Consider the following 140,805-nt stretch of genomic DNA (forward strand, 5'->3'; position numbering starts at 1 on the left):
AAATCAGAGAATCAGTGGAATTAGAGAATTAATAGAATTCTCAAATCATATCCGTGAAACAAAGGGATCATGGGCCCATAGTCTAAAGCAGGGGTTCTCAAACTACAGCCCGAGAGCCAGATGTGGCCTGCTGAGGAAGTTTATGCGGCCCACCGGAGTATGGCAAATGGGCTGAGAGGTGGAGACAGAGTGTGAGTTTTTGTTTTTATTATAGTCTGTCCCTCCCACAGTCTTAGGAACAGTGAACTGGCCCCTATTTTAAAAGTTTGAGGAACACTAGAAGGAATTAGAGATCACAAAATGCTAACACTAAAAGAAAAAAATTAATTCATCAACTCATAGGATCATATGCTATCTGATTTATAACTAAAAATGCCCCTAGAGTTCCTCTAGTGCTATTTATTATTTTACAGGAAGCAAATTGGTACAAAGACCATTTGACCTAGAATCAGTTCGAATCTGGCCTCCGATACTTACTAGCTTATTTTCTTCATCTGTAAAAGGATCAAATGCTGTGAGGATCAAATAATAAGAATATTTGTAAAGCATTTAGCAACATGCCTGGAACATAGTAGATTCTATATAAATGTTGTTGTAGCTATTATTATTAGAGGAGAAGATAAGAGAAATTAGATGAAAAAGATGGAGTGACTTGAGCAGCATAATATTCATTACTAACTAATAAGGGGCCAAATTCAGATCCATATAACAGAATAATACGTTCATAGAATAACAGAATCATTCCATCAATGAATGTGCAACTGAAAGGGACTTTAGGGAAAATCCTAGTCTAAAACTCCTTCATTTTACAGAGGAGAAAACAGGACCCCAGAGATTAATGACTTACTCAAATTCACATAGCTAAGAATGATACAGATAAGAATAGAAAGAAAAAAGCACAAAAATAATCACAGAAACTATAAAAGTACATCTCTTTTCCCCTATATTTACTCTGTTTGTCAAACCAAAATATAATTCTTTTGTAGGGGATTTTCGAAATCATTAGCTACTCACTTTCCTATTGCCTGAAGGTTATATTTATATCCATTTGTCAAGCTACCTGTCAGAGTATTATATCAGTGCCCTTTTTTATGAAATAAATAAATAAATATACAACTGATGATAAGGACCATTTTGTGAACTGATGTCAAAAACCATTTTAAAAATTTTTTTCTTCTGGCTTTTGCAGGAAAGATTAAATTCACTTCATATTTCTCCTAAGGCTAAAGAAGAAAAAGCTCAGTGGTGTGGGACTAGCACCACTGTGTTCAGAAAAATACCTTCTCTCCCAATTTCAATGTCCCTCTGCTACTGCCTTTGGCTACATATCACAGGACCACAGATTTAGATGTAGAAGGAAGATCAGAGGTTAGCCAGTCTAGGAACTCTATTTCACAGGTCATCTGGGGCTCTTGGAGAACATGTAATTTGTCCAAGATTACCCAGGGAGTGAGCAGCAGAGCTAAGATTCAAATGTAGGTTCTCTGACTCCAAACGAAATATTTTTCCACTGCCCTACATCAGAAAAACACCAATAGGTCCTGCCAATTGGCACCTCTAGGATGGCCAAGGGTGAACATTTTCCCATGGGAGGTTTGGTGGCCACTGTCTAGGATGAACATTCAACAAATGATCACCAAGTCCTTACCATGTGTGAGACACTACGCAAAGCACTGGGGATATGAAAATAAATTAAGAGCCAGATCCTGCCTTAAAAAAACTTGCAATCTAATATAGGTCTAGGGTGGCTTTATATCAAAACAAAGTAGGTAATTACCTTCTCAGCATAAGGTGAGGGGCACTAGAAAGATGTCCTCCAACCCAAAGTATTTCCTCCCACTGACACCTAAAATTTTGTTTACTACCACTTAAAGTCAGCCATTGCCATGGAAAGTCAAGGCAGCAGCAAGAGTTTTCCAGAACCATTGAGCTCAGAAAAAGCATTAGGGAAGAGCCAACTAAGCATGACCGAAATGAAATCCTATATATGCCCAAAGCAATTCTGAAGTTTGGTACAGTGGAGAAAAAAAGCATTAAATTGGACCAAAGAATTCAGGTTAAAATCTCAGCCCTGCCACTTAATCCCTTTAGGAGGTAAGAAGTCATTCAGTGTCTCTAACCTCAATTTGCTCATTTGTAACAAGAGGATGACTGGGTGACCTCTGAAACCTGTCTAAAAACTATAGCTATGACTAATATGTACAAAAGTGTTTGTGGCAGCCCTTTTTGTAGTAACAAAGAACTGGAAACTGAGCAGATGTCCATCAATTGGAGAATGGCTGAGTAAGTTATGGTATTTGAATGTTATGGAATTGTTCTATAAGAAATGGTGAGCAAGCTGATTTTTTTTTGAGGCAATTGAGGTAAAGTGACTTGCCCAGGCTAGGAAGTGTTAAGTGTTTGAGGTTGGATTTGAACTCAGGTCCTCCTGACTTCAGGGATGGTACTCTATCCAATGCATCATCTAGCTCCCTGCAGGCTGTCTTCAGAAAAGTCTGGAGAGATTTACATAAACTAATGCCAAGTGAAGAGAGGAAAACCAAAGAGAACATTGTAGACTTCTCAGCAATGCAGCAATCAAGACAATTCCAATAGACTTAAGATGGAAAATGCCATCTGTATGCAAATAAAAGCATACTATTTTTACATTTTTGTCATTGCATCTCCAGCATCTTGTACACAGTAGGTATTCAATGTTCATCAAATTACTTCACAATTGTGCCCAAGACTGGCTCTTCATGGAATGGAGATTGATTGGATAATGCTTCCTTTCTTCCTTTCCTCCTTCCCTCCTTCCTTCCCAATTTTTCCTGCATGTAAAAAAATTATTCCTTAGGTGTCCTGAGTGCCATAAGGTAAAGGTAACCCTTATGTCAAAGGTAGAATGGCAGAAAAGGTCCTAGCTACTTTTTGGAAGTTATCCCTCTTTTTTCAAATTTGAGCCTTTATCCCAGAGGGAAAGATGTCTTTAGGTCTCAGCTCATTTCCAAAGCGGACATGACTAACATAGCCTGAACTCAATGAGTTATCAAGCTTTTCCCTTCTTGTTATACATTCTACCCATTTTCTCAAGGTCTCTCTCTCTTGAATTACTTAAATGAACTATACTGTAACTCTCTCAAATCCCAGAGTAACAGCATTTCAAAATCTTATGACTTTTAAAGTATACATCAAATATGCCTTACAGTAACATCAAGGAGACATAATTCAGAGACTTGAGACTTTAGACACCAATTAGAACAATCTCTCATTTTACCAGTGAAGAAACCAAGATCCAAAGAGATTTTACCAATCAATTCTACCAAGGGATGAAGAGAAGAGAATGATTCTCCCACTAGGAAGGATGCAAGGCTGGTGGCACACTGACACTTAAAAGCCAAAATAGAAGGCTAAGAGGCCAAAGAATATTTCTGAGGACCCTTGTCTCCTAGAAAATGATTGGACGTCTCATAACTAGTAAACCGAAAAAAAAATAATAATTCACCTGGCACTAAAGTAATTTACAAGAAAATGGAGTCATTCAACCTAACCCCTTAAAAGGGATGTATTTGCTTTGATTTGTCACTTTTCTCTCATTTGTTTAATAAATTGCTGATTTCCTATTTATTAACTTCCATTTATACTATTCCTTTAAGAAATAAAAACTACATAGTATTTCCCCTTTTGGGGGGTGTTATTGTTTCTTTGTTTTTTCTTTCTTGTGTTTTTTTCCCTTTGATCTGATTTTTCTCATGCAGCATGACAATTGTGGGTATATGTTTAGAAGAACAACACATATTTAACCTATATTGGATTACATGATGTCTAGGGTAGGGAGGAAAGGGAAGGAAGAGAGAAAATTTTGGAACACAAGGTTTTGCAAAAGTGAACGTTGAAAACTATCTTTGCATATATTTTGAAAAATAAAAAAAACTATGCATTTTGTTTTCTTACTCATTTACTTTCTTTTTTGATCTGACTTTTATTGTGCAGCAAGGGAATTGTATATTTTAACATGTTTAACCTAACTAGATTGTCTGCCATCTAGGGGAGAGGATGGGAGGAAGGAAGAGAACATTTGAAACACAAGACTCTGCAAGGATTAATGTTGTCAAATTATCTGTGCATATGTTATGAAAATAAAAAGCTTTATTTAAAAAAAAGAAAAAGAAAAAGCTATTATTATACAAAGGCAATAAAAGCTCCATTTATTTCTATTTTTGGAATGAAAGTTGTATATTTGAGAAGGGACTTTCTCATTTTTTTAAAAAAACAAGAATGGGGCGGAGCCAAGATGGCGGAGAGGAAACACACGACTCAGTGAACGTCCTCACTCCCTCACAACCAATTAGATAAATTAAGTCTCAAAATTAGCTCAGGACTGATAGATACCACAAGGACTGGAAGCACGACTTACCAGCTGAAGAGAATCTGGAGTTTCAACAGGAAAGGTCAGTTCTCAGGGGAGGAATAAGAAAGACCAGCACAGACGGTGGGGTAGGGGCACACTGCGCCCATTGCGCTGGGAAGGGCTCTGGGATCAGAGAAGCCACTGAGGTAAAGGAATCTGGCACAGGCTGTTAGCTCTTCTCTGCTAATTATTTAGCAGTTCAGAAGAGAAAGCCAAAATATTTTAAAACTCAGATTAAATTTTCCCCGGACCCTGGGGGTGACTCGGCACCAGGGGGTGTGGCCTCAGCTACCTCCTGAGAATAGTTAAGAGACTGACAAGTGGGTGGATACGGCCCAAGGCAACACACACTGCCTAGCTTAGCTGGAGGGAGTGGAACTCAGCTCCAGGAAGTCCCAGAGAAGCGGAACCTTTGAACTAGGGACCGCGGTTTCTGGCAGACACTTCCAGTTTGAGCGCAGGGGCTTCTTACGTCACCTGCTGCAGACATCCACTCCCCACCCGGACACATAGCCTGGGCTTCCTGCAGTCTTCACTATTCTACGCCCTCAAAGCACAGCAGTGCTAATCACCTCTGAGGCACTCCCAGGGAGAGGGTGGGGAACTCTCTCCCAGAGCTCTCTCTTAGCTCAGGCTCAGGAGCCGCTGCATCCATCCCGTCTGGGAGGAAGCTGGTAAAGAAGTAAATAATTTCCTACCCCAGAGACAGACCCCAAAAGATTTTTTTTAAGTATGAACAAAAAAGCTAGAAAAACCATAGATTCCTTCTATACAGAGAAAGAGCGGGTGTCCAACCCCGAGGAAGTTGACAGCAGAGAATCAGATAACAACCTAAAGGGGAACGATTCCTGCCCCCCATCACATAACTCTCTCCTAGAAGAAGCTCTTAAGAAATTGAGGGAGATCGAAGAAAAATGAGGAAAAGAAAGGGAAGTTATGATAGAGAATAATAATGTCCTGAAATTGGAGTTGGAAAAAATAAAGAATTCACAGGAGATGCAGGGAAACAAAATTAGTGAATTAGAAAAGGTTAAAAAAACACAGGAAAGTAGGATTTCTGAATTGGAAAAGATAAAAAAGTCTCAAGAAAATAGAATTTCTGAATTGGAAAAAGAAAATAATTCTCAAAAAAAAAAAATTAGGGAAATGGAAAAAAACTCAATAGAGCAAAATAATTCATTTAAAAACGAAATTGGGCATTTACAAAAAGAACTAAAAACTGTGAAAGAAGAAAATAACTCCTTAAAAGTCAGGATGGAACAAATAGAAATGAATGATTCACAGAGAACCCAAGAATCAGTCAAACAAAACAAAAAAAATGAGAAGCTGGAGAACAACGTCAAATACTTACTGGGAAAATCTATAGACCTGGAAAATAGATCTAGGAGAGATAATCTGCGGATTATTGGACTTCCAGAAAACTATGACCAAAAAAAGAGCCTAGATTCTATTTTACAGGAAATTATCAAAGAGAACTGTCCAGAGATAATAGAAACAGAAGGGAAAGTAGATGTGGAAAGAATTCATCGAACTCCTTCTGAAATAGACCCTAAAAAAAGAACACCACGGAATATTGTGGCTAAGCTGCAGAATTACCACACAAAGGAGAAAATCCTGCAAGCAGCTAGAAAAAAACAATTTAAATACCAAGGTGCCACAATAAGGGTCACCCAAGATCTGGCTGCCTCCACATTAAAAGATAGAAGGGCCTGGAACCTGATATTCCGAAAGGCAAAAGATCAAGGACTGCAACCAAGAATGAACTACCCAGCTAAGTTTAGCATCTTTTTCCATGGAAGAAGATGGTCATTCAATGAAACAGAGGAATTCTATATGTTTCTAAGAAAAAAACCAGACTTAAACAAAAAATTTGATCTACATCCACAAGACTGAAGAGAAACAGAAAAAGGTACACAGAACCCTTGAGAACTGTAACTTTGTTGTGGGTATATAAAAAATACTCAAGGATAATTTGATTTTACTGATATAAAAGAAAAAAAGGGGGGTGTGGTAAAGGGAAGGAGGTCGGTTCAGAAAAAGGGGAAGGAGTGATAAAAAGAGGGAAACTACATCCCAGGAAGAGACATAGAAAATACACCATATCTGAGGGAACTTAGTGAGGGGGAGAATCATTGTGTGAATCTTACTCTCATCAGAAGAGGCTCAAAGAGTAAATAATTAACATATTTGTTTTTCAGAGAATTTTCTCTCACCTCATTAAAAGGGGGGAGAGGAAAAGGGGAAAGGAAAAGGAGAATAAGTGAAGGGACTTGGAGGGAGGGGGGAGGGATCCTAAAAAAAAAAAAAAAAAAAAAAAAAAAAAGAGGGAGGGTTGCGCGTCACAAGGGGGGTCTGTAAATTAAATATCGGGGAGGGGGATCAGGGGGGTCAAGGGAAAAAAGTATAATCTGGGGATAATACGATGGCAGGAAATACAGAATTAGTAATTTTAACTGTAAATGTAAATGGGATGAACGATCCCATCAAACGGAGACGGATAGCAGATTGGATCAAAAAGCAGAACCCTACAATATGTTGTCTACAGGAAACACACTTAAAGCAGGGAGATACATACAGAGTAAAGGTAAAAGGTTGGAACAGAGCTTATTATGCTTCAGGTAAAGCCAAAAAAGCAGGGGTAGCTATCCTTATCTCAGATCAAGCAAAAGCAGAAGTAGATCTCGTTAAAAAAGATAAGGAAGGAAACTATATCCTGCTGAAAGGTAGCATAAATAATGAAGCCATATCAATACTAAACATATATGCACCAAGTGGTATAGCATCTAACTTTCTAAAGGAAAAGTTAAGAGAACTGCAAGAAGAAATAGACAGTAGAACTATAATAGTGGGAGATCTCAACCTTGCACTCTCAGATTTAGACAAATCAAACCACAAAACAAACAAGAAAGAAATTAAAAAAGTAAATAGAACATTAGAAAAACTAGGTATGATAGACCTTTGGAGAAAACTGAATGGCAATAGGAAGGAATATACTTTCTTCTCAGCAGTTCATGGATCCTATACAAAAATTGACCATATATTAGGACATAAAGATCTCAAAATTAAATGTAGGAAGGCAGAAATAATAAATGCCTTCTTCTCAGATCACAATGCAATAAAAGCTACATTCAGTAAAAAGTTAGGGGTAAATAGACCAAAAAGTAATTGGAAACTGAATAATCTCATCTTAAAGAATGACTGGGTGAAAGAGCAAATTATAGAAACAATTAACAATTTCACCCAAGATAATGATAATGATGAGACATCATATCAAAATCTTTGGGATGCAGCTAAAGCAGTAATAAGGGGAAATTTTATATCTTTAGAGGCTTATTTGAAGAAAATTGAGAAAGAGAAGATTAACGAATTGGGCTTACAACTTAAAAGGCTAGAAAAAGACCAAATTATAAACCCCCAACCAAAAATTAAACTCGAAATACAAAAATTAAAAGGAGAAATCAATAAAATTGAAAGTAAAAAAACTATTGAATTAATAAATAAAACCAAGAGTTGGTTTTATGAAAAAGCCAATAAAATAGATAAACCTTTGGTAAATTTGATCAAAAAAAAGAAAGAGGAAAATCAAATTGATAGTCTTACAAATGAAAAGGGGGATCTTTCCACCAATGAAGAGGAAATTAGAGAAATAATAAGGAGTTACTTTGCCCAACTTTATGCCAATAAATTTGATAACTTAAGTGAAATGGATGACTTTCTCCAAAAATATAGGCTCCCTAGATTAACAGAGGAGGAGATAAATTGCTTAAATAGTCCCATTTCAGAAAAAGAAATAGAACAAGCTATTAATCAACTCCCCAGGAAAAAATCCCCAGGGCCAGATGGATTCACATGCGAATTCTACCAAACATTTAAAGAACAGTTAGCCCCAATGTTATATAAATTATTTGAAAAAATAGGGGATGAAGGAGTCCTACCAAACTCCTTTTATGACACAGACATGGTACTGATACCTAAACCTGGTAGATCGAAAACTGAGAAAGAAAATTATAGACCAATCTCCTTAATGAATATTGATGCTAAAATCTTAAATAAGATATTAGCAAAAAGACTTCAGAAAATCATCTCCAAGATAATACACTATGATCAAGTAGGATTTATTCCAGGAATGCAGGGCTGGTTTAATATTAGGAAAACTATTAATATAATTGACCATATTAATAATCAAATTAATAAGAACCATATGATCATCTCAATAGATGCAGAAAAAGCATTTGACAAAATCCAACATCCATTCCTACTAAAAACTCTTGAGAGTATAGGAATAAATGGATTATTCCTTAGAATAATCAGGAGTATATATTTAAGACCATCAGTAAGCATAATATGCAATAGAAATAAACTGCAACCTTTCCCTGTAAGATCAGGAGTGAAACAAGGTTGCCCACTATCACCATTACTATTCAATATAGTACTAGAAACGCTAGCCTCGGCAATAAGAGCCGAGAAAGAGATTCAAGGAATTAGAGTAGGAAATGAGGAAATCAAACTATCACTTTTTGCAGATGACATGATGGTATACTTAGAGAACCCCAAAGACTCTGCTAAAAAGCTACTAGAAATAATTCAAAATTTCAGCAAAGTGGCAGGATACAAAATAAATCCACATAAATCCTCGGCATTTTTATATATCACTAACAAAATGCAACAGCAAGAGATACAAAGAGAAATTCCATTCCAAACAAATGTTGAGAGTATAAAATATTTGGGAATCCATCTACCAAAGAAAAGTCAGGAATTATATGAGAAAAATTACAAAACACTTGCCACAAAAATAAAATCAGATTTAAATAATTGGAAAGACATTCAGTGCTCTTGGATAGGCCGAGCGAATATAATAAAGATGACAATACTCCCCAAACTAATCTATTTATTTAGTGCTATACCAATCAGACTCCCAAGAAACTATTTTAATGACCTAGAAAAAATAACAACAAAATTCATATGGAAGAATAAAAGGTCAAGAATTGCAAGGGAACTAATGAAAAAAAACTCAGAGGAAGGTGGTCTAAGTGTACCTGATCTAAAGCTATATTATATAGCAGCAGTCACCAAAACCATTTGGTATTGGCTACAAAATAGACCGGTAGATCAGTGGAACAGATTAGATACAAAGGACAAAAAAGGGTACATCTATAGCAATCTAATCTTTGACAAACCCAAAGATTCCAACATTAGGGATAAAAATTCATTATTCGGAAAAAACTGTTGGGAAAACTGGAAATTAGTATGGCAGAAATTAGATATGGATCCACACTTAACACCATATACCAAGATAAGATCAAAATGGATCCATGATTTAGGCATAAAGAGGGAGATAATAAATAGATTGGAGGAACAGAGGATAATCTACCTCTCAGACTTGTGGAGGAGGAAGGAATTTATGACCAGAGGAGAACTAGAGATCATTATTGATCACAAAATAGAAGATTTTGATTACATCAAACTAAAAAGTTTCTGTACAAATAATACTAATGCAAACAAGATTAGAAGGGAAATAACAAATTGGGAAAATATTTTTAAAAACAAAGGTTCTGACAAAGGTCTCATTTCCAAAATATATAGAGAACTGACCCAAATTTATAAGAAACCGAACCATTCTCCAATTGATAAATGGTCAAAGGATATGAACAGACAATTCTCAGAGGAAGAAATTGAAACTATATCCACTCACATGAAAGAGTGTTCCAAATCACTACTGATCAGAGAAATGCAAATTAAGACCACTCTGAGATACCACTACACACCTGTCAGATTGGCTAAGATGACAGGAACAAATAATGACAAATGTTGGAGGGGATGTGGGGAAACTGGGACACTAATACATTGCTGGTGGAGTTGTGAAAGAATCCAGCCATTCTGGAGAGCAATCTGGAATTATGCCCAAAAAGTTATCAAACTGTGCATACCCTTTGACCCAGCAGCGCTACTACTGGGATTATATCCCAAAGAAATACTAAAGAGCGGAAAGAGACATATATGTGACAAAATGTTTGTGGCAGCTCTTTTTGTTGTAGCTAGAAACTGGAGGATGAATGGATGTCCATCAGTTGGAGAATGGTTGGGTAAATTGTGGTATATGAAGGTTATGGAATATTATTGCTCGGTAAGAAATGACCAGCAGGAGGAATATAGAGAGGCCTGGAGAGACTTAAATCAACTGATGCTGAGTGAAATGAGCAGAACCAGAAGATCACTGTACACTTCAACAACAATGCTGTATGAGGATGTATTCTGATGGAAGTGGAAATCTTCAACATAAAGAAGATCCAACTCACTTCCAGTTGATCAATGATGGACAGAGGTAGCTGCACCCAGAGAAGAAACACTGGGAGGGGAATGAAAATTGTTAGCACTAATATCTGTCTGCCCAGGTTGCATGTACCTTCGGAATCTAATGTTTATTGTGCAACAAGAAAGTGATATTCGCACACATGTATTGTACCTAGACTATATTGTAACACATGTAAAATGTATGGTATTGCCTGTCGTCGGGGGGAGGGAATAGAGGGAGGGGGGGTAAATTGGAAAAATGAATACAAGGGATAATATTATAAAATATATATATATATATAATAAAAAAAAAAAATAAAAAATAAAAAAAAAATAAAAAAAATAAAAAAAAAATAAAAAAAAAAAAAAAAAAAAAAAAAAAAAAAACAAGAATGAATCATCATTAGATTGTGATTCACTAGGTTGACATCAGAGACTCTGAGTTAGACTTATTACAAAGACAAAGGTTGACATCCTGCTGTTGGTCTCACACAGTCCTCTGCTGCAGAAACAGCTATTGGGGGGGAGGGAGGGCACACTTGATAGCATTAGAACATTATTACATAAAAGGGCAGCTCAAAATGAACTGAATAGCTAAAAAAGAGAGGCTAAAAATATTGGGATCATAATCTGTAAAGACAAAAGGGATATGACTGAAACCTGTAAAATATAAAGAGCTATCCAACAAAGGAATATGGTTGAATAGATTGTGCTACTTTAATGTAATGGAATATGATTATTATTGATTTTGATTAATTGATTAATTAATTGTTATTATTTATATATCATATATAACAATATATAATATATATTATTAATAATTAAATTAATAAATTGATTGATTAAAATTGATCAGTATGAAGAAATGGAGAAATCTGGAAAGTATGAATGAAATAATGCAAAGTAAGATGAAAAAACAGGTAGAATAGCACATACTAACAGTGACCATGTAGGAGAAAATGTGAATGAAAATGAATTGGAAAAAAATCTTTTTGAAAACTTAGAGTAAACAAAAAAAAATTATGCCTCTTTATGAATTGAAATTAATTCATTTAGATTTAAATAATTATAAAATATGTAACTAGTAATGATGTCTAATATTGTCCTAATAAACCATTAAAAACCTGAATCAAAAATATATAGAGTCGTTTATTGATCAAGCTAGGAGGAACTTCAGGGATTCATCTATTCCAACCCTCTTCATGTTATAGAGGAGAAAAGTTAATGCTTCAGAAAATTAAGTGCTTTGCCTGAGGTTAGAGAGGGAGTAATCATTTAAGACGGGATTTGTACCAAAGTTCAGTAACTTCATCATCAAAGCCATCTCTTCTACAATGAGCTATCTCTCATATCCCTAAAAATTTTGAAGAGAAGTTTGGATATGAATTAAAGGAATCCCTCCTTGTGAACAATAAGGAATTATTTCCCCAAGAAACTATACAAACTGAAAATATAAGTAGGTTAAAGACAAGTTTAGTCACGTAAGTCAGTTTAACCAACGTTCTATAGTTACAAATTACACTTTGGGGATTACAACCCTCTCCTACCTAATGATCTTCATAGAAATAAGTATTGGCTTAGAGAAGGCATCAGTCTAGCTCAATGCGACTCGTTGATTCATAGAAACGAGTATAGAGAAATACTAGTAGACCATCTAGTCCAATCCATGTCTGGATAGAAATCCCTTCCAGCCTCCATCTGAAGTTATACAAAGATAGAGAATTCATTACCTTATAAACCATCTCACTTCACTTTTGAACACCTCAAATCATTATTTTTTTTCTTTGCAACAAGTTTAAATCTACTTCTTTGAAACTTCCCTCTATTATTCCTATTTTGCTTTCTGGAGCCAAGGAGAATATCCAAGCATCTGGAAGGCTGTAGCAGATACAAAAATCCTTACCTATCATCTTCAGGTAAATTTTAGTAGCAGCAGTCATGATATTAAACAAGACAACAATAAAAATCGACATGATTTTTTAAGAAAGATAAACTGTGAAATTGTATTAATGCTTATAACCATAGAAAATGAATTAATATCTCCCCAACTAATTAATGGTCAAGGGATATTAACCAGCAGTTTTCAGAGGAAGAAATCAAACCTATTTGTAGTCATACAAAAAGGTTCTAAATCACTAATAATTAGAGAAATAGACATTCAAAAATCTCTGAGGTGCCATCGTTCATCCATCAGATTGTGAACATAACAGAAAAGGAAAATGACAAATGCTACAAGGGATATGAAAAAATTGGGACACTAATGCACTGTTGGCAGAGTTGTGAATTAATCCAACCATTCAGGAGAACAATTTGGAACTACACCCACAGGGCTAAAAAACTGTTTATACTCTTTTACCTAGCAACACTGCTACAAAGTCTATACTCCAAGGAGATCAAAGAAAATGGAAAAGGACTTATACATACAAAAATATTTAAAGCAGTTCTTTTGTGGTGGAAATGAATAAAAAAAATAAAGAGATGTATATCAACTGGGGAAATGTTAAACAAGTTTTGGTATATAATGTAATTGAATATTATTGTGTTGTAAGAAATGATGATGTTTCCATAAAAACCTGAAAATACATTTGAAAAAATTGAAGCAAACAGAACCAGGAGAACAATTTACACAGTAACAGCAATATTGTAAAGATAATCAAATTTGAAAGACTTAGTAACTCTGATCAGTACAGTAATACACTACCTCCAAAGAAATAACGATAGATTCAGAATTCAAGTTAAAGATAATTTTCTTTATTTTTCTTGATGTATTTTAAAATGACTAATGTAGACATCTTTTGCATGATTTTATTTGTATTCCTTGCCTTTTCAATGGGTGGGAGAAAAGAAGGAACAGCATTTAGAACTGAAAACAAAAATTAAATTTAAAAAAAATTGATATTGGAACTACACCCAAAAAGCTATTAAACTGAGCATATTTTTGACATAATAGTACTGCCTCTTGGTCTATATCTCAAAGAAATAAAAGGAAAGGAATAAGGTCTAAAAATTTAATTTTTTTTTCTTTTTATGATGATAAAAAGTTGAATACTGAGGGGAACACCTGGACAAATTACGATACATGAATGTCATAGATTACTATTGTAATTTTATAGAAGATGATTTTGGAAAAAAAAAAAAAACCCTGGAAAAATTATACAAATTGCGGCAAAATGAAGTGAGCAAAACCAGAACAAAACAGCAACATCAATATAATAAAAATAATCAACTGTTAAAGACTTGGAAGCTAATTAATATAGTAATCTACCACAATTACAAAGATTTATGATGAAAAAATGCTATCTGTTTTCAGATAGAAAACTGATAGACTCGGAGTAAAGACTGAACAGTATTTTATTCTCTTTCTTATTCTCAAGTTGTTTTGTTTTTTTTTTTAACATGGCTTGTACAGAAACTCATTTTGTATGACTTCATATTTGTAATGGGTTTTGTATATCTTACCTTCTCAATAAGGAGAAGAGAAGTGAGAGGAAGGAGAGAATTTGGAAGGAAAAATAAAATGAATTATTATTAGTTATATATATGCACATAAATACATATATATATATATATATTTTTTTTTTACCTAATATCATAACATCTAAAATAATTAATTTATAGAAATGTAATAGTTGGGTATCTTAATATACCTTTATCAGGCCTAGACAAATCTAATCAAAGATTAAAAACTTGAAAATCTGAGTAAAATTTTAGAAAAGTTAGATATAATAGATGCTTGGCAATTAGTGAATGAGAAAAGGATACATATGTTTACCAACTGTAAATGGGACAATTACAAAAATTGAGTCTTTGAAGAAATAATTTAAAATTAGAGACTAAATAGCTTAATCCCAAGGAATTTATAGGTCAAAAAACTAAACATAAATATGGTAAAAAATGTCATCAATGAAAGTGACAATGAGACAACATACAAAATGTAAGATACAATCAAAATAGCCTGAGAAATATACATATATACATACTTGCATATATTATATATGTGTTTTACACATATGTGTAAATGTATGTATATATACACCCTGTCATTAACAAAAAGATGTTGATTGATGACTTGTATGTAGGGTAACACAAGTAGTTATACAAGTAGAAAACTGGATACATTTTTAAACTTCAACTAAGATATAAAGTCTGAAATTAAAGAAGAGATTTAAAAAAGTCTAAGCAAAAAAAATTGTTCAATAAAATGAGAATCCATATTTTAAAAATAATCTAATTTAAAAAGAGAAAGAACTAAATTTTAAGTACCACAAATAAAAAAGGAGAAAACACAGAAATAAAGAATAAAAGAAAGTATTTTGACAATTATATGCTAGTAAAAATCTAAAATTTAAATGAAATGGATATATATCTACAAAAAAATAGAAAACATTAGGATCAATAGAATAAGAAAATGGAGTTTAATCCAATCAGAAAAAATAGAACAAGAATGGAAAGTAGAAATAGAAAAAATACACCAATTACTACCTCAAGGAGATCCTACAAGGAAAACATATAGAAATATCATTGCTAAATTTTGAAACTTCCCAGATTAAAGAGAAAATTTTTTCAGCAACAACAACAAAAATTCAAATATTCCAGAGCTACAATAATAATAGTACAAAATATATCAGCAGCTACAATAAAAGACTACAGGTCCTGGAATACTATATATCAATAATCAAAAGAACTAGGGTTGCCTCCAAAAATATTATATCTAGAAAAACTAAATATAATGTTGAATGAAAAAAAATGGACATTCAGCAAACTGTCAGATTTTTGGGATTTTGTGTCAAAACTGAACTTAATAGAAAATGTCACATAAAAAACTCAACATCAGAGACTAATTTCAAAGGACTCAAGGGAAAGAAAGAGACAGAGACAGAGACAGAGACAAAGAGAAGATATAAGAGAGAGCTAGGGAAGTTTTGAGGAGCAAACTGGCAGGCTTTCACCATTTCCTACAGCAAAACAACAGTTTCATCTACAGCATTGGAAATGCTTCCTAATCAGTCACTGGGTTTCCACTCTCCAGATCATCTCCAGTGCAACTACCAAAATAATCTTCCTAAAGCACAAATCTGACTCCCATCACTCCCTATCATTACCTTTACAATAAAAGAAAAACTTAGAAAGGAAAGGGGCATATGTGTGCAAAAATACTTATAGCATCTCTTTTTGTGGACAAAGAATTAGAAATTGAGGGGATGCCCATCAATTGGGGAATGGTTAAACATGCCATGATATATGAATGTAATGTAATGTAATGCAAAATTAGAAATGATGAACAGTCAGACTTCAGAACTGATACAAAGTGAAATGAGCAGAACCAGGAAAATATCGTACACAGTGTCAGCCATATTGTGTGATGATTAACTATGACTAATTCAGCTCTTTTCAGCAATACAATGATTCAGGATAAATACAAAGGATTCAAGAAGGTAAATTCTATCCACATCAAGATAAAGAACTGGTGTACTCTGAATGTATACTGAAGCATATTTTTTCACTTACTTTATTCTTATTCATGTTTCTTCTTTTGATCTGTTTCTTTTTTCATAGCTATAACTAATATAGAAATATGTTTTATATAATTAGTCTTGATCAAATGTCTTCCTTTGTCAGAAGAGGAGAGGGAGAAAAAGGGAGGGGGGAGAAAACCTTGGAATTCAAAATCTTAGACAAATTAATGCTAAAAATTTTCTTGCCATATATTTGTGGGATGGAGAATAAACAGGAAAAAAAAAAAAGAAGTCTGAGTTTATGTGCCATCACCTACAGGAAGTTTTTCCTGAGCCCAAGAATTGTTGACATTTTGTGGTTATAAAATACTGTCATCTAATTAAATACTTTTATCTAAGTTTTCATCTAATCTTTAAAATTCATGAAGTTTTTTTTTTAATTATTATTATCTCCTTTTTCTGAGAGGAAAACTGAGGCACGGAGATAATGATTTCTTTCCCAAGTTCACAGAGGTAGTAAATAGTAAAAGCCAGGACTTAGAATACAAGTTTTCTGATAAGTGTTGTACTTTTCCCACTCTGCAAAGATAGTTCTTCACATAGTAGTCACCTAGTAAATATTTAATGAATGATTGAATGAATGAATGAAAACTCAAGGAAACTTTCCCTTGGTAAATTCATAATCTCTTTTTCCTGATCTGCCTGCAATATAAACTTTCCTGGGCTACCTGACCCATTCTAACAGTCTATGTTGTAACTTAAGCCAGAAGTATCAAATACTCCATGGGCAATGCTCCCAAATGTGCTGGGGACAGATTAAAATGTAATTAGAAAATTACAAAGAAAAATTGTAATCGAGAAATTTAACAAAGTAAAATAAAATACGAGAAATAGATAACATTACATTTTGAAAATAAGTCAATATCTGTCCTGCATGGACCCTTATATACAGATTATTGAGCCCCATTTCTGTCTGCATTCTCTGTCACTAATCAAAGACAAGAATCTGTTGTCAGACAGAAGGAACTGTTCAGATCTCCATGTCTCAATGTCTCTCTCTACATACTGAATCCATTACCATTTGTCATAGCTTCACTGGCTTTGACCCCTTACTTTTCAATAGACATAAAAGTGACTGAAATATCTGGGTGTCTTTACTCCAAGCCCACCTGGAACTCCAGGCACTCCAAATTCACAAAGGCACCCTCCACTCTTACCTGCCTGTTTGAGACTCCAAATAGATTTGGGCATGAATTTTCAAATTTTTTGTCTTCTCTCTTTCCATGCTCTCCATTCTTCCAGATCAAAGCAGGTTCCATGTTTTTATTGCCATTAAAAAACAGAAGCAGGGCAGCGAGGTGGTACAGTAGGTAGAGCACTAGCCCTGAAGTCAGGATGACCTGAGTTTAAATCTGATCTCAGACACTTAATACTTCCTAGCTGTGTGACCCTGGGCAAGTCACTTGACCCCAACTGCCTCAGCCAGAAAAAAAAAAAAAAAACAGGAACAAAAATTCCAGGTGACTTCAGTTCTTCAGTTCAGTGAAACTTCAATTAATCAAAACTTCAACAATGAAAGGGAATTAGAATCCTTGAGTTTTAAGAAAAAGAAAAAAAAATGACAAGAAAACAAACTGATTCCAGTAATTCGGTTTAAAAATTAAAAAGCAAAAACAAAAGCACAAACCTCTATTTTTGTCATGGAATTAGTACAACTTCAGTCCAGTTTTTTGTATCATTGATATACAATGAAATAAGGATGGTCCTAAGATTATAAGTTTAGGAGTCATCATCTTAGGAGTGGATGCTCGTCAGCTGGAGGATGGCTGAATAAGTTATGGTACGTGAATGTTATGGAATATTATTGTTCTATAAGAAACAACCAGCAGGATGATTTCAGAGAGTCCTGGAGAGACTTACAGGAACTGATACTAAGGGAAGCAAGTAGAACCAGGAGAACATTGCATACAGTAACAACAAGACTATGTGACAATCAATTCTGAAGGACATGGCTCTAATAATGAGAGGATTCAAACAAGTTCCACTTGATTCAGTAATGAAGAGAGTCAGCAACATCCAGAGAGAGGATTGAGGGACTGAGTATGGACCACAACATAGCATTCTCACTCTTTCTGTTGTTGTTTGCTTTCATTTTGCTTTCTTTCCTAGTTTTATTTTCCTTCTTGATCCAATTTTTCTTGTGCAGCAACATAATTGTATAAATATGTATACATATATTGAATTTAACATGTATTATAACATATTTAACATGTATTGGACTACCTGCCATCTAGGGGAGGGAATGGGAGAGAAGGAAGGGACAATTTGGAAAAGAAGGCTCTGCAAGGGTAAATGTTGAAAAATTACCCATGCATATGTTTTGTAAATAAAAAGCTTTAATTAAAAAAAAAAAAAAAGAAAAAGAAAAAGAAATGGGAGGTTGCAATTTCCTCTCCCTATTTTGTTAAGCAGAAAATAAACTACAAAGCTTAAAAAAAAAAAAAAAAAAGAATAAGTCCAATATACTGCACTTACTAAAGTAGGAAAGCAGATTAATACACTTTAGAAATAATTTCAACAAAGATTTTTCTGATGAGTGGTTAACAAAAAAAACCCAGCTTCCTGTGAAGTCCGGGCTAGCTCCCTCCGAAGGGCTCAGAATCAGAATCATTCTCCCTTTTCTTTGAATGGAAGTTTGGTATACTTTTTTTTTGTACTCACTACTGCAGCCTACCTCAGTAGTTTAGAAGGAAAAAATGAAAAAAATTGGGGGGGGGGAAGAAGACATATCAGAATGATAACTGCCAAATCTTCACTGTATTTTATTAAGTGAAATGTATTATGTAATACTAATATAATATAATATACTAATTATACTAATATAATATAATGCACAATATCTATACTAATATAATAACCTCACTACTAAGAATTTTGGCTAACTCAATTCCCCTCCTACCATTTGCATCACCAGTTTGTAATCAGGTGCACCAGCATCATGTGCTAGATCTCGAAAAATTTTCCCCTCTAGCTGAGTCATTTCAAATATCTTTCCTGCAAGACTGCTAAAAAACAGTTCCCTGTGGTTCTCTCCAGGGTCTCACTAATTGGCCTCCATAAGGTTGTGTCTCCATTAACAAATCTTAATTCCCCCTCTAACTGTCTGGTCTAAGACTCTCCACCAAAATAGAAAGCGCATGTAATAATATAGCAATAATGCTATCCAGTTCTGAAGGATACTTTCCTTTTATGAAAAGTATTTTCTAATCTTTTATCTTATTTTATCCATCAAAAATCCTTATGAGATAGGGAGGGAGAGCATTATCTTTCCTATGTTTTTATATATGAGAAAAATGAGATCCAAATAAAATGATTTATTTTTTCTTTGTTTTGAGACTGAATCTCCCTATTTTGCCCAGTCTTGAAATTCAGGCTTAATTCAGGTTAAGCCACAGGCTTAACCACCTCCAATTCCCCACTAACTGGCCAGATATTCAGCATATTGGTGCCAGACATACTGCAGACAGCATCCTCCCAGCTATTGGGGAATACTGGCATGTGCCAGTGGAAAGATCATACTAGAATCAGGACTAGCTCATAGACTTATAGGATCACAAGTTATAGCTAGGAGTACCCTGGAAACTATCTGCTCCAATTTCTTCATTTTACAAATAAGGAAACTGTGGGGCAGGTAAGAAAATTCAAACCCACATTTTCTGATTCCAAACCCTGTGCATTTCCCAGTGCACTATGATCTCTGATTTTCTCCATTGTTTATCTTTCAGATAGCTCAGTAATACAGTGCACATAGCACTGAGTCTATAGTCAGGAAAACCTGAGTTCAAATCCTACTTCAGACACTTCTAACTGTATGACTCTGGGCAAAATACTTAATTTCTGTCTTCTTCAGTTTTGTCACCTGTAAAATGGAAAATGACATCATCAAATGAGATAAGGTTTGTTATGCACTAAGTACAGTATCTATAGGTGGCAAGTAAGTGTCAAGTGATGCTGTATTTGAACCCAGGAAGATAAATTTTTCTACCTCCAAGGCCAGTACTCTATCTACTATACCAGTTTAGTTACATAAAGCATGACCATAAAAAAATATATAAAGTAGAAAGAGATGCAGTTCTCTTGCCATGATGAAGTAACATATGAATATATTTAGGCACTTGTGAGTGGTGGAAGTTTACATAACTTAGAAAAGTTCTTTGTATCTCATGATTATGGATAGATTTTTAATTAATGAAATCAATTAGAAGAATAAATATAAGGTGAATTTGATCCCTTTGTGCATTTTTTTCTAATTATTGTGTGCGTACATTGTATTCCCTTGTTAGTTTATGAGCTCTGTGAGGGCAGTAACTGTATCTTAACTCAACTATATAATGGAATTGTACAAATATGATTCCTCCAAAAGGAAGAAAAAGACTGAATGGTTACTACCAAAAAGAGAAACATGTCTTTATGTCCTTGGGAGAAAACTGGGTCCAAAGTCTGGCCCAGAGTCAAACCAATTAAGGCTTGGCTTGTGCCAATGGACTTTGCCTTAAGACGCTGCCAGTTTGGCTCTGAATTTCTCACAGCATCCCCGTCAAGTGGGACAGATTGCCCCGTTATCTCCATTTCACAGAGACAACAGAAATGCAGAAGGTTAAAAGCAGAGCTGAGCTTGAAACTCACCACCACAGGGCATTTGGTACCAAACTGTCCCCAAAGTCTGACTCATCTTGTGACTATGGATACCCCAAAGTCCCCTCCGAGATTCATCCATCAAAAAGTTATAAAACACCTAATAGGTTCCAGATACTGTATGTATATGTTTAGATATGTATATAGGAGTGTGTGTGTGTATGTATATATATGAAAGAAAGGGAGGGAAGGAAGGAAGGAAGGAAGGAAGGAAGGAAGGAAGGAAGGAAGGAAGGAAGGAAGGAAGGAAGGAAGGAAGGAAGGAAGGAAGGAAGGAAGGAAGGAAGGAAGGAAGGAAGGAAGGAAGGAAGGAAGGAAGGAAGGAAGGAAGGAAGGAAGGAAGGAAGGAAGGAAGGAAGGAAGGAAGGAAGGAAGGAAGGAAAGAAAAGGCTGTTCAGGTTGTAGAAGAAAGGAAAGAAGAATCTCTCTCTCTCTTTCTCTCTCTCTTCCTGTCTGTGTCTCTCTCTCCTCTCTCCCTTCCTCTTTTTTTCTTTCTCCCTTTTTTCTTCTTTTCTTCCTCTCTCTTTTTTCTTCCTCTATCTCTTCCTTCCTTCCTTTCCTTCCTTTCAGGGGACATGGTTCTTGTGCAACTCTGCTATGTAGGTAAGCTAGAGGTTTACTTCACCCTGGTAGAGAGGCTACATCTCTTTCTATTGTAAATCTTTTTAAATCATATTTTATTTGTGCAATTAGATGGTACAATAAATAGAGTGCTGGTCTGGTCCTGCAACTGGAAAGACCCATTTTCCTGAGTTCACATCTGGCATCAATATGTAACTCTGGACAAGTCATTTCACCCTGTTTTCTCATTTGTAACATATGAATATATTTAGGCACTTGTGAGTGGTGGAAGTTTACATAACTTAGAAAAGTTCTTTGTATCTCATGATTATGGATAGATTTTTAATTAATGAAATCAATTAGAAGAATAAATATTAGGTGAATTTGATCCCTTTGTGCATTTTTTTCTAATTATTGTGTGTGTACATTGTATTCCCTTGTTAGTTTATGAGCTCTGTGAGGGCAGTAACTGTATCTTATTTAATTCTTGCTCCTCCCCCAGGAAATTTGGGTTACCCAAAGGTAAAGAGATACAAGGAGGGTATTAATGGATTCCAGCAAATTATCAACAATGTTTAGTAACCAAAAAGTGATGTTAACAATATATATGAACAGAAGATCAGATGAAGTAGCAATAGCAATAGCAAGGAATAATACCAGGATAGCCACATATTGCACTGATGGGGAATATTGCACATTAAGAGACCTAGAAGAAGGGTTCTAGCACATGGGGAGATAGAGGAAGGCTCCACTCTATCTAATGGGCTGGAAGAGCTGCCAAACATCTAGTAAGATTGAGGGAGAGTCTCAGAATTTCTGTAAAGAACTCCAGCACATCTGGTGGGCAAGAGGAAGGCCTCCAGCAAAGACTGAGGGAGGGCTCCAGCCCATCTGGTAGCTTCTCTACAGAGCATCTCGAGGGGAGCATTGACAAGAGCCACAAAGCATGAGAAAGCATAGAAAGGTTGCCCGTGGCTCTACTGAAGGGTTCATTCACATCACCAAGGTCAAAGAGCCATTGAAATATTGACATGTCAACTCCAGTTCATGGAACCATGTTCTCCACAGAGAAGGCTTCGTAAACAGTTGTTGAAGTTGGTTATCCACATTAACTCTGTAGACCAGACAAACTATATTCCAAAACCTGTCCTAAACCCATGCCCCCTCACATACTGAGGTGGGAGTCTGGGAGAACAGACATGAGTTCAGAAGCAAAAAAAAAAAAAAATCTTGGAGAGGATGGCCCCAGTCCATTGGAAATCCAGTCAAAGATCAGGCACAGAGAAAAGTTCAGGCAGGTGACATTCACAATCCAATTAGGCTTTAATAAGATGTGAATTTGTTTCCTTTCAGAAAGGATAGCTGCTTATGGTCTAAGCAGAATACTTTCCAATGCAGCGATGACTCCTAATAACATCCGCGTTATTACTGTTCCAGTCAGTGCCACAGAATGCAAACTTTGAAATAAAATGTCATTTCCCTAATTAAAGAATGTCCCTACAGGAGATTATTTCCACAGCTTGTAGCTCAGACCTGGATAGTCTCACCATGTCAAGAGCCATATATTTAATTTATTAGCATGTTTCTGAGAGCTAGACAACGGATTTACTCATGGTGTGTGAAAGCCAACAGGTGTCCCATCTGAAGACTTTTTTGTTAAAAAAAAAAACTAGTATTTCAGCACTTCTGGGAAGTGTGGTCTGGCATCTGGACAAAGATGCGTCCTTCTTTCCCATGACTCTTGTAGGGAAGAGGTGAGGTACCACAGAAACCAATACTGGGTTTAGAGATAAGGAACAAGGGGTTCAAATTCCTCCATAGCAAAGCACATAAATAATCTAGACTCAGTTCCCTTGGCAGTAAAATTAGGAAACTGAACCAGATAATCTGTGAGCTTCTTAGCCAAAAAATGATGAAAACTATGAAACTAAATAAAGTCTACATGTTCTATGAGCACCTCAAGATAAAACAAATGGTCATAGGACACTGGGACAGCTAGATGGTGCAGTGGATAGAGCACCAAGCCTGGAACCTGACTTCAAATGTGACTTCAGACATTTACTAACTGCTTATTAGTTGTGTGAACCTGGTCAATTCACATAATCACGTTTTTTTCATTTGTAAAAATGGAAATAACCATAACTTCTCTGCCCTGCCTCACAATGAAATAAATGGAACTTTGAAAACAGAAGCCTGGCCACGTTTGTTACTAACTTCCTACATGAGACTGTTTCCTCTTAGTCCTGGGACTACTGCTTATATGTGCGCACAAAGTACAAAGCTATAATTAAAAGTAAGCACACAGTGCCCTCTGCTGATCAAGACCAGAATCTCCTGCCAAGATAACGACTGGAACAATTTCCACTTCCTCCAAGGCTTGTGCCATGATAGAATGAGCTGGAAGCTACACTGGAGATAATCAAATTCAATGGTTTTCTTAGAAAGTCACAAATTCACATGCTCTGTACTATATTGTACTTTTATTTATTTCATTAAACTGTTTCCAGTTACATTTTAATCTAGTCCAGATTTTACTGGAGTTCTGTTTGGCAGGTTCCCAGTATAACACTTGTGATTTAAGTAAAGCTCATTTTTTTGAAAATGAAAAAACAAAGGCCCAGAAAGGTCCTCTGACACTTTAAATTTTTAAAAATTTCAGCGTTCTAAGCACTGTACCACTATGCCTGCCCACCTTCCCTATTTCTAAACAGGACAGAATACTAAGAAGTAGGAAAAGTTTATTTCAGATCATGTTCCCTCCATATTCACTCCTTACTGCCTAAAAGAATTAAATTTAAAGCTTTAGGAATCAAGTTCTAAGAATAGAATTTTAGGCTTAGTTATTTTTTGAAGGGAGCAGAGGAAACACCATTTTGGCAAATATCTACTCTGCTTAGGTATAAGAATGTTGTCTTACAATGAATAAGGAATAGGACTGCAATGTAGAGAAAAAAAATAAATCTGGAGGAAAATTTTGGAGAGACATCTGATTCATAATTCCCAGAAATTTGTAAGTAGGAAAAAAAAAACAACCCTATAAGTTTAAGGTTAAACCCTAAATTTCCAAGGAAAAATCTCAAAAAGAGTACTCTTGTTATTTGTAGTATGGAAATTGGTGTTTTTGCAACCCAAAATCATCTGTTGAATGGCACTTATACTCATGCATATGGGATTGTCAGACCTAGGGCTGGAGAGATCCGAGTTCAAATCTGGTCAGGCACTTACTAGTTTTGTACCCGTGATCATCTCACTTCACCCCATTTGTCTCAGTTTCCTCCCCTGTAAAATGAGCTGAAAAGAGATCTAGGATTTTTGCCAAGAAAACCCCAAATGGGGCCACAGAGTGAGATATAATTGAACTGAACAACAAATATGAAAATTGTTTCCCATACATCCATCTTTCTATCCTTCCTTGAAATCAGGAGAGATTCTGATCCTCACATAATGGTCTTGTTGGATTTGAGGTCAGGAAAAGTGGCATAGGGGAAAGATAAGGTTCTAGATTTAGAGGGAGCAAACTGTGAGTTCAAATCTGATCTCATCTATAAGTCAGGATAATAGTATCCTAATTTATTGGTGTGTTGAAAAGATTAAATGTAATAATATATATATATATAAAGTGCTTTTGCCAACCTTATTATGTAAATGATTTATTGTCATTCTTATTATTACTGCTAATGATACTACTACTGCTAACTAGAGCTGCTGACTACTATTAACTATTCTGCTGCTAGCTGCTGCTACTGCTGCTGACTTGTCAACTGCTGTTGAGAATTGCTGCTGCTGATGGCTGTTGATTGTTGCTGATTGCTGTTGACTACTGCTGTTGACTGCAGCTGATTCCGATTGCTGCTATTGACTGCTTCTGCTGCTGCTGACTGCTGTTGAGTATTACAGCTATAGCTGGTGACTGCTGTTATTGACTGCTACTGCTGCTACTACTCCAGTCCAAGCCTGCACTTGAACACGAACACACACACACACACACACACACACACACACACACACACACACACACACACATCCCTCCCATAAATGTCGTTATGACACAATAGGACCTTGTTGAGGGGAGTAAAGACTATAAAGAAAATAAAAGTAGAGATTTACTTGCTAAGAATATAGAATGAAAAAATAGTCCCTGACTACAAAATCTTTACAATCTAATTGGCACAAGCAAACATATATATATATATATATATATATATATATATATATATATATATATACCAGCATTATATAGGTAGGCAATAATTAATACAGAGAAAGGCACTGAAATTAAGAAAGATTAGGGAAGGCTTCCTGTAAAAGGTGAGATTTTGGATGGGATTTTAGTTTATGCAGGTCAGGAGAGCATTCCTGGGGGGGAAAGGGGGGACAACCAGAGAAAGGTATCTTGCTCTAGATCAACCAGAAACCCAGTGTTATTGGGTTGAAGAATACATGTGAGGGGATGGAATTAAGAAGTAAAATTGTTTAGTCCAGAGAGGGAACTATGAAGATTGAATGTTATGTTCATTTTTTTCTGTTTTCTTTTTCTCCTGGTTCTCCCCTTTTGTTCCTATTTCTCTCCCAACATGATTCATATGGAAATACATACAAGAATATACATATATAGCCCCCCAAACAAAAGATTGTTTTACATGTAATTGTGGGAAATAATTTTTAATGAAAAAATAAGAGTAAGATTGTTAAAATAGAAGGGGAGCTAGTTTATGAAGGGCTTTGAATGTCAGTTGTTTTGTATTTTATCCTGGAGGCAACAGAGAACCACCCAAGTTTATTGGTTGACATGATCAGACTTTAGGAAAATCTCTCATCAATCAGACATTTACCTGGTTGCATAATTAGGGCATTTTTTACTTCTCTGCCTTCCTGTTCAAGATAGCTCTCTATTCTTTCCATCACATTATGCTGCCTCCAAGATGTGGGATGTGTTTGTCTACTCACAGTGGGTGAGTTAAAAGTGGGTGATTCCACAGATTCAACAGAATCATTTCTCAGGTGAAATTCTCTCTGTAAATGCTAAAATTGATCAAAATGGCTAATCGCTTAGCACTAAGTCTGTATCCCAAAGAAAAAAGCATGCTTGTACAAAAAAAATTGTAGCACCTGTTTTTGTGGCAACAAATCATTGGAATGATTGAACAAAAGGTGGTTTGAGTATTATTAAATACTATGGTGCCATAAGAAATGATGAGCAGGCAGATTCCAGAAACAACAGAGGCTCCAGTCTGGAGCACTCCCATACTGTCAGACTCCCTAAACATCAGGGGCTACTGCTTTGAGAGCTGATGCCCTTAGGCTCTCTTTGGCCTTCATTTCTCCCTATTCCTGACTCATGGTCATTCTAAGTGGCTCTCACCATCAGCCTGGCATCAAAAATCAAGATGTACCTTGTGACAGAGTACTATGAAGGCAACAAATAAAACATCTTGGACAAAACCATTGTCCACCCAGAAAGAAAATTTAAAATATTCCATGGCTGGTTTTTCAGAATTTATGTTTAATCCATTTCTGATGTTAGGGAACTTCTTGGGTTCTCAAGGAAGGAAATGCAGCCCATTTTTGTAGCTCTCACCATAGGAATGCAGACTCACAAGACAAAACAAGTGAGGCATCTAGCTTGCCTCTAGTTTGAAGGCATCTAGCTTTCGTCCTAACAAGAATCACAGGAAGATGGCCAGAATAGGGCATTAGGGGAACAGGGTTCTAGTCCTAAGTCTTCAACTAGCACATGTGATTTTAGACTGAACTTCAACCTCATCTGTAAGGAAGTTTACAGGATTTAGAGATTAGAAGTTATGTAGGAAGGAAACAAGTATTATGTACCTATTATGGATCAGACACTGTGCCAAGACACACAATAGCTAATATTTAGAAAGCACCTATAGCCCAGACACTGTGCTAAGTACCGTTTATATAGCACCTACTATGGGCAAGGAATTGGGCCAAACACTAACAGCTAATAATACAGCATCTATGTGCCAGGCACTGTGCCAAACATTATAAAGGTTCCATCATTATTCCCATTTTACAGAGAATAGATGCCAGAACTAGTCCAAACGACTTCTTCTTGACAGCAGAAAAGAGGCCAGGAGATCACACACAGAAAAGCCTGGATTTAAAGGCAGATTTTCCTGGCTCTTTAGAGGATCATAGGTTTAGGGACACCTCAGGTCATCCTGTGTGCAGTCTTCATCTTATATTAGTTCCAGTGCAAGAAGGAGATGCTCTGCCCAAGGTCACCCAACTAAATAGCAGTGTGAAGAGACTGATGAGCAGTCAAATGGCCCGATGGTTTACACACCAGACCTAGAGCTGGGAAGAGTACAAATCTAGACTCAGACACTGTCTAATTCTGAACAAGTCACTTAACCTCTCCCTCAATTTCCCCATACGGAAAATGAGAATAGCACTTTTTACCTCCCAAGGTAACCCTTGCTAACCCAATGCTCACCATTGTTTTTTATAATGCTCATTCTAGAGCTAATGGGAGCCCAAAAAAGTTGGCAGTTGCCTAAGAATCCAGTTGCCGATCTTTTTTTTTTTAAACCAGGTCAGCAGTGATCCTAGCTAATATATAAACCAATTATTAATCCCATCAAACCTATATCTGCCTGTCTGACCCTTACTTGCATGGGGTGCCTTCATCAGAAGGGGATGTGCTCCATGAGCAAAGCAGAATTGAATTAGCTCAGAAGAAATTCCAGATGCACAGTCTGTCAGAGCATTCCAAGCTCATATTGGTCTGATCAACCAGACATTAAATGAAACAGCGATGTCATTTTGATCCTCTTGGAAAAGTCAGTTTTCAATGTGAACCATGCATTGATTCTGACAAAGCGGTAAGCATTAAGACCTCAACATAGGTAACTGACTTTAAGGGCCTTCTTTTTCATGAGGTAATCATGAATACTATCTGAAAAGCAATGTCTTATTTCTGGGGGCTTCATAGAACCCATCATGAGAGACCTCAGAATAATACTGAGCTATCAGTCTCCCCCCACCCAAGTCTCTTCTCTGACCAATCCTCCTCTGGCCCAGCTTTGTCATTGGAGTAATGTGGTCTGGTCTATCTCCACTGGATACCTCCCTAAAAACCAAGGATCAGAACAAGTCTCCAGGTGAAAAGCAAAATGCCAGTCACCCTTACCCAGGATAGCTCTGTGCAGTCACTCAAAGCCATTCCCCAAATTGCTGTCTTTAAATAGTAACAGAGGGATACAACAGTGTGGGCCCATCATTAGCCACATGGGTAAAATGAGGGCATTTCCTGTGGCACCTGAGCCAATAGCCACTCAAGTGCACATTGTGTAATAGCATACAACCAGCAAACTAAGGTACCACTACTCAATTAACCCTTGGACATCTAAGCCATTCAAGAATTTGTAGGGCTAACTGGAGTTTTTAGGCATTCTACAAATGGCTCAATCCCACATCCAGAGCCTGCTCCACAACAAATGCATCCATGTTTTTGTACTTGAAATCAGTAAATTAACTGATCTGAAGAGATTGAAAGTGTCCTCCACAGATTTCTTCCCACCATTATGCTTTTATTTACATGATTAAAGGGGTATGAATCAAAGTATTAAAACCACTTTGGAGTTAGGCTGTAGGGAAAAAACCTCTTGTCTGTCAACTTATGCTTGTAACATTTTGATAGCTACTTTACTATAACATTTCCATTATAATCCTTTTAAGCATCAAAATATTACTTCAGACACAAAGAGCTAAGACTACATGAAACCGAGGGCTTTGCTGTTGCTAGCCATCAGGCAATAACTCCCTCTGACTAGGGGTCCCAGCTATGGCCATGCGGGACAAGCTGATATTCCTCAAACCAACAAAGCTTTTACTTGCTGAGCCACACCATAGTGAGTGCTTTCTGAGTGAAGTTAGGTTGGCCCTAATGGACTCCCTGTCAGATCTCAAGCTGTTATGAAGTCACTAAATCTCAATTATCAAGATGTTTCAATTTTTGGTGAAGAGTATGATTCTGGCCCAGAAAGGATCAAATCCACACCCTAATTACTTATGTCTGTGCCAGAATCCTCCATCTCCCTGGCATTGTCTCCACAAATTATCCAATTAAAAACAAAATTTGACCTTACTGTAAATCCTATGCCAAATGAAGAAATACTAAGGAAATTCCACTAAGTATCACAGACTGTTTTAAGACACATAGACAAAGTTACAGTGTGAAAAGCTGGAGCAAAAAAAAAAAAAAAAAAAAAAAGAAGAATCAACATAAAGGATGCAATCACTCCAAGAATATAAGAAACCAACGTTTATTCTCCATCAGTGTTTTCCCAGCTCTTAGAGCCTCCAGGTAAGACTTAAGACCACTCGGTGGTGGTTCCTACCCACTCAGTAGCCTGAGCAGTAGGGGCTGCCGACCAGTCCTCGGTAGCAGGCTGAGCGCTCCAGTCTTCTATAAAGACAAAAAAAAGCACAGACATGAGCTCAGTTCTCTCGGAGTGTGCCCCCAGCCTTGGGATCATCAATGGTGAGCTGAAAGACACCTGTGACCACTCTCCTGCTCCTAGTCTGGCCCCCCAGACCCCAGGGGTCCCCTCGTCCTAACACAGGGATCATGAGGCACTCACCAGTAGGGAACTGCTGGATAGGCACCGAGGGCACCTGCACTCCTTCGGACCAGTCAGCCACCTCTGGCTGCGTAGCTGTGAACTCTGGGGCAGGGGCAGTCCATTCCCCCTGGAACTCCTCCTTGGTCACCGCCTTTTCAGCAGCGGCCTGCTCCTCTTTTTCAATCTGGTTTAAAAAAAAAAAAAAAGAGCTGAGCACCTCTGACCCCAGAGGCCTGGACTGGCCAGGTCCAACCCCACCCAACCCCATCACAACCTGCAGCAGCTTGTCTCTCCCCACACTGCCCTGGCTGGACCCAAGCAGGCCATTGCCCACCTAACCCTACTGAAGTTACCTCCTCTGGATCCCGGTAGAAGTAGAGATCAGGCATGACCTCCCATGGGTGCTCACGGGAAATGGTGCCGCGCATGCGTAGAACTTCCCGGGCCAGCATCCACCACATCAGCCCCACAGAGTGAGCTCCCTGCAGAAATCACACATTACTTGGGCAACTCCCTTGTTTCACAACGGCCATTGTCATACTTTCTCTAGCTCCCACCAACAAAGTAAGAGCACATTAACATCTACCTGTGGTTCGTTTCAAAGCTCACCGTGGTAGAGGACCTCAGAGAACCTTAAACCAGTCTGTTAGCCATCTGCAAATTCATAAAGTTGGAATAAGGCAAAAGGCTAAGAAATTACCACGGTTTAAAGGAGAAGCAGAAAAGTCTATTTACACAGGGAAGCTTACTACACATGCTAACACCCCCCCCTTCAATGCCCATTCTCATTCTTTACTCCTTTGGTGTTTTAAAAATACCTTAATTACTTGTTGCACGGAATACTATCAAACTCCACTCATTGGACCACAAAGATCCTTGTGGTGTTAGCGAAAAACCTGCCATTAATATAGCACACAACCTACACTTGTGAGTTCAACGGCCAGTAACTGGCCTCAGCTCCAAGCTCTAACAGTGTGCAAAATGTCGCTTATTTCAAGAGCTAATTCAAAGCCCAAGATCAAATGAGATTTGATAAGAGCCCTGTGCAGTGCATGGCATACTCAGCCGCCACTGGCCCACGACTGAAGTGGAAAATAAAATGGGGGTGAGGTCCTGGCCGATACCTTATTGTTACAGGGAATGGCAATGTCCACATAGCGAAGTGGGGAATCTGTGTTGCACAAGGCAATGGTCGGGAGGTTCACATACGATGCTTCAGTCAGAGGCTGATGATCTGCCCGAGGATCAGTGACCACCAAGAGGCGAGGCTCCCTGAAAGCTGCCTGAATCTGGTTAGTGAAGGTGCCCGGGGTGAATCGTCCAGCAATAGGGGTGGCGCCAGTGGCAGCAGCAAATTTCAGAACAGCTCGCTGAGGACAGAAGGGAAGAACCAGAGTTACAGGGGAACAAAGCTACATTCCATGACAGCATGGGGATCCGCCAACTCCTCCACATACACACAACTGGCACAAGCTTCTTTGGCAACAAACTTAAAAAATACACATCCACACTTCTCCGTAGGAAACTGTCTAACTCCATTATACTTTTAAGTGAAAAAAGGGACAGTTTCAGAGTTCTATGAACTGATGCAGAGTGAAGTGAGCAAAACAAGACTTTAGAACTCTAGTCAACTCTACTAGATGTGGATCTTTTCAACAATGAGGTGATTCAGGCCAATTCCAACATGCTTGTGATGAAGAGAGCCATATACACCCAGAGAGAACTATGGAGACAAAATATGGACCACAACACAGTATTTTCATATTTATTGTTTGCTTGCTTTTTGATCTGATTTTTCTTGTGCAGAATCATAAATTATGTATCGAAAAGTTGCACATGCTTAACATATATTAAATTACTTGCTGTTTAGGGAAGGGAGAGAAAAAATTGGAACACAAGATTTTAAGGACGAATATTAAAAACTACCTTTGCATATATTTTGAAAATAAAAAGCTATATAAAAAAAGTCTAATCAATGTAGTGATAAAGCTTAAGTCTTCAGGACTGATTATTAATTACTTCATCCACAGCCTGTCAGACACAATAGAATTAAATCTATTTAAGACAGGACTATTTATTTTGCTAGGCTCTCTTGTGGCAAAAATGAAAAATGCTCATAAACTTAATGGCTTTAATAAATTTATTCTTAATTTTAAAAAGCCATACATCCAAAAACATTCCTGAGAAAATCTTTAAATACAAAAATAAGTATTAATTTTTTCATGCTTTGAATAAAAATGGACGTTTTAATTATTTCAAAAACTAGCCTTAGTTTGTGACTTAATTTGTAGGCTGGTTATTATACTTTAATACTCTCCCCAGACTAATTCTGTTAAGGGTTTCTAAAAATCTAACTATATTTATGGTATGCTGCTTTATGGTACTGAATGGAAACTTTTTCTACAATTAAAAAAAAAAAAAAAACCTAGGCCTAGTAGGGTTTGTTTTGGAGTTTTGTTGATATAATTTGTCTCCAGATTGAAATACATGCAAATCTAGAGCAAATTCTAGTCACTGAAATGGTTTTATCATAAAGGGGTCTCATGAGGCTCCAGCTTGACTTCTGCATCTAGCTTATACAAATTATACAACACTAATGAGGTCGACCTTAAGAACATCTCTATGAACTTACAATTTCCCCCATTCTACAGTGAGCTGACTCAAGTTTTCAGCTTTGAGACAACTTCAAGACGGAATATGCCTGCTCTGAACTTTTTTAAAGGGATAAAGCAACACTAAATCATTTACATTAATATTTTGCCAGATCATCTTTTCATATTTATTCTATCTTAATAATCACTTACTCATTTCAGTTCCATGACAACCACCCAAAGATCCCTAGGAATTATAAACTTTGGAAGCCAGTGATCAGAGATAAAGCAAGGGACACCACATCTGTGCCAGCTAGTTTTGGTACACCTAAGACCTGGTTATGCACTCCAGATCAGCTCAACTGTTCCTGTCTGAGCTTAAAAAACTTCATCCGATGATTAATGTCTGATGACCTGTATCTTTTACACCTTATTAGGACTGTTGAGAGAATCAAATCAACTGAGAATGTACCTGAATGTGAATTATTTCCAGCATAAAACCCCTTCCAAGCCCCACGTACCTGGCCAGTGTTCCTGGATGAGATGACGCTAACATCAGCCGGATTTTCAATGGCTACAATGGCACGAGCTGCCAGCAGAAGCTTTTCCCAAGTTCTCTTCAAATTAATGATGTAGATGCCTGCAGGGGGCAGAATCAACTTAAGAGGTCACCCCTAAGATCCCCTAAGAGGAGACATGTGGCAGTGACTACTATCAAACTCCAGTCACAGAGGCGCGCTCTACTGGTGTTAGCGAAAATCCTGCCAACATACTGTAGCACACTTCCGACACTCAGAAGTTCATGGGCCTAAAACCGGCCTAAACTCTGGGTTTTAATAATGTGCAGATTGGAATTAACCAAACAGAGAAGTCTTTTGCTTCCATTCCTACTTCTACCAACCTCCCACATATGCTCATGACCAAGAATAGCTCCAAGTTAATCTAAAGTGGTTTCCATTAAGTACAACATTTTTGTGATAACTACAAATCAGTTTCCTAGTCATTTACAATTTATCTCAAAATTTCAAGGAATTCAAATATAAGGAAAAGTTCACTTTCTTTAACAAGCAATTGCATCATCTATTAAGCACAGGACCTGGAATCAGGCTTTTGTTCACACAGAGCCTCAAATACCTCTTACCCTAAGTGCCACTTTCCACACGGGTAAAATGGGATTACGGCACACCCCTCAGAAACAGAATGCACGTTAAATAAACGCTTGTTGTTTGGTGAATCAGAATGTCCCCAACCTGTCTATCAATCTGCCGATTCTAGAATCATATAAATCAAAAATGAAACCTGAGGATGCTCATATTTACAATGCTTTTTCTCTTGCAAAACAATACATACAGTATCTTTGTCAAAAACAAAAAAAACCCATTGGACAGTGGTCCACAGGGTCACAAGAACAGAAGACTGAATCACAAAATTGATTTTCGTGTGATTACGCAATCTATAAAATGAGCTCCCGTACAAACCTTACTTAGTATGGCAAGAGGATTAGCCCTTAAAAGGCAACTTCCCAGATAATATGAATCGGGAAGTAAGAAAACCTGAAATCTTTCCTTACCGTCATGATCACCTGATCCCGTTTACCTGTGCAACCCACGCTTTAATAAGACACCCACCATCGCTTTTTCTTTTGTAGATGTACTGTTCCATCTGGAAGTCCAAATTGGTGCCGCCCAGATGGGTCCCTGCAGCGAGGAATTTGAGGACATCCTCCTCCTTCATCTGCAAGACGTCCAGGGCTCCGGACATTGTGAGAGTTTCCCTTTAAAGTTACGACGGGAACCTGAAACGGCAGAGCGCAATCAGAGCGGCCAGGCCCGGAGAAGCCCCTGCAGGCGGTCCCCTCAGTTTCGGAGGCGGCCGAGAACTTCGGCCAGCTCGGCGGCACGGGCTAAAGCTGCCCGGCTGGAGCGCGGCGGCATCCTCCCTCACCTGGTTCTCCGAATTCCTTACACAGCATTGGAATTAAACCGGGAAGAGACAAAGCAGAGGAAGAAAATGACAGACCAGGCCGCCTGATAAACATCGATGCAGAAATTTTCGATGTTAGCCAAGAGATCGTAACTCTCCGCCGGACATGGCCCGGCGCCTGACAGGTGCGGCTCACGCGGCCCCGGCTGCAAGCTCGCTCCGCCCCGGCCCGGGGAGCCCGCACCCGCCGGTCCCTGCCCGCGGCCCCCGGAACAGCTGCCCGACCGTGCCGGGGCCGGCCCCGAGAGCCTGCTCCTGCAGAGCGTGGCGCATGGGACTCCTCCCCGCCTGGGCCAGGAAGCCGGACTCTCCCCTGGGAGGACTGACGGGCGGGCAGGGGGTGACCGAGGCCCTGCCCGGCGGGGCCGCCACGTGCGCCGGAGCGCCCCAGGCCTGGGGCCCGCGCCGAGCCCGGGCCGGCCCGAAACGGGCCCCGGCACCGCCCCGCCGCTCCTGGGGCCTCCCGCCTCCCAACTCTCCCCCTCCCCGCCGCGGCTGCGGCCGCGGAACCGCGAAAAGCGGCGCGCAGGCACTGACCGAAGACAACGCCGTATGGAGCCCTCTTCTGAGCAGCGCGGAAAGGAACCGCGGGCGGAAATGACGTCCTTATATAACCCAGCCGCCCCCGTGGGCGGTGCTAACGCAGGAAGTGTTTTCCTTTAGCAAAGCGCCTCAGCTACCGCCAGGGGGCAGAACACTGCAGAGTGGCGTTCCAGAAGCAGCCCGGGTTAGACACCAACTGGTAAGGAACATGGCTGCTACTTCCCTCTCACAGCACGTTTCTACGTGCGCGTGCGCGTCGGAAAGAACGCTCCCCTCACTCCCCCCTCCTTAGGAAACCGCCCACAATACGCAAGCGCAAACCAGAGCGCCTGCGCGCAATCCTCTGGCTTTGGGCGGGAGAAATGTATACTTAAATTCAGTTATAAACTCTCTAGGCTCAAAGAAAAGAAACAAGGAAGGAAAGAAAAAAAGGAAGACAAAAAAGGAGAGAAGGAAGGGAGAAAAATGGGAAGCGAGGGAGGAAGTAAGACAAAAAACGAAGGAAGGAAAGAAAAAGGAAGACAAAAAGAAGGAAGGAAGAAAAATGGGAAGCAAAGGAGGAAGAAAGAAAAAACGAAGGAAGGAAAGAAGAAAAAAGGAAGACAAAAAAAGAGAAGGAAGGAAGAAAACTCGGAAGCAAAGGAGGAAGAAAGAAAAAACGAAGGAAGGAAAGAAGAAAAAAGGAAGACAAAAAAAGAGAAGGAAGGAAGAAAAATGGGAAGCAAAGGAGGAAGAAAGAAAAAACGAAGGAAGGAAAGAAGAAAAAAGGAAGACAAAAAAGAGAAGGAAGGAAGAAAACTGGGAAGTGAAGGAGGAAGAAAGGCAAAATAACGAAGGAAAGAAAGAAGAAAAAAAGGAAGCCTTTTGTGCCGAGCTGCTGCCCAAGCTCTGGCTTCGGAGTTGAAGGAAAAGCAGGGCCTGCCTGCAGAGAGCTTCCATTCTGCATCCTTTACAATCCGCTAGTCGTGCACTCCCATCTACGGGTGACCCACGGACTAGGCCTGGGAGCAGCTTCACAGGAAACAACATCCAGCAGGGACACTTCCTAGAGCCCTAGCACCGCCAGCCTCTTGTTAAGTGGAAAAACTCCAGTTCTGTATCACAAATTGAATTTTTGTCACAATGGAGATCGATTCAACAAGCTATGATTGGATGATTGGATACAGAGCCGGTGTTTTCTAAAGGAAGGAATGTTGGACTTAAAATCAGGAGTCCCAGCTTTACATGCCACCCATAATGGATATATACTAGCTTGAAAAGTCACCTCATTCCTCTAATCATTTCCTCATCTGTAAAAGAATACTTGTATCCACCTCACCGGGTTCTTCTGTGCATCAGATGAGTTAATATTTATGCTCAACACCATGCTTGGCATATAGTAAGCATTAGGCTGATTGCTAATAATATCGATTTGCTTAAGCAAAAAACGCTTACTTTTCTTTTTTTTGCCCCAAAGTTCCCGATTTCCTTATGCAGCTATATTTGCCTTTTCTACATCTACCTTCTCCAAAATTATATCTTCCCTTCCAAAAATCCCCTTTCTACAGCACCTGTTCTTAGCAATGAGGCATGAAGTTGGATTAAAGAAATTCTTTTTGGCATTATGGTTAGAGAATTAGCCTTGGATTGAATATAAACTGAATTAAAATCCCACCTCCAACAGCTAAGTGGTACCATGAATAAAATGCAGAACTTTCAGCTAGGAAGACATTTTTCTGAGCTCAGATCTGGCCCCAGACACTAGTTGTGCAACTCTGGGCAAGTCACTTAACCTGTTTACCTCAGTTTCCTCATCAGTAAAATAAGCAAACTACCAGGGCATTTTTGTCAACAAAACCTTAGATGGGATCACTGAAAATGAGATACAATTGAAAAAACAAATGAACAACAAAGATCCTGTTTCTACAAACACTTATTAGCTGTGCAACCTTGAGAAAATCACTTAATCTTCCATCATCTCAGGAAATTATCTGAGACACTTAAATAGCTAAGAATATTCTGATCTGAGTTGAAAGGAATTTCAAGGCAAAAAAATTCTCTACACTGTTTCCTAAAATAAAACTGCCAAAGAGATAATTGCATTGTGTAAAGAGAGAATTCATCTAAAGGAATCTTTGATGGTTGGAATGTCAGGAGGAGGCATTTTTGAGAAAAATCTCCCTAAAAACCTTTACCTACTCCAAGCTTACCCATTGTGTGTGGGGGGGGGGGGGGTTGTGGGGGGAAGGGTCGTGAATGATGATTCAGTAATGTGGCTAATTTCAGAGGAGCTTGAAGGAAATTATCAATCCTTTATACTTCAATGGCAAATGTATATGTACGTTTTACTTTGCTTGAATTCATGGAAGATTTTCTAGGTTTTTCTGAGAACATTCTGCTCATCCTTTCCCATAGAACTATAATATTCCATCGTAATCACATACCACAATTTATTCAGCCATTCCCCCTAATCAATGGATATCCCATGTCTTGAGAAGAGAGGTGCTATAAATATTTTTGTACATATAAGTTCTTTTTCTTTCTTTTTTTTTTTTTTTTGGAAATCATTTTTGGGATTTGTGCCTGGTAGTGCTATTGTTAGTATCATTCATATCTTTTCATCCTTTATCAATTGGGAAATGGCTTTTTAAAAAATTTAATTAATTTAATACATTTGACTCAGTTCCCTATACATTTGAAAAATGAAGCTTTCATCAGAGAAAATTGCTTCAAAATAGCTAACATTTATATAGTGCTTACTATGTGCCAGGCAATGTGCTCAGCATTTCAGGTTGTTGTAAGGTAGGGGCTATTATTATCCCTATTTTACAGATGAGGAAACTGAGGGAAACAAGGTTAAGTGACTTGCCTATGATCACACAGCTAGGAAATATCTGAGGGAAGATTTTTATACATACATATATACACACACACACACACACACACACACACCCAAAGGTCCAGTCTTACTGGAATTTTAAGATTTGATAGTTAAAAACATCCTATATATATAAATAGTGTGTAATACATATTTACGTAAACATACACATATGTCTATGTATATACACAAACATAGAAACATACTCATTTATTTGTCTCTCCCACTAGATTGTGAATTCCTTGACATCAGGGACTTTTTTTGCCCTTCTCTGTATCATCCTGTGGCTGGAAAATTTTGAAATAACTGACAGAATAAAGGCTTAATTTTTTTTTAATGAAAGGAAATTAAAAGTTTAAATAGTAAATAAACCATTTTTTAAAAATCTTGAACCAATTAAATAGAGAACAATTAGAGAAATTCATCTTTTAACAGAAACAACTATCAGGAGAACTTTGTCTTTGATTCATATCTGTCTTTACTCACAATCTACTTTAATTTATACTGGAGGAGAAAATGAAGCAAGTGATATTGCATAGCCTTTCCTCATTTAAAGCTAATTAATTTCTGCTTAATATCCTGGTCTTCAAGAACAAAGAACAAACAACAATCTTAGAAATTTCCACAGCAGGTTCCAATCAACATACAGAAGATCCAGTGTTTTATACATTGTGAAGCACAATGTAAATGCATAAACAAGTTATTCTGTGTTTAAAATCTTCCACCTCCTCCTTTTCCTATTCCACTTCCTCTTATTCCTCCTCCAAGTGTCAAAAGTACACAGCTTTGGTGAGAGTGGATTCCAGGACCAATACTATTTTTATGGGAGTCTTACCCAAGTAAAAGTCTCTGTGCACCACTTTGTTATTCACCTACAAGATAAAAAGCACAAATTACACAAAGAAAGGAGTAAGTCAATTCAACAATTAGATAGTTGAGCTTTTGGTAGGCACTGCTGGCTTTTGCTTCTTTTTGTATCCTCAAAATTTAGCAAAGTGTCTAGCATATGGTAGATGTTTAATGTTTACTGAATATTAAATAAGCATTTCTTAAGCTCATCTTCAGTGGGTTTAGGATCCATACAGGATGAAATAGCTGAATATGGAAGTCACAAATTTATGATTTATTATCAGTAAATTTTTAATCATGTACCTATATACTCAGGATCCTGTGAAAATTTCTCCAGCAAAGAACGATCCTTAGTGGGAAAAGTTTAGGAAGGCCTGCTCTAAGCAATATTCTAGGCAAGGAAGAAATATAAAAACAAAAAGGAGTTAACATTCCAAGGTAAACAAAATGCACATATGAAAGCATATTAATACTATATGCAAAATATAGATAAAGTAATGAGGAAGGGCAAATATTAAGACCAAGTTCCGATAACTCAGTACAATTGATCAAAACCTTAGTATAAGAAGTAAGCCATAATTAAAACTAGTAGTTCCAAGAGATAGAGGTGAGGAGAAAGTATGTTCTAAGCATTAGACAAAGACAGGGTCTGAGTGCAGAATCACAGAAAAAAAAAAGCCACTTTTTTGAAATGGAGAGACAGACACAGAGAGGAAGAGGAAGAATAAAGAGAGGGAGAAGAGGAGGGAGAAGGAGAGAGAATCAGATTGTAAAGAACTTCAAATGTCAAAGAAAGCAATAGGGAGCCATTGAAATTTCTTGAGTAAGGATATAACATGGTAAAATCTATACTTCAGGAAGAATATTGTAGGAACTATGCAGAAGATAAACTAGAAAGTGGGGTACTACAATCTTCCTGGCATGAGTTGAAGGGGGTCTTAACTAGGGTACCTGTAGAATGGGTGGAGAGAGGACAGATGGATGCTAGGGATGTCATCCTATCAACCTCAAACTTGATTTGAGATTTGGAAGGGTTTTCTGGAAATGTCTCAGAGGTGAAAAAGTTCCTGGATGATGATGATGATGATGATGATGATGATGATGAAGAAGAGATATGTAATAAATTTGATTTCCCTTCATTCAACCAAAGAATGTGAGGGCTTAGTTCTAATTCCTGGCTGATCTGAGGTCATTACTAGGTGATAACTTAAAATTGATGGGATATAGAGGGAGGAGAGAGGGAAAAAGTGAAAGATGACAATTTAATAAATAACCTCAGCCCCTTGTTTTAATTAAACTACATCAACAGCTTCACACTCCTTTCCTGAGAGAAGTTTAAAATCTACAGAGGAAGCAAAACAAAAGAAAAGAATTCGGAGAAAGAAGACATCTCAGAAGGAGAAAGACTTCAGGGAAGAGTGCAGGCACCCAGCACATATGAACACATACATATAGAAATTCTCCTTAGAGAATTCTAGAGAATATACTGGTAGAATGAAATAAAGGCCTATTAATTAGTGGAGGAAAAATAACATAACATGGAGCATGAATCCATTTACTTACCTGAGTAAAAAAATCCACAATATGCCCCTTCTTCCCATGTTGCTGAAAGACTTCATCTATTGCTTGAATCATCACAGAACCATCTTCTGGGTACCTTAAAGCGACATGATCTACCAGTGGAGAAATGAGAATATGGTTTCTATTTTTCATTTAAAATGTTCTAAATTATTATTATTATTACACACTATTATTCAAAGTAACACACATGCACACATTTGGAAGCTAGAAAAACTTTTTGCTAAGCAAGATATCTTTGTTCTATGAACCACTAGGTCATTTCTAGACCTTTATTAACATATTTACATTTTTGCTGCTTCCCAAATCTGTTCCTTGGGTCTTTAACCCTACCAGTCCAGTAAGAAGGCAGTATCAATGCCCAGACCACAAATAACCCATGGCAAAATAATTACAGAGACTAAATGCTGAATGAAGCATACTATTTTCACCTTTTTTCTCTGTCTCATGGATCCTTCCTTTTATAATTTTTCTTTCACAACAAAACTAATATGGAAATATGTTTAAAATAAATGTATATGTATAATCTATATCAAAATCCTTGCTGTCAGGAAGGTGGAGGTAAGGGAGGGACTAAGAAAAAAAAATAGAACTCAAAATCTTACAAAAATAAGTGTTGAAAACTATCTTTATATGTAATTGGAAAAATAAAATACCATGAAGTGAGAAGACAAAAAAGAAAAAAAAAAAAAAAGAATCCACAGTAGATGAAGTCAGTAACTAATTGACAATATTTGAAGAACCAAGAAAAGCTTCAGACTGTCCAGCAAAATAGTTTGGAAAAACCCAGATGTTATCTGAAGCCTAGGCTATATGTCCCCAGTGATGCTTCAATTAAGAACTTGCAACTTTTCAGAGTTTAAAATAGTCCTCGTGATGTGGCTAGCTAGTCCATGGATCAATCTACTCATAGTTAGAGCAGGATATACATCAAGAATGTCCCATACAACATCCTCAAGCATATGGTCAGGCAGCTTTTATCTAAAGATTTCAAGTGGAAAAAGCTACTATCTAAGGTAGCCAATTGCACTTCACATAGCAATAATTGTTAAGTGGGCTTTACTAATAGTAACCCCAAATTTGCCTCTCTGCATCTTCTACCCTGTGCTATTATCCCTAATGGGGTTCTAAGAGACCAAGAACATTATCTGAATGTCAGAGTTTGAAAGGATTTCAAGAGCCATTTGCTCCAACCTATACCTAAAGAAGAATCTACAATATGGTCAACAATTAAATGGTCATCAAGGGCTTTGTTTGAAGGTCTTTATTGTAAAAGCATCCATCAATTACCAAACCAATCTACTGTGAGATGGCTCTAAACAATGGGAAGTTTTCCCCAATAACAAACCTATACCTGCTTCTCTGCAGCTTTCACTCACTTTCACCCATGCTTCCTATTTCTGCCCTTTCATGCCAAGCTCAATGAATCTAATTACTTTTCTACCTAACAATCCTACAAATGCTTGGCAACAGTAATCCTGTAATACCTAATCTTCCCTTTTCCAAATTGAATATCCCCAAATGGTCTTCAAAATAGATAATTGCACTAGTCCCCCTACTCCTACTTGTCCCAAGTTATCAATGTCTTTCCCAAAATAAGCTTGTTGTTCTTGAGGCCTTTTAGTCCTGTTTGATTCTTTGGAACCCTTTACAGTTTTCTTGGCAAAGAAAGATTCAGGAGTGGTCTGCCATTTCCTTCTCCAATTCATTTGATAGCTGAGGAAATTGAGACAAATAAGTTTAGGTAAATTGTCCAGAGTCACATAGCTAATAAGTATCTGAGGTTGGATTTGAATTTAAGAAGATAATCCAATAATTCTCCTGACTCCGGGCCTGACACTGTCCACCATGCCATCTAGCAGCCTGATACTGCTACTCAATATTCCACATGTGGTCTGACCATGGCAGAAGACAGTGGAATGATCAGTCAGTGTCTGAACAGATTGTCGTAATGCATTATCTGTCTACCTTATCACACAATATAGGTTTATGTTTTTAGTTCATGAAACAATCCAAATATTTTTTTCAAATCTATTGCTCTCTATACATAGCTTCCCTCTTTTAATGATGCAGTTGAATTAAGACTTTGTATTTATCCCTGTTAAATTACATCTCACTAAATTCTGACGAAAATTCTAGTTTGTTGAGATCTTTCTGGATTATGATTCTGACATACAATATATTAACTTTCTAATTTTGATGTCATCTGAAGATTTTATCATATACCATCTTTCCTTCCATCTAAATATGGGATTGAACTGTTAACAAAACAAAGCCAATGACAATCCACCTACAACTACAAATGGTTGTGATTAGAAAGCCAATATTTCAGTCTTTATTGCTCTGTGTTTCATAATGTTGAGAAAGCATAATTTTACTACAAATGTAAAATCTAAATCCCTAATGGGGTTCTAAGAGACCAAGAACATTATCTGAATGTCAGATTTTTGACAACATGATCACTTTTACTTAATATGCCTTAGTAGCACATAAATTCACTGGATACCTTCTTGAGTGGAATAGATGATATAGTAATCACTGAATGTGGGAAGTCGCTTTTTCTTTGAATCCAGGTCCACTGGTTCATCATCAGTTACAACAACGCCACCATCTCTTCGATCTGTTTTTGTGAGAGAAAATGTGAATACACGATGATCTGGTACTAATGACAAAAGAACAGATCATAAATAAGCTTGTGTCACTGCATATGCTATGGAAAGGTAGTTCACAACACAGGCCTGAAGAGCTTCAGAGAAGGAAGGCAAGCCAGATCCCAGGAGCAAACTGCCCACATCTGAACAGTGACATTTCCCACAACAGGTAGTCTAGGAACTAGTAAGTTCATCATGTTAGAGACCAATAGGATCATAGCATCATAAATTTATAGTTGGAAAGGTCCTTAAAGATAATCCAGCCCAATCCCTCATCTTACAAATGAGGAAACTAAGCCCACAGAAGTTACATAATGACTTAACTGAAGTCACAGAGTGAGTTAGCATAAACAATGTAAGTAAAGCACTTTGTAAAAGTCAAGTTTCTATAAAAATGCAGGGTATTATTTGTAGTGTTTTAAATGACAGAACTAAGATTCAAACTCATGTCATCTACCTCCAAATACACATCCCTTTCCACTGCTTCTCACTGGACCCTGAGAAACCACGGCAAAGTATCCCAACTTGAGTGAAGGAGATACAGCCCCATGGCAACACTCATTACAGTAACAGGAAGAAATATCACATAGGAAAAAATAGTAAAACCTTGGATTTAAGAATACTAAAATCTTGAATCCATTTACTTAAAAAGATTTAAGACATTCTAACTTGCAGGAGTTTAACAATATGGTACTTTGGGACTACAAATATAAGATTTGACATCTTTATGGATATGAAGAGGCAGCTAATGAGGATTTCTTCTTGTGGTCTGAGGAATGGCAGCAGAGAAAGGAAAAGTTCTTCTTGGATGAAAATCAGGATCAGAATTTCCTAGGAACAAAAATCCCCTAAGAATCCCTTGCCATTTGGGACGGGTTCTGTTTCTTCTGCTTACCTCCTCTATAAGCCTGGATTACAAAAATCTTTGGTTTCTCTTGAAGTGCTGGACAGTTTTTATTGTTGAACATCTCAAAAATGTCTCATAAATTGACTCTCTCGTGAAATTTTGTTCTTATATAGCTTTTTCCTCCATGGGCCATAAGTGTAACAAGGCAACAACTAACACCATCTTTTATTCCATTTATTTCATCTCTAAACTCTGTTAATTTCTCAATTAACTCCTGTGGCAAAAAGCATTGGAAAATGTGTTTATAAAAAGGTTGGCCTTATAATCATTTGGATTATCTACAGTCGTTCTCAGGATTCCCTCATTTTGCCCAGGGTGCAACATTCATTATTCATCTTCTTACATAAAATATAGAGCCTTAAAAAAAAAAAAAAAAAAAAAAAAAAAAACCTAGCACCTAGGAACACAAAAAGTTTAAGAAGCAAAAAAATTGAAGAGTAAACATTTCATTTTTCTTAACAACTGTGGCACCCTTGGATTATTTTATTTTTGCATTTAGCATCTAACCTAAATTACAAATAAGTTTTCAAGTTACATATGGGAAATCCAATCCCCAATTCTGTTTACAAAACTAAAATTGAATCAATGAATGCATAAAAATTATGGGTGGAATTAGTGGGACTAGGGATGGGACCATGGGCAAGGGGATTTACTTCTCTAAGCTGTTTTTCCCAGACAAATAGGGTATCAGTCAGGGTAAAGTGGAACAAAATGGAGACAATCAATAGGAGTGGACTCTGTAGTGACTCATCTACCTCACCATGAATCTCAAATTCTACCCAGCTCTGCAATCCTTGTGCAATCAAAGCAATTAATGGAATATTCACTTTCTTGAAACATAGAAAGTCTTTCTTTTACAGTAAAATTTAGGAAAATAATAGGTTCTCTAGATCTTTAAATGCCACTGAAATGTTTAAAAAGCTGAAAAAGCCCATGAGAATGTAATAGAATTCATTAACACCCTGACATTTGTCCCTTGGTAGAAGGGCTATGATTCTTTTCTTGGATTTTAAAGGAAGAAGACATTGCTTTTCAGGTAGCATTCATGATTACCTCAAGAAAAAGGAAGAAGGCCCTTAAAGGCAATTACCAATGTTGAGGTCTTAATGCTTACCGCTTTTTCAGGATCAATGCACGGTTCACATTGAAAACTGCACTTTTCAAGCCAGTTTGTTATTAGGTTTAAATCCTGTTCAGCCCCTGGTCTGCCATTCTTCACACACATCACGAAGGCCTTCCAAATTTGGTCCATGTTATAGCATTCCTGTTTGTAAGTTAAACGAATAAGCACAATTTAATCCCACATATCAGAAAATATAATTCCTTGGACAGACAAGACCAAATTCTCCATGTATCTCCTGGGATCAGTGATAGGGTTTACTTGTGAACTCAAAGGTGACCATCTCACTTTGGGGTAGAAGGATGTAAATATATAAGGTTGTATGAATGTGGTATCTGTGTATGTGTGTGTATGTGTAAATAGATTTGTTTTCTTTTTAAGTCCCTAAAGTTCTCTTAAATATAGTAGGTTTAACATTACAAATCACCATTCTGAAGTACACAGAACCAGTAGAGCAGGGCCATTTTAAGAAAACTGGCATGAATGTGTCACTACCACCACACACTGATTAGCATCCTACCACTCTGAGGTGAGGGAGGGGTTTGGTTTGACTTTATATGGGGAATGGGTAGTCTTTAAAGGGATTGATAATATCATGGATTTCCTAGGTGCTAGATACTTCTCATCCTGTCTACAAGCCAAGAACTTCAGTAAATTTCATTGGGTTAGACATAGTGTGTACTTCCCAAAATTTCCCTAACTCCAGAGGGATGGTACTGAGGACTGTGATGAGAATGTGCCTTTTAAGTCCTCTCATTCTTTCCTGCTCCCAAAAAGTCAGTCCAGAGGTACCTACTCCTGAAAGGGTATCCTATCCTGACAGGATAGGAAACAGAAATAGCCCAACTGAGATAGACACAGAAACCCTGGCATTCCTTAACATTTTAGCTTTTGGGAGGGGGAAAGAAATGACAGAAGAGCCCTTTTTTCCCATAAATTATCAACCTGACTATTGGTACCTTGCTCAAAGGACAAACATTGTCTATCTGTTCAGGTCTTAGGGCCTGGATATTGGATGAACTAAAATAAATTTGGCTTCTTGGAGCCTGGGATCCATTTTAGGGGCTGAGACTGCTTCTAGGATGCTCTGGTTGCCTGAGACCAAAGAGAACAGACTCTTTAGAGAAGGCATACCTCAGTTCTACCACTCTCTTCCCTTTTACTCCTGTTTGTTTTCCATTGGTCTTTTCCTGGAATGAAGCAGGGATCCCCACTCTTTTCTGAGAGCTCTGGTGGGACATGACTGCCTTGTTTCCAGATGCCCCCATATGTAGCAGACGAGTAATGAGGGGACAAATAAGGTAACAGCTAGAAATGAAGCTGGATGTGGCAAAAAAAAAAAAAAAAAAAAAAAGAAAGATCACAGGATTTGGCTTCAAAAGAACGGGGTTAAAGCCTGAGTTCCAGCATTTCCTAACTGTGTCCTTAATCAAATCAGGTTTCTCATCTATGAAAGGGGAATAGGAATTTAATATCTAATACTTATGTGGCACTGTATTGTTGGCATAATATTTAAAGAGATCATCTTCTTTGATCATCATAACCACTCAGGAACATTGGGGGTATTATTATCTCCATTTTATAAATGAGGAAACTGAGGCATGAAGAGATTGAATGTCCAAAGGTCATGTAGATAGTAAGGGTCTGATAATGGATTTAAACTCAGGTCTTCTGCAGACCTAACATTCTATCTAGGGCATTATCTAGTTATCTGTGATAGGAATGGGAATAATAACCATTCTTCTTCCCTCATTGAGTTTAAGGATTTTAATCAGATGATTCGATTCAGCAACATTTATTAATGTTATTAATGCTGAGGCACTGTGCTGGACACTGCAAGTGAAAAGGCATAGTCTTTGCAACCTATGAGTGATAATACATTCTACCTGGAGAACTCAAACAAATGGTGTGACAGGAGGCCCTCAGGAAGGAGGTGGCAGCTAAGGTAATTTTGAATGAAACCACGGCTTCCTTGAAGTGGAAGCGAAGAAAGAGAGCTCTGGAGACAGTGTGATGAAAGGCTGGTTATGGAGAAAATCAAGTGGTTCGATTGGACTTGATCAGAGAATGTATGAAGGGCTACAAGAGGCAATCAATTTGAAAAGTTAGGCTGCAGCCAGTTTTCAAAGAGCTTTAAATGTCAAATAGAACAGTCTGCATTTTATTTCAGAGGGTATAGAGTTTTTTGAGTTTTTCAAGTTTTTTTGAGAGTTTTTTGAAGAGGGGAGCCAAGTAAGATATAAAGCTTCCCTTTATGACTTTGTTAATTTGCCAGTTCTATTACCTGAATGAGAAGCCTTGTAGTAATTAGATACTTACATTAATCAAACAGATAAAAATTAAGAATTTACCAATATGGAGCCATCATTTTCTTACTGTCTCTTCAATTTTGTTCTTGAAGGCACTTTTATTTTCAGGGAAAATGGACCCCAAAAAGAGAACAAAAAATAGGGTTTACTTATTTATTTATTGCTTTTCCACATATTCTTTTGCAAGAAGATTGCTCCTATATTCATTTTCCTTCATTCTCTAGTCTCCTTCTTTCTGTAGGTCCAAGTCTTTTCTACCTTCAACAATCCTTACCCTTCCCTGCCAGCTGTTGCTCTCTGTTCCTCTCCTTTTTCCCAGCCAGACTCCTAGAACAGGCTTATCATCTCTATTGCCTCTCCTCTTTTTCACTCTTCAGTCCCATTGCAATCTAGTTTTTGAGCCTTATCATTCAAAAAAAAAACCTGTTCTCTGTAGATTTACCAGTAACCTCTTCATTATCAAATAACCTTTTTAAAATTCTCATCCATCTTCATCCTTCTGTAGCATTTGACATTAATGACCCCCATACACCCTTTCTCATCCTAGATACACTCTCCTTTATGATTACTTTTTTATAAGGGAGGAAGGGAATAAATATTTCCATAGTACCTACTGTGTAGGAGGCACTTTTCACAAGTATTATCTCACAGAATACTCACAAAAACCTTGCAAGAAAAGTATTGTTTTTCCTCCTCCCACCCCATTTTTCAGTTGACAAAACTGAGGGAAACAGGTTAAGTGACTTCCCCAGGGTGATAACAACAAGTAATTGCCTGAGGGTGGATTTGAATCCAGGCCCAGGGTTCTATCTACTGTGCCAGACTGTAGAAGACCTTTGTATCTCAAAGCTGGACTCAGAGTTGGTGAACTCTTTGCTTTTTAGGGGGTTTCCTCAAGGAATCTGGGCAGAAAATTTATTTGTAAGCACTTGCTGTGAACCTCTAAGGGTGGTGCTTCATTAGCCTTACAGCATTGTGGGATCCTCAAGTCCTAGTTGGGTGAAAGAAGTCAAAATGCCCCCTCATTCAATAGCTCACATTTCCAAAGCACTTCATGGCTTACCTGGGGCTTTTCTTACAACAGTCCTGACAATAAAAATGAGTATTTCTGCTTGACAGGTAAGGATCTGAGGGGTCAAGTCCTTAGCTCAGGATCAACAATGATAAGTAGTAGTACCTTCCCCCTGATGGAGACTGGTAAATTGTCAGTGCAAGCATTTACACTTGAAATCAGGACTTGATTAAAAGCAGATAGACCTTAAGTTTCTTATTATGTTAAAAATATGCAAAAATATTTGAAGCACTCCTTTTAAAGTGGCAAGGAATTAGAAACTGAAAGGCTGCCCATCAATTGGAGAGTCAGGCCAATTCCTCTTTGTTGAGAAGAGACACACTCATCAGAATAGATCATCACACGATCACATGATCATCACAGAGCATTTTTAAAAGTAAGTTTTTGCTGCTATCTTCAGCTTCTTATATCATCATAGTTATCCCAAGTGAACACATCCCTGAAAGCCATTACATTTTTTTTAATTGGAAAAATTATATTTTGGAAGATCTCATGATACAAAGTGACAATTCTAAAAATCAAATTAGAGAATGTAGTAGAAACAAAATTAACAAATATCAAATGAGACATAAAATAGGCAAACAGCACTCAACAGTGTCAGCAAGGTATGCTCTGGGCAAAGGAAATCCAAATTTACAAGATGCTCAGGTCCTTTGCCCTCTGAAATTGTATGTTTCAAAACTTGAAGAAGACCCTGGGTTTGAATTCTCAGTTGAAAAGAATACTGAAGGGATAGCGAGGTGGCTCATTGAATGACCAGAATTAGGAGGACCTGAGTTCAAATCTCTCATTCAAATGTGACATCAGAAACTTACTGGACTCTGCCCAAATCACTGAAACTTGATTTACACACACACACACACACACACACACACACACACACACACACACACACGGAAACCATTATTTGTTGTAGGATTAAATCAATGCTAAATTAGATTTAACCATTGTCTCCTCAATTCCACTCAGTACCTTGTTTCAAGTTCTGGCCCATATCATCTCATTGTAGGATCAAATCAATCATTCTGAACCATGCTAAATTAGATAACTATTGTCTCTGTTCATTGCAGTGATTTAGCATCTTGTAAGAATCCTAACATCTCAGTTTTCTCATCTATAAAATGGAGATGATAATACCATCAACCTTCCTGAGTGGTTGTGATGATCACATAAGATGATCTCTTTAAATAATGTGCAAATGCTATATAAATGTTATATAATGCTATATAAGTATATATACTGTGCAATGCTATAGAAGTCTAAGACCTAAACATTTCTGTTCCCCTTTTATAGAGAAGATACCTGATTGGATCAAGAATACAGCTAGGAAATGCTTGAACCCAGATTTAAATACAATTCTTCTGAATCCAAATCCTGTGGTCTTTCTTTTTTTTTGCTATGATCTACTAGCTATGATCTAAGTATTACTTTGACTTCTGAGCCAATGATTTATGATGCCAGCAAGCTATGGGATTTTACATGCATAAAATATTGGTGGATTTCTCATAACAAAGTCTAAAAGAACCATTGGCGTGAGTGGAGGTAGGATTCTCCTCACTCAATTTCCCCAAAATGACATTTCTTGAATGGAAAAATATCCCCCTGACTGACTTTAAGTATGGCTCAATGCAATTGGCCATTTATATAACTTTTACCTGGAATTGACATCAAAATTAGGGAAAACTTTCCTTTATGTCAATATTTTAAAAAATTATAACATTTTATTGACAGAACATATGCCTGGGTAATTGTTTACAACATTATACTTTACACTCACTTCCGACTTTTCCCTTCCCTCTCTCCACCCCCTCCCCTAGATGGCAGGCAGTCTTATATATGTTAAATATGCTGTAGTATATCCTAGATACAATATATCTGAGCAGAACCAAATTTCTTGTTGTACAGGAAGAATTGGATTCAGAAGGTAAAAATAACCTGGGAAGAAAAACAAAAATGCAAACAGTTTACACTCATTTCCCAGTGTTCCTTCTCTGGGTGTAGCTGATTCTGTCCATCATTGATCAATTGGAACTGAATTAGACCTTCTCTTTGTCGAAGATATCCACTTCTATTAGAATACATCCTCATACAGTATCGTTGTTGAAGTGTATAATGATTTCCTAGTCCTGCTCATTTTACTCGGCATCAGTTCATGTAAGTCTCTCCAAGCCTCTCTGTATTCATCCTGCTGGTCATTTATTACAGAACAATCATGTTCCATAACATTCATATATCATAATAACCAAACCATTCTCCAATTCATTTTCCAGTTTCTGGCCACTACAAAAAGGGCTGCCACAAACATTTTGGTCCCTTTCCCTTCTTTAGTATTTCTTTGGGATATAAGCCCAGTAGTAGTAACACTGCTGGATCAAAGAGTATGCACAGTTTGATAATTTTGGAGGCATAATTCCAGATTGCTCTCCGGAATGGTTGGATTCGTTCACAATTTCACCAGCAATGCATCAATGTCTCAGTTTTCCTGAATCCTCTTCAACATTCATCATTATTTTTTCCTGTCATCTTAGCCAATCTGTATGTCAATATTTTTATAGCAAATCTTGATGATCAAGTTTTGTAAGTGCAACACCAAATTAATTAAATAATAGATAGATACTGGAATATTTCTGAGTTATAATAGGATGCAAGAATGAATATCTATCATTTTAACTTACACTTATGATCAAATTATAACACAGGGATTATATCCTCCAAAGGGGGAAATGATTAGTCAAGGTAATATGAAAGTTTTCTAGTTAAATGGAATAGTCAAAATTTGAGAAAAGCAACAAGACTAGATTGTTTTCTCTTAGAACTATAAACAGAATGATAAATTTAAAAGGCAGAACAGACCATAAATGAGCTTCCAAAGAAAAATCCCTAGAACTAGACAGTTTTACAAGTGCATTCTAGCAAACATTATATCAGATACAGAATTTAAGTAAGAATAGAAGCAGCAAATGATATATGAACTGAAATTCTCTGAAGTTTCAAAATTGGACAACCAAATTTAAGTGATTCTATTAGATGAAGTGAAAAACCCTAGATTTGGAACTAGAAAAGTAGAGTGGTCCTGAAAATAAAACCTATTGTCCAATTAAGATATCTAGGGACCAGATAACTATATGAAACATTTGGGACTATCATTTCTGCATACAACTGTTTCTACTTGCACTGTTCTGGCTTTGGCCCTTCTCCCACCTTCTACCTTTCTCACCCCAGGCTAAGAGAGTGTTCAGTTAGTTACCTGCCTCTGTTAGATGAACTTATGTGAATGTTTAAGTTTTTTTAATGGCTTTCTCAGAACTAGTCCATTGTGAGCCCTCTAAGTAATCTGATCTGTACCTAACTATATAATTATACATTATGGGAACTGTGAGAATAATGTTATTGCATTGTTTAAACCAAACCTTGTATGGCTAGGAAACTGGATCATCTAAAAAAAGCTCCTGCTCCTGAGTAAATTGATCCAGAAGCAACTGACATCCAGAGAAGACATGTGTCCTAAGATTCAGGTCGAGGGCTGAGTCCACTGTCCTAGTTTTTTTCTTAGGTCCTTTTTGTTGTGTGCCCAACCAAGAAGACCCTGATTTAAGTATATGTTGACAGTTTCTCCCTCTAATATTCTTGGAAGGGTTGCTAGAATTCCCCCCTTCTTGTTCTCTGAGGAATTTCTGGAGTTTGAAGTACTTTTGGAGTAACATATCAACAATCCTCTGCAATGCTCTCTGAGAAACTGGAAATCCTCTTGCTGTGTCAGCAAACACAAAATTGTATTAAGCTGGCAGACATCCTAAGTAAGGGGCATTTCCTTGTTTATGGCTTTAAAAATCCCAATTCAACTTTTTCTCAAGCTCAATTCAATCTGCAGCTCTGCATGGGTATTGCCACTTTGAGACAAAAAAAAGAAGGCCTAGGATACTGTGTTGTCTTTCTTTGACTGAACTCTGGGAAAAGGTTGACACGATCAAGATATTTCTATTCTAACAACAAAATCTGGTATCCTAATAGGTTTTTGTGTTGTTTCAACATCTTCAGCAGATCCATCAAAGGCACAATATACAATAATGCTGGCAAATTAATGAATTGGGGATCTGGATAGAGAAGTAGACAATGTTGGATCTACACTTAGTAAGACTTATCTTACTTTGTTCAAATTTGGCCCCAGACACTAGCTGGATGACCCTGGGCAAGCCAATCCAACCTCTTTATCTCAGTTTTCCCATCTGTAAAATGAACTGGAGAGAGTCATAGCAAACTATTCCAGTATCTTTGCCAAGAAAACCCCATCTGGGGTGACTAAAGAATCATATACGACTAACAAGAACAAAGTTGCACCTCCTACAAAAACATTTTCCCTATGCAACCCAGAGAAACTTAACCTTTTTAATCACCTCGGGAAACTCTGAGACAACAAATAGCTGAGATGATGCAGATCTGAGTTGGAAGAAGTTTCAAAGCAAGAAATTCCCTATGCCATTTCTAAAAATATTTCTTTAAAAAATGCAGAAAAGATAAGGAGATAGTTGAACTAAAGCAATCTTTGATTGTTGGAATATCAAGGGAAGAAGAAAGAACCTTTCAGTCTCTGCCTAAGCCCATTCATCCATGGCTTTTTGTGGATGAGGAATCAGCAATGTGGCTAATTTCAGAGATACCTAAAGGAGATAATCAACCCTTTATGCTTCAATGGCAAATACTATCATGCAAATAAGATATGTGAAGATACAGATTTACCAATCAAGTGCTTCCTTTCCTATACTCAACCCTTATTACCACAGGGCTTTGAGGGTAGAAACAATAAAATGATACAGTGATTTCTTTGGATTCGTGTGTAAATTGGATTTAAATGAGGCAAAGTTGCATGAAATTGTCATTCCCACTCTCACTTCCACAGCCACCATTGTCCAAAGGCAGAAAAGTCAAAACGGGAAATGACAAGATACAGTGGATGTCTAACCAAGCTCTAAGCACTCCACAACATTTACTTCATCTGCCTTCATGGCCATTGGAAAAAACTGTTTTCATCCACTCATTCTACCTTTCTCATTAGAATATCCATGTAATATTTTAATATCAGAACACTGCTTGCTTCATTGCCTGCTGATCAAAGGAAAGTAGTAGAAGACATTAGAAAATGAAAGAGACACTGAAGATTTCAGTACAGTTTTACTGAACTTTATGAAAATCAGGGCCACACAAACAACTGGAAACAAAGCAGATATCCCTTGATTACAGAATGGCTAAATATGTTGTAGTCTTTAAATGTTTTGTTCCATAAGGAAAGATGAATATGAAGGATTTAGAGTAGCAAAAGTTCTATATGAACTGATACAAAGAATTAAACAGACCCAGAAAAAAACAATACCACATTACAAGAAAAAGAAAAAAAATGAATGGTTATATGACCAGATTTGAAATTGCAAAGGAAATGAAATGCTTTCCTCTTTTCTATGCAGAGGTTAGCAGCTTGGATATGGAGCATTGTATATCCTATCAGATTCTCCTGATAGGTGGGTTCATTTCACTAAAATTTTTTTCTCTTCTTTTTAAACATTTTTTTTATTACAAAGGGCAATCTTTTAATTAGAGGAGAGGAGAGAATATATTGGGAGGAGGAGAGAAAGGTGACATAAAACAAACGGTAATAAAAATGGAAGTTCTGTGACTAATTGTCATTTGCATCTTTTAAGATTGGAGGAAGAGTCAAATTTTATTTTTTCCATTTCATATAAGTTCCTGATAAAACCATAATATTAAATTTTAGTAAAAGATAAAATGCACAGAAATCTAATGTCAGAATCAAAAAGAATCCCATTCTTATAATGATACAATATTAAGTGGACCATTTTCTACTTTTCTAATCATATTTTTTTTCCCCAAATATATCAGCATTTTTATCACCAACCATTAACAGGTCTGTTACTGGTAGAATTGAAATGTCTTACCTAACAGTTCAACTTCATGGGAGAAAAAGTTTTTACACACTTGCGAACTCAGTCCGGAGCTAGCAATGTCACTACCTAGTTGCATGACCTCTATTTGCCAGTTATCTCATCTGTTTAAATGAAGGGATTGAAGGAAATAATTTTTTCTCTTCTGTCATTTTCTAGAGCCTATGATATTAAGAAGTAACTTGAGGATATTAGATAATACATAGCAAATGCTAGATTTTGGTATCTGAAATTTAAAAAAAGAGAAGCCAATGTTTGCTAAAAAGTGCCTTATGAAGATTTCATGGAAGAACAGGGACCTGAGTGAGGCCTTTGAGAATATCTCAAATTAGAATGAGAAATGGAGGGATATCCACTAATTGGGAAATGGTTGAACAAATGGTGGTATCTGATTGTAATGTAATACAAATTGTGCTCTAAGAAATAATAAGCAGGATGGTTTCAGAAAAACCTGGGAAGACTCATATGAACTGATGCAAAGTGAAGTGGCCAGAACTAAAAGGAAATTCTACAAAGTAACAGTAATATTGTAATGATGATCAACTGTGAAAGACTTTACGACTCTGAACAAGACATCCAACACAATTCTAAAGGATCCATGATGGAAGATACTATCCATCTCCAGAGAGAAAACTGATGAACTCTGAGTGCAAACCAAAGTATAATTTTTTTATCTTTCTTTGTTTTTCTTGCTTTTTTTTTTTGCAACATGACTGATTTGGCAATATTTTCCATGATTTCATATGTATAATTGATCCCTAGCTTTCTCAATGGGTTGAGGAGGGGCTGAAAGAAAGGAGAAAATTTAGAACTCAACATATATTTTTTGAAAAGGAATGTTAAAATATGTAATAAAATTATAAAAGTGGGAGAAATAGCTAGATGGAGGTATGTGTTTCAAGAGGTTGAAAAAAAAGGGAATGAATTGTTCTCTTTCAGGAGCTGAAAAGTCTGAATCTGAATTCTACCTTAGACATACAAATAGCTTTGTGGCTTTAGACAAGTCTTCATATTTGTAAAATCCAGATATGAGTATCCCTAAAGCCATAGTGCAATCTTAAAGTTTAATAGCTAAAAACATCCTAGGTATATATGTGCATGTGTGTATAAATAGTGGAGTTGTGTGTACATATATACATATATATATGTATATATATATATATACACACACACACACACACATACACATAAACATGATCATAGTCATTTATTTGTGTTTCCCATTAGACTACAATTTCCTTGATATTAAGGACTGTTTTACCTTTTCTCTGTACCATCCTGTGGCTGAAAGAATTTGAAATGACTGAAGGAACAAAAGTTTAATTTTTTTTAATGAAAGAGAATTAAGAATTCAAGTGGAAAATAAACCATTTGAAGAAAAACTTACAAATAGGAAATCCATTTAAAAAAAAACAATTAGAGACATTATTTTGACAAAAGAGAACTACTCTCTATCTATTCTCCCATACATCTTTATCAGATTTGTACAATCCTAGAAATCTCCACAGCAGGTTTCAACTAGTTCACAGAAGTGTTTCATATTGTGTGAATCACAGTGCAAATGAGGAAACAAGTTATTTTGTATTTAAAATCCTCCTCCTTTTCCTCTTCCAAAACTCAGAAAAACACAGCTTTGGTGAGAGTGGACTCCATGACCAGTACTACTTTTATGGGATCCTTACCCATGTAATAGTCTGTGTGCACCACTCTATTGTTCACCTACAAGATAAAAAGCACAAATTATACATAGGAAGGAGTGAATTCATTTCAACAAATAAATAGCGGAGTTTCTGGTGGGCACTGTTGGCTTTACCTTTTTTGTATCCCTGAAGTTTAGCAAGGTATCTGGCATTCAATAATAACTGATAGTTACTGATAATAAATATTTACTGATTATTAAACAAACATTTCTTAAGCACACTGTGCACAAAGATAAGTATATACAGAGTATATTCAAAATAAAGGCAAAATAATGATGAGGGACACAGATAAAGGCAGAGTTCCAATAACTCCAGTACATTTGGCCAAAGCCTTTGTATAGGAAGCAAGCCAGAGCTAAACTTAGCAGAAGAGCTAGAAATCCCAAGAGGCAGAGATGAGGAGACACTGCATTCTAGGCATCAAAGACAGGGTTTGAGTCTGCAGAACCAGAGAATAGGCCAGCATAGATGAAATGGAGACTCTGTGTGTCTGTCAGTCTAGCTGCCTGTCTGTATATCTCTGGGTCTATCTATGTCGATGTCTGTCTAGTTGTGTAGGTATCCAGATTGTAAGGGCTTTAAATGTCAAACAAAGCAACTGGAAGCCATTGAACCTTCTTGAGCAGGGGAATGACAGGGTAAAATCTATAGTATAGTATACTATAATTATTATATATTATTTTTAAATTATTAATTATAGATTATTATGGTAACTATGTAGAAGACAGACTGGAAAGTGGAAGACCAATTGAGATACTACAGTCCTCATAGCATGAGGGCCTTAACTAGAGTCTCTGTAAAATGAAAGAGGAGACAGATGCTAGAGATGTCATCTTCCCAACCTACAAACTTGATTTGAGGCTTGGGAGGGTTTTCTGGAGGTGTTTCAAAGGGGAAAATGTTTCTGTAGAACACAACAGCAATGTAAAGTATTATTAGATTGGTGATGAAGATGATATCTGTAATAAATTTGACACTGATATCCCATCAGTCAGTCCTAAGAATGTGAGGGCTCTGTTGTTCCTCCTAATTCCAGGTTCATCTGTCAGGACTGGACAATAACAAAACTGTTGGGATACAGAGGCAGGAGATAGGGAAAAAGACAGAAATGGCTATTTAATGAACACCTCAGCCCCTTGTTTCCTAACTACACCAACAGGTGCATGAACCTGTCCTGAGAAAAGTTGAAAATCTGCTGAGGAAACAAAACAACAGGAAAAAAAGAATTCAGAGAAGGAAGACATCATCTTAGAAAGAGAAAGATTTCAGGGAAGAGTGCAGGCCGCCAAGGCATATGTACACACACACATACAGAAATCCTCCTTAGGGAATTCCAGGGAATGTCCTGGTAGAAGAAAATAAATATGGAGCATGAATCCACGTACTGAATACTCACTTGAGTAAAAAAATCTGCAATATGCCACTTCATTCCATGCTGCTCAAAGACTTCATTTATTGCTTGAATCATCACAGAACCATCTTTTGGGTGGCGTAAAGAAACATAATCTATCAGTGGAGAAATAAGAATATGCTTTCTGTTATTTCCTAAAGTGATCTAAATTATTATTACACAATATTATTTGAACTATTATACAAACACAATATATGGAATGGAAGCTAGAAAAACCTTTTACTAAGTAAGATATCCCTTTGTTCTCTGAACCACTAAGACATCTCTACATTTCCATTAAGATGTCAGGATTTACACTTTCACTGTTTCCCAAAACTGTTCCTTGGATCCTTACCTCCACTAGTACACTAACAAGGCAGTCTCAATGCTTTGCCATAAAGAATCTGGCAGATGAGATCAGTAACTGATGGACAGAGGGGGTCAGGAACCAGTAAAAGCCTTGACTGGTCAGCAAAATCGTCTGAAGGATGCCAGATATTATCTAAAGTGTGGCCTATATTTTCCCAGTGATGTTTCAGCCAAAAACTTGCAACTTTCAGAGTCTCAAATAGACCCTATAAAGTAGCTGGCTAGTTTCTAGATCATCCGCTCATAGGCAAAAGGGATTCCAAACGCCAAGGATGTCCCATACACCATCTGCAAACATATGGTCAGGCAGCCTTTACCTAAAGACTTCAAATGAGGGAAAACCTACTATGTGCTAAGGCAGCCACTTTATGTTACTAGTCCTAGGGGGGCTCTAGGAGACCCAACACACTATCTGAATTTTAGAGTTTGAAAGACCATCAAGAGCCATCTGTTCCACCGCATATCTGAACAAGAATCTACTCGACAATATGGCTAACAATCAAATGGTCACCAGGGCTTTGCTTGAAGATCTCTAGTACAAGAGACCCAGCGATTCCCAAACCAATCTACTGTACATAGTGGGAAGTTTTCCCCATCATCAAACCTGTGCCTGTTCCTCTGCAGCTTTCAGCCATTCTTCCTATTTCTACCTTTTTAGTGCCTAGCTCAATGAATCTAATCACTCTTCTACAACTGTAACCCTTCAAATACTTGGCAACAATTATCATGTCACCCCTAATCTCTGAACATCCCCAAATAGTCTTCAAAACATATTACCATCCTGGTGATCCTACTCCCACTTGTTTCAGGCTTTCAATGCCTTTCCCAAAGTGAGATAGTTGTTCTGGAGGTTTCTAGTACTGTCCATTCTCCAATATACTTTTCTTGGCAGAGATACTGATGGGTTTGCCATTTCAAAAATGAGAAACTGAGGAAGACAGGGTGAAGTGACTTGCCCAGAGTCACACGCTTTCAAGTGTCTGAGGCCAGATTTGAACTTAGAAAGATGCCTGCCTCTCATGCATTATGGTGCTATCTAGCAACCTGTCGGGCTATTCAAGATTCCACATGTGGTCTGACCATGGCAGAGAACAGTGGGATGATCAGTAAGTTCCTTTTTTTTTTCCTATTATTGCATGCTTTCTTTTTTTTTTCTTAAAAAATAATAACTTTTTGTTTTTTAAAATATATGCAAATAAGTTTTCAACATTCAACCTGATCAGCAAGTTTCTCTTGAAAGTCTCTCTTAAAAAAGATGCTCTTAATGCACTGCCCATCGACCTTCTCACACAATATGGACTTATGTTTAGCTTTTACTTCATGAAACAACCTAGGTCTTTTTCCAAATGTATTGCTCTCTAGCCATATCTCCCTCTATTTTAGGGACATAATCTTTATCCTTGTTAACTTACATCTCACTAAGTTTTGATCACTATTCAAGCCTGTTCATCTCTTTCTGGATTATGATTCTGACATCTAATACATTAACTTTCTAAGTGAAAATTTTATCATCATGCCATCTTTGTTTGCATCTAAATAAGGGATTGAAATATAAAATAACAGACTCAGTAGAAATCTCTCTTACTACAAATGGTTGAACCAGAAGGTTTAAATCCTAGTGGGTTGAATTAATTGAGCATTAGAAAGAATGTGGAATTGTTCATTTTAGGTTTTGGTTCTCTATATTTATATGGTAATTAACAAGCATAGGTTTAGTACAAATATGAAATCTAAATAACCACAACTAGATTTTTAACAACACGACCACTTTCACTTAATATGCCTTAGTAGTACATAAATTCACTGGTACCTTCTTGAGTGGAATAGATGGTATAGTAATCACTGAATGTGGGAAGTCTCTTTTTCTCTGAATAATCCAGGTCCATTGGTTCATCATCAGTTACAACAACACCACCATCTCTTTGATCTGTTTTTGTGAGACAAAATGTGAATACACAATGATCTGGTAGTAATGATAAAAGAACAGATCATAAAAAAGCTTGTGTCACTGCATATGTTTGGAAAGGTAATTCACAAACACAGGCCTGAAGAGCTCCAGAGAAGGAAGGCAAGCCAGATCCCAGGAGCAAACTGCTCACATCTGAACAGTGACATTTCCCACAATAGGTAGTCTAGGAAGTGGCAAGTTCATCATGTTAGAGTCATAGCATCATAAATTTATAGCTGGAAATGCCCTTAAAGATAATCCAGCCCAATCCCTCATTTTACAAATAAGGAAACTGGGCCCCACAGAAGTTATATAATGACTTAACTGAAGTCACAGAGTGAGTTAGCATAAACAATGTAAGTAAAGCACTTTGTAAAAGTCAAGTTTCTATAAAAATGCAGGGTATTATTTGTAGTGTTTTAAATGACAGAACTAGGATTCAAACTCATGTCATCTACCTCCAAATACACAACCCTTTCCACTGCTTCTCACTGGACCCTGAGAAACCACGGCAAAGTATCCCAACTTGGATTTAAGAATACTAAAATCTTGAATCTATTTACTTAAAAAGATTTAAGACATTCTAACTTGTAGGAGTTTAACAATATGGTACTTTGGGGCTACAAATATACAAGATTTGACATCTTTATGGATATGAAGAGGCAGCTAATGAGGATTTCTTCTTGTGGTCTGAGGAATGGCAGCAGAGAAAGGAAAAGTTCTTCTTGGACGAAAATCAGGATCAGAATTTCCTAGGAACAAAAATCCCCTAAGAATCCCCTGCCATTTGGGATGGGTTCTGTTTCTTCTGCTTACCTCCTCTACAAGCCTGGATTACAAAAATCTTTGGTTTCTCTTGAAGTGCTGGACAGTTTTCATTGTTGAACATCTCAAAAATGTCTGATAAGTTGACTCTCTCGTTCATTTTTGTTTTTATAAAGCCTTTTCCTCCATGGGCCATAAGAGTAACAAGGCAACAGCTAACATCATCTTTTATTCCATCTCGAAACTTTTTTAATTGTTTAGTTAATTCCTGCAGCAAAAAGCATTGGAAAATGTGTTTGTAAAAAGGTTGGCCTTATAATCATTTAGATTATCTAACAGTAATTCTCAGAATTCCCTCATTTTGCCCAGGGTGCAACATTCATTACACATCTTCTTACATAAAATATAGAGACTTAAAAGGAAGTGAGTGGCTAGGATAGTCTCATTGTTATGTATGTAGGCAATTTTGAAAAGAAATATGGCATTCAGGAACACAGGAGGTTTAAGAGGCAAGAAAAAAATCAGAAGAGTAAATATTTGATATGAGACTCCGGAATTATTTTCTATGATTGCATTGAGGTACTAAGCTAAATTGCATCATGAATTTTCAAGTTACACATGGGAAATCCAATTTCCAATTGTATTTACAAAACTAAAATAGAATGAATGAATGTACAAAAATACAATATCAATTATTGTTGGCAATAGTGGGACCAGGGATAGGATCCAAGACAAGGAGACTGATTTCCCTAAGCTATTTTTCCAGTCAGGCAGGGTATCAGTCAGAGTAAAGGGGAGCAAAATAGAGACAACCAATAAGAGTGGACTCTGAGGTGACCCATCCATCTGAACATGAATCTCAAATACAATTCTGTAATCATTGTATAATTAAAGCAACTATTGGAGCATTCATTTTCTTGAAACATAAGAAGGCTTTCTTTTAGAGTAAACGTTAGGAAAATAATAGGTTCTATAGACCCTTAAATACCACTGAAAAACTTAAAAGGCTGAAAAGCCTTGTAACAGAATCCATTAACCCCTTACGCTTGTCTCTCAGTAAAAGTACTACGCCTTTTTTCTTGGGTTTTTAAAGAAAGAAGACAGTGTTAGGTAGCATTCATGATTACCTTATAAAAAGGAAGAACGTTTTAAAAGTCAGTTACAAATGTTGATGGCTTAATGCTTAGCTCTTCTTAGCAATACAATGATCCAAGATAATTCCTATAAACTTGTGATAGAAAATATCCAAATCCAGGGAAAGAACTATACAGATCAAAGCATACTATTATAACTTTTTCTCTCTCATGGTTTTTCTCTTTTGTTCTGATTTTTTTTTATGACATGACTAATATAGAAATACGTTAAAAATTATCGCAAATGTGTAACCTATATAAGATTGCTTGCTGTCTTGGAGAGGGAAGAAATAAGGGAGGGATGGAGAAAAAAAAATGGCACTCAAAAATCTTACAAAAATGAATGTTTACCCTTCTTCTTTACATGAAATTGAAAAAATAAAATCCTATTAAGTTAATGAAAAATAAAATTCTATTAAGATAATGCTTACTGCTTCATTAGGATCTATACAGGATGTATTTTTAAACTTGCATTTTTCAAGCCAGTTTGTTATTAGGTTTAAATCTTGTTCAGCCCCTGGTCTGCCATTCTTCATACACATCACAAAGGCCTTCCGACTTTGGTCCATTTTATAGCATTCCTGTTTGTAAATAAAATGAATAAACACAACTTAACCCCATGCATCAGAAAACATAACTCCCTAGACACACAAGCTCATATGCTATCTCCTGGGCTTATTGATGGAGATTATGTGAGAGCTTAAAACCCATCATCTCTCTTTCTCTCTTTGGGGTGAAGGATGCGTGTGTATGTTTGAATAGATTTGTTTTCTTTCTAAATCCCTAAAGTTCTCTGAAATATTGTAGGTTTAACATTACAAATCACCATTCTGAAATACACAGAACCAGTAGAGCAGGGCCATTTTAACAAAATTGCCATGAATGTGTCACTACCACCACACACCAATTAGCATCCTACCACTCTGAGGTGAGGGAGGCGTTTAGTTTGACTTTATATGGGAAAATGCGTAGTCTTTAAAGGAACAGGAATGATAATATCATGGATTTCCTAGGTGCTAGATACTTCTCATCCTGTCTACAAGCCAAGAACTTAAATAAACTTAAATAAATTTCATTGGGTTAGACATAGTGTGTACTTCCCAAAATTTCCCTAACTCCAGAGGGATGGTACTGAGGACTGTGATGAGAATGTACCATTTAAGTCCTCTCATTCTTTCCTGCTCCCAAAAGTCAGTCCAGAGGTATCTACTCCTAAAAGGGGTATCCTATCCTGACAGGATAGGAAACAGAAATAGGATAGGAAACAGAAATAGCCCAAGTGAGATAGACACAGAAACCCTGGCATTCCTTAACATTTTAGCTTTTGGGAGGGGGATACTGAGCAGAAGAGACCCTTCTTCCCATAAAGTATCAACTTGACCATTGGCACAAAAATTGTCTGTTTAGGTCTTAGGGCCTGGATATTAGATGAACTAAAATAAATTTGGCTTCTTAGAGCCTGGAATCCATTTTAGTGACTGAGACTGCTTCTAGGATGCTTTGGCTGCCTGAGACCAAAGAGAACAGACTCTTTAGGGAAGCCAGACCTCAGCTCTATCACTTTCTTCCCTTTTCCTCCTGTTTGTTTTCCACTGGTCTTTTTCTGAAATGCAGCAGGGACCCCCACTCTTTTCTGGGAGCTCCGGTGGGACATGACTGCCTTGCTTCCAGAGCCCCCATACATAATATGTATGGGGCATATAATGAAGTAATGTAAATAAGTAAGGAATGGGCAAATACGGTAACAGCTAGAAATGAGGGTGAGATGCAGTACAAAAGAAAGACTAGAAGTTTTGGATTCAAAAGAATGGGGTTTAAGTTTGGGTTCCAGTACTTCCTGTGTCCTTAATCAAATCAGGTTTCTCATCTGTAAAAGGGAAACAGGAATTTAGCATCTAATATTCATGTGGCACTGTATCATTGGCAGAAAGGAGATCATCTTCTTTGATCATCATAACCCAAGGAAGGTTCATAGTATATTATCTCTATTTTATAGATGAGGAAACTGAGATACAGAAAGACTGAATGCCCAAAGTCCTGTAGATAATAAGGGACTGAAAAAAATGAACACAGGTCTTCTACAGGTCTAACATTCTATCCAGGACACTACCTGGCTACCTAGAATAGGAATGGGAATAATAATTGTTCTCCCTCCCTCACTGAGTTTAAGGAACTAATGAGATGATTGGATTCAGCAAACATTTATTAAGTCCTTAATATATTTTAGCACTGTGCTGGACACTGTAAGAACAAAGGTCATTCTATTGGGAGAACTTAAACAATTGGGGTAAAGGGTTGGCCCTTAACAAGAAGGTGGCAGCTAAGTTCAGTTTTGAATGAAACCAGAGTTTCCATGAGGTAGAAGTGATGAGGGAGAGTTCTGGACACAGTTTGATGGAAGACTGGTTATGGAGAAAATCAAGCAATTCAATTGTACTTGACCAGAGAATGAGCTGCAAGCAGAAATCAGTTTGATTGGGAGACAGCTAGATAGTGCATTGGATAGAGTCTCAGCCCTGAAGTCAGGAGGACCTGAGTTCAAATCCAGCCTCAGATACTTAACATTTCCTATTTGTGTGATCCTAGGCAAGTCACTTAACCCCAATTGCTTCAAGGAAAAAAAATAAGTAAGGCTGCAGCCATATTTCAAAGAGCTTTCAATGCCAAAAACAGGAGTCTACATTTTGTTCCAGAGGGGATAAAGTTTTTTGAGAGTCTTATTTTTTGAAGGAAGGAATGAAATAACATACAAAGCTCCTTTTTACAGCTACGTTAAGTTGCCAGTTCCATTGCCTGAATGAGAAGCTTTGAAGTTGTTAGATACTTACATTACTCAAGATTAGATAAAAACTTAAGACCTTACCAATTCAGGGCCATCATTTTCATATGCTCTCTTCACACTCGTTCTTGAAAGAGTTTCTATTTTCAGGAAAAGAAGATGAAAAAAAAAAAGAAAGAAAGAAAAAGAAAAGAAAGAAAGAACAAAGCATAGGATTACTTATTTCTTGCTTTCCCACATATTCTTTATCACTTCCATATTTCCTTCACTCCATTCTCTCCTGTATCCTCCAGCAGATTGCTCCTACAATCATTTCCCCTCATTCTTTGTCCTCTATCTCTCTCTATCTGGGGGTTCCTTCCCTGAAGCCTATAAATAGACCTAAGCCTTTTCTACTTTCAAAAATCCTTTACCTTCTGTGCTAATTACTACTCTCTATCTCCTTTTTTCTATCTTTTTTTTTTTATTAAAGCTTTTTATTTTTCAAACATATGCATAGACAATTCTTCAACATTAGCCCTTGCAAAACTTTGTGTTCCAATTTCCTCCTCCTCCCCCACACTTTCCCCTAGATGGCAAGTAGTCCAATACATATTAAACATGGTAGAAATATATGTTAAATCCAATATATGCATACATATTTATACAATTATCGTGTTGCACAAGAAAAAATCATCAATGGTGTTTTGTAATACTAGAGAAAGGGAATAAGTATTTATATGGAATCTACTGTGTATAAAGCACTTTTTCCAAATATTCTATCATTGGGTCCTCATAAAAACCTTGCGAGGAAAGTGTTATTTTATCCCCATTTTTCAGTTGACAAAACTCAGGCAAACAAGTTAAGTGTTTTCTCCAGGGTCATACAACTAGGAAGTATCTGAGGCTGGATTTGAACTCCAGGCCCAGAGCTCTATTATGTCACCAACTGCTTCTTTTTTTTTCTCCTCTTTCCTATCTGACAGCTCTTTCTCAGCATCTTTGACACTCATCCATTTTGAAGATCCTCAACAGTGAATGAATCCCAAGGGTCTGTCTTGAAAAAAAGTTTCTCTTCTCTTTCTTTCTTCTGGAATTGACGGATCACTACAGCTACTATTCTTTTTTTGGTCACTTCATTAGCTTCCAGGGATTTAAGCATGGTCCTGGTGCAGATGACTCCCAGATCTACACATATGACCCTAGTATTTCTCTTCATCTCCAGGCCCTTACCACTAAGGGGTTTCTGACTGGAGGTACCATAAAAGTCTCATACAAGCTATGTCCAAAACACTATTCATTGGCTTTCCTCGTAAATATTACTGTCTGTCTTCCAAACTTCCTTATTTATGGTGCGGTAAATCACCAGCCTTCCAGTCAGTAACCAGCATGATGCCCAACTCTCACCTCTCATATCCAATATGTTGTCAAATCACTTCTATTTTCATGATATCTCTTCCCTAGGTTTCCTTCTCCTCCACTCTAGTTTAGCCTTTCCATTGACCTATTACAACAGCCTCTGCATCAAATCTCAATACCCTAAGCTCCTCTCCCTCTAACTCATTACTACACGTCAGTCAAAATGATTTCCCTAAAGTATAGGTCTGACCATGTCATTCCCTTTTTAAAACAGCTCCAGTGCCTCCCTATTAAGGATCAAATATAAGTCCTTATTAAAAAACCTTTACTTTCTGAACCCAATTTATCTTCATAGGGCTACTACACAACATTTCCCTTACTGCTCCCTCAAGTCCAGCTAAATTGATCTCCCTCCAGTTTCTCATACACAATCCTCTAGTTCTTATCTCTCTGCCTTTATCTGGCTGTTTAGCACACCTGATGTATCCTTCTCTCCTCATTGCTGCCTCTTACAAGATCTTCTTCAAGGGTCAGTTCAAGTTCCATCTTCACATGAGATCCTTCCTGATTCCCAAAGCAGCAGCTGCCCTACTGCCCAAAGTCAATGGGTATGGATTCTGAAATGGCCATGGATTCTGATAGCATTTTCTTTTTTTTTTTTTTTTTAATTAATTTTATAATTATAACTTTTTTTTTTTGACAGTACATATGCATGGGTAATTTTTTACAACATTATCCCTTGCACTCACTTCTGTTCTGAATTTTTCACTCCTTCTCTCCGCCCCCTCCCCTAGATGGCAGGCATTCCTATACATGTTAAATATGTTACAGTATGTCCTAGATACAATATATGTGCGCAGAAATGAATTTCTTGTTGCGCCAGAAGAATTGGATTCAGAAGGTAAAAATAACCTGAGAAGAAAAACAAAAATGCAAACAGTTTACACTCATTTCCTAGTGTTCCTTCTCTGGGTATAGCTGATTCTGTCCATCTGATAGCATTTTCTACATATATCTCTATCTGTTCATGTCTCCCTCAACACAAGGTAAGTTCCTTAAGAGGCAGGAACTATTTCACTTTTGTTTTTACTCTCAGCATACAGCATAGTATCTGGTACACAGGAGTGCTTAAATATTTACTTTTTTAAAAAATTTCTTTGAGTGTCTTCAAGCTTTTGTCTATGTGTCATAAATCATGATGGAGAGTAGGGAAAAGAAAGGAAGCAAAAGGCAAAGAAGAATTAGAGCAAAGATGTAAATGGAAAAAGTCTGTGGGAAAGAGGGGGAAGGAGCAGGCCATCAGAAGAAATGACTTTCATGAAATCAGAAAAACGTAGATAGAGTCAGAGTCTTTTGTCCAAAGGTTTTAATTAATTTTACAAGATTATAACAGGAAAAAAAAGCAGGTGGAAAAGTAAATAGACAAATAAATAGTCAGACATATGCAGAAATGAATAAATGGACAAATAAGCAAATAGATGGAAAAAATAAAGAAAAGCAACATATTATCTTAAGTACAAATTTAATATTTAGCTTTCTTTAAATTGACAGTGGAGATAGTTTAAAACTGGAATCAAATCAGCAAACATTTATTAAGTGCCTACTATGTACCAGGCACTGGGACAAATTCTGAGGGCACAAAGAAAGGTAAGACACTCCTAAGGAGACACCATGCAGACAGTTGTGCACAGACTAAGTCTAAATGGCCTCCATTAGAGATCCTATCAAAGAAAAAGCTTCAGGATTATGGGAGACAAGGTGAGATTCCTATAGAAGGGGGAGATTTTGGCTGATATTAAAAGGAAGCTAGGAGGTGGAGATGAGGTGGGAGAACTGAAAGTTGTGAACACATTGCTGCTGGGCTCACCCATAACTGTATTTGCTGCTATGACAGATACTGTTAAAAGCTCCTCACAAAGGAAAGTGTTTATTGTAACAGAGTAGCAAGAATCTACTGGGATCATCTCCTCTCCAGTAAAGTGGATAGAGTGAGGGAAGAGATTGAGGGACATCAAAACATATTGATTAAAAAAAGGTGTAAAAGGGAAAATAAGGATCCCAGCAAAAGGTTTTCCACTCTCAAGATGCCATCCTAGTTTGATTACCCATGTCAAAGCTTAGAGTTTAATATGCACTTGACTCTTTTCCCCATATGCCAACCAAGACTTAGTCTTTTCTCAAACTACAGAGTTGGAAGCCCTCTGAGACAATCCATACCTGACCAAGAATCTCCTTCTACATTATCCCTGATATAAAATTTATTCTCCCATTGAAGATACCCACTATTGTCCCAGAGTTAGGGGAAGCCTCATTGAAGTTTTTCAAGCTATTTGGGGATAGTTCTAAGTCTTAGGGAAAGTTCCCTATACTTTAACTCTAAATATGCTTTATTTTTTATGACTTCCACCGAGATTTCCTTGTTCTGTCCTCTGGGACCAAGCAGACAAAGGATTGTCCCCTTTTCTATATACAAGATTGGATTGACTAAGTCTCTCTATATGGCTTCATTTCAAACTTGAGTAAGTCTAAAGTCTGGTGTGGAAAGGGCATGTTTGGAATTAAAAGATCTGAGTTCAAGTGGCCTGCTGAGAAATCTGTAGAATAATCACCTTTGGGTTGGGGGAAGGAGTTGTGATGGGAGAAGATTACATACTGGACAACATTTTTTTATTTTAACCTACATTACTAATGTCTTCTCCATCGCTTTCTTAAGTCTAGACAAGCAACAAGTGTAAATGCTTTTCCTGATAATTTACAAATCTCCACTGGGCGGGTAGGGTAGGGGTTCTGCTGCTTATCATTGTTGACCCTGGGCTAATGACTAGATCCTTCAGATTCTCCCCAGGCAACCAGAAATGCTAATATTGATAGGGTTATATCAAGAAAAGCCTTTGATAAACCTAGTGCTTTGAAAAAGTAAGCTGTGGAATGAGGGGATAAGATTTGTTTACTTCTTTTATCAATCTGGGACTTAAAGATTCTCCCAATGCAGTGAACCTAAAAGTACTCTCCCTTAAAGCCTGCAACCCTAACTCAGCAGTCAGATAGGTTAACAGCAAGTAGTTAAACATAGATTTTCTGCCCAGATTTCTTGAGGAAATCCTTTCAAAAATAGTGTCAGCCAACTCTAATTTGAGTTTTGAGATACAATGGTCTTCTATAGTATGGCACCTTTCCAGCTTCATATTATTCCTCTATGCTTTGGTCCCTAATAATACTAATTGGGTCCCTAATACATGATTGGGTCCTTTACACACTAATTGGGTTATTCTCTGTAAACCCTGCTATATACTCCTGCCTCCTAGCCCTTGCTTATTCTGTGAGCTGAGATCTCTTCCCTCCTGCTCCTCTTTGTCCATTCAATTTGTCAATGTCAAGTCCAAGCCAAATGCTTACCCAAGAGGCTGGATGGTACAAAGCCTAGACTAGAGAAGTTGCAGTCAGGAAAACTCAGTTTAAATCTTGCCACTGGCAATTATAAACTAGGTGAACAGAGGCAAGTCCCTTCATCTGACACTCAAGTTTCTTCACATATATTTTCACAATAGTACCCACTACTCTAGACTACAGCTACACTGGTGCTTGGCGCTTATGCAAGATTCCAGCTTCTCTGTGTCTTTTCACAGGTTTCTTGCCCAGGCCTATTAAACACCTTTTCTTTTTCTTAATAATCCCTACCTTCATTTGTAGCTCAAAGCTTCTCAAACTGTGCGTCTTGACTCCATATGAATGTGGCCGTTTCAAAAAACTTTGCAACAAGAAAAGGTATCAAATATTCCACCAAGATTTAATTCCGTTTGTAAAAATAGACAAGCACAACCATCTCATAGGTGTGCGAATTTGCTTTCGTCTTTAACAAAGGACAAAATTATATGTATGCCAAAGAATTATTTTAAAACAAATTTCTTTATGATTTATTATCAAGTCAATGTTTGATCTATATACCTATTTTATATACTTATGTACCAGTGGCCAAGTAAACATTTCTCAGGCAAAAATGAATTTCTAGTTGAAAAACTTTAAAAGCCCTGCCTTGACTGACCAAAGAGAAACACATTTGTTGCTTTAGAGTTGAGGAGGGAATGGAGAAAAGTCCCCTAAATAATACCATCTCTTCCTGTCCTGAACCCCCAGTTTCTAGTATTCTCTCAGAAATGATGTTGTGCATAATTTAGTTAATTTTCTGGGTAAATGTTATTTTCTCTAGAATGTCAGCTCCTTGAAGGCAAGAGCTAAATTATAGTTTTGTATCTCCGGCACCTAGCAGATAGTGAGTGCATACAGAATGAATGAAGCAAGCTGGCAGAGAACACTGATTTTGTCAAAGTCCTTCCTTAGAGTCAACAAGCCTGAAGCACTTCCTATGTGCCCAACATTGTACTAAGCACCAAAGATATAAAGAAAGGTAAAAAAACAGAGCCTCTACTGCTTTGCCTAGCATATAGCTGAACAACATCAATCTTGGTAAATAAAGGCAGGGAAAGAGTGTCACCTGACTAATCTTTTCTGAAGCTATCAAAATCAATCTTCAATCTATAGATATTTTTGGCCTCTACTCAGGCATTTGAAAAGAAGTTTAGAAGTCACAGGACCTCAGATGTAGTCCAGTCCCCATTCCTAGCTAAGTCAAGTTGGACAGATCAGATAACTCCTATAAACATCAATTACATCGTCTACCTTCCTAGAGACTTCCTGATGGTTTCAAGTCCTGCTCTTTTTAACCAATGCCCCAAATGCCAATCTGGATCCCTGAGGGTTTTAAAATCTCTTCATCTAAATTGAAACTATTTCTACTCATATGAAAAGGTGCTCCAATCATTATTGATCAGAGAAATGCAAATTAAGACAACTCTGAAGATACCACTATACACCTGTCAAACTGGCTAAGATGACAGGAAAAGATAATGGAGGGAATGTGGGGAAACAGGGACACTGATAATTTGTTAATGGAGTTGTGATCTGATCCAACCATTCTGGAGAACAATTTGGAACTATGCTCAAAAAGTTATCAAACTGTGCATCCCCTTTGATCCAGCAGTGCTACTATTGGGCTTATATCCCAAAGAAATACTGAGGAGGGGAAAGGGACCTGTATGTGCCAAAATGTTTGTGGCAGCTCTTTTTATAGTGGCTAGAAACTGGAAAATGAATGGATGTCCATCAACTGGAGAATGGCTGAATAAATTGTGGTATATGAATGTTATGGAATATTATTGTTCTGTAAGAAATGACCAGCAGGATGATTTCAGAAAGGCCTGGAGAGACTTACATGTTGAGTGAAATGAGCAGGACCAGGAGATCGTTGTATACTTCAACAACAATACTATATGATGATCAATTCTGATGGACGTGGCTCTCTTCAACAATGAGAGGATCCAATTGATGAGTGTAAACCATAACACAGCATTTACACTCTTTCTGTTATTGTTCACTTGCATTTTTGTTTTTCTTCCCAGGTTATTTTTCCTTTCTTTCTAAATCTGATTTTTCTTGTGTAACAAGACAACCGTATAAATATGTGTACATGTATTGTATTTAACATATACTTTAACATATTTAACATCTATTGGACTACTTGCCATCTAAGGGAGGGGGTGGGGAGAAAAAGGGGAAAAGTTGGAGCAGAAGGTTTTGCAAGGGTTAACGTTGAAAAATTACCCATGCATATGTTCTGTCAATAAAAAGATAAAATAATAATAGTAAATCTCTTCATCTTTTCTGTCAGGTGTCAGCTGGAAGTGAAGCAGCAAGGTGAAGGCGTTCTCCTAAAAGTCTGGATTTCAAATCTGCACGTGACTCTCACTGGCTGTGCAAATTAAGCAAACTTACTAGCTTACTAGCTGTGTGATCACTTAATGTCTAAGGCTCGATTTGTTCGTCTGTAAAATGGGGCTAAGAATCCTCGGAGCAGCAGCTTAGCTTGGCAGGGATCCAGAAAGACTCACAAATGGGAAGAGGAGTTAGGGAGCTCAGTGAGGGTCCCCCCTGATTATTCTTACGAGGGTGGGAGGATGCCGAGCGAAAGGAAGTCCGGAGGGCGGGAGCCCAACCCCGGAGAAGCGGATCCCCGCAGGTGCAGCCCCATCTTACCCGACTCGGCCACCAGGTCCATACGGCCGATCTTCTGGAGCACTTGGACTAAGACCCCGGGGGTCCCGGTCATGGTGAAGCGCTTGAGCAGCAGATCGGCCAGCCCGGAGGTCGTGGAGGCCGTTTCCAGGTCCTGCATGGTGATTCGGGGCTCCAGCCTGCAGCTTTTCAAGTAGAGCTTGAAGGATTTCTCCTCGGAGGGGGTCAGCTTGTCCAGAACGCTCACCACCCGGGCCATGAGCACCTCCATGATGGCCCGCGCCCGGGCCGGAGAGAGCGCGCCGGGGGCTGCGCGCGGGGCCCGGGAGGCGAGGACCACTGCCGCGAGCGCACGAGCGGCGACAGCGAAAGTGAAAGAGCTGCCCGCGGACTGGGAGCGCGCGGACCAGAGGGACCCGTCCAGGCGGGCCCCGGGGGGCGGGGAGGAGGAGCGCGCCCGCGCCGACCCCGCCCTCGGTGGGCTCAGGCTTCGAGGAATTGCTGCGGCCTCCTCGGCTTCCCTCCGCCGTGGCTGCCCTCCGGGCCCCGGGCTCCTCCCCACCTCTCCGCGCTCAATCGTCCCCCCACCCCCCACCCTTTCTCTTTATCATCAGTCTTCACGCCCCTTTCTCTCCTCCCATCTTTTTTCCCTCTTCCTCTCCTATCTCCTCCCCTGCTCTCATCTCCCTCTCTTCTCTTCCCTTCATTTCTCCATCCCCTTTCTTTCCCTCGCTCCCCTTTTTCTCCCTCTCTTTTCCTCTGCACTCATTCTGCTGAATGATGTACTGTACGGCCTTTTTCACCTAGAATATCCCACAGTGCAGGGGAGCCAAGGACGGGTCTCTCCCTGAAGCATCTCCCTTAGACCCCACCCCTAACTGAGCATGCTCAGGCATCTTAGCAGCAAGTGCTTAAACATTTTCTGCCCAGATTTCCTGAGAAAACCCTCTTAAAAACAGCGTCAGCCACCACCAATCTGAATTTTAAGATGGTCTTCTTCAGTCTGGCACTCTTCCAGCTTCATCTCATTACTCTGCGCCTTGGTCATTGCATGACTTACTAACTGCGCTATTTTCTGTTACACTCTCCTACTTGCTCATGCTGTGACCTAGGCCTGAGATCCCTTCCCTCCTGTTCTTCTACTGAATTTCTGTCTTTTAAAACCCAAGCCAAATGCTTCCCCAAGAGGCTGTGTAGTACAATGCTTAGACTATTGGACTTGCAGTCAGGAAAACTCAGTTTGATATTTGTGGCAGCCTCTTTGTAGTGGCAAGAAATTGGAAACTGGGTGGATGCCCATCAGGTGGAGAATGGCTGAAGAGGTTATAGTCTATGAATGTTATGGAATATTATTGTTCTGTAAGAAACGACCAATGGGATGAATACAGAGAGGCCTGGAGAGACTTACAGGAACTGATGCTGAGTGAAATGAGCAGGAGATCATTGTACATGGCAACAAAAACATTAAATGATGATCTATTCTGATAGACTTGGCTCTTTTCAACAATGTAGTGATTCTGGCCAATCCCAATAGACTTGTGAGGGAGAGAGCCACAGAGAAAATTATGGGGACTGAATGTGAATCACAACAAAGTATTTTCACTTTTTCTGTTGTTTGATTGCATTTTTTTTCTCTTTCTCATGTTTTTCTTTTTGATCTGATTTTTTTTTTTTTTTTGTGCAGCATGATATTTGTGGAAATATGTATAGAAGATTTGCACATTTATACTAGGGGAGGGGATGGGGAGAAGGGAGGGAAAAATTAGAACACAAGGTCTTATAATTATCCATATATATATATATATATATATATATTGAAAATAAAAAGGTTTAAAGAATGTTAGATTCCTTAAAAGTTCAGCAGAATCCTATTCTGCCATATAACTTTTTAGAACATTTAAAAATAAACATAATCATCTAAAAAATTATGCTCTCAAAAAAAAAAAAAAAAAAAAAAAAAAAAAAACTCAGTTCAAATCCCACCACTGGAAATTATTAGTTGTGTTACCACAGGCAAGACCCTTCATCTGAGATTCATTTTTTTTTTCTGTATATTACACTTTGTCACAATAGTAGCCTTTAGTATCCTCCACTCTGGACTATAGCCACACTATTCTGCTTGGCCCTTATACATGATTCCATCTCATCTCTGCATCTTTTTACAGGCTATTCCCCCAGGCCGTCCCCTTTTTTAAAAGTAGAATTTCCTGCAATGTTCTTTAAAGTATAATCTGCGGTGGAATAACTGAATGCTGCTGTTTCAAAAAGTTTTGAAAAGGTATCTTCTCTCTCTCTTTTCTCTTATCTTTCATTCTTAAGTACAGTATTTCTATTCCTTTATAGCATTGAAGAGTTGGGATAAATCTACAGAATGAATTCCTGTGGTTGTTCTGGCTATTGAGTTATTTATTCTCTAATCCTCAGAATATCCTAATTTAACCTACTTTTCAAATCATAACTGAACCAGTCATTACTCAATTGTTTTTTTTTTTCCTTCTCTGCTTGCTTTACACTTGTGATCACAGATCATTAAAAAAAAATTTTTTTTAACACTTTCTTTTTTTTTTTTTTTTTTTCTAATGCAATTGGGGTTAAGTGACTTGTTCAGGTCATTCAAGTAATGACCTAGGCAGTGCTAGGAAGTGTTAAGTGTCTGCTGAGGGCCAAATTTGAACTCAGGTCCTTCTGACTTCAGGACTGGTGCTCTATCCGCTGCACCATCTAGCTGCCCCCAAAAGAAAGGTTTTAGTGACATCTTCAGTTGCATCAGAGTTGTCCCATGAAAGCCATCCTATATTTTTAAACAGGAAAAAAGTACATTTTGGAAGAACTCACAATAGGAGGTAATAGAATTCCAAAATCGAATTATAGAATGTGATTGATGAAATTAATAAATATCATGAAATGAGGCATAAAACAGGCAAATGGTGCTCACCAGTATTAGCAAGGGATGCTCTGTGCAAAGGAGATACAGACTTACAAGATGACCCCTCAGGTCCTTTATTCTCTCAGATTGCAACTTTCAAAAATTTGGAGAGGACTCTGGGTTTCAGTTCAAAAGAAAACTTGAAGGAATAGGTAGGTGGGACAGTGGATAGAGCATGGCCTCTAGTCAGGAGGACTTGAGTTTCAGATCTGATGTTACATTTCCCCTCCCCACTCCCAGGGGTGGATGGGGGAAATCTGTGTGTCCCTTGGTAAGTTATGTTTCATCTTCAAAATGAGTAAAAATGAGAGGATAAGACTATTTTATCACTCCTATTAACCATACCATGGCTCATTGAATAAAGTCTGAACTCGATCTGGCTTTAAGACCTTCTGTAATAGTTTCTCCCTACCTGTTTAACTTTCATCAGAACATCAACTGAGTAATATTTACTAACCAGACCACTTTTCTATGGACAGCCACAAGAGATGTCAAGTTGTTCCTGCTTCCACTTTTGCCTAAATTTCCACGTGAATTCTGCCCACTCAGAAAGGCCCTTAATGTGGATTGGGAGATGGTGGGGTAAGATGAGTTGATGAGGACAAGCTCAACTTTGGAGAGGCTCCTGGGACAGGAGTTATGAAGCAGGGCTTCTTATACTTTTTCCCACTGATGACCCCTTTTTACTCATTTGTAAGCAACCCCATCTCGAATCTGAGCTCACAATGCAAAGTGTGCATTGTTGTGTGTTCAGAACCAAGGCTGTAGGAAAGTTGTGTGGATACAACACAGGCAAGGACTGCTAAAAAAAAAACAAAAAACAAAACAAAACAAAAAAACAAACAAAAAAAACCCACCTCTTTAAGGGAGGCAATAGAGCACCTTGGAAATACCATAAACTCTGCACTCAGAGGACCTGAATTTAAATCTCACCCATGTCATGCTATCTTGGAGAGTTTGGGCAAAGTTACTTGAACGAGTTTTGCCTCGGTTTCCCTATTTGTAAAAAGAGCTGACCTCATGCCTTCTAACACTCATTCTATGGTCCCATAAATAGCACATTTCCTGACTGCATATCCACTACTCTTTCCTTTTGTTACAAATGGGCTCCCTCTCTCTTAGGGCATTTGGGAGGGCAAAATCAGATGTTTAAAAAAACAGATGCAAAACCTTCTTTGCATAATACCAAGTTCAAATTGGTAATTAGACCCCTGAATAGTACCTCATCTAGGTACTGCCATCCCATTAGGGCTCCAAATTCTATGGATAGAAGCAGATGAGCTCTAAAGTATCAAGATAGTATTAGGAGGACATGCCCTGTTTTCCGAAGCTAAAACCCAGCAAGTAAACTGTCCCCCAAGTTTGACCTAACACTTAAATCTTTGCTCTCACGTTCTAGAAATGGTCCCCGAACTAGGGCAAGCACAAACAGGATGAACAAGCCCAGAAAACCTTGTCTAGCTGTTGCCTTTTTGCTACACTACATGGTTTGGTGCTTTACCTAGCTACAAATAAATAATTCAGAGCTCAGCCATATTAATGCAATTCCACCCTTCCTCCTCCACCGGGAGAGGAAGACACATCTAATCTGCTTTCTAGTTTGAAAACTGTTTCTCTCACTTTTGAAATTAAATTTCTGTTGGATTTCTGACTGTCCTGTCTCTAGCCTGCTCTGTTTTGCTCCAGCCACCCAGTTTAGAGGCTGGTTCCAAGTGGTTGGTTAAGTTGTATAGCCCATTGTGATCGACAAAGTTGTAATTATGAACTCCTTGAAACTTAGGGTGTTCATTTCCAGATGTGAATTTTCTGGGATAAAGAGGGTTATATAGCCCAGATACTGAGGGCAGCCTATGGAAGCATCCCAAAGTCTCTAAATAGGAAAAACATGTTATTGATGTTGTAAAGTATATAGAACAGGGTAGAGAATCAATGGCAGAAACAATCTGCCAGCCTTTTCCTATCCGAGTGTATATGTAGATATTAAAAGACCTGTGTAATTATAATTATAAAGAATACCAACCATCCAGCTACTTGTTCAGAGCAATTGGAACTTTCATCTTCCAATACGAAGTCTTCGAAAGAATTGGCATCTACTATAATAGGCAAGAGAGAGTTCCTTCTCTTGAAAGATTTGCAAAACACATAATGCAAAAAAAAAAAAAAAAAAAATTGCCAATAAAACAATAAAACATATTTATTCAAAATGAGAAAGATATCAAGAACTAAAGTGAATTTTAAATTTAACTTCAAAATAGGTTTTCTATTTTGAAAACAGCCATGTTTAATGTAATCATTTTTTCTTATTTGTTTTCCCTAACAGTTCACAAACTTTTATTTCAAAACAAAAATATAAGCAACTGTTCACTAATTTTCATTTATGAAACCTCCTCAAACACACACACTCATATGCACATACTCAGTACATAAGCAACCTCAATATGTTAAAGTTAGATTAATCTCTGGTCCTAACTGGTAATACCAGCATTTTATTATTAGGCATTCTATATAGCAGGCATTCATATATAGCTATGAATACATAAGTACATATTGTCTATGAAAAATTAAAATGCATCTTAATTTTAACTTCCTTTTTCAAGCATTCAGTATTTAATTATTACTTTCAAAATCAAGTAGGCCCCAAAAAGCACTTTCTTTCAATGAACAGATTCTATTTACTTGTTAAAATCTGAACTTCTGAATCCTGAGGCTTGTCATGGATGTCAGCAAAAAACAAAAACAAAAACAAAAAGAGTATGGAACAAAGGCTACTGAATTCTCTGAGAAATATCAACTAAGTGTGAAATTCATAAGCATCCTAAATCAAGTTAGTTACTAACTCTTCAAAATTGAAGTTGAAACATCTTTCAGTGAACATAATACTAATATAGCATTAAAACTGATGATAATGGACAAGATGTTTCTATTCTAACAAAAGATGATGCTATTCTGTTAGGCTGGCCAACTTAGAGAAGCCAAAAAGTATTTACCAATCTCATTATGGTACCCAAGATATTCAAGGCAATTTTACACAAAAAAAATCAGATGTGTACTTCATTCTCCCGGCTTACATTCTCATATCATAGTGATAACATAAAATGTCTCACACCACACACCGTAAGCCTTTAGCTAGCTCCTCAGACTTCCCGGTCCCCATTAATTAATGTCTTAGTTGAAATTTAGGTTTCTGGAAAGGTCAGGTTGTGGAACTATCAGCATAGCACTTTTCCAATTTTTTTTTTCCACTCAAAAAAATAAATAAATAAATAAAACAATTGATTCCTAAATAACATGGGCTGGCTTAAAAATCCAAAACAAAACTATTAAGTCCTGCTGCCAAGTATTTGCAGGCTTGTTACTGAAATCATGGGTTGATCCTGGATCCTTAGGAACACTAAAAAATAAATACAAAGGGTTTGTAAAATGCTGGACCATTCCACGTACCAGACCCCTACCTCCCATCTATGTTGAGATGAACCAGAAGGATATCAGAAAAAAAAACAAAAAACATAGCTTAAAAAATCTGACCACATAGTAATTTATATGCCTCTCCAATCACTAAGAAGATAGATGTATTAAGAACAAAATTCCCATTTCAGTGAATTCAAGAAAGAAGAAAGAAGCCAGAGCTAGAAGATCTTCCAATGAGGCTGACTTCTTCTGCTATGTCTTGTTTAGATGATCTCCAATGGTCAGAACTCTGGGTGACTACAAGGCATGCACCCAAAAGACAAGGCCAGCCCAAGGCCTACTAAGATGAGAAGCAAACCCCACTTACTACCACTAGGGACTGTTAGCGTTCCTAACTCTCCTGTAATTCCTCCCCAAATCCCAAAGTAATCCAAATAAATCCAAAAATTAGTTTGGCATGAAGCCTGGAGCTCACCCATCTAAATCATCAATATCTCTTATGGTCACTTGCAATTTTATCAAATGTTTTTGCTAAAAGTATTAGCACGTTAAAGTTCTGAGAAAAAATCCATTTCCTCTCTCAGAATTTTAGGGCAAAAATATCAGAAGGAAATATAGGGAGAAAAATGCAATGACATTTGCAATCCTTGAGGACTGTGCAATCTTCAGTTGGATGGGCCCCAGTATTAACCTATAACTATGTCCAAAATATCTGCATAAAGGCAGACCACTTCTTCACCTGGTTTGAGCAGAGATTTAAAAATGAAAATATCACTGATAATTTGGACCGTCATACCCTAACACTTAAGGAAAATCTTTCTGGTTGGCAAATATTACCATTTATCTGCATAAAGATATTTGTACATCAAGTAGGAAAAACCACTGATTCCCTAAATCCTGTCTCTTTTAGAATTCTGATGGCAGTAGTAACTATCTCATTGGTAGTTCCTCTAAAGACTCTGATTGAAGTCAATAATTTCTAAAGGCACACATAACCATCACCTTTCTAAGGTTTCTAAGTTCCTAAAATATTGAATCCTAGTTCTTTTTCTTTACAGTATCATCTAAAGACAGGAAAAATTTTTCATGTTTAAAAGTTGATTTCTTCTTTTTCTTCCTTAAACTGTTAAGACTCTCAAAATTGGATGCTTATCTTAAAAAAAAAAAAAAAAAAAAAAAACTATTGCTAAACCTTCCTGCTTTTGCTGAATCTAAGTGAAAGAAGAGATAAATCCCCTTCAATCATAAAACTTTGATTTTATTAACCAGGCAATTGGTAACTCAACATGAGTTTTATTTCCTCTTATTGAGGTTTTGTGGATGAGATGAAACAGAAGAATAGAGTTAGCCACATGCTTAGTGCTAGCTTTCCCACCTATATAAACCCTTAGGATTTTCTATTTCCCTCATTTCCATTAGGTTTTATTTTGATGTAATGCCAGAAACACACACAACATAAGATGATAAGACTTTTAGTCCATTACATTTTTACCAGTTTTGAAATCACACACATTGGAAAAATACAAACCAAATCCCCAAGACAGCTTTCTTTCCTTCTTAAGGAGTAAAAATATCAAATACAAGCCTTGAAAAATTTCACCACAATCAGCCAGGTCAAATTTCCTTTAAAGCAAATTATAGCATTCCTTTGTCAAAAGGAAGGGGAGACCCATTAAGTAACTACCTTAACATAGGCCTGGGGAAAAGTGCAATAAATAACTCCATAACCACTTAGTGACCCAAAGGGCTTATCACATTTGCCAAGATTAGAGGCATGGTACGTCCTATTCCTTACCACTTTAATCTGACTTCACTCCAGTTATTGGAAAAATAAAAAGTGCCATCATAAGGTGTAAGTTGCTTTTTATTTCAAAACCAAAACCAAAATTTGCCTTGCTTTTCAGATTCCTCAAAGCCTGGTCTATTCCTATTCTCCTAATGACATAGCACAAAAAGGAACAGGGTTGTAATGGCTTATGTCAAATGAGGGAATTTGGCAAAACTACACACTGATGTCCTCAGATAGAAAAAGACATTTCTCTTCATCTCTCAGCACCCCATTGTCCCCCAAAATACTTATTGTCTGTCAAGGAAAAGGTATTTTAACATGAAACACAACTGAAAATTCTAAGAGTTAAATAACCTCTGAATTTAAGTAAACTTAGTTGTCTGTTCCGTTTAATAGCCCAAGTGCAGGAGATACCAGAGTTGAGCTTTTGTGAAACCTGGGAAAGCAGCGCTGAGCCTTCCATGGGTGTGGAGAGGCAGGAATTCAATGAGAATTCCTAAGATACTTCTAAACTAGCAATACTGAATCTTCATACTTTACCCTTGAAAAGAGTCTTTGGGTCTATTGCTTTGGCTAATACACAACACAGAACATAAAAATTTTCCTAGTTTGAAATGGAGTCAAAAAACAATGTTCATTATTAAGTATTAGATTAGAAAGAAGGCCTCCTTCTTGGAGGATTGTATCATTCTAAGATAAGTGAAAAACACTAGCTAAGTAGTCTAAGCAGCTTTCAATAATGTGAATGCTAAAGTGCTTAATTTCACAAATCCCAACCTTGGCTGCTGAAAATGTCAAAGCAGCCTGTTTAACTAGCTTAGGATCTAGGCAAAAGTAACATATTCTTTCTAAGCCAAAACACAAGTTAATTATCTTGATGGGGAACAACGAGGAAACCAAATTTATCTATTGTTCAGAACAATTATTAAGAACTCAAAACGAGGGTTTCTTTTCTCCCCTATAGTTATAAACCAAAAGTTGCTAATAGAGAAAGTCTTGTGCCCACCCATCAGCTCCTCAATAAATTAACATTGCAATTCACAGAGATTTTCCTCAGCCCAGTAAATGGGCTCTAACTGTCCTGTCACAAGTATTCCTCCAATTAGGCAAAAGCCCATCCTAAACACGTAGGTGGCTCCAGTAAAAGGATTCTACAGAGAACTTTTTTCTGGGTACCCCGTGCTTTGAACAGGTAGATTTGCTTGGTATAGAAAACCTTCAGCCCATTCCCAACCCAAAATCAGTTTATGGCAAATTGAGCCCCTTGGAATGCTTCAAACAGTCAAATAATTCCATTTCCTTCATAAATTGACTGCAGAAGGTGAATCAGTTCTGCCTGGAGCTCTGGCTTAGCAACCTCAGCTTTGCCCCAAAGGAGCAGATGGTATCAGTGATGAGTAGGGATAGAGCAGTGAAAAAGGCTGGTCCCACCATTTCTCCCTCCATTCTTTCAGGACTTCAAACCCATCTTAGCCATCATTTCTTCATAGACTGTCCATGCCATGGCTGCCATAAGAGTTCGCCTAAGGGCACGGGGAACGCCGCCATGGAAGAAGCCAAGTAGCCCATAATCCTGCAAAAAAGAAAGAATTCTTGCTAAGAGCAAAATTTTACAAACAATATTGGGGCATGCAACAGTGGAGACAATAGTGATCAGGAGCCTGGATGATGGATTTTCAGATACTTTCAAGCTATGTGATGCTGGGCAAGTCATTTAAGTGGAATTCTTTCTTCATTTATGAAACAAGGGGCTGGAATAGGCCGGTCTAATCTAAAGTCTAACCACAAGGCCTATGATCCTTTCATAAGACAACGTGGGTGCTTAGACACAGGATGACCCAAACGTCCCAATGAGAAGATCTTTGAGACCCCCCCTATATTCATGGATCATTCAGTTTTCCCTTGACATTGCAACACTATGGATATTAAGTATAAACTAGATCTGTGCAATGTCTTAGCCGGTTCTCTTCACCAGGATGCATTCCTAGCTCTAAAGCAATAGCTCTTTGCTCCCCCCACCTCTGTTTGGAGAGCTCTGAGAAGCACTTTTCCCTGACTACGGTAGGATAGGGAGTCTGAGGCTTCCTGTTCTCATTACGATATGAACAAGCAGAGTATACTCCACATCCCAGGTTAGAGCCAGAGCCAGAGCAAAGATCAGTGATGAAAGAGCTCAGCCTTACTTTGAAGATGATTGTCACAGTTTGGTCAATTCTCCGAAATTTCTCCGGAGACAGCTGCATGTGTGTTTTGACAACATCTGCAGGCTGAGTTACCAGTGATGCCAAAATGCCAGCAAAGGCCCCACAACTGAAGTTCACAAAGGGGACAAGGGCAGTGTCCAATTCATCTGAAACAGGACAAAAGCAAAATTTACTGAAAAAAAAAAATCCCACCAACAAGGGCAATATTACCCTTCTTCTTCCTACTACTTCTTTACATGAACTACCAAACTATAGATTCAAAGTCAACCAAAGTCCATGTGATTATACAATAAACACGAACTGTTCTCATAAAAACAGTTTGCAGTTCATGCATTCTCTTTGTCACTAACTGACATGAACTATGGTCAATGGCACTTAGAGGTTTGTTTGTTTTTTACTTTAATCTCCATCACAGGGAAAGGAAATATATTCTCTAGAGTCCTAATATAGAATCCAGTCTTCCTACTTAAGAGTTAACAATAGCATGTTCACAATTTCCTGCCTAATTAACTTATCCAAAACTATAACTTGGTCCACATTATTGGCCAAAGGATAATTTTTTTTTTTATTGGAAATTCAACTAGATATTCAGTTTCTAAGAGGACAGATTTTTCTGGTCACACAAAACTTGCCTCTTCTTTGAAGATCAAGCCAATGTTTGTTTCTAAAGCAATCTGCCAAACGTGCATCTCTCTATGCCAATGAAAGAACTTGAAAGTCCAGTAGGGTTATACTGTATTTTAAAAAGTTCAGTATAATCTACATCCATAGAGAGGACTGTGGGAACTGAATGTGGATCACAACATAGCATTTTCATTCTTTTTGTTGTTTTACTTCCATTTTGTTTCTCTCATTTTCTTTTCCTTTTTGATCTGACTTTTCTTGTGCAGCATAATTGTATAAATATGTATATTATATTTAACATATATTTTAACACATATAATATATATTGGATAACTTGTCATCTAGGGAAGGAAAAATTTGGAACAAAAGGTTTTGCAAGGATTAGTATTGAAAAATTATCCATGTATATGTTTTGAAATAAAAAAAAAAAACAAAAAAATAACAAAATTAAAAAAAAAAAAAAAAAGTAGTTTCAGTATACACTGTGTTTGAATGTTCATGGTGATTTTCTTCCTTTAAGGTTCTAAAACAAAAAAATCTTCAAAGACTTTGGAAGAACTCCCCAAAAAGCTGTTTCTTTCTTTCTCTTGACTTTCACTCACAATGTTTTGAAACTAGCTATTTTTAAGGAACAGTCAGTCTTTAAATTTAAGTTTGTGATACAGTGGCTGTAGTATTGACTCTGGAGTAATAGAACCTATGTTCAAATTGTACTTCTTACATAGAGTGGGGCCTTTGGCAAGTCCCAAGGTCTCAGTTTGTACATTTGTAAAATGAGTATTTGACTGTAAGCTCTTGAAAGCCTCTAATGCTATAGGAAATGAAGATGGAGAATAGAAATGTATTTTCTGAGATTAACATCCCAGCAAATTTCTCAGTACTTCAAAGAAAATTTAATACTCAAATTATTCCCCTAGAATGCATTAAACCATCAATGCCCAATCCTCCTACTTCCTGCCTTTATAAAGCTGCCTAAAATGAGGCATTTCTGCTTATTTTTGAAAGTTCTAGAGGAACAATACAGAAAATTTAATTCAGAGAACAATTCTTCAGTGCCTCCTCTGTGCTATGCACTGAGAGTACAGAGGCAAAAATACGAAAAGGCTCTTGCCTCAAGGAACTCATTCTACCGGAAGGAGGGATCATCTTCACAGATACATTTAACACAGAGGTGCACATGAAAGGCAAGAACACCAATGCCTGGCAATGGGCTGATGGGCAAAGATGGAGGAGCTAAAGAAAGCTTCAAGAAGAGAAATTCTGCATCATATTTGATAAAATGAAGAATGTGCCCTTTTGTTCTAGAGTCCCAAATGAGGATTTTTAAATAAAGGTTAAGCAGTGAGGATTCAGAATAATGTTTGGGAAACAGGTTGGAATATCATGCTTCATTGATTGGCTGTGTGGAGGAAGGGGATGATTAGTAGGATTAGGATAGAAGCATGTAGAGCTAGAACGCCGCCTAGTTTATTGGGGATTGAGTGGATGGCGGCATATGTAAATAGAAAATATCATTCTGGTTTGATATGAGGGAGTGTGTTTAGGGGGTTGGCTGGTGAGAAGTTGTCTGGGTCTCCTAGTGAGTCTGGGGAGAACAAAGCTAGAATGACAGGACAAACCTCAACTTCTCTCAATTTGACCAAAAATGTTTCTAGGAGGGAACTCAGTAGAAATGATTTTATATATATATATATATATAATTTCTCTACAGACACTGCTAACCCCAGCTTAAAAATTAAATTATTAAAAGGTTCTAAAAAGAAAAAAGAACACCCTCAAGATTTTAGGGTTCACTCTGAAATAGAGGAATAGTGAGTAAAGTCCCCCAAGCCTCAGTTTACTCATCTTGTAAAAGGAAGTGGCAAAAGAGGCAAGGACATGGTATTACACTATTTGAATCCCTGCTTAAACTTTGCTAAGACTTTTAGGACAGTTTAAACTTCATGTGGAACATCCTGGGAGGCAGTAGTGGATATCACAAACTCCTTAGGCGGCTTACTAGATACAGTGAATCCCTGTGTCTTTTCTCCAATTCCAAAGACCCAAGTCTGTAACTTTACCTTTCATCACAACCTTTTTGGTCTGGTTGTAAAACATCAGGTAGATCCCAGAAAAAGGTGCATCTCGGAGGAGCGTGGCTGTCAATCCACTGAACAAGCCCCTGTGCCCCTCAGTGCGATAGATGTTCTTCAGGGCGCCATGGACACTCTCATAGCCATACTTCCCACTCTACAAAGTACATGAAGACCAATGACTTGCACAGGAAATCCTGCACTTAGAACAAATGAAAGGACTTTGGGTGACATACACCGCAGGCTTAGAAGTCACACATGGCCCACTTTGCGTTGTGAATTAAGTTTGATAATCAAAGATTGAGCCCCAAGCCCTTTTCTCCATCAAAAATCCCATATATTTCATAGACCTACCTGTCATCTCCCCCAAAAGGTCCAAGAGGGCAGGGACAATTTCATTTTTGTCTATGTCCACAATACCTAGCACATAGTAGACACTAACTAATAAACGCCTGATGGGCAGATCACAGTTTGAGCTGGAAAAGACTTTAAGGACACTTCGCCCAACCTCTTCATTTTACAGATAAGGAAATGGAGACCCACTGAGGCACAGGGATGCCCAAAGTCACCCAGGCCATAAGTGGTAGAGTCTGGATTCTAACCCAGGTCCTTGAATTACATATTCAGCCCTCTTTTCACTGCATCCCAATGACATTATCCTGTTTAAGGTTATAAGCCCACCTGAGATTCAGAGAGGGCTTCCCTGGCTTAGCACATGTTCCCAGGGCCTCTCCTCAATAATCCTAATAACACCACAGGGACAACCACATGCAATGTATAACACAAAACCCCAAGACTCACCTCATATCTCGCCTTGACCACAGTGATAGGTAACATGCAGACCCCTGCCACAGCCCGGGAACCAATGCCCAGCAGGACAGACTGAAAGGCTGTGGGGGATTGCTCCAGGAGAAAATACTGCTTCATGTAGTAGAGAGTTCCAAAGTAGATCCCAACTCCAGGGACGCATCTTGCAATGGACTATAAAGAAAGGAGAACAAACACAAGAGTTAGTTGGACCCTGTTTCAGGCATAGTCTATAGCACTGACAGATCTTATGGGCATTTATACGTATCATGTTTTTGTTTTAGTTGTTTGCTAGGGAATTGGGGTTAAGTGATTTGCCCAGGGCCACACAGCTAGTAAGTGTAAAGTGTCTGAGGCCAAATTTGAACAAAGGTCCTCCTGACTCCAGAGCTAGTACTCTATGCACTGAGCTGTCAATTGCCTCATTTATATGTATTATGAGACCAATGAAAGCCTTTAACTTAAAAAAGGCCAAGGTCTCCCTCTGCATCCAGGGCCATCTTCTCGCCCTGGTCTATGTCTGACCATTGGACCCAAATGGCTCTGGAGGGGAAAGTGAGGTAAGTGAAATCACTGAAAACCAATTCACTTGCACGTCAAGGCATTACCTCCCTGAAGTCACAGTCCTCCTTTGAGAATGAAAGGACAAACAGAATTGAAAAGTCAGCAGAAACAGAGAAGGGAAGATATGACTTTGGTTGTGTTCAGAGCACCTATGATATAAATAATTGTTTTATTTTATCATTAAGCTGTTATTATTTCTCTAGTTAATAAATGGGAGTGAGAATAGAACATAGAGAACAGGCTTTGAAGGCAGGTCATTTGACCCCCCAGGTGCTACAAAGTTCCAGAATAGTGCCCATTTGAATTAGCAGAGGAAGTCTCTCCTCAGGCAGCTCCCAATCCCCAGGATATCATAGGCCCTGTCCCTGCTTCAATCTTACAGCATGAACATTTATTAACTAAATAATCAGTTTTTCTGTCATTTTTTCAGCAGAGAAAAGTTAGTGATAAAGTTCTAAAAAGCCCAAGAAGAACACAGGGCTCTAGACCCATCCTCATCTCTAGTTCACATATAATATTCAAATAGTTCAGCAGAAATATCTAATCATGAAAAATTAGCTCTCAAGATCCAAGCCAACAGGATGCTTACTGGAGATATTCCTTTCCAAAGTCCAAGCAGACTCTCTGTTCGAACAACTTTGTATAACAAAGATACCATTCCAATGCGTTTAGACCTGAAAGAGACCAAAATAAAATAAAATAAAACCAGAAAATAAGAGTCACTTTTCATATAGTTCTTCCATAAGGAAACCCATGCACTTCAGAGACATCATGGCGTAAACAATTACATTTACATAACTCATGATATTTATAGTTTCATATAATTTGACCCTTAGTATGCATGGATAAACGTACATGTATGGAGGCACACATTATCCTGTGCCGCTCTCTATCACAGCTATTTTATCTACCTAACTATAGAGCAAATATTTAAAGGTTAGAACCAGCATTAGCTGTTCCTTAAGGATTTATTCACTGATGATCACTTCCCACTAGTATTAGTTAATGTCACTAATTATATAAAAGTCTATTGTCAATGAAATCTTTGGCAAACTGTAAAATATCATCCAAGGGTACAGCAATCTAAGTGAATGTTCCAGATAAACTGGCTGATGTGAAAGGCTGAACTCCCAAGGAATTAGTATTGGGGAAAAGAAGATGGGGCAAGGCACTGAGTCTGTCCTGAACTCTGAAACAGTAGATACTGACAGTGTCAAACAAGAATACCAGAATGGAGAAAGAATGAGAGAGATAAAATTATTTTCTGTTATAAATGGGGACTGAATCAATTTATGGTTAGGATGAAGGAAGTCAATGTCCAAAGTATCACTATGAAGAAAAATGGTGGTAGAAGGCACAAATGTGTTCTCAAGAAGTGAAGCAAGATAAAGCTGAAAAGCTTTAGTGTTCAACCAACCCAAAAACTTTTATTAATTGATTATTGTGATTATTAAGTTATTATTAACTTATTTCCTCCTGGTCAGCAAAGACAACCCCAGAAAAAGTACTGCTTTGAATAAAATCAGGCCTAGAATGAAGGAGGACCCCAGTTAAGAAGAGAGGGAGAATTGATTTCAGAGACAGTCTCTTTCCTACCTAGAACCTCAGATGTATAAGGAAAGGAGACAAGTTTGGAAATAGGGGTAATGAGCTTATCTTATCAATCAATTTAGGTACAGATGTAGAAAATCAGTAGACCACAAAAGAATAAGAAACATTCAAAACACACACACACACACACACACACACACACACACACACACACACCTCTAGAGGACCAGGCCTGGAGTTGGGAAAACTCAGCTACCCAGAGTTCAAATCTGGCTTTACTTGACTGTATGACACTGGGTAAGTCACTTAACCAAAATGAGCTGGAAAAGGAAATGGCAAACTCTACAGAATCTTTATCAAGAAAACTTCAAACAAGGTCAGAGACCTGGATATGACTGAAAAGCCATTATTATTATCGATAATTTTGTACATGAAGCAACCTGTGGTGCATTCAACATGTGTATTGAATAGAATATTAACAAGGATTTGATATACCCCAAAATGAATTTCAAGAAAAGAAATTTTGCTTCAGGGAGCAATATGACACCAGTGCTAGTCTCTCATAGATATTGTTTAAGAAGCAAAGGCACCATGGACAGTTATAGTTTAACTGTCATTCTCTGAAGAAAGTTTGTAAAGAGACTGAGAATTTGTCTTGTTTTGAAAAGACTATTAACTCTTAACAACTTGAGAAAAAACCGAGAAGAGGGGGAGAAAGAACTTCTTTTCCAAGAAAACTGTATTAACTTCCCCCCCCCCCCTGAGGCATGGGTTAAGTGACTTACCCAGGGTCACGCAGCTAGGAAGTGTTAAGTGTCTGAGACCAGATTTGAACTTGGGTCCTCCTGAATTCAAGGCTGGTGCTCTATCCACTGCGCCACCTAGCTACCCCACTGTATTAACTCTTAACTTTCAAAAAACAAAACAAAGAGAACTGGTATTGTGAGACAGCTGAGTGAGGAACCTGTGTCTCCAAAACTGAATAGTCAGTAGAAACAATGAAGGAAGAGATCACTTTGGTTATGCTATCGCTCAGAGCACATATGTTGTACATAATTGTTTTATTATCAAACTGTTAAATATTTCTTTAGTTACTAAATGATATTAAGACTAATGATTATAGATTTTGATTCACAGAGGTAAGAAAAAGTTTATGGGAAAGATTTCTATTGTTAATATGTAATAAACAGGATTCAGGCTAGAGCTAAATGCTTATTTAATGTACAACACTGGATTAAACTTTAGTAATTTATGAAGAAGTACCTGAATATATCTTTTGATTGACAAAGTCAGGATGAGATAAAAAAAGAAACTGAGTTAGTAGCAGATAGAAGATGATTATCCTATATACCTGATACTTAGAAAAGTCAATGTTATTTAAATCCCAGTTATCTTGATAAAAAGCCATCCACTAATGGCTAGGAGCTAATTAGAAAATACAATTTTACACAAAATGAGGATTACTACAAAAAAATGGAAAAGAAAAATGCAAAGTGCTGATGGAATTATATAGGACTAGTGAAGGGAATACTTTTCTCCCTGAGAACAGAAGAGATCTTTTAATACTTGGAGGACTCTTCTTTCTACAAAGTTGTTGAAACCTCTATTATTGATAAGAGGCACAAACAAATCTTGATTTATATAAGTGAACTATTATGAAACTTTCTATAAAAAGAGATTTTTAAGTAAATTTACTTAAGGATTTAGGGAAGGGAAGGAGGCAGGCAGGAAAGAGATTAGCTACCCCCATAGAAAGGAGATGTTGGGAATAGGAGCAAAGAAATCATAACAGGAGAAAAAACATGTGGCCTGGGGGGGGGGGGGGGAAGAAGAAATTAGTGTTGGAGGATTGAATACAGAAGCGCAAATGGGAGAGGACAGACATCATCCAAGAGCCATAGATGGAAAGAAAAGGTGTTAGGTTCTTACTAAGTGCTAAATCGGTATTTAACAATTCTCTAGTTCCAGCCTTTAAGGGAAGTGTGACCCCTTTGAACTTCTGGGGAGGAGCTTACATGCTTAAGAGGAGCAAGTTCATTGGTTGAAGCATTTTTTCCCAGAAGACCCCGAGTTATTCCGCGCCCATTCTTTGGGAGGAGAAAAGAAGCAACATTGAACAAGGGAGAGGAGTCTCTACTCTAGGTCAGAATTGGGATGGCTCTCTACAGGAAGAGGAATCTGGCCGAGAGATTGAGTTGAGACAGCAGATCTCCTCCCAGAGAGGAATTGGCAGTTTCTGGAGACAACAGCACATTACCAAAAGGGGCATGCAGGAGGATACACTAGCAGGGCTCTCTCAGCCTAGTGGGTCTCAAGCTTAGCCTCAATCTAATGCCGCAGTGCTAGTTGTGCCCCTTCTCCTTTTATTTGGAGAAGGTTTTCTCTTAGAGCTGAAGGACAGAAGCAGAGAGCTAGCACAATACTGTAATAGAGTCAAATGAACAAAGTTGGGTTTTTAGAATGCAAATTTCTTTCAACATTCTTCCCAGTCAAATTTATGTAATGTAAATTTACATCAAGGAATTAGCAGTGATGGCAATTAGCAAGGGGCACCTACCCATGGTACGCTGGTTGGAGAGTCTGTAGTCGGGTTTTAAGCAGGTCCAGAGGTTGAAAAAGAAGAGCAGAACAGGTCCCACTGATGGAACCACAGAGAAAGGCCTTTATGGCAGGATGCAACTGAAAGACAATTGTATATCATGATGCAAATGAAGACTCAAAAATCATCAGATAAATTCAAAGGAACTCAACCTCTTCTTTCCCCTTAAACTCATACTACTGAATCTTCCTTTCAAGTATTATCAACATTATTTTAAGAACTTAAACAGAAGTAGATCAGAATTCTAGTTTCATGATTACCAGTTGATTTTCTATTACAAAAAAAATCCTCAAGACCCACCTCCAAACATTCTTTTTACAAAGCTTTTTATTTTCAAAACATATGCATAGTTTCCAACATTCACTCTTGCAAAACCTTGTGTTTCAATTTTTTTTCTTTCTCCCTCCACCCTCTCCCTTAAACAAGTAATCCAATATAATTTAAACAGGTGTAAATATTTCCGCAATTAAGATTATTCTTAAACTATCTCCCACCATCACTTTTTAAAATCTAAAGTTTAATACATCCTATCTTCTTTACTTCTTCATAAAACTTTTTTTGGAGGCAATTGGGGTAAAATTGAGTTGCTTAGCTTCACACTGGCTATTAAATGTTGTGTCTGAACCCAGATCCTGGAAGATTCCGGGGCTGATGCTTTATCTAATGCACCATCTAGCTGACCCAGCCATTTACTGATTAAAATAATAAACCCCTTTCTTCACCCCCTCCCCCATCACAATTACTAAATTGGATCAATTTGTGGATCAAAAAATCTCTCTGTAAGTTTACTACTTCTAATAGTGACAGCAGCTACAGACAGGGGTGACCACCCAGGAAAGTCAATCCTCTTTGACAGAGCACTAAATGACATATTTTACCATTCCCATCAGCTGATAGGTCTGACACCCTGAATTAGGAACCCTCTTGAAGGAACAAATCAGCTTTAGCTTGAACCCAGCAGTGATAACTAGTGCCCAAGACCTTTGGAGTTATGCTCAAAAAGATGGCAAAGAAATTTTTCACCTAAGCAAAATGAGTTTAGCTTCAGTAGTCAAGGACCTGTGCGATATCTCACTGTCAACTGCATTTAATTTTGTAGGTTCAGAGAAATTAATTAACTTGCCAATCATTATTCAACTCATAATCAAAGAGATTTGAACACAGGCCTTTCTTAAAATCCTGCAGGCATTTATAGCCGGGTGAAATGCTTTCCACCTGCTTCCCAACTAGGAGGCAGCTGTCCCTAAGAAACTGAAAGAAGCGCAGGCTTTCACAGGTTCGCACAATTACTACAATTAGAGGCAGCCGTGTGGGGTGGCCTGAGCTTTCCAGTGGGTCTTTGTCAGGGAGGGGGCCAGCCCTCACTTCTAGTGACCTGGGAGTCCCTTAGCCTGGCAAACCACTCCATCCGTCCAAGGCCCAAACGGGCCACGAAGTCAGACACCGAGGAGGGACTGGGAGGCCACCCCTTACAGCCGGGGGTCAGAGCGCCTCTGGTCAGCGGCTCTGGCCACTTTAGAAGGCCTTCACAAGCCTAAGCCGTTCCTTTCTGGGATCCCTACAGAGCTGTTCAGCTTTCCAAGGACGCGGTTTTGGATTGCCGAAAGAACAAGGCCCGAATAAGACAGCCCCCTAAGAGGAGGTCACCCCGCGGGAGAATTTGTGGACACTGTCCGGGTTCGGGATGGGAACCCCGAGGCCTTGGAGGAGGGCTGTGGGGGCCCCCCAAGGCACACTGCCACATTTCTCCCTCTGCAAAGTGGGAGTTTTACCCGGCCCTGGTTTGGAGTCACGAAGGTTCAAGTTCAAATCTAGGTTCAGACGGGGCTGTGTGACCCTGGACAAAGCCTCGACGAGCCGGAAAAGGGAACGGCCAACCATTTCTTTACTGAGAACCACCGCCTCGCCCCTCCATAGGGCTAAAGCTCGGCAGGGCTCACAAACACGGCGCGGCTCGGGCCCAGGCCCTGCGGCCCGCTCTCCCAGGACCGCCCGATGCCCAGCACAGCGGGCTTTCGGTGAGCCCGTTGGGGTTCTTTGTTAGACAGCGGATAGCTGGCCACTTCCTCCTCCAGCTCATCTTACAGAGGAGCAAATGGAGGCCAACAGGATGAAGTGACCGGCCCAGGGTGACCCAGCCTGACGTCCTAGAGTTCCAGCCCCGCGCTCCGCGGCGCCCTCTAGCGGCCAACATGCGCCAGCAGGAACGCGCAGGGAAAGTCTTCTCGACGGCCTCTCCTAAATCCAGCGCCACGCCCCCACCGGGCCGGAGGGAGAACCGGGACACCCAGTAGGCACTTATCAAAGGACAGCAGGTCGCGGAAGGCCTCGCTCTCCCCCTCCAGCCGGCGTGTTCTTTCCTCCCTGCTCCCCACCTCGGCTCAGGTCCCAGGGCCTCACACCCACCCCAATCAAGAGCTCGGAAACAACCATCCTTAGCTCGGGAGGAAGTCCCAGGGCCGCACACCCACCCCAATCAAGAGCTCGGAAATAACCATCCTAGGCCAAAGCCCCGCCTCCGCCCCAGCCAATCCCGAGGCAGTGACCCGACCAATCAGAAGACAGGGGTGGGGAATGGGGCGTGGCTAGACACAGTGGGATGGGCCGGAAGAAGAGTTTTGAGTGCGGCAAACAGAAGTGGAGGCTCTAACCCTCTGGGGTCACGGAGGGGCAGGATGGCCAATGGAAACAGCACTGACCGAAGGCCCAAGGCCTGGGTTCAAGTCATTCCTCTGACACCATCACTACAGCTAACGTGTACATGACAGCTACTGTATGCTAAAGCTTCCCAGACACAACCACACTGCCTGCACGGTTGCTATTAGCCCCATTTTACAGACAAGGAAGTTGAGGCACAGTGGTTAAATGACCTGCCTAGGGTACTTTAGCTAGTCCCCATAAAAGCTGGCATTTATAGAACACTTTAAAAACATCTCACTGATCCTCCCAACAATCTCAGGGGGCATTCTGGCTGCTATTATCGTCATCACCATTTCTATTTAACAAAGGAGGAAACTGGAACGGGTAAGTGACTTGCCCAGAGTCCCACAGACGGTGAGTGTCTGAGGCTAGATCTGAGGCTAGATTCCAACTCGGGTTTTCCTGTTTCCAGGAATCACTCTGTCAGTTCTAGACCGAGGCCCAGCCAGCCAGGAATAATAGAAAGTGCCTCGGCCAAAGTCACTCAGTCACTTCCTGCTTTTGTGAAATTGGCCAGTTCCCTTCACCTCGGCTTCGGCGGTTAGATATGAATAATGAGACCGCCCATCTCCCTGAGGGGTCCAGTGAGGGTCCAATAACACGTGTGTAACACAAGTAAACAAAAACACTTGGCCTAGTGCCTGGTCTCAGTAGGCCCGCACAAATATTTATTACTCCTCATTTTCTCCTTTATAAACATTCATTACTAGCTTTATTTGAAGTTCTACATGTTCCAGGCTCTCTGCTCCCTTCCTCTGTCAGACAGCAGGTCCCGCCCCACAGACTCAGGCACCGACTGCGGGGGCTCAGCCCGTGCCCGCGGGCCATCATTCAGGAGGCACCAGGACCATGACCTAAGGGGAGGGGAAAGGAGGGGTTCCCCGCAGCGAGAGAGCCTCACATGTAAATTACCGCCCCCCAGGCCTGAACAGATAGAAAAAACATTCTCTTTCTGCTCATTGAATCTACTCCGGCAGCTCCGGGTACTAGCCCGCCCTCCCCCACCCAGCCCGAGGCTGCATCAGACGGCCAGGAAAGCGGCCCCCGGGGCGCTCCCTCGTGCCTCCCCGGCCCCAGGCCCCTCCCCATTACCATGAGGGTTTCCACTCGGTCTCCGACATCTTGAGTTTTGAGTAGCGGGGCCCGGGACTTCTGGATCATTGCAGAGGCCGGGCTCGGGTCCGGCAAAGAGAGGCGCGTCCCAGGGGAAGCCCGCCGGGCCCGCGAGAAGTCGCTCGCAGCTCCGCGGGCCCCAGGGCGAAGCCGGGGCCGCACAGGGAAGGACCGCGGTTAAGAGCTGTGACGATTTTTCTCCCGAGCCGCATCCACTCCCAGCGGTCAGAGCGGACGTTTATCTCCCACTCTCGGGGACACGGACTTATCTCTCCGTAACTCCTTTTCCTCTGGGGGCCCGTAAACACTCCAGGGGACGATTTATACTTCGTAATCGCCAAGTACTGAACAGCGCCAGCACACAGTGGGCGTGTCGCCGCAAGCTCACCGGAGTGAAGCTCCCGGTCAGGCCCTTCCTGCCTCCGGCGGCGCGGGGCCAGCTCGTCTACCCAGCGAGCCTCAGTCTTCTCCTCCGCGACATGAGGGTGCTGCCAGAGCAAGCAGGCGCGCGGGCTGCCGCGGACAGAGAGCACAGGCTTGGCGAGTTGCCGGCCTTTACCTTTGTTAGGGGGGAGGCTTCCTTCGCCCACCGGTAGGCTCTATTCACCGGCTTCTCGGACGTCGCGGCTCGTCTATTCCCATCTCCCAGGCTCTCCCGACTGCCCCCGGGGCTGCGGCTGGAGGACGCTGCGCTGTCACGGAGCGTCCCAGCTACTGTCCGCGTGCGGGGCTTCTGCTCTGCCGGCGCTTGGAGCCTGCGCGGCCGCCGCCGGCTGCGATCCCCCCGAGCCGGGCAGGTTACTCTCCCGGAGCGGATCGGAGCCGCGAGTTTGTATTTTCCAGTGGCTGAGGAACTGCTTCCGGTGTTAGCAGTCGTGCTGCTGCGGAGCTGGAGCTGATTAATCTTTGCCCGCAAGTGACACCTGGTGGGAGTGTCTAGAACTGCGCTGGTGATAATTAACCCCCGTGGGGGAGGGGCGGGACTAGCGCACATTTCCTAAATTATACCCGGGTCTGGAAAAGACCTTAGCGGCCAATTAAGTGAACCCTCCTAATCTCACAGTCTCGGGGAAACCGAGGCTCTGAGAGCATGAGGCCCTTACTTGCCTAAGGGAGCAAGGAGGCCCAATGCAGAGGGCAGAACTCTGGAAAAGTGTACGTGAAACTAGGGGTTCACTCAGCGGAAGTGAGGAGATGATGGTTCTCTGGATCACCTACTTGCTCAGTACTTCGCATGGTGATGTCATGGTTCTCTAGTTCGCACATGCTCAGTGTGCTGTAATGATGTAATTGTACTAAGATATCTAAGGGCTGAGAAGGACCGGGCAGGAGACATTCCATCTGTGACCCGCCCCGTGGTGGCGGTCCTGCCTTCACTTCTCCACTAAAACCAAGACTCGGGCTGACCGGAGGACCTCCAGAAAACTAGCCCGAATATTACAGCACGTCACCCCCTGCTCCTAACTCCTCCATTCCTAACCTTCTCTGTGTCCCCAGCGGACCTTCCTAGAAGTCTGGGGAATCCCATAGACCCTTTCTCGGACTAATGCTTTTAGAATTGTGAAATAAATTCCATGGCATCGCAAAGGGAAGAAGTTATGTTGATATGCAATTATCAAAATAGTAAAAGACTAATTCATGCCTCTCCCCCCCCCCCCCATTGGAAGAACCAAGAATGTTCTCAAGGTCTGTGATCATAATGAAACAATTAACATTTACATAACTACTATGTGCAGGCCTACTATGCCAGGCACTATGCTAAGCATTTGACCAGTATTATTTCTTCCTCACACCCCTGGGAAGGAGGATTGTGATTACCCCATTTTACAGATGAGAAAACCGAGGTGGTGAGTGGCTTTGCCAGGTTTGCACAGCCAGTTAGTCTCCGGGATCGGATTTCAGTTCAAGTTTTTCTGATTCCAGGATGTTCTCTTTCCAGGTGAGACCCGTTCTAGGTTATCCACAGGAATCTCTAAAGATTGCTGGATATGGAAACAGGGGCCAGGGCTCACATACTGGCATTTACATTCAATAAACGCATTAACTTGTTCTTCTAGTTGGATATAAACACGGGAAGGCTGGATTGAAATCGGCCCATTTGGATTCAGGTCCCAACTCGAACACAAGTGCACATGATGGGGGTGTGAAACCGTAAAATTAACACTCTGAAATTCTGTTCCCTTTGATTCCCAGCCTCCCAGACTCCATAGAGTCTGACAGAGAGCATATCTCCCCAGACGAGTTAAGCATCTATATTCAATTGGAAATCTTGGTCAAAAGCACTCCATTGATCTTTATTTTTTTTTTTGGGGGGGGGGGTGCCACTTCTTCAGGAAATTCCAGATTCTCGAGAAAGGTCTTGGTCTGATAATCAGCTCAAACTGCCCCAAATCCCCCCTTCCCCACCATAAAAAGGGTTTCTGTTCACTCATTTCTTTGCAGAAGTCCAAAGCAGGGCTGTGCCTCAGTCCCTTGGTATAGCTGCCTGTCAGGACCCCTGCCCGCTGTGAAGACATTCTCTTCTCAGCGAAAAAACCTTTTGTTATTTCTCTGCCACTGAGGAAGTCAGTCTCCTAGCAAAGCTGACTTCTCATCCAACAATAAACTTCTGTTTTTGCTACTTAAAATATTTTGGGTTTGTGAATTCTTTCCACGAAGGACCTATGCCTCTGATCAAAAGGGATTTCCACAACTCTCTGCCACTAGAACCTCATCCCCTGTGTGATCCTGTATCACTTGGACTCACAGAAACCATTTTTTAAAAAATACCTTTTTTTAAAGCTTTCCTTAGAAATATTAAGAAGTATTAATCTCAAAAGTAGTTTCCAAATTTTTGAATATCCTTTTAGAGGACAAAAAGACATTTTTAGGGAAATGGATTAAGAATGGGTACAAACCTTTTAATCCTAAATCTAATTTTAATTTTAATTCCACAATGGAATCTATTCCGAATATATCTTCTTTATATTTATTTCTTATTAAAAGAAGGGACTGTGTTTTTCTGTTTCTTATATTCCTAGCATTTAGTATGGCTGATTGGTGAAGAGATCTGAGGTCACTAGGTGGGGTTGGCAGAGAAAGCCTGAAATATTGATAACTCCCTGAGGCAAGCAGGGAAGGTCACTGTTGGGGATCAGCTTAATTTAACCATCCCACTACCCCCTGTGGAGGTCATGGGTAACTCCACTTTGCCATATCTAATCAGAAAGCCAAGTTATAGCCAATCCCTGAGGTTAATTTCCCCCTATAATTCTGCCATTTGGTTTCCTTTTGGGTTAGTCTGCCCTCCCCTCTATGAGCCTATGCCTCACAGTGTCTTTCTCCTCCCCATCACTCTCCTTTCCTCCCTTCTTCTTGTACCTAACTTAAATCTTTTAGTCTGCTAAAGTCCTCTATGGATCTAGCCTGCCACTCAATGCATATTACAACTTTATGGAATATTTCCTTTTTCCTAGTTAATTGTGAGTTCCACTGAAGAACTTGTCTTTTCTCTTTGGGAGCTAGTAAGTGTCTGAGGCTGGCTTTGAACTCAACTTTCTGAAATAGATGCTGTTCTAATGGCAGAGTAGAGAGTTGTGGGGATCCCCTTTTGGTCTGAGACGCAGGTCCTTCATGAGAGAATTCACAAACCCAAAATATTAATGGCAAAAAGGAAGTTTTATTGGCACTGAGGTCTCTTCACAGTGGGCAGGAGTCCTGACAGGTAGCTATGCCAAGGAGAGGTTCCTTGACAAGACATAGTCCTGTTTTTGACATTCTGCAAAGAAATGAGGTTGGTTTTTTTTCTGTCCTTAAGATATAGTAAATTTAATATTTTGAGATGATGATCAGTGCTTGTCTTGTTTGGCTCCTTAAGTTATTTTTTTATTTTATAATTATAAATTTTTTGACAGTATAATGCATGAGTAATTTTTTTTATAACATTATCCCTTGTATTCATTTTTTCCAAATTTTCCCCTCCCTCCCTCTATTCCCTCCCCTAGATGACAGGCAATCCCATACATGTTACATGTGTTACAGTATAACCTAGAATACAGTATATGTGTGTAAATCCAATTTTCTTATTGCACATTAAGTATTAGATTCCGAAGGTATAAGTAACCTGGGTAGATAGACAGTAGTGCTAACAGTTTACATTAACTTCCCAGTGTTCCTTCTCTGGGTGTCGTTGTTTCTGTCCATCATTGATCAACTGGAAGTGAGTTGGATCTTCTTTATGTTGAAGATTTCCACTTCCATCAGAATACATCCTCATACAGTATTGTTGTTGAAGTGTACAGTGATCTTCTGGTTCTGCTCATTTCACTCAGCATCAGTTGATTTAAGTCTCTCCAGGCCTCTCTGTATTCCTCCTGCTGGTCATTTCTTACAGAGCAATAATATTCTATAACCTTCATATACCATAATTTACCCAACCATTCTCCAATTGATGGACATTCATTCATCTTCCAGTAAAAAATGAGTTTTAAATTGCCCTTTAATAGGAAATCTGAGACTGAAGTTCCCAGTTGAAAAGAAAGCCAATATCCCCAGGCCTGGATACTTATCGATATCAGGGCCAGATCTCCCAATTGAATGAAAATAACTTTGAAGGCTTTTTCAGCCTGATTGGTGGGGGGGGGGGGTCAGTTTCAATGCAGGGTGATTTGCCTCAGAAAAGGCCTGGCCTGGAAAGTATGTTTTCTCTTATTTTCTCCTAGACTTTTAGGAGCCTGGGACATCCCAATCTCTCTTTTTTTGCAGATCAAACAGGACATAGTTTCAGTGACTATTTTACACAATTTTTACAGAGTTCACCTGCATCAAAAGGGTACACAATTTAGGGGACATAGTTTTCAGAGTTCATCCCCGTCAAAGTTAGTGTAGCTGGATGGAAGAGTGGATAGAATGTAGAGTCTGGGGTCAAGACTCATCTTCCTGTCTCTCCCTTATTTTCCTGTTTCTCCCTTTCCCTGAGTTTACTCTTTCCCAATTCTTCCCTTCAGCCTTGATTCTATTGGGCCCCCTCTCAGGCAGAGTCTGGACTCTGGTTTCTGCCATCCAGAGGGAAATACTTTCTTTTAATATAAAGGAAAATGGGTAGAAATGTTCTAGAAAAATCTCTCATTGGGAAAGAAATCTAGGAGTCTTCTTAACAAGGTTTTTTTGTTTTGATTTTGTAATTATTGTCATTTCCCCCCCTTTACCACAACTATTTGCTCTTTGCCCAGAGTGATGAAACTGACTAGTGAGGATTAATTTTTAATTCTTGCTCTTAAGTAGTTGAATATTATTTTTTGTCAACCTTTTCCCGGAATTCAGTCTAAGACAGGCCATGTGTGAACTTTTGTTCCTCTCAAGTGGCTGGCATGAATGGGGGCCTATAGTAAGGAATGTGCTTGGGGTGGGTTTAGGTAGGAGGAGTTATAAAGAGAAAAACCACAAGCAAGAGAAGACTACAAAAGATCTTGTCGATGTCATCCTTAAAGGATGCTCAGTCTGCCTCCTATTTGGTTGATTCTGATTCCTAGTCAGGTCCCAGTCTGACCTTCCTCTGGATAGTAAGGGAGCTCAAGTAAATCAAGCTGGTTAGTAAAGTCATTAATCATTCATTTTTCACACTTTCAAAAAAAAAAAAATCTCTAGTTCTTTTGAGCTCCAAGCCAGAAATCCTTGAAAACTGGAATCTGACTTTTTCTCTGTCAACTTTTATAGGTAATCTTGCAGTCTCCAGGCCTTTCATTCTCTTTCTGAGGTTCTCCAAGCAAGTAAACATTACTGAGGTCTTTTACAATTAAAATATTGCCAAATATAAATACTCCAAAGGTAGAGTATTTGCCAAAGGTAGGCAAATGAGATATTTAACTTCTAAGTAATTCCTGCCCTGGAATCCCTTCTAGAGTTGTGGAATCACTTCAGGGGCTTCCATTTTGGAGACTTACCTCCTGACTATCTTATCTTCAGCATAAACCCATGTGGTACTTTCTTTCTCCTCTTTTCAGCTTCCCCATTTGTAAAAAGCTAGAACTGAGCAGATGTATTTGACCTAGATGCAAGGTAACTGGCACTTAGGGCTAATGACCAATTGGACAATTCTCTATTAACATGTTTGGAGGACCCTACTCAACTCTATGCTGGCTGGATCTGTGGGTGTGGTGAGAGAAGGGAGGAGAGATCTTTGGGTAGAGGAGGAGAAGGAGGATCATTCTTTTGGCTGTGGAGTGAGAGGAAGGAGGTGTGGAGATTCCTATATCTAATCCCCTGAGAATGACCCCAAAAGACCAAGAATAAAAGACTTGCTTATCCTGACTCCAGCTGATTCTAAGATATCCAGGTTCACAACACCCATTGTGTTATCTTCTTCAGTTAGAAAGTAAGCTCTGAATCTGAGCATCCCTATTTCCATCAGTAACTGCATGTTAACCAGGATTAGTGAATAGAGGATGAGAACTACAGCACCCATGATCTGGAAGCCTGGCAACTATCTCCTCTTAGTCACAGCCAGGGGAACAACATGAAGCTGAGGATGGCAAGAGAGTGAGAAGTTAGGAGTATTTGAAAGAATGTAGAACTTATCAGAAGAAGATCCCAAAAGGCATTTAGTCTGAGCCTCAAGCTCAAAGATGTAGGTTTAAAATAAAATAAAATAAAATAAAACTAGTATTACTCTTCAATTGGAACAAGAAATTTTGAATATTCTGCTTTTTAAAAAAATATCAATTGTGATATTAGGAAAATTCCAGAATTTTTTTGTGCAGAAAAAAAGCTAAATAAATTCAAATTATCTTAATTTTGTGTCTTCTTTTGTTTTTCTGAATCTTAATCTATCAAATGAATTAAATAAGTAAGCTCTTCGAGGGCAGGGCAGTCTTTCTTTTTGCTTGTATTTGTGTTTCCAGCAATCAGCACAAAATCTAGTACATAGTACTTAATTTTTCTTGAATTTTTGTTGTTCAGTTGATTTCAGTCATAAATGACTCCCCCAAGACCCTCTTTGGGATGTCCTTGGCAAAGATATTGGAAAGATTTGCTATTTTATTCTCCAGCTCATTTTATAGATGAGAAAACTTTGCCCAGGATCATATAGTTAGTGTCTGAACCAGATTTGAATTCATAAAGAATTCTTTCTGACTTTAGGAGTAGCATTCTATCCACTGTGCTACCTAGCTGACTTGCTCCCAAATAACTTATGTTCTAGATGGAAACCACTGGAGCAGGGTCCAGGAGAAATGACAAAACTAATAACAGGTCTGTCTGTGTTAGGGTGAATAGTCTAATGACATCAATAAGAGAAATCATTGGATTTATAGAGTTGAAGGCATTGGAGATGTGAGTTGCATATACCTTGTGTGTGTGTGTGTGTGTGTGTGTGTGTGTGTGTGTGTGTGTGTGTGTATGTGTGACTCTGGCTACACATAATCCCTGTTCATGGTCCGTTTTGTGTTTTCTTTGTGATCTATATTTTGTTTTTGTGGTATTTTTCAGTCATGTTTGACTTTTCATGATCCCATTTGGGATTTTCTTGGCATTATAATAGAGTGCTTTGCCATTTTCTTCTCTTGTTCATTTTACGGATGAAGAAACTAAGACAAATAGTGTGAAGTGATTTGCTCAAAGTGACAGTGTAAGCATCTGAAGCTGGACTTGAACTCAAAAAGATGAGTTCCTGATTCCATGCTCCATCCATGATACTATATCCATGGTACTACCTAGCTGCCTACTCTTTGATACTGTGCATATTTATGAAAGGGTGAACATTAAACTAAGGGAGTTGTGATTTCATTAAATGTCTTTACATTAAGCTAATTGTGTTCTCTGGTTGATAGTTAAACTAGTTCATGAACTATAATTTTTGAGGTACCTTGACTCTTGAATAGCCATCCCCTGGAGCACCCACCCCTTGAGTTGAGGAATGCCCTACTGACTTCTTTTGACTTGTGTGTGAGCTCCAGCTTTGCTGCTTATATTGCCTTGAATAAATAATTTAATCTCTATGCTCATTTTCTATAAAAAAGAGGGAATTGGACAAGATTATTTCTGTTTTTGTGAGCTCTAACTCTAAAGTGGTAAGCAGCTTAAATTCATTCATGTCTATTTAAGTTTCAATAAGGTTAGCACTTGATAGTCCTTGGACACTATCTGTAAAGTTTACAGATTTATCATAATAATGCTACCTTATATTAGCTGTATTAGCACTAGACCAATTCTTGCAACCTTTCCCAATTCTTGCCCTCTAAAAAATTATGGCTCTATCATGATAGTAGATATACTATATCTGTTGTTGGAGAAAATACATGTTGACAAGAAGTTACTATGAATTCAGGAAAACTTTTTAATAAAACTATATTTTATTAAATCAAATAGAATTTACATGCATTTGACAAATATTATATATACATACATATATGTATATATGACACATCATTTATGCTAGCCACAGAAAATATTTTTGAAGATTTATGGATTCACTGGACTTTTCCAGTTGTGTAACTCTTATATTTAGTAGTCTGTGGCCCACATGTTAGAGATCACTGCACTAAGTGATGTCTAAAGTCCTTTTCTGTTCTGTATTGGTCTTATAATTTTTAGTGTTATAGACTAGAAAAGATTTGGAATCAGGAGAGACCAAAGTTTGAATCCCATACTTCTCAGAGCATTAGAGTTTTGTTGTCAGTTTCAATAAGTATACCTGTCCATTATGGCACATCTATAATTCTTTATCCACCAAGACACATTTGCTTCATATATAAAATGGAGAGTGTTGACTAAGACAGGGCTTCTTAAACTTTTTCCACTTGTAACCCCTTTCTACCTGAGAAATTCTTACACAGTTTTAGGTATATAAGTATACAAAATAGGTATACAAATCAAACTGGTAACAAATCATAATTTCATGACCCACACATTCAGTTATGAGACGCCATGTGGGGTCACAACCCACAATTTAAAAGTTGGAGATGCCTTTGGCTTCATTTAGCTCTAAATCTATGATCCTACATCTCTTAATTTCAATGGGCCTCAGTTTTTTCATCTGCAAAATGAAGGAATTGGACTAAATGGTCTTAAAGGTTCCTTCCAACTCTAAGCCTAGAGTCTGATTTGTCTTTCTTCAACTGGTTAGAAATGCAGCATATTAAGAATAAGAACAGTTTTCAGTATTTTCCATATTTCTATAGCTTGGTTAATGCAATCAACTCAATGCAAAATTGTAATGGGCCAGAATTCTGGAGAAATGTACTTGAAACAAGGATTCTTACAAGGTGTTAAACTCAGTGGAGTTGATAAGACAATGGTTATCTAGTTTAGCATGTAAGTTCTCTAGTTCAGTATGATTGATTTAATCTTACAACAAATAATGGTTCCATAGGGGTATAATGATTGGTTTATACTCAATATACTGTAATCATTTAATTATAATAGAGCATATAAACTGGGACAAACTCAGCCAGAGACAGACTCAGAGAAGACATAGGACTGTAGGCTGGAGCTCAAGCTCTCGGACTTAGAGAGACTTCAAGACAGAGACTGGTGTGGTGGCTCTCCTGCTTTCCCCACTGAGATCAAGGCTCTGAAGGGCCAGAAAGCTAGGCCGGGCCCCAGGCAAGGAGACAGGCTGTGAAGAAGACAATAAAGAATTTGGATTTTATCTCTGGCTATTCTTGTGATTACTCAGCCAAAAGAAGGCTGGTCCCAAGACTTCCAGAAAGCTAACCAGAACATTGCACAAAATAGCATTGGGGACAGAGTGATAAAACTGCATGGCAAAAGTCAGGGAAGGGCCTTAGCACTGTTTGGGTGTTTGGATTTACAGGTTTTCTTAAAGGAATAAAACCACAAGAAAATCTTTTTAGATGTATTTCTCTTTTGTTTTAATAGATTTTAAAGGAAATATGAAAGCTTAATAATTTTCTTAATTTTTTATTTAAGAAGCAACTTCTCATATACTCACATCAAGGAGTCAAGCAATCTCTAAACTCTAATGAAATTGTACCTCCCCCCTCCATAATTTGTTGCTTATAGTATCACTATAATAACTAGGACTGGGAACTGTGCCATTCAAATACAGTATCTAAGAGAGTTCCTTTCTAAGCACTTTCCCATAAGTATGCTTTAATAAATACTTAATACTGGATTAACACTTCTTGGGAGAATACTAGACCCAGGATGAGATGATAAATCAGGGCTGGAAGGACTCTTTGGGAATGCCAACCTCCATACTTTCTCAGCATCTTCTTGCTCCATGTAACTCAAGGACCAGGTCCTTACTCTACTCCATTTTGGGGATGCCCAGTTTTGATACCTCCATCTCTCAGTTTTTCTTTATTCCTTCAGGACTCAGATCAAATGCTGGCTTTATAAAAATGCCTACTCCCACCCCCACCCATTGCCTTTTTTCTGAGATTATCTTCCATCTAATTCTTATATTTTGTATGTTCTTAATTATTTACAAACACCTTCCACTAAGGCATGAGCCCTTTAAAGGCAGGAGTGTTGTGTTATATGACCCACCTGAGACCACCTGGGTAGTTCAAAGCTCAGTTTCAAATTCAAATCCTTAAACCTAAATTTCTGCTATGGCAGGATAGATAACTCATTGCTTTTCTGGTAGCTAGCTGAGTGGAATCTAAATTATAAAATATCTGATATATATGTAAAGTATAAAATATAAAATATCTGCTATAGCGTTTCTCAACTGATGGGACCCTTCCTCTATGATCAAAGAGGCTGCATGAAAGTTAGGAGCCACAAGGGGGCAGCAGCAGCTAATCTGAGTTTCCTAGAAAGTGTAATAGAATTGGGAAAGTAAAGAACTCTTGCCTTGAAGAGAATCTCTTGCTCAACAGAGATACTGTAGAAGAAACAAATATGGCAGAGATAATGTATCAACAATGGATTCCAGCATTTCAGAAACCAGTGACATTTTCAGAATTGCATCAAATAGAATCATGATGGACAGAAAAGAGTCTGAACTGAGAAATATGACCTCCACCTCTATGGTAGCAGTTTGAAACGCTCTAGCTAACGATATGGTCTTTCCTGAGATTTTCTCAAATTGTCTTAAAAAGAAAACAACTTTACTCTGACTTTTATTTTTCCCAACTCTTCATTCAATTTGAAATGTTCTGATTTGTTGAGGAAAATTTGAAGAGCCTAGAATTTGACTTATTCCACTACCTTCTCAGTTTCAATTTAATAATAATAATAATAAAAATACATGCATTCTGATTGTAAAGTATTATGTTAAGAAAAAAAATAGAATGACATAGTTACAGAGTAAGGAGATGAACCTGTGATTTCACTAACAGAAAACTCCATAGTGAGGAAGTTCCCCCTAACAATGCACAATGCATTATATATATATATTTACAAAAGGCAAAAATAACCCCTGCCTGTGAGTTTATATTCTAATTGGGCAGGCAACATGTAAATAAATAGGTCCATAGAAAATATGTACAAGAGTAAATAGAAAGTAATCTTAGAAGATGAGCCACTAGCAACTGGAGAGACATTTGCTTCTTGCAGAAAGTGGGAAATACAAGACTTACCTCTCTTTCACAGTGAAAACTTTCCAGCACTTGACAATTAGTATATCACACATAAATTTTTTTTGCTTAATTTAAAAAATATATCAAATTCATTCTGAGCACCAAGCATTGTGTTGACACAAAAATAACAGTCAAAGAGTAAGGAAAGAGAATGAATCTGTGATTTTATCAATATAGAAAACTTCATGGTAAGGAATCTCCCTCTACCAATGCAGGTCACATTTTCTCTGCAAATTATAGTTTGAGAGATTTAGGTCACTGAGCAATCAATTGTATCGAAGAGAATAAAGCTATTTGGGAATGTTCCCTATCTATATAATGAAGGGATGGAACTTAAGTATCTTTTAAGGTCCCGGCCAATTCTTTAAATCCATGATCCAACTGTCCATAGTGCTTTGTACACGCTTATTCAATTTAATTGAATTTGCCTAGTAAGGAATCCATAAGAGCTTAAATTCGTGTGCTCTAATTCATTAAGATGGCAGGCATTAGGTGACACAAAAACCATAAAATTTCATTTTCACATTAAATCAAATTAACAACATCCTAATAAAAGATAGGAAAGTCCTAGAAAGAGTATTTCCCAGGCCACAAGACCCAAGGTGCTGGAAGAATTTACAGGATATTTAGTCCCATCTTCAGAAACACTACATACAGGCCAGACTTAAATTTGAGGCCCCTATGTTGGATGACAAGATCCTTGCAAATGAGGAAACTAAGGCTCATGGAGGTGAGCTTATTTGCCTAAGGTCACCCAGACAGTGGATGTCAGAGATGAGATTTGAACTACGGTCCTTGGAATCAGAGGACCAGAGGTTCTTCTCATTCCAATGCAGTATACAGACACTGCCCACCCCCACTCCACTCCAGCCCAGGATTCAATCAGTGACCTGATGTTCACATCCAATCGAAGACTGCCCTCCAGGAAGCTGAAGTCCCTCCAGAGCTAACTAGGGGGAAACTAGAATCAGAATCTCTGAATTGAATTCCCACCTAAACTGAAGCATTATTCCCTTTTAAAGATGTCAACTAAAGGTAATTAATTGTGCCTCCCCTCAAAGACTCTATTGAGAATAGTCCTCCCTAGTCTTCAGAGACTAGGAAGGAAGGGAGGAAGGAAGGAAGGAAGGAAGGAAGGAAGGAAGGAAGGAAGGAAGGAAGGAAGGAAGGAAGGGAGGAGGGAAGGAAGGAAGGAAGGGAGGAAGGAAGGGAGGAAGGAAGGGAGGAAGGAAGGAGGGAGGGAGGGAGGGAGGAAGGAAGGAGGGAGGGAGGGAGGGAGGGAAGGAAGGAAGGGAGGAAGGAAGGGAGGAAGGAAGGGAGGAAGGGAGGGAGGAAGGAAGGGAGGAAGGAAGGAGGGAGGGAGGGAGGGAGGAAGGAAGAAGGGAGGGAGGGAGGGAGGGAGGGAGACGAAAGAGAAGTCAGCAATGGGCAGAGAAAGGGTAAGTGTAAAGTGTGGGGAAGCAGCCTTAGGAAACCCGCTTAAAAGGGAGAAAGACCATCCTTCTTTCCCTCCCCTCCTCCCCCATCTCTCTCCTCCCCCCCCCCCCCCCCCATGCCAGAGAGCCTCCAGCTGTCTGGGTTTCTGGTCCCGTGGTTCAAAGCCAGCTCTGGTCCATTAAGTCAGCGCCCAGCCTCGAGTACAAGAGGTGGAGGAGACAACGGGACATCTACTCCAGGTCCTCGTTTTGGGGAGAAAGGAAGAAATCAGGAAGGGAATAATTCACATTCAAGTGTTTGAATGTTCTGGGAGTGCCATTGGTCTCCAAGAATTGACAAGAACACGAGTATCTCCAGGCCTCAAGTATCTTGGTAGCTCCAGATACTTAGATTCACAATTTAGAAGGAGGAGGGTGTGCTGGATGAATGGAGAGACTTCCGGTTTGGGGTTTCCGGTTCCGGTTTCCTGTTTCCGATGGCTACAAAAGGCGCCGCAGCAGCCCTCCGGACCATATCGCTGGCGCAGTGAGGTACAAGCAGCTGTTACTGGCGGCGGAAACGTCACGGAGCCATGATCGAAGTCGTGTGCAATGACCGGCTGGGCAAGAAGGTCCGAGTCAAGTGCAATCCGGGAGACTCCGTAGGGGATCTGAAGAAACTGATTGCCGCCCAGACGGGCACCCGGTGGAACAAGATCGTGCTGAAGAAATGGTACACGGTCTTCAAGGACCACGTGACCCTGGACGACTATGAAATCCACGACGGAATGAACCTGGAGCTTTATTACCAGTAGGGGATCGCGGGCACCTGGCGCATGTGTCACAGCGCTGCTTCCTCTCCCTCCCCCTCATGAATGAGACTTCCCGAAGCAATTTCTGTTTAGCCAGTTTCCAGTAGCCATAAGTGCAAACTGGCGGAGCAAGTGCCTAGAAATCAACCAATCATGGACTGAGAGAAATTGGGTAAGACTTATGCGAACTGCTGTAAAGCGAAGCGAACAGCAACTGCAAAACAATATAGACAGTCACCGTTTTCTAAGGACAGTTAAGTCTCCAAGGCTTAGAAGTTTGGATCAATGCCGTGACTAACCACAATGCCACAGGACAGGAGAGAAAGCTGTTCAACTTCCGAATGGGACGGGACGGACTCCGCGTGGAGCTAGAAGCCTCATTCGTTTCTCTTTTTTAACGTGACCAAGGCAGACATTTGTTTTCTTGACTGTACCTGTTTGTGAAATGGCTTTGTTTTCCTTGATTTCTCAATGAGTAAGGAAATGGAGGGGAGAGAAGGCAAAGCTGAAAATAAAATGCAATTTAAAAAATAAACCAGTCTACTGTACTTATTATGGATCATGTGTTAAATCTTGGGGATACTAATGTGAACCAACAACTATATCTTATCAAGAAAAGCATTTTGTTGCCGGATTCTTATCCCACCAAGAAAATTAGCCCCACTAAGTGAGGAAGCAATTTCTTTTTTTTTATAATTTTTTTTGACAGTACATATGCATGGGTAATTTTTTTTTTAAATAACATTATCCCTTGTATTCACTTTTCCAAATTTACCACTCCCTCCCCCCATGACAGGCAATCCCATACATTTTACATGTGTTACAGTATAACCTTGATATAATATATGTGTGTAAATACCATTTTCTTGTTGCACATTAAATATTAGATTCCGAAGGTATAAGTAACCTGGGTAGATAGACAGTAGTGCTAACAGTTTACATTCAATTCCCAGCGTTCCTTCTCTGGGTATAGTTGTTTCTGTCCATCATTGATCAGCTGGAAGTGAGTTATATCTTCTCTTTGTTGAAGACATCCACTAGTGAGGAAGCAATTTCTGGGAAGAGGGCTTCTCAATAATAGCCTTAGGAGTCATGCAGCAAGTGGTGCTCGAACTGAGTGTTGAATGGAGCTCAAGATTCTCCAGGGCAGTGGTGAGGAAACAGCGCATTCCAGGCCAGGGCAGGGTACTAAGATGGGAAATAGAAGATTTCATCCCAGGAATGGAAAGTAGGTCCATTTGGGTAAAATGTAAAATACATGAAAAAAATAATGTCCAACAAGCCAGGAAAAGTGGGTTGGGAGTTTCAATTGTAAAGGTTCTTGAAAATCAAATGCATTTCATTCAAAATGCCAAAGGGAGGTAAGGTGTTTTTTGAGCAGGAGAGTTAACCTTCAGAGAGCTCCTTCCTTTTCTGAACAGCACTAATTATTGGGAAAGTTTTTCTCATAAGGAATTTAGGAGAAATTTACTTTCCTTTGATTTTTATACTATATAGTCATATATATATATAGGTCCTAGTTCTACCCTCAACAAACATTTATTAAGCGCTTACTGTGTACCAGATGTAAAAATATTTTGTAAATGCTGTTTCCCACAGCTAAGATGTAACCAACAGGCTGTGTCCTAAGCTGTCACTTTCTGACAATGTACAGCTTGCACTAAGTGTTCTTGAGGGATTTAGCTGCCCCTATTTCCCACGGATATCAAACCAGTTATCTATAGCTACAGGAAAATCCTCCTAACTCCTAATAATAAGTGAAATATAAATAAAAAGCACTTTGAAGTTCCACCTCACATCATCAGCCCCCAAAGGTGGAAGAAGGAGAGAGTGACAAAGGTGGGAGAAGAGCAGCAGCGGTGGATGGAGATTGGTCCTGGAGAGCAGTTTGAAATTATGTCCATAAAATCACTAAACTGTGTTTGTCAAATTCCAAATAACAACCAATGTAAAATTATATTTTAAAAAAGGCAAAAATAATCCTTGCCTGTGAATTTACATTCTGATGGGGTAGGCAACATGTAAATCAATAGGTCCAAAGAAAACATATACAAGAGTAAATGGAAAATCATCTTAGAAGGTGAGGCAGCTGTCTCATGCAGAAAGTGGCAAATACAATAAGACTAACCCTCCTTTCACACTGCAAACTTTCTAGCACTTGAGAACAACTAGTATATCCCACCTACTTTTTTCTTCTTAATTTAAAAAATATATTAAATTCATTCTGAGTGCAAAGCATCATGTTGAGACACTAAAATGGCAATCAGAGAGGATGAAGACTGAACCTGTGATTTCACCGATATAGAGAAGTTCATGGTCAGGAAGCTCCCTCTACTAATGCAGGTCTGCAAATTAGAGTCTTAGAGGTTTATTTAGGTCACTGAGCAATCAATTCACAAAAGTTTATAAATATATATGGGCTAAGTGTATGTAAGAAATGGGATTTGAACCATAATTCTGGCTCCAAAGTCTTTGCATTATGTCTCACTGCCTACAGAGAAGAATTAAACTAATTGGGAAATTTCCCTATTTGTACAACAAAGGGATAGGATTAAATATCCTCTAAGGTCCCTAATAATGACCTAAATCTATGATCCAATCATCCATAGTACTTTTTACATCAGTAATTCCTAAGTGCTTATTCAATTGAATTGAATTTGCCTAGTAAGAAATTCATAAAAATTCAAACTACAATCCTGGGCCCTTTAATTTCCAGGCTTGAGGGGCAGCTAGGTGGCAAAGTGGATAGAGCACTCAGGAGGACCCGAGTTCAAATGTGGTCTCAGACACTTAACATTCCTAGCTGTGTGACCCTGGGCAAGTCACTTAACCCCAGCCTTAGGAAAAAAAATAATAATAATAATAATTTCCAGGCTTGAGCTCATTATATTTGGAGGTATTAGGTAACTTAACATCAAGTTAACCACATCCTAATTTAAAATACAAAACACAGAATATATGAAGATGCTTTCTATAGTGAGAGAGTCTCCCAGGCTACAAGACTCAAGGTGCTGGCAGAATCTACTCCCACGCCTCAGGAACACTAGAGGCAGGCCAGATTTCAATTTTAGGGCAAAGGAATTCAGATTTGCAGTTAGTACTTGTCCTCCTGAGACCCCCATGGGGGATAACAGGATATAAGCTATCCTTGCAGATGAGGAAACTGAGGCTCATGGAGGTGAGATGATTTGCCTGAAGTCACACAGGAAGGATATGTCAGAGATAGGATTTGAATCCTGGTCCATAGAATCAGAGGATATGGGTACAATCCATTCCATCGTACCCCTTAGGCACATCCCTTCCACCCCAGCCCAGCCCAGCCCATGATTTAATCAATGACATCATGTTATCACCCAATCAAAGAATGATCTCCAGGAAGCTGAAATCCCTCCAGTGGAGACTAGGGACAAACTAGAATCAGAATCTCTGAATTGAATTCCCACCCATAACTGAAGCATTATTCCCTTTTAAAGATGCCAATTACAGGTAATTAATTCTGTCTCTCCTCAAAGACTACTGAGAATAGTTCTCAATTTTTCAGAGGCAGCCCGTCCCTTTTGGGGAACAACTTTCATTTTAAGAGTTGTTCATCCAATCACAGTTGAACTTCCCAGTACTAACCCTATTTCTTATCAACCCCCAGGTACATGTTGGGAGGAATTCTAGCTGGGTAAAGGCTCCAGCTTCCTTCTCTTCCCTCCAGCTAATACTTGAGCTTGACTAATCATCTTGGACACTGTGTATTTTGATTCCCAAGTTTTTTTTTTTTTTTTTTTTTCACTTACCACCACCTATAGGAAAGAGGATTTATATACTTTTTCGAATAGATTGTTTGGGACCCATCTCCACTATACAAGACTGGTCAAGAACACTGACAACCAAAGTTCTAAGACCTGAGATGACGTACTAAGTCAAATTGTGTGTGAGTGAAGAGGGCAGGCCATCAAACCCTGGACCAATTAGCAGAATGATGTAGAAAGGGTAGGGAGGTGGGAACAGGCTGCAGAGTCTTTATTTCTTTATTCAGTGAGCTCAACAATGTGAAGAGGAGGATGGGAGTGGGAGCAATACTACCAAGGGCTCTGTAGTGAGCTTTATCTCTCCTTTTCCTTTCTTCTGCCCCAGACCTAAGCAGCAGAAGGAACAGATTCCAACAATAGTGCTCCTGCAACTGGCCAGATCAGGCCCATCCAAAGGGCCATCCCTGTGCCCCAAATCCTCTCAGGCCTGCCTCATACTATTGGCAGTTGTACTGGAATTGTGGGTGGCTGGAGCTGCACAAAGCGGGGGAGCAATGGGTGAGTCAGAACACAAGGAGCAGATTAATTAATTTCAGAGGGAGGAAAACAACACCTGCAGGTGGAAGCCCACCTTAAAGAGGAGCACTTAATGCTGCTGATGCTGGGACAAGGTATGTACATGAAAGTGGGCGGTCCACAACACAATCATTCTTAGATCTTAAGATAGATCTCGTTGTTAACATTTAATACAGGTATTCCTGGGTCCCGTGGGAACAATCATTGTCTCAAATTTTGGGGGCTCATTGCCATCCTGTGCATAAAACAAGAGCTCTGTGAGAGGAACAGGAATACAGTACTTGTCAGTGACAAGAAACAGAGATTGTGAACATGTGATGTGCAGTCTATAATTCTGCTTTCTAGGGCCAACTAGGACCACTTTCTTGTGAGTGACCCTCAAAGTCTTAAGGGAATAAATTCAATTCCCCACCAGTCCCCACCTTCCAGATTCTTCCCTAGACTACCCCAATCACTTCAACTGCTTCTCACAGGTCTTCTTTTTCTTTGCTTTTCTGGTCCTTTCCAGCAGACTGTCAGTGCAGTCAGGAAGACCTGAGATCAAATCCAACCTCAGACATTTATTCACTGTGTTCCCCTGGTCAAGTCAATCAACTCCTGTTTGCTTCAATTCCTAATCTGTAAAATAAGCTGCCGAAAGAAATGACTTTCAGACCTGGAATCAAGGATTCTTACCTTCCTCAGTTCAAATCTGGTCTCAGGCACTCACTTGCTGGATGACCACTTAATTCTGTTTGCCTTAATTTCCTTGATTGCCACACAAGGTTGTATTAAGAAACAAATGAGATTTTACTTTGTTAAAGTACTTAGCACAGTGCCTGCCACATAACAAATGCTATATAAATGATTATTCCTTTCCCTTCCCCCCTCTTCCTATAGGCTGTCTATCTTTTGATTGTCCTTATTAAAAAATGGTGCCTATAACTAAATAAAATACTCCATATATCAGGAGGTCTCAAACTACGGCCCGTGGGCCACATGTGGCTGCTTAGGACGTTTATGCACCAGGCTATGGCAAATGGGCTGAGGGGCGGAGACAGAGTGTGAGTTCTTGTTTTTACTCTAGTCTGACCCTCCCACAGTCTGAGAGACAGTGAATATAGTGGCCCCCTATTTAAAAAGTTTGAGGACCACTCCATATATTGTCAGATGAGGCAGAGAGAAGTGTGAGACCTTTATCCCCTCATCTTTGGCACTGTGCCTCACCTAATGCAGCTCACATTACATTTGCTTTCTTGTCTGTGTGAAAGCCTTAGAAGGGATTTCAAAAGGAAAAGTCAAATGTTGCCCATATGTCCCTCCTCATAACCAAAATTTCCTCTCAATTTTTATTTCCTCCAGGACTAGAATCCCACTTTGTTCCCTTTCAAAGGAAAAAGGTAGGAACATATACAAAATCACTTTATCCCAGATAAAGTTGATGCTGAAGGAGTATGAATGCCCAAATTTTGATACATGTGTTTTTGTCTAGTCAGGAATATTTTTGAATTTCTGGAAGATTTTGGAGAGGTGCTTCTTAAATTCTTAAACTCCCCCCCTCCCCCCCAAAAAGCCTAAATTATAAGGTTGACATAGCAGTGGGTAAAGGAGATGACCTCAGTTATCTGGGTGGCCTGCATGAGTTTCTGTCTCAGAAACATCCAGGATGTACAGGTTGTATAAGGAATTCAGGAAAAGTATCATATTAAAGGGAAAATGTCCCTACTACAATGAGGACCCGCCTGATGACTTTGATTTTGTGGTGGTTCTGACACCCCCTCAGATGTTGGCGTAACACCATCTCAGGATGTTAGTGAAAGAGTAAACAGGGATGCTAAGTGACAAGTTGCTTATGCTGGAGGTTGTATTTTAAAATAAATAAATAATTTAAAAATAATTTTTAAAATGTTGATTTCAAAGTGGGTGATGAGTTTCCATTCATTAGTTCTGTCATCATAAAGGGAGTAGCACTTAAGGGTCCCCTCCTCTGAAAATTCCTGGTAAAACACCAGCAAAGGGACAGCCCCGGCAGGAGGCTAACAGCCATGCTCTTCCTGGTTGTCTCTCCTTCAAGGCATAGACTGGATAGACAATGGCCAAGTACCTACTCATGATGAAAAAGATGCTGCTGAAGAAATTAATGAAATGATCTTAGAGATGATCTTACACATGGTATTCCCAAAGACCGACTGGTCCAGAGGACAGTGTCTCCGGAAGGGAAAGGAGAACAGGAAGAGAAGGTCAGAGATGGCCAAGTTCAGCAGGGACATGACAGTCATGCTTCTCAGCTTCTTACAGACTAACAGCCCAGAATGACCAGGATGTTCCTCAGCAGGCCAAAGACAGAGAAGAGGCAGTAGAACAGACAAGAAGCTGGACTTCTGGGTCAATGCAGAGGCTAGAAGGCTTCTCTGGATAATAGTTTTCTGTGGTCATGGACACATTTGACTCCAGGGTATAATCCATCCTAGCTCCTGATTTCATATAATCTTATTTCTCCAAGGCAGTCTGCAGATCTTTGATCCTCCCTTTCCTAACTTGAACTGTCATACTATTTCTCAGTTTTTCTGAAACAGCTTCCAAGTTTATATATTTATATTATTGTGTTTGCTATCAGCTAGATTTAGCTAAAAGAGGAATGTTGGTTCCGCTTCTCTTTCTCCATTTCCCCCTCAGTGATCTGCAGCATTTGGTTCCTCCTTTTTAATACTCTACAACAAGAATCCCTCAACCAGACTGTCTTCTCTTACATCTACAACTGTAGTTTTTAAATACAACTTCCAGCACTAGCAATTAAGGGTGCCATGTCAAGAAAACTTAAATCACAAAAACTTCACATAAAGCATGCTAGATTTTGGTCCATATTCAGCTCCTGGCAACATTTTTTTTATCTGATTGAACCTTTAGAGTTCATGTGGTATAGTGGGTAGAGAATTAATCTCTAAATCAGGAAGAACTGGGTCCAAGTCTTGATGCATACTGCGTCTATGAACTTAGACAAGTCACTCAACTCTAACATTTGGCAGAAGATCTTTCTTGGTCTTCCCTCTCCCATTCACTCAGATACAAGTAGGAGATATAAAATCTCTTGATCTCATGTGCAAAAGAAATTGTAATTCATTTCTTTTTATGTGTTTTTCCCATTGATAAAACCATAACATTTCTAATGTTAAGCCATTTAACAATACTAAAGACTGGGGCAGTAAGAACTTTTTTCCCCCAGGTCTTAATGAAGCAGCTACTCCTGGGGAAGTAGGGGCTTCAGAAGTAGTTGCCAGGTCCCATTTGCACAACTAATTCTCTGCATGCCGGTTGTGTAGACTGGGCTAGAAACTGGAAACAGCTTATTTCTAGGCTGTTGTCCTTAGGATTTTGGGTTATCTACATTTGAGTAGGAGGGCAGGTGGTGGCAGTGATTTGACTTGTCCATCGAATGATACTTCCTGTCTTTTTCCCTTACTGTGCCTTGCCACTTTGCTTAGGTTGGCTTAGCCGTCCTGTGGATGGCAGTTGGTTTGTAGTTAGTGGGAATGTTAGGCCCATTAGTCACAGGAGTTGCTCTCCTGGATGATGGCTTAAAGTTTTAGAATAGAAGTAGAGCCAGTGGTCTGAGGGCTGATGCATTTATTCGGTGCTCCTGGGATTATCTGCTCATTGCCATCTATTGATGTTGGTGATGGTGGATTCATTCTTGATAGGGATTCCTCCTGCTTCTGACACATATTAACTATGTGACTCTTGGCAAATCATTTAGCTTTATGGAGCTCTAGACAACTCTCTACAACTTTCAGTTTCAGAGAAGTTGGTATTGATGGAAGGAACTTCCTCACCTGGGAATTCCCTATACCAGTGAAATCACAGTCCATTCCCCATATTTATCCACGTGAAAGCATTGAAAATATATAGTATGTCCCCAAAGTCTTAATGCCAGTCTAATAGCTTAAAACAGCATTAAAATTTTTGAGATGGCACTCTGTATAACTACATGATAATAATAATTTAACCTTCATAAAAATAGATTATCTTACTGACCCTCCTTGTGCAGAAATTTTTTTTTGCAACATTTGAACAAACTCTCTCCTTCCAAGACATTTACAGAGTAGGGCTATTTTGACAAAGGGCCATGCTAGACCAAAACTCAGGATAGAATCCAGGGGATCTCCCTTATGGCAGTGGGCCATGGGTCTGTTTAGAGATTTTATTCCCTAGAATCTGTGTAATGTCCCTAAGGTTCAGACTCTGAGAGCATCAGGGATGTCTCTCATCCCAACTCCTTCAGAGAATAGTAGATGAGCTCTACTGGATCCAAGAACTAGACTGTGATTATTGAGCAGGGGGAGAGGGAGGGACTTTAAATTACAGAAGACTGTAAAAGACACAGCACCTTAGAACTGGGGGGATCAACACTTGCTGAAAGGAGACTCTCATTACCTAAAGCAATTCTGAAAGAACAAATTTGTCCCTCTTCTTCCCAAAATGACATTTCAGTTCTGTTCCTGTCACCTCATTCAAGAAACAGATTTGTATCTTTGTATTACCCATAATGAGTCAACTATGAATTGGAGATGTTGAAGTATACTTCAATATACTATATACATCTATATACTATATTGGAAGATGTAGATAAGATAAGGAAGGATGTAAATGCCATTTATGATTGATTTTGGAATGTAGCTACATGAATATGTCCCTGTTATTGGTCTTTATCTCTTCTACCTCCTCTTTACCCTAGAATTGGCCTCAAACCCACCATCTCAGTTCTACCCTATTCCCATCAGCCCCAATCCTGTCCAGAGGGCTGGGGTGAACAAGACTTGAATTCACTGTAGAAAGTCTTGTGGACAAGAATTTTCATCTATTTAGATCTTGAAGAAACATTAGAAATGAGTTGATCCAATTCCCATATTTTATTTATTTTTAAAATTTATTGTTTTTTTCAATCAATAAATATCTATTCTTTCTCTATTCCTCTTCTCCCCTTTTCCTAAAAAAGAAAAGAACACAAAAACCCATTTGTAACAAATAGCATAATTAAGCAAAACAAATTCTCACCTTGGCCGTGTGCAGAAAAATGTGCCTCATTCTATAGCTTAAGGAGGTCATCTTTTTGTCAGGAGTAGATGGCATGGAGAAAGTGATAGTTTGTATCACAGACTATCATGGCCATTTAAAAACCTTGTCATTATGAGATAAAACTAGTCAATTAAGACAGAAAATGGAGGAGTGAAATAATGTGCCTGGGGATAAGAAATAGAAGAGAACAGCAGGAAATTCTGTGTGGCATATGATGGGTGGGATATCATTGCTAATATCTTCCTTGAGACTCTAGTTCTTTTGGTTGGAAAGCAAACAAATAGATGACATATTTATATAGTTCCACTAGCCTCAACAAACACCATCTCCACCCCAGCCTCAGTGAAAAGCTAAGGATATTATATGACTAGTCAGCTTCAATTTGGAAAGGATTCAAGAGCTAAGCTGCAACTAGGGAGAGATCATCTGGACTTTGTCTTGAGGGGTTGGAAATAGAACTCTGACAGCTAGAAATAATTGAGGTCATTCCTTAGTTAGCAAGAATAATTAGTTAACATTAGAAGCTACATGGTATGTGCTGAGGTAACCTTGAAAATTTGCTACCCCTCACCACTACCACTATTGATCTTCTCAGTCTTAAAGTATACTGAAGATTTCCTTAAGCCTTTCCCCAGAATTAACTAAATTTACCTTGAAAAGTTGATTTAGGGATGTTCCAAATGTTTTGCCTTAAGTGCAACCATTAGAGGAGTATAGTGGGCAAAATTGGGGGTGTGGAGTGGTGGGGCATTTTTAGGTTTCGGATGAAAGTTATTTCTCTAAATTGTCTCCAGAGATTATTTTTCATAAACAATGCAGGACCTCTGTAATCTTCAAATTAGTCAGATTCTACAGCCAGATTACTGGTGATTTATTCCTATCTTGCTTTGTCTTTGGTTGACTAGACCACAGTGAACTGGGCCATTCTTAAAAAAACTAATAATACAAAAATACTTATCAGATATACCTGTAGGACTCTTAATCACCACATGTTAAACCAGTTTATCTGGAATGAGAAGACTGGCACTTACCCTCTACTGTGATTTTAAGGAAATCTTGAGTATCACTTTTTTTTGTATTTCTATGTTTATCAGATGGTCAGGGGAAAATATGTTATGGAGAGTGTGATTGGAAGAGGGACACCAAGAATAATGTCTGACTGATTCCTGTAAGGGGCTGAAACTCTTGAGTCAATGCACTGAGGTGGGACAATCGAGCACATGAGGGCTAATTCTGATTGGACAATACTCTATTAAAATATGCTTGGAAAATGGCCTTCCCACTATCCTGTGCTAGCCCAATCGTTTGGTGTATACAGAGAATTGTGGGAGGGGCTAGGAGGTGCAGGGAGAATAGCCAGGGTCACTTCTGTGAGAGAGAGAGAGAGAGAGAGAGAGAGAGAGAGAGAGAGAGAGAGGGAGGAGGGGGTGAGATCGTAGAGATCCTACTCGTCCACTCTCTTCACTTCTACCGCTAAAGACCTAGAATAAAGACTTTTGCTTATCCTGACTCTGGCTGATTGATTCTAAGGTATCCAGGGTGCTAACAGATTCCACAGTTGCCACAGATTCCAATGTCTAGTAAAACTTTGGTCTCCTTCAATCTTGTATCACTTTTGTCTCCCTCTCCACTTTTCTTCTTTCCTCTTTCCAGTTTCTCTCCTACTTTAAATCCCTCTGCTTCCTTTCCACTTCTTTCTCCATTTTCCTCCTTCTCCTCTCCATCTTTCTCTCCAAGCCTTCTTTCTTTTTCTATGTTTCATCCTTTTTTTTTTTTTTTTTTTTTTTTTTGCTGACTTCAGGACTGGTGCTCTATCCCCTGTGCCACTTAGCTGCACCCTTTTTCTTTCTCCTTACCCCTCTCTTCATCTTCTTATCCTTTCTCTACTTCTTCATCTCATCCAGTTTCTTTTCTCTTCTATTTCTCTTTCTTCCTATCTTTTTTTCTCTCTCACCCTCTTTTCCTTTCCTTTTTCCTTTTTTTTTTCAATCTTTCCTTTTTGCTGACTTCTCTGTTCCTTCTGCTAAAGGTACCTGGTGGAACCCAGGGAATTGTTGGACAACTGGCTTCATTTATAGGTTATTAGGTCTGTTATCTTTGCTTTAAAGTCACAAAAGTATAGGTTCTGCAGTGAACATTTTACAAATGAAAAACAACATTGGAACATGACCTTGTACCCTGTGGTCAAGTATATCCTGTGTGTGGGAGAGTCTTGTGGTTGCAGGGTGTTGAGCAATAAGATGAGATCAAGAGAAGAATGTATGCTTGGACTATAGCACAGAATTATTTGTGCTGTCACATAGATGAAGTTACCAGATGTACCTTTCCATAATTAGAGAGATTAAATCTTTTGTTTGTTATAGGTTCGCTTTTACATTTTTAAACTTTTGGAGGGAAGAAAAGCCTTCAAAATAAAAGTTCTTAACCTGATTTGTTTCTTTAATATTTTAATAACTATTTCAATAAAGTTGGTTTCCTTTTAATCCTATTTATTTTATGCATTTAAACATATAATTATGAGAAGAGGTCCACATATTTCCTCCAATACAGCCCAAGGGGTCCATGGCACAGAAAAAATTAAAACATCTACCTTAGAGAGTTAAATCAAAGGGTTTGGGCTCGATATTGACAATATTGTAAGATCAAGTCCAGGCTTTCTGACTCCCAACATATCAATCAATCACAAATATTTATTAAGAGACTACTATGTGCTAGGTCCTACTACTGGGGATGAGAGAGAGAAAAACAGAGAGAGACAAAGAAAGACACATACACAAAGAAACAGAGAGAGAGACAAAGACATACGGAGAATGACAGAGACAGAGAAGAGAGACAGTGAGAGAGAGAGACAGACAGAGAGATAGAGATAGAGAAAGAGAGAGAGAGAGAGAGAGAGAGAGAGAGAGAGAGAGAGACAGAGAGACAGAGAGAGAGAGACAGAGACAGGGAGAGAGAGAGAGAGAGAGAGAGAGAGAGAGAGAGAGAGAGAGAGAGAGAGAGAGAGAGAGAGAGAGAGAGAGAGAGGAGAGAGAGAGAGAGAGAGAGAGAGAGAGAGAGAGAGAGAGGGGGGGGAGAGAGAAACAGGGAGACACAGAGGCAGAGAGAGAAGACCATCTATTTTCAAAGAGCTCATAATCTAATATATCTCTATTGATTTCTCCTTTTTTCATACTTTATCTTCACACTTATAAAAGATGGACTTATAATGCTAACACAACTTAAATTTCTTATGTATAACACAAATTTTGAATTTTTCAATTCAAAATAACTATGAAATGTGTATTGTAACGGAAATTGTATTGAATCTGGTTCCCACTCTAGTTTAATTATTTTTCTATTTGTGTGACTTGGCAATTGAGTTAGCTCACCTATAAAATTAAAGGTTGGGCTAAACTTAGTATAGCACATGAATGTAATAGAATGTTATTGTTTCATAAGAAATGATGAACAGTATCATTTTGGAAGAACATGGGAAGAGTCATATGGAATGATCTAAAGAAAAGGAAACAAAACCAGGAGAATATATGATAAAAATAACATTGTTTTTCTTTTTAAGGCATATACTATCATACTATTTTGTATCATTGTTTTTTCCTTTGAATTTTTTTTCTCTATAGTATTTTATTTTCCAAATATGTGTAAAGGTAGTTTTCAACATTTTTTTGTAAGACTTTGTGTTCCAAATTTTCCTCTTCCTCCTTCCCTTAACCTCCTTCCTCCCCAACATAGCAAGCAATCAGATATGGGTTATACATGTACACTCTTTTTAAACACATTTATATATTTGTCATGTTATACAAAAAAGACACAAAGACAAAAAATAACCTATGAGAAAGAAAAAGCAAATGAACACAACAAAACAAAAAGGTGAAAATTCAATGCTTCAATTCACATTCAATCTCCATAGTTCTCTCTCTGGGATGAAGCTGGCATTTTCCACCTCAAATCCATTAGAATTGTCTTGAATCACTGCATTGCTGAGAAGAGCTAAGTTTATCACAGCTAATCATCACATAATCTTGCTATTACTGTTTACAAAGTTCTCCTCGTTTTGCTCACTTTAAAACAGCATTAGTTCATATAAGTCTTTCCAGGCTTTTCTGAAATCAGCCTACTCATTATTCTTACAGAACAATAATATTATATTGTATTTATATAACATAACTTATTCAACCATTCCCTAGTTGATGTTCACCCACTCAATTTCCAATTCCTTGACACTATAAAAAGAGCTACTACAAACATTTTTGCACATGTGGATCCTTTCCTCTCTTTTATAATCTCTTTGGGTGCATCATTATTTCTTTTTTAAAAGTTGATTCTTCCCTTTCTCCCTTTCCCCCTCTTTAAGATAACAAGCATTTTGATGTAGGTTATACATGTAAAACATTTCCATATTAGTCATTTTGTACAAGAAAACTCAAAGGCAGAGACTCTTCCCTCTGTGTGTCTCTGTCTCTTGCATCCCTAGCACTTAGTATAATATTTGGCATATATCACGCATGGAAGGAAAAAAGAAAGAAAGAGAAAGAGGGAAGGAAGGAGAGAAGAGACAGAGACAGAGATAGAGAAAGTCAGAGATTGAAAGAAGGCTTCAGTCTCCATCAGGTCTTTTCCTGGATGTAGATAACATTTTGTATCATGAGTCCTTTGTCTTGGATCACTGTATTGTTGTCATTCACTATTGTTCATGATGCAATGTTACAGTTACTGTAAGCAATGTTCTCTTAGTTTTCCTCACTTCACTCTGCATTAGTTTATGTAAGTCTTCCCAGGTTTTTCTGAAATCATCTTGTTCATCACTTGTTTAGCCATTTCCTCATGATGGACATCTCCTCAATTTTCAATTAACATATTGGTCTATATTTATTTTCTTCTGCAATACTGTTTTCCCCCTTTCCAGCAATTTTTGTCAAATAATTAGTTTTTGCCCCCAAAATTTGAATATTTGGGCTTATTAAACATTAGATTGCCATAGTCATTTGCTACAATGAATTTGTATATCTAATCTATTCCATTGATCCACTACTCTATTCCTTAGCCAGCACCCGATTATTTTGATAATTACTGCTTTATAAAACAATTTAAGATCTGATATGGTTAGGTTGCCTTCCCTCACATTTTTTCCATTGATTTCTTTATATTTTTGATCTTTTGTTTTTCTAGATGAATTTTGTTATTATTTTTTCTAGCTCTATAAAATAATTTTGGGAGTTTGATTGGTATACCACTGAACAAGTAGATTAATTTAGGTAGAATTGTCATTTTAATTATTTTGCTCAGCCTACTCATGAGCAATTAATATTTTTCAAATTATTTGGATTTATTTGTGTGAGAAATATTTTATAATCGTGTTTATATAGTTCCTGGGTTTGTCATGGCAGGTTGACTCCCAAATATTTTATATTGTCAACAGTTATTTAAATGGAATTTATTTTTCTATTTTCTGCTGCAGGAATTTTTTTGGGGGGGTAATATATAGGAATGGTGATTATTTATGTGGGTTTATTTTGTATCTTGCAACTTTTCTAAAGTTGTTAATTATTTCAACTAGTTTTTCAGTTGGTTCTCTAGTATTTTCTAAGTATATCATCATGGACATAGCTCTTTTCAAAAATGAGAAGATTCAGTCCTGTTTCAATGATCTTGTGATAATAAGAATCATCTACACCCAGAGAGAGGACTGTGGGAACCGAGAGTAGATTGCAATGTAGCATTTTCACTCTTTTTGTTGTGGTTTGCTTGAATTTTATTTTCTTTTTCATTTTTTTTTTTTTTACTTTTTGATCTGATTTTTCTTGTGCAGCAAGATAATTATATAAATATATATGCCTATATTGGATTTAACATATATTTTTATCATGTTTAACATATATTGGATTACCTTCCATAAGAGGCTTATCCCCATTACAGATAATACTTGTTGATTGTTTTAGATGCGTATGATAGGTAATATGTATTACCTATTGTTTTATTCCTGTGCTCTCTAGTGTTTATTTTTAATAAAAACCAGTGTTGTAGTTTGCCAAAAATTTTTTCTGCATCTATTGAGATGATCATATGATTTTTATTGGTTTTGTTATTGATATAGTCAATTATGTTGATAATTTTCCTAATATTGAATGAACTGTGCATTATCATAAATTCTACTTGGTCACAGGGTGTGATCCTTGTGATATATTGCTAAAATTTCCTTATCACTATTTTACTTAAAAATTTTTTCCTAGCTGTGTGACTCTGGGCAAGTCACTTAACCCCAATTGCCTCAGCAAAAAAAAAAAAAAAAAAAAAAAAAAAATTGCAACAATATTAATTAAGGAAATTGGTCTATAGCTTCTTTCTCTGTTTGTGCTCTTCCTGGTTTAGGTGTCAGCACCAGATTTGGTAGAACTCCTTCTTCATCTATTTTTCCAAATGGTTTATGGTATTGAAATTAATTGTTCTTTAAAATTTTGGTAGAATTTACTATGAATCCATTTGGCTCTGAGGATTTTTTCCCAGGGAATTCATTGATAATTTTCTATTTCCTCTTTTGTTAATCTGAGTAATTTCTATTTCTGTGAATATTTAACCATTTCACTTAGATAGTTAGATTTCTTGGCACACAATTGGGCAAAATAGCCCATAATAATTGTCTTAATTTCTTCTTTATGAATGATACTGGTAATTTGGTTTTTTCTTTCTTTCTTCTTTTAAACCAAATTAATCAATAATTTGTCTATTTTATTGTGTTTCTTTCCATAAAACCAGTGTCTAATTTTATTTATTAGTTTAATGGTTTTCTTACTTTCAATTTTGTTAACCTCTCCTTTGATTTCCAGGATTTCCTATTTGGTATTTAATTAAGAATTTTTAATTTGTACTTTTTCTTTCTTTTTTAGTTGCATGCCCAATTCATTGATATGTTCTTTTTTTATTTTTATTGAAGTAAGCATTTAGAGATATAAATTTTCCCTTAAGCTCTGCTTTGGTTTCATCCCATAAATTTTGGTATGCTATCTCACTGTGGTCATTCTGTTTGATGAAATTATTGATTGTCTCTATGATTTGTTCTTTGATTCACTTATTCTTTAGAATTAAATAATTTTATTTTAATTGATTTTAATCTATCTTTTAGCAACTCTTTATTGAATATAATTTTATTGTATTATGACCTGAAAAAAGATGCACTTAATAATTCTGCTTTTCTGCATTTCATTGTAAAGTTTTTGTGCCCTAATACATGATCATTTTTGTGTAGGTTGCCATGTATTACTAAGAAAATATTTCTTTCTATTCCCATTCAATTTTCTCCAGAGTCCATTATATTTAACTTTTCTAAAAGTTTGTTCACCCCCCTTAACTTTTATTTTTTGTTAAATTTATCTAGTTCTGAGAGGGGAAAGTTGAGGTCTATTTACTCCTATAACTCATTTAACTTCTTTAAAAGCTTAGATCTTATACACTTTGGTTCATATGTTTAGTATTGATATTAGTCCATTGTCTACTTTTTAGTACTTTTAACAAAATATAGTTTTGTTCCCTATCTCTTTTAATTAGATCTATTTTTGCTTTTGCTTTATCTGAGGTCATTAGTTACCCCTACTTATTTTTTTCAGATGAAAAATGAGATTCTATTCCAGCTCCTTACTATTACTCTGTGTGTATGCTTCAAATGTGTTTCTTGTAAACAGCATATTGTAAAATTCTGGTTTTTAATTCATTCTACTGTCCATTTTTGTTTTATGGTGAAGTTATTCCATTCACATTTACAGTTATGATAACTATTTTCTTCCATCTTCTATCTCTCTCTTTCTCCCTCTTCTCCCTCTTCTCTCTCTCTCTCTCTCTCTCTCTCTCTCTCTCTCTCTCTCTCTCTCTCTCTCTCTCTCTCTCTCTCTTACTCTGTCTCTCTCTTAATTTTCATCTATGAAAAGTGTTGTTTTTATGACTTCACAAGTTTCCCAATGTACCCTCCCTTCTATCAGTCCCATTCTTTTCCCTTTTTATTTCTTTATAAAGCAAGATAGATTTCTAAATACACCTGAGTGTGTATGTCATTCCTTCTTTGAGCCAATTCTGATGAAAAGTTCAAGCATTGCCCACCATCTCCCCCCCATCTTCCCTTCCACTCTAATAGCTCTTTCACTCCTCTTTTATGTGAGATAATTTATTTCGTTCTATCCCCCCTCTCTTCTCCCAGTGCAATCTTCTTTCTCATCTCTTAATTTTTTTGTACCATCCCATTGTAGTTGAATCACAATCACACCCTTTGTCTCTGTGTACTCTTAATTGTCCTTATAGTGATAAAGTTAAGAGTAACAATATCATTCTGTCATATATAAATATAAAGAATTTAACCTTATTGAATCTTTTACCTTTCTTGTTTGCCTTTTTCTGTTTCTCTTGAGTCTTGTACTTGGTGATCAAATTTTTATTTAATTCTGATCTTTTCATTAAGAATGAGGGAATAGCTCTCTCACCTCATTAAAAGGGGGGAGAGGAAAAGGGAAAAGGAAAAGGGGAATAAGGGAAGGGACTTGGAAGGAGGGGGGAGGGATACTAAAAAAAGGGAGGGCTGTGCATCACAAGTGGGGTCTATAAATTAAATATCAGGGAAGGGGTTCAGGGGGGTCAAGGGAAAAAGCATAATCTGGGGATAATATGATGGTAGGAAATACAGAATTAGTAATTTTAACTGTAAATGTGAATGGGATGAACACTCCCATCAAACAGAGATGGTTAGCAGACTGGATAAAAAATCAGAATCTTACAATATGTTGTTTACAGGAAACACACTTAAAGCAGGGAGATACATACAGAGTAAAGGTAAAAGGTTGGAGCAGAATCTATTATGCTTCAGGTAAAGCCAAAAAAGCAGGGGTAGCCATCCTTATCTCACATCAAACAAAAGCAGAAGTTGATCTAATTAAAAGAGATAAGGAAAGAAACTATATCCTGCTGAAAGGTAGCATAAATAATGAAGCCATATCAATACTAAACATATATGCACCAAGTGGTATAGCATCTAACTTTCTAAAGGAAAAGTTAAGAGAATTGCAAGAAAAAATAGACAGTAAAACTATAATAGTGGGAGATCTCAACCTTGCACTCTCAGATTTAGACAAATCAAACCACAAAACAAATAAGAAAGAAATTTAAAAAGCAAATAGAACCTTAGAAAAACTAGGTATGATAGACCTTTGGAGAAAACTGAATGGCGATAGAAAGGAATATACTTTCTTCTCAGCAGTTCATGCATCCTATACAAAAATTGACCATATATTAGGACATAAAGATCTCAAAATTAAATGTAGGAAGGCAGAAATAATAAATGCCTTCTTCTCAGATCACAATGCAATAAAAGCTACATTCAGTAAGAAGTTAGGGGTAAATAGACCAAAAAGTAATTGGAAACTGAATAATCTCATCTTAAAGAATGACTGGGTGAAACAGCAAATTATAGAAACAATTAATAATTTCACCCAAGATAATGACAATGATGAGACATCATACCAAAATCTGTGGGATGCAGCTAAAGTGGTAATAAGGGGAAATTTTATATCTTTAGAGGCTTATTTGAACAAAATAGAGAAAGAGAAGATTAACGAATTGGGCCTGCAACTTAAAAAGCTAGAAAAAGACCAAATTAAAAAACCCCAACCAAAAATTAAACTTGAAATACAAAAATTAAAAGGAGAAATCAATAATATTGAAAGTAAAAAAACTATTGAATTAATAAATAAAACCAAGAGTTGGTTTTATGAAAAAGCCAATAAAATAGATAAACCTTTGGTAAATCTGGTCAGAAAAAGGAAAGAGGAAAATCAAATTGTTAGTCTTACAAATGAAAAGGGGGATCTTCCCACCAATGAAGAGGAAATTAGAGAAATAATAAGGAGTTACTTTGCCCAACTTTATGCCAATAAATTTGATAACTTAAGTGAAATGGATGACTTTCTCCAAAAATATAGGCTTCCTAGATTAACAGAGGAGGAGACAAATTGCTTAAATAGTCCCATTTCAGAAAAAGAAATAGAACAAGCTATTAATCAACTCCCCAGGAAAAAATCCCCTGGACCAGATGGATTTACATGTGAATTCTACCAAACATTTAAAGAACAATTAGCCCCAATGCTATATAAACTATTTGAAAAAATAGGGGATGAAGGAGTCCTACCAAACTCCTTTTATGACATAGACATGGTATTCATACCTAAACCAGGTCGATCGAAAACTGAGAAAGAAAATTATAGACCAATTTACTTAATGAATATTGATGCTAAAATCTTAAATAAGATATTAGCAAAAATACTTCAGAAAATCATCCCCAGGATAATACACTATGATCAAGTAGGATTTATACCAGGAATGCAGGGCTGGTTTAATATTAGGAAAACTATTAGTATAATTGACCATATTAATAATCAAATTAATAAAAACCATATGATCATCTCAATAGATGCAGAAAAAGCATTTGACAAAATCCAACATCCTACTAAAAACGCTTGAGAATATAGGAATAAATGGACTATTCCTTAGAATAATCAGGAGCATATATTTATGACTGTTAGTAAGCATAATATGCAATAGAAATAAACTGCAACCTTTCCCAGTAAGATCAGGAGTGAAACAAGGTTGCCCACTATCACCATTGCTATTCAATATAGTACTAGAAATGCTAGCCTCAGCAATAAGAGCCGAGAAAGAGATTCAAGGAATTAGAGTAGGAAATCTGGAAATCAAACTATCACTCTTTGCAGATGACATGATGGCATACTTAGAGAACCCCAAAGACTCTGCTAAAAAGCTATTAGAAATAATTCAGAATTTTAGCAAAGTTCCAGGATACAAAATAAATCCACATAAATCCTCAGCATTTTTATATATCACCAACAAAATGCAACAACAAGAGATACAAAGAGAAATTCCATTCCAAACAAATGTTGAGAGTATGAAGTGTTTGGGAATCCATCTACCAAAGAACAGTCAGGAATTATATGAGAAAAATTACAAAACACTTGCCACAAAAATAAAGTCAGATTTAAATAATTGGAAAGACATTCAGTGCTCTTGGATAGGCCGAGCAAATATAATAAAGATGACAATACTCCCCAAACTAATCTATTTATTTAGTGCTATGCCAATCAGACTCCCAAGAAACTATTTTAATGACCTAGAAAAAATAACAACAAAATTCATATGGAAGAATAAAAGGTTGAGAATTGCAAGGGAACTAATGAAAAAAAACTCAGAGGAGGGTGGTCTAAGTGTACCTGATCTAAAGCTATATTATATAGCATTTGGTATTGGCTAAGAAATAGACCAGTCGATCAGTGGAACAGATTAGATACAAAGGACAAAAAAGGGTACATCTATAGCAATCTAGTCTTTGACAAACCCAAAGATACCAACATTAGGGATAAAAATTCATTATTTGGAAAAAACTGTTGGGAAAACTGGAAATTAATATGGCAGAAATTAGATATGGATCCACACTTAACACCATATACCAAGATAAGATCAAAATGGGTCCATGACTTAGGCATAAAGAATGAGATCATAAATAGATTAGAGGAACTGAGAATAGTCCTCTCAGACCTGTGGAGGAGGAAGGAATTTATGACCAGAGGAGAACTAGAGATCATTATTGATCACAAAATAGAAGATTTTGATTACATCAAACTAAAAAGTTTCTGTACAAACAATACTAATGCAAACAAGATTAGAAGGGAAGTAACAAATTGGGAAAATATTTTTAAAGTTAAAGGTTCTGATAAAGGTCTCATTTCCAAAATATATAGAGAATTGATCCTAATTTATAAGAAATCAAACCATTCTCCAATTGATAAATGGTCAAAGGATATGAACAGACAATTCTCAGATGATGAAATTGAAATTATATCCACTCATATGAAAGAGTGTTCCACATCACTACTGATCAGAGAAATGCAAATTAAGACAACTCTGAGATACCACTACACACCTGTCAGATTGGCTAAGATGACAGGAACAAATAATGATGAATGTTGTAGGGGATGTGGGAAAACTGGGACACTAATACATTGTTGGTGGAGTTGTGAAAGAATCCAGCCATTCTGGAGAGCAATCTGGAATTATGCCCAAAAAGTTATCAAACTGTGCATACCCTTTGATCCAGCAGTACTACTCGTGGGCTTATATCCCAAAGAAATACTAAAGAGGGGAAAGGGACCTGTATGTGCCAAAATGTTTGTGGCAGCTCTTTTCGTAGTAGCTAGAAACTGGAAGATGAACGGATGTCCATAAATTGGAGAATGGTTGGGTAAATCATGGTATATGAATGTTATGGAATATTATTGCTCTGTAAGAAATGACCAGCAGGAGGAATACAGAGAGACTTGGAGAGACTTACATGAACTGATGCTGAGTGAAATGAGCAGAACCAGGAGATCATCATATACTTCAACAACAATACTGTATGAGGATGTATTCTGATGGAAGTGGATATCTTCAACATAAAGAAGATCCAAATCACTTCCAGTTGATCAATGATGGACAGAAACAACTACACCCAGAGAAGGAACACTGGGAAGTGAATGTAAATTGTTAGCACTACTGTCTATCTACCCAGGTTACTTATACCTTCGGAATCTAATACTTAATGTGCAATAAGAAAATGGTATTTACACACATATATTGTATCTAGATTATATTGTAACACATGTAAAATGTATGGGATTGCCTGTCATTGGGGGAAGGGAGTGGAGGGAGGAGGAGGATAATTTGGAAAAATGAATACAAGGGATAATAGTATTTAAAAAAATTACTCATGCATATATACTGTGGAAAAAAATTAACTTATGTAGAATCATTTTTATCATATTTGTATAGCCTAGCCATGAACAATAACTAACTCTATAATTAAGTCTATATTTCTTTAGTGCATTGGAGTTATTGTGGGTGAGATTTCTCTTTCGAAGTCTTCATATATTTCTTACTAATATTCAAATAGGTTGAGAATAGTAGCATATATTTATAATCTATATTACCAAAAAGGCAGAAGTTGGAGCATTACCTGAGTTCAGGAGTTTTGAGCTAAAGTTGGCCAAGCTGATTAGTGTTCACATTAAGTTTGGCAACACTATAATGAACTCCAGTGGGCAAAGGACCACTAGGTTGTCCATGAAGGAATAAACCAGCCTAGGTTGGAAATAAAGCAGATCAAAACTCTCTTAATAATCAGTAGTACAATGAGGACTAAGTAGTCATTGCCCTTGCATCTTGAGTGCAATAGAGAGCTCCAAATTTAAATATGGGAATATAGTTATATATACTTATAAATTAACTTATGTGTCAACACACATATGTATAAAAATATACATTTATAACAATATGTTTATATCTAGATAAATGGTAGATATGTACATACACATACACAAATAAGCAGATAACTTGTGGATATGTATATATTCTTTTGTAGCCAATTTTAATAAAAGCTATTATCTTGATTAACTTTAAAAAAAATGAGGGAATAGGTCCTCTATTTCATTAAATATCCATTACTCCCCCTCCACACCTAGTCCCTCATCTTATTGATTATATTCAGTTTTGTTGGATAGGTGATTTTTGGTTGTAACCCTAGCTCCCATGCCTTCTAGAATTTCACATTTCAAACCCTCTATTTCTTTAATGTAGAAGCTTCTAAATCCTCACAATATTTGAATTCTTTCTTTCTGGCTGCTTGCTGTATTTTGTTTCTTTGCCTGAGAACTCTGGAATATGGCTATGATATTCCTGGGAATTTTCATTTTGATAACTTTTTCAGATGGCGATTAGTGTATTCTTTCAACTTTTATTTTGTCTTTTGAATCTAAAATATCAAGGCAATTTTTCTTGATAATTTTCTGAAATATGGTGTCCAAGTTCTCTTATTTTTTTATCATGGATTTCAGGTAGTCCAATAATTCTTAAATTATCTCCTCTAGGTCTATTTTCCAGATCAATTGTTTTGAGAAATTTTCTTCTACTTTTGTGTCTTCTTTTGATTTTGTTTTTTATCATTTTTTGATGTCTTATGGAGTCATTAACTTCCACTTGTCCCTTTCTAATTTTTAAGGAATTGTTTTCTTCAGTGAGCTTTTATACTTCCTTTTCTATTTGGCCAGTTCTACTTTTTAAAGGAATTCTTTTCTTCAGTAAACTTTTGTTTATATTTTCCCATTTTTTTGGTTTTTCTTTTACCGAGCTATTGATTCTTTTCCCCCTATAATTCTGTTGCATTACCTCATTTCTTTTCCCAATTTTTCTTCTATTTCTCTTATTTGCTTTTCCAGGAATTCATATTCAATGTGAGACCAATTTACAGTTTTCTTTGAGGCTTCACATGTAGCCATTATGACACTATTCTGTTCTAACTTTGTGCTTTGATTCTTCCTGTCACCACAGTAATTTCCTATTTGTTTTTTGATCATGTTTTCTGCCTATTTTATGACTTTGTGTCATTATGTAAGAATAAGGCTATGATCCTGCACAGTCTCAAGGTTCTTGTGCTGTGACTTGAGACCTTATTAGTGGCTTACACTGGGCCTTGTAACCTAGCTGCTGGATTGCACTGGAGAGAAATCATCTCTCTGCTGGCTTGTTCTAAGATTGCCTGCTCTGGGGGCTGAGGTGCTGCTACGGCCAGTAGTGGGCCTCACTGTGCTGCTGGTCTGCAGAGACTGCTGGCTTGCTTTGTTCTGCTAGTTTACAAAAGGGCAGGCAATTCTTGCTTACCCCTGGATTAGGAGTTGCAGGGCCCCTGGGATACTTCCTTCCCACCCCAATCAAACAGACCTTTCCTGCTGAGTCGTCAAGCTTCCCTGAGCTGAAAAGCTGCTTCCCTGTTCCAAAACTGGGTCTGAGGCATTTTTTTCAGGGTTGTTTGGGGGGAGTTCCTCCCTCACTCCACATTTTGGCACCAGAAGTTTCAAAATATAACACTGGTGAGTTAAACACTTTTGAAAAACTTAGGAGCTATGATTCATGCAAAGACCAATTAGGATTCTAGGGGACTATTGAGGAAGTGTGCTATCCACCCCTAACAGAAGGATGATGGACTTAGGCTATAGAATGAAATGCTTGTTTTTGGATATTGCTTGCCAGTGTGGAAATTTGTTTAGCTAATTATCTTGATTTTAGTGTACATCTCATCAAATTAAGATACATAACAGAGTAGCTCTTGAGCAGTAAATTGCTTGGCTCTGTGTATAATTGCCTGCTCAAAGTCCTATAAAGACCAGATATAATTGAGCAAATTTCCAATTGACAACTGCTTTCATTAATGTGATTAAAAAAAGAGAAACCTAGAAATTTGGAGCTCTCAGAGATCAATATGTCCAACCCTTTCAATTCCAGCCTCTCCTTGAATTGCAGACCTGTATCTCCAACTGTCTTCAGGGCGTTGTTCTCTGAATGTCTCTCATTGACACATCAAACCAACTCACTTAAAAAAAAAAAAAAAAAAAAAAAAAAAAAAAAAAGCTTATCTTTTCTCCACACCTCCTCCTTTTGCCATGTAGGCCTGCTTTTAAGTTCACAACCTTAGTGTTATTTTTAACTCTTTGCTCTAACTCAGAGGTGTCAAACCTAACAATCCCCATTACAAGTTGCCCACAAAACTCCCAGATTCAGTCTGAGCCAGATTAAATTGTAATTGAGAAAATGTTTAATAAACTAAATAAAAATTCAATACAACGCAGATAATATTAAATTGTTGTTTTTTTTTTTTTCTTTTCTTTTTTTCTTTTTTTTTTTTTAATTCATTTTTCCAAATTATCCCCTCCCTCCCTCCACTCCCTCCCCCCGAATGGCAGGTAATACCATACATTTTACATGTGTTACAATATAACCTAGATACAATATATGTGTGTAAATACCATTTTCTTGTTGCACATTAATTATTAGTTTCCGAATGTATAAGTAACCTGGATAGATAGACAGTAGTGCTAACAATTTACATTCGCTTCCCAGTGTTCCTTCTCTGGGTGTAGTTGTTTCTGTCCATCATTGATCAACTGGAAGTGAGTTGGATCTTCTTTATGTTGAAGATTTCCACTTCCATCAGAATACATCTTCATACAGCATTGAAGTGTACAGCGATCTTCTGGTTCTGCTCATTTCACTCAGCATCAGTTCATGTAAGTCTCTCCAAGCCTCTCTGTATTCCTCCTGCTGGTCATTTCTTACAGAGCAATAATATTCCATAACCTTCATATACCATGATTTACCCAACCATTCTCCAATTTATGGACATCCGTTCATCTTCCAGTTTCTAGCTACTACGAAAAGAGCGGCCACAAACATTTTGGCACATACAGGTCCCTTTCCCCTCTTTCTTTGGGATATAAGCCCACGAGTAGTACTGCTGGATCAAAGGGTATGCACAGTTTGATAACTATTTGGGCATAATTCCAGATTGCTCTCCAGAATGGCTGGATTCTTTCACAACTCCACCAACAATGTATCAGTGTCCCAGTTTTCCCACACCCCCTCCAACATTCATCATTATTTGTTCCTGTCATTTTAGCCAATCTGACAGGTGTGTAGTGGTATCTCAGAGTTGTCTTAATTTGCATTAAATTGTTGTTTTTTAAGTCAATAGGCAATCTAGTGTTTCTGTTTGAGTTTTGATTTGAGTAAACATCACTGTTCAGCTGATCCAGACCTGTAACCAATGTAAAGTGACCCAGAGTGGGAAATATTTATGGTGGTTCAGTAGTTCAGTCCCTGATCCTGTGGACTGTAGCATACTAATATTTTCCATGGGTTTTTCTTGTCCAAGATACTGAACTGGCTTGCCATTTCCTTTTCCAGTGGGTTAAGGAAAGGTAACTTGCCTTGAAGTCACATAACTCATAAGTATCTGAGACTTCAGGTCTTCCTGAACTCTAGGGCCATCCACTGTGCCACCTAGCTGCCTCTTGATATACATTCACATGTACAAAAAATAGGACTCAGCTTGGAATAATCGATAAAAAACTGGCCTAAAAGTCAAGAGTACCTGAGTTCCAGCATTCTTATACTATGATTATATAACCTTGCTTATGTAACTTAATTGTCTAGTGGGGGCTGATCTATACTGGTAGAGAATGTTTTGTTTTTGTTTTTTGCTTTCTGTTTGTTTATTTTATCCAGGATTCTCTATACTGAAGAAATCACATCCGGTGTTCACATATGCATATACATACAAATACATGCATTTTCCCTATGCTATTAAACCATGTCTGGAGAAGCATTATTAGACTATAGTTGAATAAAGATCAGGGGGGCTTAATAGATTTGCAAGCTCAATGTGTATTAGCAAGGTGATATAGCAACCCTTAAAAGTTAATTTAATCTTGAGCTGATTTATGAAGGATATAAATTTCTGGAGCAGAGAGCCGAGAGTTCCATTGTTCTTTAATCTCATCAGACCTCATCTAGAGAATTATTTTCCATTTTGGAGCCATATTGATAAGATGGAAAGGTTTTGAGACAGCTCCCCAATTTCCTCATCCCAATTATTTTTCTGTCTCTTCATAATTTCATTCTCAAGAGTTCTCTAATCACTCCTGTTTTAATAATGATGATGATTACTCCTCTTCCTCCTCTTCTTTCTCCTCTTCTTGTTCCTCTTCCTCCTCTACCTCTTCCTAACATTGATAGATGGGGCAGCTAGATGGCATAATAGATGGAGCACCAGGTCTGGAATCAGATAGAAGTGAATTCAAATTCAGCTTCAGACACTAGCAGTGTGACCCTGGGCAAGTCACTTTACCCTGTTTGCCTCAGTTTCTTCATCTGTAAAATGTAATAAAGAAGGCAATAGCAAACCAGTCTAATATCATGACTCCAAATGGGGTCATGAAGAGCTAGACACAACTGAAATGATTCAACAACAACACTGATCTAGCACTTACTTTGTGCCAGGCACTGTGTCTACCTAGTTCTTTACAGTTATCTCATTTAATCCCAGTAATAACAATGGTACATAGCTCCAATTATCATCCTCATTTTACAAGTGAGGCAATTGAGCAAACAGAAGCCAAATGCCTTCCCCAGGGTCAAAATGCTAGCAAGAGTCTGAAGCCAGATTTGCAAACTTCCTAGTTAGAAAAAGTTTGTCTCTTTCCATTAAATGTTGGTCCATGAGACTATCCCTCTCTCTCCTTTGTACAAACCCTTTGAAATCTGTTCTCCAATTTAGAGTGCATAGCAGACTAGACCTGGCTCTGGTCCCCTTCTCCATCATAAGCCCCAAGACAGACTGACGTCTTTCTCCAGAATTTCTACTTCTCTATGCCAATCACTAACTACTTCCTCTTTGTTAGTGAAAAGAGTATTAAGGAATAGAAAAACCACCATAGCATCATGGAAAAAAACCAACTGATTTTTAAACCACAACTTATTATCACCACTCCCTATTTTTGGGGTCCCTTTCTTTAGTGGAGTTGTTTCTACTATTTCTTTTCTCCTTGTATTGTTGTTTGGCTTCAGGCAGATTATTTTATTGTATTGAGGATGAATCCCTTAATTCCTATTCTTAATTGTCTTTTTAAAAAATTATCACTTAATTTTGGATTTCATAACTTTTTCTATAACTGTCAATGTTATCTAATGGATATTAGCCAGTAAATTAATAAATTTAATAATAAAATCATAGGTACACAGGTTTGTAGCTCCCCGGCAACATAATCCCATTGAAAGTAAAGGCAGTAGCAGAATGGGCATATTGTAGGATGCCTGCCCCAGTGGAGACCCCACATTTCTAGTTCTCTGACGTTATATCTGACTATTTGTGTTGGCTAGTTCATGATCCTTTGAGAGTTTATGTTCCTTCTCATACCCGATTCATGATCTTCTCATGCTTTTCTTTGAAGACAAGTATATCCACTATAGTATTCTGCCTCTTTTGGAATAATAATAATGAGGTGGCACTTATATATTGCTTTCATGTTTACAGAACTTTAAATAGATTATTTCACTTGAGCTTCACAAAAATCCTCATGATAACACTGCAGAATAAGTGGGAAAATCAGGGTCTCAGGCACTTAACACTTCCTAGCTGTGTGACTCTGGGCAAGTGACTTAACCCCAATTGCCTCAGGGAAAAAAGAAAAAAGAAAATAAGGGATTACACTAAAAAAAAAAAAAAGAAAAAGAAAGAAAGAAAGAAAGAAAGAAAGAAAAAGAAAGAAAATAAGGGACTACAGAAAATCCCCAAACAGGGTATGGTATCCAAGTCCTGAGAGTTAAAAATACAGCCAGTAAAGGAGCCAGGTTACCCTGAAAAGAGCTGGAGAATTACCATCCAAACACAACAGACATTTATTAAGTGTCTGCTGTATACAGATTATTGTGCTAAGAAGTGGGAGATGGAAATATCATCTATTCACTCTTGGAGATTATGTAGTCCATTAGATTGTCTAACAACTGGGGAAATTGTGGGATGATTTCTGATATATAGATGTAATTTGATATTACCATCCTATACAAATATCAATAAGGGAGAATGCCAATAAATAAGGGAAGTAGTATGATACAAAGCAAAGAAAACAGAAATTGACAAAAACACAAACTGAATACAATTACATAAAAATAAGAGCAACAAATAACATAAGAACATAGAAGAAAGCATCAAAAGACAAAATAAATTATTATGATTTTTATTAAAGTTTATATTTTTATGGAAATATCTAGTTTAGATTTTCTGGTTTTACTTGGGCATTTTTTTGCTAATTTCTTTTACTCATTTACATTTTCTTAAGTATTTTATAACTTTAGAATTTTTCAATTCATCTGTGTGAATAATGCTTCCACTGAGGAAGATTGAAATCCTTTTATAATTTAGCATATGGGCTTAATAGAGTGCTGTGGATCCTCCTGTCATGATGAATGAATGAATGCTCCTTGGTTATAAATGAATGGTATTGGGCTGGGCAGTCAAGAATAGGATGGAAATAAAGCATTGCTTAAGGTTCAAGAATGTGATGCGGTGGAATGGAAACTCCGTCTGAAGTCAGAAGACCTAAGTTCAAATGTCAGCTCTGCCACTGACTCCCACTATGACTTTGGGGAATTATCCTTCTGGGCTTTGGGTCCTCATCTATAAAATGGAGGGATTGGAGGGCTAGGGATTGAGCTTTGAGTTCCTTTCACCTTTAATCATGATCTTAAATGAGTTGCTTGACTGTAATTCTTATAATAGAAGGAAATCAATTAAGAAGGCTTTCAAATCAGAAAAAATCAAGGATAAGGAGGTTGGGGGGGAAGATGTATAATTTGGTGGGAGCAACACCCAGAAATCAAGGCTTACAGATTTCTGAATGTCTTTCAGTTAATTGTGACACTAAGATTCTGTGGATCTAATCCAACTATCTGTGATAAGGCAACTAAAAAAGAGTTTTGGACTTGGAGCCAGAAATCAAATTCAGTTCAAATTCAGCCTCGGACATTTATTAACGTGTGATTGAGGCAGTTTCTCTCAGCTCAGTTTCCTCCTTTGTAAAATGGGGATAATAGTAACACCTATCCCACAAAGTTGTTCTAAATATTACATTAATTAATAGTAACAGGATATGAGCATGTCCCATCTTCTTAAAATAGGAGGCATCTATTGGGGAGATACTAGGGACCTGCATCTATGAGAAAAGAGACTTGGTTTATGCTTGACCGTTATGGACCTTCTGGGTATTCCATATTGGTTTACCACATGCTGCCATGTGGTTAACAGCAGTTCCTTAACACAGGTTAAACATGTGGAGTTGTTTGAATCTTTAAATCTGCTTCTCTCTCGTAGTGTCCAGACTAGCTTTCTGGAGGATCTCTGGATCAGCCTTGGTCTTAGTGGAGGAGTGAAGGAGGCAGGAGAGTCACCAGGTTGGTGGAAGATGGAAAGTTTCTTTTTTCCAGTCTTCTCAGCCCTTAAATACCTCAGTATGATTACATCATTACAGCACACTAAGCATGTGCCCACTAAAGAACCATTATCTCAGCAATCACGCTGAGCAAGTGCTAACTATAAGCACCTGCTATATAAATGCCTCTTACTGTAAGAATCCCTTGCTTCAAGTAGAACACAGGTGGTCATGCCCTCCTTGACTTCTCAGGAAAAGTGAGAACACCAAAGGGATGTGGGGAGCCAAAGCAGACTGGTCAGCAGGTTCCCTCTGGGTTGAAGTGTCTTATACTTTACCCAGAGTTCCCCTAGTATATGCAGCCCTCTACACTCTCTCTTATGGTATCTAACGGTGAAAGACTCATTACTTGTAGCTGGGATGCCATTTAGTAAGCTGGGGAAGGAAGATCACCTTCCTGACCTGACCTGAGGGTCCCCTTCTCCTTCCCTTAGGTGCGGTGTTACTGAGAAGCAGGCTTGAAATTTTAATTTTGTTTTGCTTGTCCTTTTTGGTCCTAGGTACAGGGAGTGAAGTCCCTGACTCAGAAACTAGAGCCATGGGGATCAGATGTTGTGAGCAGTTCAACATGGAAGCCCTGAGACACAAGAGTCCCAGAAAGTTAGCCCACAGGGATTTTGGACTTGGTAGGACAAATGCTATGCAGAAATAAGATTAAGGTGTGTGAACTTAACCTCTCTCCCTTCTCTAAAGACCTAGGCAATATAAGAAAGATTATGCTCCCTAGGAATTAGGGCAGAGCGGGGCACAATGATGCTTGTTCTTGGTGTACCTTTGAAGTGAATGTTTCTCTATAAAAGTGAATCAATCAATCAAAAAATATTTATTAAATCCTACTATGAGCCAGGCACTATGCTAAGTGCCAGGGATAACAAAAGACAGTTCTTTCCTCAAACAGCTTAGAATTTAATGGGGAAGACAACAGCATAAGCTGGAACTGAGGACTTGGACTCATAAAAGTGGGGGAATACAATCTTTTGGGGCTTGAGACAATGGAAATGAAAAGAGGCCCTTTAAACCCCTGAGGAAAATCCTGGATGGGGGTGAAAGGTTACACATGACCTTTAGGCAGTGGGAGTTCAGGGAATCACTGTGTGGGCTGTATGCCTTATTATACTGTACAAATATTAGCTCTTATGATAATGATGTGCCTTACAGCATCACTCAGGAGTGATCATGGTGGAAGTAAAGGAGCATGGTCCCCCAAAGCCAGTGCTCTGGTTGGGGAGGGGGTCTTACAAATAAATACTATTTTCCACCCTCTCCTCAAAGTTGTGAAAGGAAGAATTTCTCCAGTGCAGAAAGACTTCATGAGCTAAAGAGCATCATAGCTTATTTGAACTGCAGTTCAAATGCAGTTTTCTTCTTGGTCCTCTCCCCTTGATCCAAATTTCTAGTCCTCAGCAGGGCCAGTTTTGGGCAGAGGTTGGTACTTTTGGGAGGAGGGGCAATGACAATGGGAGGTAAGTCCTATTAGGTCAATAGAGCCAAGAGCAACTCAGGTGGTCTATAATACAATTGTTTGCACACTCTTATTTGAGGCAGAATTGGGGGAGAGCCCCTCTTTACTGAATTTAGATGAGCATAGGAAAACCAGCCAATCACAAAGGAAACAAAGAAGAGAAAGACATATCACATCCCTTCAATTCAATCCACTATAATCACCAAAGTTCAGCAGATTTGTAAGTGAGAGAGAGAATTTAATCAACCTCCTTCATTATTCTTCTTGTGTCTTTAAAAATTAGCAACTTTTCTTTTAATCATTTTTATTTTAGCAATATAGTCCCTTCCCTTCCCTATCCAGAAAACCTCCCTTGTAATAACAGGAATCATTTATTGTCTTAATAAGTAGCAGACACTGGGCTAAATGCTAGGGATACAAATAAACATAAAAATTCAGCTCCTGACCTCAGGGGGAAATCACATTTTATGAAGGAATATGAAAGAATATGTGAATAACTTCTAAGGAAGAACTTCTAAGGTACATACATACCATGGACATAGTATATTAAAGTAATCTAGGGGCAGAGGTGGAAAAATTCTCCTACAGAAAGTGAGATTTGAACTGAGTCTTGAAGACAAGCTAAGGATTCTAGAAGAGAAAGTGAGAGAGAGAGAGAGAGAGAGAGAGAGAGAGAGAGAGAGAGAGAGAGAGAGAGAGAGAGAGAGAGAGAGAGAGAGAGACGGAGAGAGGGAGAGAGGGAGAGAGGGAGAGAGACAGAGACAGAGAGAGGGAGAGAGGGAGAGAGACAGAGAGAGAAACAGAGAGAGAGAAACAGAGAGAGAGAAACAGAGAGAGAAAAAGAGAGAGAGAGAAACAGAGAGAGAGAGAAACAGAGAGAGAGAAACAGAGAGAGACAGAGAGAGAAACAGAGAGAGAGAAACAGAGAGAGAAAAAGAGAGAGAGAGAAACAGAGAGAGAGAGAAACAGAGAGAGAGAAACAGAGAGAGAGAGAGAGAGAGAGAGAGAGAGAGAGAGAGAGAAACACAGAGAGAGAGAGAAAAAAAAACACAGAGAGAGAGACAGAGAGAGACAGAGAGAGTC

At 38.3% G+C, this 140,805-nt stretch overlaps 3 protein-coding genes, 2 non-coding genes and 3 pseudogenes across 7 annotated transcripts; 1 reads left to right on the forward strand and 7 right to left on the reverse strand.

Annotated features, from left to right (window-relative positions):
- Positions 1-29,665: 29,665 nt before the first annotated feature.
- RPSA (ribosomal protein SA) lies at positions 29,666-36,059 on the reverse strand. Its single transcript, XM_074272201.1, has 7 exons — positions 35,093-36,059; positions 34,201-34,367; positions 33,094-33,212; positions 31,106-31,351; positions 30,335-30,463; positions 30,000-30,165; positions 29,666-29,824 (listed from the first exon to the last, which is right to left on the reverse strand). The coding sequence occupies exons 2-7, from the start codon at positions 34,331-34,333 to the stop codon at positions 29,730-29,732; spliced, it is 888 nt and encodes a 295-aa protein (XP_074128302.1). The 5' UTR covers positions 34,334-34,367; positions 35,093-36,059; the 3' UTR covers positions 29,666-29,729.
- Positions 30,807-30,962, reverse strand: LOC141545248 (small nucleolar RNA SNORA62/SNORA6 family). Its single transcript, XR_012482934.1, has one exon. It is a non-coding gene; the product is annotated as a small nucleolar RNA SNORA62/SNORA6 family (small nucleolar RNA).
- On the reverse strand, positions 33,267-33,420 carry LOC141545249 (small nucleolar RNA SNORA62/SNORA6 family). The gene has a single exon (XR_012482935.1). It is a non-coding gene; the product is annotated as a small nucleolar RNA SNORA62/SNORA6 family (small nucleolar RNA).
- A 2,666-nt stretch (positions 36,060-38,725) lies between the features above and the next one.
- LOC141543846 (caspase-14-like) lies at positions 38,726-53,345 on the reverse strand (annotated as a pseudogene).
- A 2,365-nt stretch (positions 53,346-55,710) lies between these two features.
- On the reverse strand, positions 55,711-72,434 carry LOC141545184 (caspase-14-like). Its single transcript, XM_074272202.1, has 7 exons — positions 71,908-72,434; positions 64,564-64,619; positions 62,132-62,281; positions 60,619-60,835; positions 59,665-59,781; positions 57,492-57,601; positions 55,711-56,114 (listed from the first exon to the last, which is right to left on the reverse strand). The coding sequence occupies exons 1-7, from the start codon at positions 72,155-72,157 to the stop codon at positions 56,013-56,015; spliced, it is 1,002 nt and encodes a 333-aa protein (XP_074128303.1). The 5' UTR covers positions 72,158-72,434; the 3' UTR covers positions 55,711-56,012.
- A 4,556-nt stretch (positions 72,435-76,990) lies between these two features.
- Positions 76,991-95,129, reverse strand: SLC25A38 (solute carrier family 25 member 38). 3 transcript variants are annotated; one of them, XM_074272203.1, is made up of 7 exons: positions 94,223-95,129; positions 90,389-90,510; positions 86,870-86,954; positions 85,711-85,890; positions 84,898-85,066; positions 82,193-82,359; positions 76,991-81,582 (listed from the first exon to the last, which is right to left on the reverse strand). In XM_074272203.1, the coding sequence occupies exons 1-7, from the start codon at positions 94,289-94,291 to the stop codon at positions 81,460-81,462; spliced, it is 915 nt and encodes a 304-aa protein (XP_074128304.1). In that variant the 5' UTR covers positions 94,292-95,129; the 3' UTR covers positions 76,991-81,459. The 3 variants fall into 3 exon arrangements, with proteins under 3 accessions (XP_074128304.1, XP_074128305.1, XP_074128306.1); XM_074272204.1 differs by lacking the exon at positions 94,223-95,129 and adding an exon at positions 92,837-92,925; XM_074272205.1 differs by lacking the exon at positions 94,223-95,129 and adding an exon at positions 91,309-92,562.
- A 12,549-nt stretch (positions 95,130-107,678) lies between these two features.
- On the forward strand, positions 107,679-108,530 carry LOC141543326 (ubiquitin-like protein 5 pseudogene; annotated as a pseudogene).
- A 5,248-nt stretch (positions 108,531-113,778) lies between these two features.
- LOC141543847 (C-C chemokine receptor type 8-like) lies at positions 113,779-114,756 on the reverse strand (annotated as a pseudogene).
- Positions 114,757-140,805: the final 26,049 nt, after the last annotated feature.

The sequence above is a fragment of the Sminthopsis crassicaudata genome, chromosome 5 (assembly GCF_048593235.1).
Source record: "Sminthopsis crassicaudata isolate SCR6 chromosome 5, ASM4859323v1, whole genome shotgun sequence".
Classification (NCBI taxonomy): Eukaryota; Metazoa; Chordata; class Mammalia; order Dasyuromorphia; family Dasyuridae; genus Sminthopsis; species Sminthopsis crassicaudata.

Excerpts from the sequence above, each read along its gene's own strand:
- SLC25A38 (XM_074272203.1), bottom strand. The coding sequence starts at position 94,291 with ATGATCCAGAAGTCCCGGGCCCCGCTACTCAAAACTCAAGATGTCGGA. Across the intron at positions 82,360-84,897 it reads CAAAAAGGTTGTGATGAAAG|ATGAATTGGACACTGCCCTT; the intron begins GTAAAGTTACAG and ends GTCCTGTTTCAG. Across the intron at positions 81,583-82,192 it reads CTGTGACAATCATCTTCAAA|GATTATGGGCTACTTGGCTT; the intron begins GTAAGGCTGAGC and ends TCTTTTTTGCAG.
- RPSA (XM_074272201.1), bottom strand. The coding sequence starts at position 34,333 with ATGTCCGGAGCCCTGGACGTCTTGCAGATGAAGGAGGAGGATGTCCTC. Across the intron at positions 33,213-34,200 it reads CTACAAAAGAAAAAGCGATG|GCATCTACATCATTAATTTG; the intron begins GTGGGTGTCTTA and ends TGCCCCCTGCAG. Across the intron at positions 29,825-29,999 it reads TATCCAGCAGTTCCCTACTG|AAGACTGGAGCGCTCAGCCT; the intron begins GTGAGTGCCTCA and ends TTGTCTTTATAG.
- LOC141545184 (XM_074272202.1), bottom strand. The coding sequence starts at position 72,157 with ATGGAGGTGCTCATGGCCCGGGTGGTGAGCGTTCTGGACAAGCTGACC. Across the intron at positions 64,620-71,907 it reads GGACCTGGTGGCCGAGTCGG|AAACTCTTTCAAGAACGAGT; the intron begins GTAAGATGGGGC and ends TCCTGAAAATAG. Across the intron at positions 59,782-60,618 it reads AATCCAGGCTTGTAGAGGAG|ATCAAAGAGATGGTGGTGTT; the intron begins GTAAGCAGAAGA and ends TCACAAAAACAG.